At 36.3% G+C, this 144179-nt stretch overlaps 1 protein-coding gene across 7 annotated transcripts; it reads left to right on the forward strand.

Moving 5' to 3' along the window:
- The first annotated feature begins 7244 nt into the window (after positions 1-7244).
- C2CD5 (C2 calcium dependent domain containing 5) lies at positions 7245-106404 on the forward strand. Of its 7 annotated transcripts, XM_033222684.1 has the most exons (28): positions 7245-7713; positions 7854-7972; positions 17061-17147; positions 25249-25420; positions 27435-27530; positions 28515-28670; positions 29847-30045; positions 34185-34309; positions 40009-40094; positions 46246-46354; positions 50252-50317; positions 57315-57429; positions 66510-66605; positions 70563-70754; positions 72726-72912; positions 76907-77071; positions 80427-80567; positions 82499-82562; positions 82938-82999; positions 83223-83321; positions 83809-83898; positions 84384-84471; positions 85504-85590; positions 95856-95906; positions 96836-96907; positions 98259-98449; positions 101398-101544; positions 105089-106404. In XM_033222684.1, exons 2-28 carry the CDS (start codon positions 7883-7885, stop codon positions 105218-105220), a joined length of 3165 nt encoding a protein of 1054 aa, XP_033078575.1. In that variant the 5' UTR covers positions 7245-7713; positions 7854-7882; the 3' UTR covers positions 105221-106404. The 7 variants fall into 7 exon arrangements, with proteins under 7 accessions (XP_033078575.1, XP_033078569.1, XP_033078571.1 ...); XM_033222678.1 differs by lacking the exons at positions 34185-34309; positions 50252-50317 and adding an exon at positions 35282-35433 and having other exon boundaries at positions 96806-96907; XM_033222680.1 differs by lacking the exons at positions 34185-34309; positions 50252-50317 and adding an exon at positions 35282-35433.
- The last annotated feature ends 37775 nt before the right edge of the window (positions 106405-144179 follow it).

Consider the following 144179-nt stretch of genomic DNA (forward strand, 5'->3'; position numbering starts at 1 on the left):
AAACATGCTTGTTTTTTAATGTTTACCTAGTAAACCCTGGCGATTACACCACAGTCATATGTAGATATTTATTTTATGGCTGAATATTATTCAAATATGCAAAATCAGTTTATTCAACCAATCTTTTTATGGTAGGCATATGCATTGTTCCTAGTCTTTTTGCTATGTCAGAGAGTGCTGCCATTAATATCCCGGTGCACACAACTTTTTGTGTTTTTGCTGGTGTTTCTTTGGGATAGATTCCTGGAAGTAGAATTACTGGATCAGGCACAAATCCATACCTAATTGTGCTAGATATTGGCAAATTCTCCTCTATAGGGGTTGTATCATTTGTATGCTGAGCTGAAACATATGAGGGTGTGTATTTCTCCACAGCCTTTTCAACAGAGTATGCTGTCAAATGTTTGGATTTGTACCTAATATGCAAAAAATATACAACGTTATAAGATCAATTTGCATCTCTTTTATTATGGCATCTCTTTACATGGTAAAGGACCATTTGACTTTCTTTTTCTGTGACTCACCTGTTTATATTTCTTGTCTATTTTTCAAAAGGATTTTTAGCTCTTTTAGAAGCTCTTTATATATCAGCCCTTTATATATTAATTCTTTTTCTGTGATACAAGTTCCAAATATTATGAGTAACACATTCAATTTTTCATTTTTTCATCTAGCTATCCAGTTATCCCAACATCAATGATTAAGAAATGGAATATGGTGGTTTTTATGCAATTGAAATAAGACCAATATAGTTGGAATAGGGCAGTTGGAGAGTCATGTGAAATAAAGCTAATAAAGTAGATAGGGACAAGATCATAGAGTCTTATGGTCTACCCTGGAAATTTTGGTTTTTATCTTAATAGCAGTAGACAGCCACTGAAGAGTTTCAAGCTAGGCAGTATGTGTCAGGGAATGTTTGAGCAAATCTCCTTTAGCTGGGGATGGTAGGTTTATTTGCTCAAATATGAGGCAAGACACTGAGGGCCCGGTAACCAAGCCACAAGGGGCAGAAGTAATGACTAAAGTCCCAGGGTATGCATCTTTAGTATTAAAGATACTAAAGCCCCAATAGCTTTAGAATTAGAAGACCTGTATTGATTTTTCTCATTCTAATATGTTTCCCATAAGTATTGCTACTTAAGGCTAAAATTTCCACTTCACCTCATGTGAACTGCAGGAGCTGCCTGCATGATGGTACCTGTAATGTGTGAAGCTACTCCCTCTGTGGGAAGCAACACAACCTGTAGCAAGTTTAGAATTCTCTTCTGCAGCTGTCTGGAACAAACTGGATAGGTGCCATATTGCGTGGGCTGTATAGGGACACTAGCCATGGATTCAGCTCACTTGCTCTTCCCATCAATTGCAGTAATTTGTAACTGCCCACTTGTCAGCACTCCTTTAAATAACGCTAGTGCATAGCGAGTTCAGCTGAAGGGCCACGGTATCCTAGTCTTTACAGATTTAGCAAATATATCTAGCTTTTCTTTTCGAGATACATTGGGTATGTTATTAGATTGCTCCTCTAACAACAGGGAAAGACTGGAAGTTAATAAGTGGGTTGGGAAATTACACGTCAATTTAATTAATCTAATTAACGTTACAGTTAGTGCCTCTGAAGATAATGGCTTATAGGACTATAAAAACTCTAATTATTAGTGCCATCTAATTGGCAAAGGGAAAGGGGTGTGCATAAGAGAAAATATGTAGTGTTGGATTAAAATTTGGGGTTTAAAAATTTTAAGAGTCAGGAGTATAACCTGGATCCCATGAACTGAGGTGAACTGGGACCTCCTTAAGTTTGTAGATAATGCTAAATTAAAATGGAACAATCTAGCACTAGGTGACAAGCTAACACAAGGTGGAGAAGCCATAGAGTTTAATTTTAATTTTATTTTTAAGTTTTTTTGAGACAGAGTCTCACTCTGTTGTCCAGGCTGGAGTGCAGTGGCGCAGTCTCAGCTAACTGCAGCCTCCACCTCCTGAGCTCAAATGATTCTCGTGCCTCAACCTCCCAAGTAGCTGGGATTACAGGTGCCTACCACCATGTCTGGCTAATTTTTGTATTTTTAGTAGAGACGGGGTTTTGCCATGTTGGTCAACATGGTCTTGAACCCCTGATCTCAAGCGATCCACCCGCCATGGCCTCCCAAAGTGCTAGGAGTACAGGAGTAATTGGTCAGGGGTGAGGAAGAGTCAAAGATAAGTGTCAGTTCAGACTGGAGTTTCCACAAAGCCCTTATGTAGACATAAATGGAAAACCTGCAGGCTTTGCAGTACCAGCATGAATAAGGGGAACTTGTCTTGGTGCTAACACAATAAGGAAGTGTCTGCCTATTTATATCTCAGTACCATGACTCACTGAGTGCATTGATAGGCACTGATAAAAAGCAATGTGGGCCAGGTGTGGTGGCTCACGCCTGTAATCCCAGCACTTTGGGAAGCCCAGTAGGGTGGATCACCTGAGGTCAGGACTTTGAGATTAGCCTGACCAACATGGTGAAACCCCGTCTCTACTAAAAATACAAAAATTAGCTGGGTGTGGTGGCAGGTGCCTGTAATCCCAGCTACTTGGGAGGCTGAGGCAGGAGAATCACTTGAACCTGAGAGTCAGAGGTGGCAGTGAGCAGAGATCGCACCATTGCAGTCCAGCCTGGGCAACAAGAGCAAAACTCCCCAAAAAAGTAATGTCTTCCACTGTAATACTCTTCCAATTTAGAGAATATTTTACTTGATGTGGTCCTTATGCCCATGGTACATTAGGTGTGCCCTCATGAGATATAAGGGAACTAATAAGATGATGATTTTACCTAGATGCCTACTTATCTCATTTTTACTCCTTAATCAAAGCAAAAGTGGGTCACACGGTAGCTCACACATGCAATCCTAGCACTTTGGGAGGATGAGGCAGGCAGATCACTTGAGCCCAAGAGTTTGAGATCAGCCTGGGCAACATGGGGAGGCCTCATCTCTACCAAAATATAAAAATTAGCCAGATGTGGTGGTGTGTGCCTAGTCTCAGCTACTCAGGAGGCTAAGGCTGGAGGATCCTCCTGGGAGGATTGAGGCTGGGAGCCTGGGAGATTGAGGCTGCGGTGAACTGTGATCTTGCCACCGCACTCTAGCCTTGGTAACAGAGTGGGACCCTGTCCCAAAGGAAAAAAAAAAAAAAAAAAAAGCAAAAGTAACTGAACTGAGCCCAAGTTGTCAATTGTATAATTATACTTCTAATCCCAACCCACTTTCAAACTTAAATCAGTGAGTTTCTGGCTTGAGCAACTGACTATGTAGTTGGTGTTGCTGTTTAGTAGAAGACCACTAGGTCTTTTGTTGTTGTTGTTGTCATTGTGGTTGTTGTGGTTATGGGAAAGGCAAAGAAAATCAGGTCAGTTTTGGACATCTTGACATTTGAGGTCACTTTGATACTCCAAATGGAAATAGTAACTTGGCAGTTGCATATATGGGTCAAGATCCCAGAAGTGAGTTATAGACTAAAGATAACGATTTGAGAGTCCTTGGCTAAACAGATGGAAATTAAAATTATGAGCATGGATGAGATCACCTAGGGAGAGAGTACAGTTGGAAGAGAATAGAGACAAAAACTGAACCTGAGAAAAACACATATTTAATAGTTAAGGACAGTGAGTAGGCTGAGAAGACAGATGTATAAACCAGAATAGGTAAGAGAAGCTTGGTTTCTGCATACTAAAAGGAAGATTATTTTAAGGAGAGCGTGGTCAACAGCATCAAATGCTACTGAGAGTCATGTAAATAAAAAACTGAAGCCAGGCATGGTAGCACGTGCCTGTAGTCTCAGCAACCTGGGAGGCTGAGGCAGAAGGACTGCGTGAGCCCAAGGGTTTGAGACCAGTCTGGGCAACATAGCAAGACCCCATCTCAAAAATAAAAACTTAAAACTAAAAAGTGTCCAATGCATTTAGCAACCAGAAGTTATTGATGGCATTAGTGAAAGCTGCTTTTGTAGAATGGTGGTGGCTAAACCCAGATATTAATAGTTTTTGGAGTGCTTAGGAGGTGAGGAGAGGGCACCAAGTACTGACAACCCTTGAGAAATTTACCCTGGAAAGGATGGGAAAGATTAACAGGAACATTTTAGGAAGCCAGGAAAGAAGAGCGATCCAAGTAGTAACAGCATACGTATTAACTGTTAATTTAATTCCACAATAATTTGTTGATCACATGAAGGCCACAAGGCAAAGAACTGAGAATTGAGAGATGAGTAAGAAGCAATCCCTTCCCTCAGAGTGCTCATGGTTTAGTGGGGGGGGGGGGGGGGAGAGATGGATAAATAATTATTGCATGGAAAGTATAATAATAAATGTATTAGATTTAGTAGTAGCACAGGTGGGAGTGAAGAGCATATTTATTAGGAAGGAGATCAGAGAAGACGTAGAAGTGACTTCTGTAAAAGGCAAAAGATTTATATGCTCTAAAAAGAAACAGAGTATTGACTTTTGAACTGAGTTATGAATTCATACGTCTTTGGTAGGATGACTATGAGAGAGATACTCCAGGAAGAAGGAAAAGTATAGTTTATTGGAAAACTACATGTAATCTTTAAAGAGGTGGGTTCTTGGAATCACATTGTCTAGATTTAAAACCTGCCTCTATCATTAGCAGCTTTGTGACCTCGGGTAATCACCACAGCTTTGAAAACCCACAATTTTCTCATTTATAAAATGAAGGCTGATAATTTCTACCTCAGGATTTTAGGGAGCCTTAAAAGCTGTGAAACCAAATTCAGTAGCTAGCGTGCAGCAAATCAACAATACATGTTAACTCGTTATTGTTAATTTAAAATGCAAAAAGAGTGGCAGGGTATGAAGCTAAAGAAGGTAATCAGGAGTCACATTATGGTAGATTTGTCAGGAAAGTTAGCACTGTTCCCAGCATTAATTAAAACAAACGAGAACAATTATTAGGAAACAGTTCAACTGAAGTCAGGCTTAAGTCTACTAAAAATAGTTTTCAGGAAGCATCTTAATTATAATCTCTTGTTGATGAAGCCTAAGGCAACAAGTATGTACAAGTACCTTAAAGTCTACTAATTAGGAGGCTGAGATTGCTAACCTCTAACTGTGCAATTTGCAAATTTTTTTATATTACATTTTGTAACGCAATGCATTATTTTCCATTAATATTGGTGCTAAACTTCATTTTTCTAGTATTTTTTTCTTTATACATTTCATATTTTTAAAAGTGAGTTGGTAATATGGTAATACTTCGATTTCATCACAAAAACCATTTCAACCCTACCACCCAAAACAAAAAACACTGATCATGCCAGGCAAGATGGCTCATGCCTGTAATCCCAGCACTTTGTGAGGCCAAGGCAGGAGGATGGCTTAAGTCAAGACTGAGACCAGCCTGGGCAATACAGGGAGACTCAATCTCTACAAAAAATTTAAAAAACTAGCAGAGCATGGTACTGTGTGCATGTAGTCCCAGGAATTTGGGGGGCTGAGGGGAGGATCGCTTGGCCCAGAAGATCGAGGCTGTAGTGAGCTATGATCATGTCACTGCACTCCAGGCTGGGTGACAGAGACCTTGTCTCAAAATAAATAAATAAATAAATAAATAAATAAATAAATAACCTTGATCACACAGTGTAGCCAACCTTCAGAATTTTGGCAAGGGTATTTTAAGGGTAGAGTCAGACTCCAAAAAAAGCTGCAGGTGGACCTAAGGAAATTTGCATGGGACCTATGACCCCTATCCTTCGACATAGTTCGAATTGATAAAAGTTTCTCTAGTCCAAAAAGCAAGCGATTTTTTTAGATTTTTATTTTGAGGAAGTCGTTTTCTCTGTAGGAGTTCAACTTCTCACTTATGTGAACAATATTCCTGTCATAGAAGGAATTTTTGTCATGAAAAGATAATTCGGGATCACTACTGTTTGGAGTATTTAATCTACTCTATTCAGTATTTTTGAAGTTAAAAAGATCATACAGGTATCTTCACTTAGGAATGAAAGGTTATAATCTTTCAGCCGGCATGAGCTCTGATTTTGTTGATACTGGGTATACTGTTAATGCTGACTTTGATATTTGGTAAGTACTGGTTTATGTTATATCCTGTGTGTGCCTCAATTTCCCTAATGTAGTCTGAGTCTGTAGATAACACCGTACTTTATGTATAGTTGAGTCAATGCTTCAAGATGTTTAATGCTCTCTGAGTTCATTTCTTGTGGTTGACTATACTTTCCATGGTAGAAAGTCCTGAACTTCTGCTGCTACTGTAGGTCTTATCTTTAGGCTTGTGGATGCTTAAGAAGAACACTGAGACGATCTAAGAGTGCAGGGCAAACTTTAAAAAAAATTTTTTTAAGAGACAGGGTTTCACTCCGTTGCCCAGGTTGGGGTGCAGTGGTGAGATGACAGCTTACTGCAGCCTCAAACTCCTGGGCTCAAGCAATTCTCCCAGATTCTCCCACTTCGGCTTCCTAGGTAGCTAAGACCACAGACGAGCCACCGGCCCAGCTAATTTTTGCATTTCTTGTAGCGAAGAGGTCTTACTATGTTGCCCCTTCTCCATGAGGCTGGTCTCGAACTCCTGGCCTCAATCAATCCTCCTGCCTCAGCCTCCCACAGTGCTGGGATTACAAGTCTGAGCCACCGCACCCACCAGCAGAAACTTTTTTTCAAGAGGCGACTTTGGATTTCAAGGTGACCTCCCCCACCCCGCCCACAGTAATATCTGTGACCCAGTAAACAATACAAGTGCCTCTGACTGAATACAAAATTTCACCAAATAATATTTATTTCACTATTCGAGATATGCCTGGTATCTCTCTTTTCTTTCGGGAGACAGAGGAGTGATCTCGGTTCACTACAACCTCCGCCTCCCAGGTTCAAGCGATTTTCCTGCCTCAGCTTCCTGAGTAGCTGGAATTAGAGGCACTTGCCATGACCCCCAGATAATTTTTGCATTTTTAGTAGAGACGGGGTTTCGCCATGTTGTCCAGGCTGGTCTGGAACTCCTGACCTCAGGTGATCCGCCCGCCTCGCATCCCAAAGTGCTGGGATTACAGAGGTGAGCCACTGCGCCCGGCCATCTAACTCTATTTCATAGAAAACTGAAACCACCACACGCACCTGTACCCCTTCCAAGTAGAAACCAGCTCATTTGGTTTTACGAATCACCAAAGGGGTCACTAGAGGCCGACTGAAAACGCTCTTCTAGCAGTCTTCGCTGCTACTCCATCTGTCACAGCCCATCCGAAAAGCGGCGTTAGCAGCTGGGAAGGCCGCGGCCGGAAGCTAAGTCACAGAGCCGCACTCGCGCTTCAGCCAGCAAGATGGAGCGTTTCCCTTCAGGGAAGCAGCGCCGCACCTATGCACAGCCTCGACTCGGTGGATGATGCAGGACTCGGCCCATTTCCCTGCCCTCCAGCTTTCTCAAAGTCAGCCCCGCCCCCTTATCTTTCCTCAGCGAGTTTAGTTTCGCCCTGCCAAGTGGGCAGAGCGCCGAACGATCGATGCTTTCTTCAGTGCCCCGAGAGCCGCCATTTTTGAGGGCGGGGGAAGAGAAACAAGCAGCGGCGGCAGAGGCTCAATGGGATGCTGACTGGGTTTTGCTTCCCGTCCCAGCCCTGTGGGGCCGGGGCAGAAGAACCCGTCAAAGCCCTTCCTTCGGCCGCCTTTCCGGAATGAGGTCTCAGCACCCGCGTGGGACAGCACCCTTCCTCTTGCGAGAGTGAGTGGCGACCTGCGGCGCGACTACCGGGCGCCCGCGCGCGCCCCCGCGCGCCCCTTCGCTGTCAGTTACCCCGCGCGCCTCCGCCCGTCTCCCGCCGGCCTCGCGCTCGGCGCAGACTCGTTTGTTTGTTTCTGCAGGAGCCCAAGAAGAGGCCGAAACCGAGACCATGCCTGGGAAGCTGAAGGTGAAAATCGTGGCTGGGCGCCATTTGCCAGTGATGGACCGTGCTAGTGACCTGACTGATGCCTTCGTGGAGGTTGGTGCGGGGTCCTGCCCCTCAAAACACAGGGAGCGCCAAGCCCTGTGAAGGATCTACCCACCTCGCCCCCAGCCCCTCAGCCTATTGCCCCCTCGACTGCCCTCCGGTCGGCCGTGGTTGTCCAGCTGTCTCACGAGGGATGACCGCCGAGACTTCAGTGCGTGCGATGGGTGCACGGCTTGCAGGCGTCCGCGGCACAGTCCGCTGCGCGGGGAGGCTCGTACTATTCTGCATGCGGGGGTGACCCTGATGTCAGGACTCATTAACAGGCCACCTGCCACTCAGGAGATCCCAAGGCGTGGCCGCGCAGCCACGGACACACACACACACAGACACACACACACACACACACACACACGAATGCCGGGGTGACTCTGATGTCAGGACTGCCACTCAGGAGATCTCAAAGTGTGACCCCACAGCCACTCAAACACACACACACACACACACACCCCCTTGGAAGGGATGGCCAGAGTGGTGGACATCATGTTTAAGAAGGTGCATGAATCCCTTTATGGACACTTGGAGTCCCACAGTGCGTCCCACATGCCTAACGTTTTGTGAATTTGCCGTGCACGTTCTAAAACACAACTGCAACCCTTCCTGCTCTTGCATAGACTGGTAGGTCTGATGAGGTGTTTCAGAGTAATTTAGTGCCTTGAGGTAGGAAGTCAATTAATTGCCATGGACTTAAATTGCAAAATTGCTTTTTAAGTCTAATGATTAGTTTAAAAGTCATGCAAATTAGTAAAGGCCTAGGGCCCGGAAGGTAATAACCCAGAGTCTGAAAGAAGCCAAGTAAAGATTGTAATAAAAATTGGCGTGATGAGCCAGAGTGTTAGAGCAGTAATCATTTGGGCTATTAGTGCTTAGAGTTGATGGATAGATATATCATAATATGTAGCCAGATTTCATCTCAATATTCCTGATGTTTCCTAAATGTTCTCTAACCTAATAATTGCAGTTCACTGCCCCTCCCCATTGTCATGGTGATTCTTAATCACTTCATTGGAGAAAGTTTTTGAGTGCTGTTGTGCCAGATGTTAGGTAATAGGAATCCACAAATAACCAAAGCATAGTGTTTGCTTTCTGGTAGTTCAGACATCGACCCACACAGCCTATTTAATAATAGGTAACGTGTTGAATTTAATAATTGCCTGATCTGTGCTAAGTACTTGTAAATTCTTAGTTTTCACAGCAGTCCTGCTATAGGAGTATTGTTATTGTCCCATGTTATGGTTGAGGTAACTGAGGCCCAGGAAGGGTGAATAATTTGCTTAAGGTTACATAGCTTGCAAACTTCCATAGCCTGACAGTTTGTTCTCTTACCGCTCTGCTAATATAGCCTCACCAGACAAAGTGATGAATATTGTATTAGAATATGGAAACAATTGTCTCTGAAGGTTGAGAAAGGCTTGCTGTGAAAGTGACATTTGAAATGGGCCTTGAAGGACACCCAGGATTTTACCGGGCAAAGGGAACATCAAAGGCAAAGTCATAGGATGGGATATATAGTATGGAAAGGAAACTGCCTTAGTTTGGTATGTGTCTGGAGGAAAGGGTATGTGATATGTGGGTAGTGGAGCTTGTTAAGGATGAGGCTGGAAAGCCCTATTTTCTATAAAACCTCCTTTACTGTAATATTTATAAGGAGGGATAAGAAAGCTTTTTTTTTCCTTCCTTTCTTTTTTAAAGAGACAAGTTTTATTCTGTTGCCCAGGCTGGAATGCAGCTTACTACATCCTCCAACTCCTGGCCTCAAGCCATCCTCCTGCCTCTCCCGCTTCAGCCTCCCAAAGTCCTGGGATTATGGGCCTGAGCCACCACACCTGGCCAGGGGAGTTTTTAAAGCAGAAATAAAATAAGATCATGTTTGTATTAGTTTGTTTCTTTATAGGATGGCCTGAATGGGGATGCTATTGATGGAGTGGACAGATGGGAAGTGAGGCAGGGAGATCAGTTAAGAAGGTGGTAAAATTATCCAGGTAATATATGGGAATGTGCATAGGAATGGATTTGAACAGAAAGATTTGTGGGACATTTCTTAGGTTAAAATTGTCAGGGCTTGATAATTAGGTGGATTTTGCTGGTGATGAAGGGGCTGATTCACGGGTTACTTACTACTTCTTTGAACAAATTGAGTGTCGGCTGTTTGCCAGGATCTAGGCTAGTCACTGGTCTAGCCAATGGATAAACATGGTAAGACAGACTTGGTTCCTGCTCTTAATGCAGCTTATATTTTAGTGGGAGAGACAGATAAATTTAAAGGTAAATAAGGTAAATAAAATTTAAATTTATTTAAAATTATTTAAATAAAAAGGTAAATAAATTATTTAAAAGGTAAATAAATTATTAAATATATAGTTACAGATTGGGATGGGTGCCATGAAAGAGAACAATAGAAAGAGAACAACAGGGAACACCTACTTTAGGTTGAGTTATCAGGGGAGGCCCCTGAGAAAAGTGTTTGTCAAACCCAGAATCTGCTGGATGAGAAGGAGCCTGCTGCTGAGGGAGCATATTTGTGTGTGTAGGGGAGTGGGTGGACAGAAGGTAACCCGGATATCTCACGTAGAGATTTGGTGTGTTTTAGGAAGTGAAGGAAGATGCCTGTGGCTGGCACGTAGTCAGTGAAGGGAAGAGTAGTATAAGATAAAGTTGGAGAGTTAATCAAAGAGCCAGTTTTGCAAGGACTAAGGCCATGATTAACAGTTTGAATTTTACCCTAAATTCATTGAAAAGCCCTTGTTAAGATGAGCACTGTTGTTATATGGAGAATGGATTGAAGGGGAAAGAGTAGAAATCAGGCACTTAGGAGATTCTGTAATAGTTCAAATAACAGGTGATATGGGCCAAGGTGATGGATTTGGTAATGCAGACAAGTGGATGAATTCCAGGTGTATTTTGAAGATAGATTAAAAGATGACTCCTAGCTTTCTGAAGTATTGGGTTTTCTGAAACTCCATGGAGATGTTAAAGATTGAGGTGGATCATTTTCCATTTCAGCATGTTAGGTTTGTGATGTCTATAGGGCCTTTAATTGGAGATGTTAAGGAAGTGATTTATGACTGTGGCATTCAAAAAAAAAAGGTCTGAGTAAAAATGAGCACACAAGCCAGTGTTTCTCAACTGTGAGACCCAGGACTCCCTTTAGATAGCCAGTATTTTGAAATCTACCCTTTCTATCCTGGCATGATACTTTTTAGTTAATATATCCTGTGTATTCTTACAATTAAAAACAAATCAGTACCATGGTCTAACTATAACAGAGAAATAGAAGTTGTTGTTGTTATCATTATTATTTTTTTGAGACAGAGTCTCGCTCTGTCACCCAGGCTGGAGAGCAGTGGTGAGATCTTGGCTCAGTGCAACCTCCGTCTCCTGGGTTCAAGTGATTCTCCTGCCTCAGCCTCCAGAGTAGCTGGGATTACAGGTGCTCGGCACCACGCCCTGCTAAGTTTTGTATTTTTAGTGGAGACGGGGTTTTGCCATGTTGGCCAGGCTGGTCTCAAACTCCTGACCTCAGATGATCCACCTGCTTGGGTCTCCCAATGTGCCGAGATTACACGTGTGAGCCACCGTGCCCGGCCTGTTGTTATTATATTAATATGGAAGTACTTTTTCATGACCATAATAGAAAACATGAGGTAATCAGATGAATCAATGAATATTTATTCAGCTTTTGTATGTATTACACACTACTGGATGCTGGGGCTATAGCAGTAAATTTAAAAGAACTTCAGTCATAGAACTTACATTTTAGTGGGAGAAGAGAGTTCATAAATAAGGTAATTAAGTAAAAGATATAGTATACTGGATCAATGAATATTTATTTGACCTTTGTTATGTATTAGACACTGTACTGGATACTGGGGCTATAGCAATAAATTATAAAAACTTGAGTCATGGAACTTATATTTTAGTGGGAGGAGAGAGTTCATAAATAAGGTAAGTAAGTAAAAGATACAGTTTGCTGGATGTTGAGAAATGCCGCATATGGAGAAAATAAAGCTGGGACACGGAATAGGCAGTGCAGCGCCTATGTGAAAATCACGCGAATATGACTGCTTCTCAAACAGAGTCAGACAGTTGTGTAGTTTTGGCATCTCAGATCTTCATTGCCATTGGTTATCTGATTTTTCAAAATAGTCAACTCATGGGAAAAAAGCAGAGTTGCCTCTTGATTTACGTGATGGTTGTAGTTCTTGACAATTATGTACATTGAAACCCGATTGCAGTACTTTTATCTGTAAAACAAGTTCTAGGTAGGTTTCTTTTCTCTCTCTCTCTCTTTTTTTTTTTTGAGACAGAGCTTCGCTCTTGTTGCCCAGGTTGGAAGCAATGGCGCTGTCTCAGCTCACTGTAACCTCCGCCTCCCAGGTTCAAGTGATCTTCCTGCCTCAGCCTCCTGAGTAGCTAGGACTACCGGTACACTACCACGCCTGGCTAATTTTTTGTATTTTTGTAGAGACAGGGTTTCACCATGTTGGACAGACTGGTCTTGAACACCTGACCTCAGGTGATCCACGCGTCTTGGCCTCCCAAAGTGCAGGGATTACAGGCATGGGCCACCGCACCCAGCCTTCTAGGTAGGTTTCTTACCCATGTGACTGTCTAGTGGGACATTTGAAAGTCATGACATGGTAAAAGTCTTCATTGCTGGGAACTCACTTGCATTGAAGAATACCTAGCATTTCTGGCCCTTCCACTTAATGCAATTACTATTTTCCCCAAAAACACTGCTAGAAATTTCTAAAGCTTCTTTAGGATTTGGTTCTGTCTTTTTTGCAAACCTGTGACTAAGGGGAAGGGAGAGAAACAGGATGAATCCTTGAAAAAACTTGATATTAGGAGGTTTATTAGAGGAGGAGGACTAGGGGAAGGAAACTGAGATTGTGAGCCAGTGGGTAGGAGAAAAATGGGGAACATAATGTCTTAGAAGGCAAAAGAGGAAGTTTCTTTAAAGAGGAAGCTCAACTGTCAGATGTCACTGGGGTCAAGTAAGAAGACAGAAAAATTATTGGATTGGACAACATGGGGGTTGTGACAAGAGGCATGATAAGGATGGAATCCCATCCTGTAGTGATTTAAAGAGAATTAAAGTACATGGGAAGTGAGGAAGTAGAAAGAGCATGAATAGGCAACTGTTTCAAGATGTATGGCTATGAAGGGGGGAGGAAAAATAGTGTGGTATTTGAGAAGTAGTTTTAGTACTTAAAAAATAAATGAAAAGATACAGAACCTGTTTGTGTGCTAATAGGAATAATCCCGTAGAAAGGGGAAAAATTAATGCAGGAGAAGGGGGATAATGAAGGATTACAATATGATAAAGGGAAAAATGCTTGCTACAGACTAAGTTCATAGAAGAGGGAGATAATGAAGCATGGGCTAGTCATGAGAAACCTTTATCCTGAGTCTGGAGGATGGTAAAATTTCCAAAGGAAGAGAGAAAAAGGAAGAAAAAATTTTCAGGTGACTAGGACAAACTTGATAAAAGCAGGAGAAGAAATAGGGTATGTATCGATGTAATTGAATGTATTTCAATTGAATAAATTTCATTCATATGTAATTGGAAGGAGGATTCTTGTTGAATAGAAGTGGGAAATAAATCTGGCTAGGAAAGGGGGATACAGATTACTGAACAGTCCAAAAATTAGGAGGAGAAGCCTATATAGTTGAAGCTCTCTTAACAACTTACATTAACTGACTCATTGCAATCCTCAGTGCTCTGCATTCCTTCCATAAAGCGTATTCGTAAATACTCCTCTGGGTAAGACTACTCTAGTGTGCCTGGAGTCTCCCATCAGTTGGCTGATATACTTTACCAAGAGGCAGTTGTGTTTATTCCCAAATCTGCTTATGTCAACTGTATTTGTTACTATATTTTATTTAAAGCTTATATAAATCAGTGAATGTAAAGACATGGAAATGGTCACTAAAAATTGCTCTTGAATTAGGTGGAGAAAAGATTGTAAAAAATAGAGGATTAGTGAATGGAAAGACATGAAAATGGTCACTAAAAATTACTCTTGAATTAGGTGGAGAAAAGCTTGTAAAAAATAGAGTATTCTTTGTTCATGCTTTTTATAGCATCCCAAACTAGAAATCAGAGATGAATGTGGCTTATGCAAAAAAGATGACTAAACAGTTGACTTTTACACAAAGAAGAAGTCTTAGCCTTAAATTAAAAAACAGGAATGAATGTTTGTTTGTATGTTTTATCTTTTTTTTTTATTATTATACTTTAAGTTCTAGGGTACATGTGCATAACGTGCAGGTTTGTTACATATGTATACTTGTGCCATGTTGGTGTGCTGCACCCTTAAAATGTTTACAGTCTGTATAATTTTTAGTGATCCTCTAATTTAACCAAGTTATTTGATTAACTGATCAAGTATTGGTCCTGGTTGCATTTATTGAGAGAATTTCCACTATATATGATGTCAGGAGTGTAGGGACCCAGCAAAGACCAAGTAATACTTAAAGATGATTAGTCTTGCAGGAATCTCTAGAGTAAGATGGGGTTCTGTATAAGGGAAGTATTAATGGAAATATATCTCAATGTGTGTTACCAATTGTTTGGCTAAACTGCATTGTCATCTTGTGTTTTTCTAGGAACCTTTGAGGGAACAGGGAGAGGAAAATACATATTTAATGAATATTTCCTACGTACATACATTTTGCTAGGTCTCTACATGTGTTATATCATGTAATGCTCACTTAACAATCCCACTTTTCAGAAGAAGAAGCCAATTTAAATAACAGATTAATAACTTTCTCAAGGTAATTTAGCTAATGAGTAGGTAAAGAGAATGCTTTACTTTACTAGGGGGGATCTCCATTAAAATCCTTGATGTTCTTTAACAAAGTTATAAGGCATTCATTTAATTGCTGAGTAATAAAATGTCTTTTTAATTAAATAAGACTAAGTGAACCGAGATTCTCCTGTGCTGGAATGCAAATCATCCAATGTTGGCAAAATACACACTCCAGCCTTTTTCTTTTTGTTTCTTGTCCTTTATTTGTTTATTTGTTTGAGAGACTGGATCTTGCTCTGTCACTCAGGCCTGAATGCAGCAGCCTTGAACTCCTGACTTCAAGCAGTCCTCTTGCCTTAGCTTCCTGAGTAGCTGGGACTGCAGGCACGCGCCACCCTGCCTGGCTGATGCCTTTTCCTTTTTTCTAAAGTCTTTTTTGTTTGTTTAATGCGGTTTGTGGACTATCAGATCTTTATTTAAAATGAACAGTTGCACAACAACAAAAAGGCACGGTATAGCAAAACTGTTATAGTGGGACAAAACTGTAGAGTGCTTTAAATTTGTCACTTAAAAAATCATGTGCTACTTTTGGCAGTTGAGCCAAAACCCTTAAGTATATTTGGCTTTTGAATGATTTTGAATGTTTTTATAAATCCTAACAGTATTTTACTTCATATAAAGCAACTTTAGATAAACTAGACAATAAATATTTCCATCATGCCTTGAATATTGAAATGGAATGAAAATTAAATTAGTAATTAAGCAAGAACCTCTATTCTTCCTAAGTTTTTCCTTATTAAGTTTCATTTCTCTATTGTTGTGATTTAAAAAATTATGCAAGTAATACTTGAATGCTCCCCATTAAAAAAGATTCAAACACTCAAATATAACTTGAAAACCCCTTACTTTCTTCTTAGAGCACTGTACTCTATTCCCTACACCCTATCAGTCCCTTCTACAGAGATAATTGCTGTCAGTTCTTTGGTTTATGTTAATATATTCTTCATCCCCTTAAAAAAATACTTGTATATCTCTATTGCATTTTTAGAAACAAATATAATCCTACTTTATATATTCTGCTACTTGTTTTTTCAGTTATTATGTAATTAATATCTTCTCATGACAGTATGTATAATCGACTCCATTCTTTATAGGGACAAATGATTTATTCAGTCACTTTCCTGCTGAATGACTATATTTTTGGTGGGGAGGGCTTATGTGAAAGTACTTCTGTAGGTTAAAATTCCTGGAAGCAAATCTAGGATTGTGCAATTTGAATGAACATAAAGTTATTGCCATTTGAATTTTAATTTTTGATGCTTTTGAATTTTAAAATAATGCATTTAAAATAGGTAGTATCATGCATGGTTCAAAATTCAAAAGGTACAAAGTGAGTCAGCTTCTCTCTCCCAGCCTTTCCTCTGCTCTTTCTAGTGACCACTGTTACTATTTCTTGTATATACTTCTAGAAATAATGTGCACATATATAGACATATACCTATTATATAAATTCTGTCTTTTTTTTTTTTTTTTTTTGCTGAAGAATGCCATATATCTGCAGGAGAAAGATGTATCTTGGAAGTTGTTCCTTAACTGCGTGGAGAACTGCTTTATTCTATTTAGTGCTCCATTGTGTTGCTTTACCATAAATTTAATTAGTTCCATATTAATAGATATTTAGCTTGTTTCCAGGCTTTTGCTACAGTAATGCTGCTGATATATGCCATTGTGTACCTCTGTGGGATAAATTCTAAGAAATAGAATTGCTAGCTTAAAAGGGATTTAAGGCATTTAAAATTTTGATATATGTTGTCAAGTTGTTCTCTGTAGAGATTTTTCTACACTCCTACTAGCAAAGTATGACAGTACCTGACGAATTCTGTGTTCAAACCTTTTGATCTTTGCCAGCCTGATAAGTAAAAATATTTTAGTTTCTATTTCTCTTAGTGTGAATGAGGTTGATCATCTTTTGATGTGGTTAAAGACAGCTGTATTTCCATTTCTGTGACTTGTCTGATAATATCCTTTGCCTATTTTTTCTATTGGGTTGTTGATCTTTTATTGCTCTGTATGTGCTCTTTAGAAATGGGGGAAGTTAGTTCTTTGTGATGTGTGGAGCTGGTCAAGCAGAACATGGGTAATCCCTTGTTGTGGGTATAGTCTACAAGCTTACCTGGATCCATCTGTACTTTCTTCCCTTTGTCTCAGAGGGTAATAGTCTTTTGTCCCCTTTATGGCTAATCCTTCTATTGGTTGGCTGACATTAACATTTACTTGTATTCACATTTTTGATATTTATATGTGAATAATTTCTTATTCGTTTTTAGGTAAAATTTGGTAATACCACCTTTAAAACAGATGTGTACCTTAAGTCACTCAACCCTCAGTGGAACTCGGAGTGGTTTAAATTTGAGGTAAGTTTTTAAATGTCAGCATTTTTGAGTGTATTTTTTTGAGGTGACTCTTTTCCCTCAGGAATAATGAGAACCTTTATTTCAGGCACAGTAGTATTTCTACGTCATAAAAATATTTTCTTTTCTGCTTACCTAGGAATATTGAGTCTAAAAATGTTATATTACATTTAAGAAAATATAGTATATAATAACATATGAACAAAAGAAGTCCTCAAATGTATTATATTATTATTATTATTGTAGTTTTCTCTAAATTTTAGCATATACCAAAAATTACTTAAGAATAATATGTGGATTAAAATAAATTTTTTAAAATTGTAGTACTATATATTGTGAATATTGCCATTTAAATCATTTGTAAGTGTACAGCTTGGTAGCATTAATTACATTCACAATGTTTTGCTACCATCACTACTATTTCCAGAACTTTTTCTTTACCGTAAATGGAAATTGTGTACCCTCTAACCAATAACTTCCCATTCCCTCCTCTCCCTAGACTCTAGTAACCTCTAATCTACTTTCTGTTTCTTTGAATTTGCTTATGCTAGATATTTCATATAAATGGAATCATATAATACTTGTCCTATTGTATCTGCTTTCTTTTACTCAGCATAATGTTTTCAGGGTTCATCCACACTGTAACATGTATCAGAATTTTATTCCTTCTTATGGCTGAATAATATCCCATTGTATATGTATGCCACATTTTATTTTCTAATTGAGTTATTTTTGTTGTTGAGTTGTAAAAGTTCTTTGTATATTCTGAATATTAACTTATTATCAGATATATTATTTGCAAATATTTTCACTCATTCAGTAGGTTGTCTTTTTACTTTCTTGATAATTTTCTTTTATGCACAGAAGTTTTTAATTTTGATGAAGTCCAATATATTTATTTTTCTTTTGGTGTGAAATGAAAGAATCCATTGTCAACTCTAAGGTCATGAAGATTACCCCTATGGTTTTTGTAAGAGTTTTATGGTTTTAGTTTTTATATATAGGTCATGGATTCATTTGGAGTTACTTTTTATAATGGTGTGAGATAAGAGGCCAGCTTCATTCCTTTTATTTTAAAGGCAGAGTCTTGCTCTGTTGCCCAGGCTGGAGTGTAGTGGCATGATCTTGGCTCACTGCAACCTCCACCTGCTAGGTTTGGGTGATTCTCCTGCCTCAGCCTCCCTAGTAGCTGGAATTACAGGCATGTGCCATCATGCCTGGCTAATTTTTTTTGTATTTTTAGTAGAGACGGGGTTTCACCCTTTTGGCCCGGCTGGTCTTGAACTCCTGACCTCAAGTGATCTGCCTGCCTTGGCCTCCCAAAGTGCTAGGATTACAGGTGTTAGCCACTACGCCTGGCCCCAACTTCATTCGTGTATGTCGAAATTCATACATGTAGAAATTCAGTTGTTTGGGCACATTTGTTGAAGAGACTGTTCTTTTCCCATTGATTGGTAGTCCACACAGAGACAGGAGGTGGTTATGTTCAAATGGCTCATGGCCTGGTGATCTGAGGGGACTTCTCCAAAAGGGGAGCCTCCCATGTCCTCACCCAGGTCTCTTTTCATCCCTCCCATCTTCCCACCTGTGCTTCCTTCCTTGAGACACTTGAATGTAGAGGTCCCTATCACTCATGTTCTCCTCTTGTGCTCTTCTTAGGAAGTCCATTGTGTTACTGTTAGAATGTCTGTTTTATGTTGCACCCAGCCACCTCCCTGCAGTTTCTGCCCTCTTTCTCTCTATATCTGTTTATTTTTTCATGTATTGATTTGGTCTGTCGGCATGCCCCAATCCTCCAAGAGATTATAGGGACTTTGCTAGGCTTTGGGATCAACAAGGTGACATACAAAAGGAGATACAATTCTCACTTACAGACTGCTTATTATAGCCCAGGCACTGGTGAAGTGCTTTACATGTGTTAACCTCATTCAATTCTCACAGTGCCACGAAGGCACCTTTATTTATTTATTTATTTTTGAGATGGAGTCTCACCCTGTCACCCAGGCTGGAGCGCAGTGGCGTGATCTCGGCTCACTGCAACCTCTGCCTTCCAGATTCATGCCATTCTCCTGCCTCAGCCTCCCGAGTAGCTGGAACTACAGGCACCTGCCACCACGCCCGGCTAATTTTTTGTGTTTTTTAGTAGAGACAAGGTTTCACTGTGCTAGCCAGGATGGTCTTGATCTCCTGACCTCGTGATCCACCTGCCTCGGCCCCCCAAAGCACTGAGTTTACAGGTGTGAGCCACCACCCCCGGCCGGCACCTTTTATTTTAAGATGACTCAGAAGTCCAACCCAGAGCTAGCTAAGTGGTAGAGTAAGGATTCAAACCGAAGTCGGCCTGACTCCAAAGCTATTACCAGACCACCACACCTCCATCTTACATTCTCCCTTTCTATCCACTACCCTTCCCAAATTAAACATCCTTGTCAGTTATTGTTCCCTGTGCCAGCAGTGTTTTCCCTGCTTTTTTAATTCTTCTTCACTGCTATATCCTCAACCCCTAGAAGAGCATGTAATAGGCTTTCAGTGAATATTTACTACACACATTGCCCATTTCTCTGATAACCACTTCCTTCACCTCTCAGCTGCAAGAGAAATTTTCTTCTTTGGAATTTTCTTTGGACTACTTAAGAAACTTGTGAGGACCAATTTGGTTTTTCCTCCCCTGCTATTTCATGCCAGCCCTTATACTGGGCAGCACTGTGGCTGCTGTGCCTTTTCTGAGGCCTCTTTCATAACCATTATGGAGCCTGGGTAAAGTTTAGCTCTTGCAAAGTAAAGTGTCATTCTTCAGTGAAAGAGAACAAGGGAAGGAAAGTATTGGGTTGCTTGAAAGACGCTTTGATCATGCTGGGGAACCTGCCAAACTCATACCTGAAGATGGAAGAAATAACACTAGGATGTTTAGGCACTGCTTTGCTTATGGTTTATATTAGGACCGTGATCTTTCTTTTAGTGCTGGAAGGCACATTCTGTAGTGGTTGGGATACTGTGTAGCAGCCCTCTGTTGGAAAAGCTTAAAGGTCTGGATTAAGAGAAAACACATTCTATTTCTGGTGCTTGCTAATTTGCAGATGACCTCAGACAGCCTTACCATTTGGAGCCTCTGTTTTTTTCAAATGTGAATCCTTTCCAGAGTAGTATAGAGGTGGTTATGAAGCATGTTGTATGTTAATATGGGTTTCACTAGTCAAAAAAAAAGAGACTTACGTGTGTGTGTGTGTGTGTGTGTGTGTGTATATTTTTATTTTTTTATTTTTTTTTTGAGATGGAATTTCCCTCTTGTTGCCCAGGCTGGAGGGCAATGGTGCGATCTTGGCTCACTGCAACCTCTGCCTCCCGGGTTCAAGCGATTCTCCTTCCTCAGCGTCTCGAGTAGCTGGAATTAACACTCATGCACCACTACATCCTGCTAATTTTGTATTTTCAGTAGAGACGGGGTTTCTCCATGTTGGATAGGCTGTTCTCAAACTCACGACCTCAAGTGATCCACCCGCCTCAACCTCCCAAAGTGCTGGGATTACGGGCGTGAGCCACCGTGCGCGGCTCGGGAATAATATTTTTAAATCACTCAGCATTTTGGATAGGCATTCGGCGTTTGGCAGAAAGTGGGTTTGAATATTAGCATTTTGGGGTATATCATCTGTTCTTTCGTTAATGTATAGTTTAATTAGTCTGAGTGGCGTAGGTGTGCTAAAAAAATAGAACTGCAGTTTGAAAAGATTTTGTTACCAAACTTAATCTCAGTTTGTATAAGAAAGGTGTACCTCATTTGTAGACTCAGAGCATTTATGGGCAGTGACAGCTTTTATTTATTACTCTGTGAAATATAACTGTGTTTCTCAAAATTACTACCTCATCAGAGTAGCTTGGCTATGTCTCCGTCTTCTACCAAAAGGACTCAGTTATAGAAACTGTTATTCTTAACCTCCCAGTAGCTTTCACCGAAAGGTTTTCAAGCAGATGGATCTCTCTAAGGAAGATAATTCCTGGTTTCTGTAAACTCCTCCTCTTTTAAACTGTACTTCCATGTTATCTGCTAGAACATTGAACTGGAGGTCAGTAAATTTTTTAGGACTTTACCTTTGAGGCAAGTTAAAAAAAATCAGTTGGACATAGATGTGAGGATTTATTTCTGGACTCTCAATTCCATTCCATTGGTCTATATGTCTGTCTTTATACTGTTACCATATTGTTTTGATTACTATAGCTTTGTAATGAGTTTTGAAATCAGGAAGTGAGAGTCCTACAAGTTTATACTTTTAGTTGACATTTTCATCATGAAATATTTTGATTCTCTTCTCATTTTCTTTTATGTATATGTACAGATTTTTCTTTTAGCTGCTTCTAAAATGCCACTATGTATTTTGAAAGACCTGTTGCACATGTATTCAGTCTATTGTGACATTTTAAACTACATTTTTTTTTTGACATTTTAAACTACATTTTTTTTTTTTGAGATGGAGTCTTGCTCTGTCACCCAGGCTGGAGTGCAGTGGCCGGATCTCAGCTCACTTCAAGCTCCGCCTCCCGGGTTTACGCCATTCTCCTGCCTCAGCCTCCCGAGTAGCTGGGACTATAGGCGCCCGCCACCTCGCCCGGCTAGTTTTTTTTGTATTTTTTTAGTAGAGATGGGGTTTCACCGTGTTAGCCAGGATGGTCTCGATCTCCTGACCTCGTGATCAGCCCGTCTCGGCCTCCCAAAGTGCTGGGATTACAGGCTTGAGCCACCGCGCCCGGCCTAAACTACATTATTAAAGTAAAGGTGTGGAATATATGAGTCAAAAAATAATCAGAGTACCTTCCTTACATGATTTCAGATGGAATTAGAATTACAGAGTCTATCTTCATTACCCAAGCAAAACACTGGAATGTTTATATAGTTTATTTTGATTGCCTTTCCCCCAACTATAACCTAGAAATGGTTAAAAACAAATAGTTTTAATTACATTGTTATTGGAATGGTGGGAAAAGGCAAGCTTCATGTGTTGGAGTAATTTTCATGATACTAGGAAATATTAAAAAAGTGATATTTCATTTTAATGATGATGGTAATAAGTGATATTTTTTAAAGCTAATGAGTACTCAAGCAGCTTACTTAACAATATGAAAAATAATATATTTATTTTCTGAAATAAGGGATTTACCAGGCAGTTCCCTTAAAATTTATTAAGTTAGTGGCTGGGTGCAGTAGCTCACGCCTAATCTCGGCACTTTGGGAAGCCGAGGCAGGTGGATCACCTGAGATCCAGAGTTCAAGTCCAACCTAGGCAACATGGTGAAACCCCGTCTCTACTAAAATACAAAAATTAGCTGGGTGTGGTGGTGCGCATCTGTAATCCCAGCTATGTGGGAGGCCGAGGCCTGAGAATCGCTTGAACCTGGGAGGCAGAGGTTGCAGTGAGTCAAGATCACACCATTGCACTCCAGCCTGGGTGACAGAGTGAGACTCCATCTTAAAAAAAAAAAAAAAAGACATTTAGTAAGTTACTGTTTTGACTAGTCTTCCTGAATAATGTATATGCTGTGAAAAATGTATTTAAAACTTTGTGTTTACAGTTAACATTGATTATGTAGTACTTTTTAACCCTTTTTAAAACCCTGTTTATCAGTTATTAATTGCATTCAGTTTTTTATATATATATATATTCAGTTGTATATATATACACACAGTTGTGTATATATACAGTTTATATATATACACAGTTGTGTGTGTATATATATACAGTGTAGATATACAGTTGTGTATATACAGTTGTATATATACAGGTATATGTATATATACAGTTGTATATATACAGGTATATGTATATATACAGTTGTATATATACAGGTATATGTATATATACAGTTGTATATATACAGGTATATGTATATATACAGTTGTATATATACAGGTATATGTATATATACAGTTGTATATATACAGGTATATGTATATATACAGTTGTATATATATACAACTAAATATGTACAACTGTATATATATACGGTTATATATATACACAACTATATATACACAACTGTGTTTATATATAGTATATATATACAGTTGTGTATATATATGTATATACAGTTGTGTGGAGAGAGAGAGAGAGAGAGAGAGATGGCACTCAAATAAATGTCTTAAGCAAAATAGATGTTTTTATCTTACATGAAAGGAATGTTGTACCAGGCAGTGTAAGGGTAGTATGGTTGCTCCACACAGTCATTTCGGACTCCGTCATCTATACATAGCCTGTGGCTTCTCTTAAAATGATTCAAGGTCCTTTTGGCTCCAGTTTAGCACCTGGAGTTCCAGTGAGCACATGACTGTTCCAGGCTGGCAGAAGGAGCTAGAGTGAAGGGGAGTCCAGGAGGAGGAGCTGATGAGTTAACATAACACTTTCAGATGAGCAAGCCTTCTTTAACAAGTTTGCACCCTCCCTACCAAACTCTATGTAATGATTTATGCTTGTATCACATTTGGTTGCAAGGGAGGCTAAGAAATGCAGTATTTTAGCAGTGCATATTGCCAATTTAAACATTTAAAACATCTCTCAGAAAGTCCTAATTTATAATATTTTGGGATTCCAGATAGGCTCCATTTACTCTACTAAATATTCTTAATTACTTCATTATAATTAATTCTTGAATTTCCCTATTCATATTAGTCATATTATTAGCTATCCATGTATCACAAGCTATATTTAGTCACTTAGTTGTTAGTATAGCGCCCCCTAATGTCAGGGAAGGGATACCTTAGTTGTACCATGAGAAAAAATGATAATACTCAGGGGTGAATGTACAGGTGGTTAAATAAGTATATACAGAGAGTATTTTTAATTCTAACAGTATTTTCTTCTAACAGGAGTTAGAAATTGGGGGAAATGTCTTGGAGTATGGTTAATGGTTTGTTTTATGATTCTTTCTCTTTTATTAAATGTATACATAACAGAATAGTACTGGAGAGAATGCCTTTGGATGACAGATGATTCAGAATGGGTTGGGATTCAAAATGATTATTTTATTTTAACATTTCATTATGGAAAATTTCAAGCATGCATAAAGGTAGATTAGTATATTGAACCTCACCCACCTTTAACAGCTGTCTACATTTTACTGTTCTTGTTTCGTCTTTTTAACTCCCGCCCACCCCAGTTTTCCTTCTGCGGGGGATATTTTAAGGCAAATTTGAGATGTTATATGATTTCATCTATAAATTCCAAATTATATACCTCTTATAAAGAAGGACCCCTTATAAATAAACAAAACCTTATCACATTATCCCACTAATGATATCAGTAATTCCTTAATGTACTTTAATTCTTAATACTATAATATGTTCCCTTCTGGCCACTATATTTGATGAAGGGGGGCTGGCAAATTAGATAATGGCATGATATTCACACGGTGGCAGCCAAAATAGTGAACGTGTCTTCCATGAGGGAGAAATCATTTTGCACTGTTCTCCATTGTAAATCCCTCCGTTGGGCACAGTGTTTGGCATATGATAATAACTCGATAATGACTAAATAAAAGGGAAGAGGGTAAACGTTTATATCATGAACTTAATTTGTGAACTTACTTAATTTGTGAATTTGTTACACATAATGTTAGTTATGTGTAACTACACATAACTTACACATAATGTTAGTTTCTTACACATAATGTTTCTTACACATAATGTTAGTTTTCCTTATGGTTTTGTTCTCTGAAATCACCCTTAGAAATTGTGGTGTCATTGTACTCAATTAGCATTCTTCTCTCTATAGATACTACATGAACTCTAATATGACATTCCTTAGGCACTTTTGCTGTATATCATAGGCAAAGTTGTAAAACACAGAATGATATGTACAAAAATTAAGATATAACTTTTTTTGTTGTTAGTCATCCCACTCTTGTGCTGAGAGAGAAACTTTTTTTCTTTAGAAAGATGGGATATTGTGTAGGAAAAGGAGCTATAACTTTTTGTGTGTTAATTTTCTCTACTTTGGTGCTTAGAAATCTGCAAGATTTTATTTGCAGATGGTCATCCTTTTCATTTGATATAGGTGTACATTTGTGGTAATTAAGATTTTAAAACTATGTGAGATTTAATTTTAAGGTATACTTTTAGGTGGATGATGAAGACTTACAAGATGAACCTTTACAGATCACAGTTCTTGACCATGATACTTACAGTGCAAATGATGCCATTGGTAAAGTGTACATTGATATTGATCCTTTACTGTATAGTGAAGCTGCAACAGTCATCTCAGGATGGTTTCCAATTTATGACACCATACATGGTAAGGAATAATAAGAAAGTATTAAAAATAACAATCTTAATCCTTTTTATTTGTCTTTAAAAACATTTGTGCTATATTTGGTGGTTTAAAATAAGTATCTTTAGGATAGGTGCGGTGGCTCATGCCTGTAATCCCAGCACTTTGGGAGGCCGAGGTGGGTGGATCACCCGAGGTCAGGAGTTTGAGATCAGCCTGGCCAACATGGAGAAACCCCGTCTCTACTAAAAATACAAAATTAGCTGGGCGTGGTGGTGCATGCCTGTAATCCCAGCTACTTGGGAGGCTGAGGCAGGAGAATCACTTGAACCCGGGAGGCGGAGGTTGCAGTGAGCTGAGATTATGTTCTGTGCAACAAGAGTGAAACTGTTTCAAAAAAAAAAAACCATATATACGTATATATGTGTGTGTGTATATATATGTGTATATATATATATATAACGATGATGCCTTTTCAAAAATAAACAAATAATAGTAAATTATTGTTAGTAAAATTGTTGCTTCTCTGAACATAATTTGAGATAATGCTTGCAAATTTGTACAGTATAGTTAGTAAATGCATGATTTAAAACTGATCTAGTGTTGATACTGTGTTTCTAAAACACATTTTCAAACTGATTAATACTGATTTTTGTGCTTACAAATTATTTAAAAGTTTTTTGTTGCCTGAAGCAGGACCTTCTGGGCAGTTGGGATTACAGGCACATGCCATGACACTTGGCTGATTTTTAAATTTTTTGGTAGAGACATGGTTTTGCCGTATTGGCTAGGCTGACCTTAACTCCAGAGCTCAAGCCTGCCTCAGCTTCCCAGAGTGTTGGGATTTGCTTTCTTAATATTTTAGTAGGTAAATTATTGAGTCAGTTTTCTTAGGTCTTCCACCATAAGTATGAATTTGACATGAAGTCAGGACAGTCAAATGAAAATATTTAGTAAATGTTTAGAGATAAGAGCTGGGTCATTCTTATTTATCAGAGCATATTTTGAAAACCTGTATTCTTGGAATTTTTTATTTACTTAATTTTTTTCTCGCTGTGTTGTCCAGGCTGGTCTCAAACCCCTGAGCCCAGGCTGTCCTCCTGCCTTGCTTCCCATTACAGGCATGAGCCACTCGTCCTGGCTTGGAATTTTTTAGTAAGCTTACTTTAACTTACATTCATTGAAATGAATAAAACTTCTTTTGTTTTAAATCAGATTCTTGCATTACTTGTTAAGAACATATAATCTGGGATCATAAAGATCTGAATTTTAATTTTGGATCTGCCACTTAACAGCTGTTGACACTATGTTAATTCCTTCATTTTTATTAAATATTAATTTCTTCCTTTGTAAAATGGGGATGATGCTACCTTATTGGGTTGATGTGACCACTCTGAGATACTACCTGTAAAGCATTTAGTACATCCTTTTTCACTGCTCAGCAAATGTTGTCACCATAATCATTACATCATCATCAATTCAAATGGGACTCCTTTCTAATTCGTCTTGGGTCAAAGTGGAAACTTGTGGTGAAAATGAAAATTACTCATTTTCTAATGCATACATGTTGTGCTTCAGAAAATATACAGAAACTACTGAGAATGAAAATAATTAGAAAACAAAGCTGCCATTACTATTAGGATCAACACATATAGATGCACCTTGATTTGTGATGGGGTTATATCCAGATAAATTCATCCTAAGTTGAAAATGCATTTAATATATCTAATCAACCAAACATTGTAGTTTAGCCTAGCCTATCTCAAATGTGCACAGAACACTTATATTAGCCGACAGTTGGACAGAATCAACTAAAACAAAGACTACTTTTTAAATAAAGTATTGAACATCTCATGTAATTCATTGAATTCTGGACTGAAAGTGAAAAACAGAATGGTTTTGCACCGTGGTAAAGTTCAAAAAATTGTAAGTTAAATCATTGTATTTTAAAATCATTATTTAGCATTAATTTGCTTCATTATTTAATTGTACATTACTTTCTTAAGGTAGAAACTTGATTTTCTTTTTAAATTTATAGGTATCCGTGGGGAAATCAATGTAGTTGTCAAAGTAGACCTCTTCAATGATTTAAATCGATTTAGGCAGTCATCATGTGGAGTCAAATTCTTTTGCAGTAAGTAAACACATTCTATTACTCAATAGGAAATGTAATAATTGTTAAATATGAGAAATCAAGTTAACATTTCAGAAGGCAAGTAGAAGGGGTATATACTTGGTTTTAATGCCAAAGAGAAAATTGTTAATTTTCTAGAATAGTTACAGTAGTTCTGATTTGAGTATAAATGGTATCTAGTTTTTGAAAATTTATAGAAATTTTTAGTAGAAAAATCCAGTGACATTTTACTGTAGTATAGGACACTGAAAGAAAGGAGCAGAACACTACGGCTAAGCACTGTGGTGCTGTCCCAAAATACACAGGCTTCTATGGTTATTGGGTCTAGGGAACTCCATGAAATATATGGGTCTGAAATGGGCAGATCTTGGTGACTCACAGCCAGCCTGCAATAGTAGGATTGAAATCCCTAACTAGCTGACTTAGCTTCAGTGCACTAATGCTTATTTTAAGAGGCTAATTTGGTACACATGTATTCAGGTTCTCTCCTTTTTGAATCTGAACTTGACTCCTCAGGTTATGTCAGAAAGGTAGTGGTTTGATTTTTGCAACTGTGCTATGTGGTGTACAGAAGTGCTTTCACAAAGGGCTTTGAATAATTGAAGATTTTAAAAAATTCATTATCTGCTTTCTACCTATTTATGTAATAATTAGCTAGCTGACTTAAATTTTGATTTTTTAAACTTTGTATTGAATTCTGTTTAAGGTCGTCTATAGCTGTTTTCCAATTTATACAAATATAGTTTATATTTACTTTGCTTACATGAGAAAGGTGCGAGACTCCATGAAAGAAAATAATTATTTCTAAAAATGAAATAGATCTTAGAAGACTGATTGGAAGTATTATTATAATTACATTGAGAATATTACAGTAAAAGATGTTCTTGTATTATGTATCTAAAGGTCAGAAAACTGAGATGAACAGTTTTTAAAAATTGAGTTTTACCTTTTGATAAACAGAAGCACAATAATTTGTTTTAACAGCAACATCTATTCCAAAGTGCTATAGAGCTGTGATAATTCATGGATTTGTAGAAGAACTTGTGGTCAATGAAGACCCAGAATATCAGTGGATTGATCGAATTCGCACACCAAGGGCATCAAATGAGGCCAGACAGAGACTCATTTCATTAATGTCAGGTATTTAGAAAAAAATAACTTTATTACTGACTGATTTAATACTCTCTTAAATTTTTCACTTTCCTTTGACATGCTACCTCAACTTTTACAATGAAGGGTATGAATTATCAGTGACTGAATGCCTTCCCCGACCCAGCCTTCCTGAACACACTTGCATTGCCCTCTTTTAACAAGTGGAAATGCAAATCAGAAGATTGTAGTAAAAGGAAATTGTGTTGATGAGGTAGTGTAGTGGAAAGAGCGCTAAACAAGGGGGATTCAGGAAGGAACCCTGAATGGGAACCTGGATTCTAGTTTTCCTCCCTCTACCATTTATTTGTCAGAGCTTAAGCAAATCACCTTCTTCTGTCTCTTATACTTTCTGTTCAAATGTTGCCTTTTCACAGTTCTTCCCTGGGTACTGTAGTTCCCTCTACCCATTTGACCACTTTCCCTGCCACTCTGACCTCCTTCCCTTTTTAAATTTTTCTTTGAAAAACTTGTTTACTGTTTTATTTAAAGTTTATATTTATATTAAGAGTTATATATGTATATGCATGAATATATATGCATACATATGTTTCACACAAAGTATCAATGTTATATTTATATAGTAAATATGTATATTGTTTTTATTCTATATATTTGTGCTGTATAAGTATATATTGTATTTTATAATTATGCTGTCTTGTAATAGAATTATGTTCTGTATTCCATAGAAATTAAACCAGATTATCTTTTAAGTTTCCTTCAAGTTCTGAAAATCTGTGATTTTCTTTTTTTTTTTTCTTTTTTTTTTGAGACGGAGTCTGACTCTGTCCCCCAGGCTGGAGCGCGGTGGCCGGATCTTAGCTCACTGCAAGCTCCACCTCCTGGGTTCCCGCTATTCTCCTGCCTCAGCCTCCCGAGTAGCTGGGACTACAGGCGCCCGCCACCTCGCCCGGCTAGTTTTTTGTATTTTTTAGTAGAGACGGGGTTTCACCGGGTTAGCGGGGATGGTCTCGACCTCCTCACCTCATGATCCACCCGTCTCGGCCTCCCAAAGTGCTGGGATTACAGGTTGAGCCACCGCGCCCGGCCCTGAAAATCTGTGATTTTCTTGGACTTTGTTTTTTTATTTTTTTAACCACTACCATATCCAATCTTATAGTATGTAATGTAAAGAGAAGCAAGAATGAGATTTCCCATTTTTTGTAGGTGAACTGCAGAGGAAGATTGGCTTGAAAGTACTTGAAATGAGAGGAAATGCAGTTGTGGGGTACTTACAGTGTTTCGATCTGGAGGGCGAGTCTGGGTTAGTGGTGAGAGCCATAGGAACGGCGTGTACTCTGGATAAATTAAGTAGCCCAGCAGCATTCCTTCCTGCATGTAATTCCCCATCCAAAGAAATGAAGGAGTAAGTATGAATCAATGAAATTGTTCTTGCTAAGGTTTTTATCTTTTATCTATGCTTTTTCATTTGATTTGAAACATTTTAGTAGGGTGGTTCAACATTTTCTCTGTGGTAATTTTTATTGACAATGACTGTCAAAATTTAAAACTTAAAAATATTTAAATATTCCTAATATTTTATTTATACCATCTTATTTATTTGTATTTTTATTTTTTTAGACAGGGTCTTGCTCTGTTGCCCAGGCTGGAGTTCACTGGCTCGGTCTTGGCTCACTGCAGCCTTGACCTTCCAGGCTCAGGTGATCCTCCCACCTCAGCCTCCTGAGTAGCTGGGACTACAGGGGCACGCCCGCGTGCCCAGCTAATTTTTGTATTTTTAGTAGAGATGGGATTTTGCCATGTTGCCCAGGCTGGTCTCAAACTCGATCTACCTGCCTTGAACTCCCAAAATGCTGGGATTTACAAGTGTGAGCCACCGTGCCCAGCCTATGCCATCTTACTATGAAACAAATTAATATAAAATAAAACATTCCAGATATTTAGACACTGCATATATGAAGCATAAAATGAATATTCATGCATTCTGTGGCATTTTATTTTCTGAGGAATGCTTAAAACCCTCTACCAGATAATCTGATTATACTTATTAATGGCCACATTGTATATAAAGCAGGAAAAATTGATTTGTGTGGAAGTCTTAAACTCAAATGTCTAGAGGCCAGGGAGTTTATATGAATAAACTAACCGAGTGTAATTAAATAGAGTATACTACTGCCTGTAAAGCCAAGGTTGACAGACTTTTTTTGGAAAAGGCCAGTATTTTAGGGTCTGCCCATATGATCTCTTGTCTTTATTTACAAAAAAAGGAGTTTGCTGATCCCTAATCTAAAGAAATTTAGTGTCATACATTTTAGAAAATCTATGTGTGATCCTGCAAAACACTTCTGTTGACTTGATTTGGCCTGTGTGTGTCATCATTGTGTCAGAGGCAGAGATTTTCAGCATGATGATGGTGGTGACTGTCAATACCGAATGTTTGGAACACGATTTTTCTGTCATAATGATTAGGGGGCTAGGTCCTGTTGGGGACTAGAGAGGCTGACTATTCTGCAAAGCAAGGGACAACCCTATACAATGAAGATCTGTTCCATCCTAAATGCCTTTAGAACTTCGGTTGAAGACCACTCATCTAGAGATTCTTCTAAGTCAAGGGTTGGCAAACTTTGTCTGTGAATGACAAAATGTACAGGTAAATAATTCAGTTTTTGACAATGTTGCTTCATAACTGCCATTGTAGCACAAAAGCAAACATAAACAGTATGCAAATGAATACAGTGTGGCTGTGTTCAAATAAAACTTACTTACAAAACAGATGGCAGGACACATTCGGCCTGCAGTCTGTAGTTTGCGGACTCCTGTCCTAGATAATCAGGGAGTCAGAGTTGTATAGTCAGGAAACCTAAAACGTTCCGCAGTTCAACAGTAGTCAGGAGGGATTGAATAGAAAGGTATCATAGTATGAAAAAGCATGTTTTTTCACAACCTTTTTTAAAATGAAATTTTCATCTTAAGTGCATTCTTTTTGTTTAGCCATTTTGTTTTTGCTGGCTATTAGTCATTTGGGTTGAATTTTATTCATAAGAGGAAGCACAGTGTTACTGCTTAATTTTATTTGGAAACACATTGGCAAATGAAATAATTGTTTTAAATAAATTGAAGAATGAATTTGCTTTATATTCCATTTGAAATATCTCCTGGAAAGATAAGAATTGCCAGCTGCCAGCAGTAGAGTCAGATTGCAGGTTTAGCTTTTTGAGGGATTCAGATTGTTTTTCCCTATCTCTGTAGCAAATTTAAGTAAATATTTAGTAGCAAATTAAAGTGCAAGTTTAAGCCAATTTAAGTAAGTTACTTAGTTGAAAGAGAATGAGAAAGCTGTATTACCTGTTGCTTTCTTAGAAATAAGGATAGCAGGGGTATATGTTTTGCATACATTCAGGAAGAGTTCTATTAGCATAAATCTTCTGGGATTGTATGTGTCTTCTCCTTTTCTAATCTTGTTGTAGCCTCATGATGAACCTAAGTTCCTTCCTTAGGATTTTCTGAAAGGCATCTTACTAATAAAGTCAAGTTATTTTGAAAAAACCCTCAATACTGAGGCTGTTTTATTTCAACTAGCTTCATTGTATTTTTGATAATCAAGCAATTTGGGTTCTATTTCAAAGCCTATTTTATGATTCAGCTGATTATAACTATTCTGGTATTTAATTATCATGTAATAATGTTGATTCTAGACAGGAATTTGATAAAAGGTTGTCTAGATTATGTTATTGACTGACTGGAAAGGAATATTAATATTATAAATACCACAGGTTATTATTAAGAGGCATCCTTTCATGCAGAGAGACTGATCAAATCAGAAAACTCCAAGAATACATTATGGTGATGTTCCAGTGTATTTGAATTTTAATTTGATGCCGTAATTTGAACATTTTACACTGTTCATTTTAGTTTTTTTCATTATATTTTACCTATATTAATGGTGTGTTCTACTTCCTAAGTTTGTTTTTTTCTTTTAGATGTTTAGTGTCATGCACACTATAAATCCCTTTGGTGTTTTCCAACTTAACTCTCTTGACGATAGAAAGTGCTTTTAAGTATGAGTTATTGCTTCTTAAGTGCTAAGAGACAAATTATCCTGTGTATAGTACTGATTATAATAAATATAGCTTTGTTTATTTTTAAGTCTTGGATTTTTAAATTCTTTTTGAGAATTCTTACACTTTTTCTCACTTCAGCGGAGAAATAAAAACAAAAACAAAACCTTACTCATTTTTTTGTGTAAAAGTAGATCACCAATGAATTGTTTGATTTTTATCCATTGTAGTAAATATTTTTTAATTTCTATTAGCAACAAACGTGGAAACATTTCTGCTATTGTAAAATCAGTAATATTTTCCGAAAGTAGTCTGTAGACCTTAGGAAGGACTATTATGATCAATTAGTGATAGCTCATGTTTGAACCTTGACAAATTGTGAATTGGGGAATGTTCTTGGGCAGTCAGTAATATAGCAATGGAAAAGAAAAAAAAGGTCAGGTAAAGTTGGGCTCTTGGCCTGCCTTTAAAATGGGGATGATAGTTTTTCAGAGTGTACTCACATATGACTCATATGATTCTGTTTCCCTCATTGTGTGTAAGCAAAGGCATTGCACAATGAAATAATTGCTGATATTAAATTCAGGATTCTTATTTATGTATTATACCTTTTTACAACATTCAATGTAATCCTTTTAGCCAAATTTTTTCTTAAAAATTTCAAATGTTATATATCAATGTATTCTCGTATAACTGCTCTAAGTATATACACATATAGATATGGTTTATTATAGGATGTAAGTTGATATCTTAGAAAATTTTGATTTAGAATATAGTTCATATAATATATTCTGTATGAGAGCCAAAGTTATTGTTTTATGAAGATGTCTTTAAAAGCAAGGTCCCCTTGTTTTGCTTCCAGTGTAACCTGATTTTAAGCTATATATTTGGTGTATAGAAATACTGGAATATATTTATCTGCATATATCCGTTCAGTTCACTCATTTCTCTTTATGCCGTCATCTCTCATATTCTTAAGTACCCCATCTTAGTAACCTAGACAGTTATTTAACTTTCTTTATAGAAAATATGATTAATTATATCAGCAATTCATATCTCAGTTTCAAAAATAATATAAGAACTTCATATTTGATTTTTTACTTTTATGGGTGTCCCTCCCCATAAATAGTGCATAGTGAGTTCTGTTGTGATGAAAATAATAACAAATATGTTAAGGAAACTTAAAATACAGATCTTAGTCTTGTTCTCATTTAATATCATTGACTATTCTGCTTGCCATTTTCTTATTCACAATTAATAAATTAATCAATTAATTTATTAATCAGATACTTTAAAACTATGACTGTATCCTAACAAATTAATATTTAGCTATTTTTCAATTTCAACTTGTTTTTTGCATGCTAGGGATTAAAAAAATAAGTTCTCTTCCCTAACTAAAGCTCCTTTGAAATTATTTTAACATAACTCTGCAATCTGTTGTATGTATTGTTTTCTTTTCTTCCACTTTGACCGCAAATTCCCTCAGGTCTCCGCTGGTTCATCCTCCAAGCCATGGATGCCGCTCGACTCACAACAGCCCAATTCACACTGCTACTGGCTCACGACTTACTCAGAACTTCTCTGTGTCTGTTCCCACTCTCATCTATACTGGTACGAGACTGCTCAGACTCCAGAGCTGGGGAGATGCAGGCCACGGGCAGAGTGGCTGCAGAGGCAGGCAGGCAGGTAGTGTAGGCAGGTACCACAAGTCTTTGCTTCATCCTTTTCTTACTCGAAGTCCAGCTGCAGTGAGGAACTTCTGTATTTAGCTGCCACAGAGTCTCTAACTATATGGAAGTGAAGGTATTTTTCCAGCTTCCAAAGTCTCTTCCACAGATCCTCAAATAATGCTATTTTGTGTATGTGTACTGTGAGTTTTGAGGCGAATCCTCCCATACATATTTTTATAATTATTTCTTCATTTGCTTAAAAATATAATTGATGATTAGATTCTAAATGAAGTAGCTGCCAAAGCTTCCAATTTGCTTATTTTCTTTATATACAAAACCTATTACAGTAGGTTCTATTTCATTCTGTGGAAGAGAGCTATTGGAGAACAGGTAAGCAACTATTCTGCATTAAAGGCAATGTTTCTGTGTAGCTGTGTTCATTTTTCTCTCTGCTGTGTTTTTAGCTGTGGCACTCTTGCTGCTATAGGATAAGGAAACATTTTTGATTTTGAGGATATCTGTGTGTGTGCAAATATAAAAACAATTATGAATATTTACACACACCGCTTGTAGTTACCATTTTTCTTTCGTAACTTACAGCATTATTTGAAAATATTTTGTCATATATTCTTTTTATTTCTCCTTTTGATATTTTTTATCCCCTTAGTCTGTCATTTCATGCTTTTTTGCTTTTTCACTTGGCTTATTAACTGTTTCAATGCAGATAATATTTATCTGGAGAGTGATGAATGGTTAAACAGCAATTGGTTGTCTTTGGCCTCATTCCCAGCTCCACACGTAAGAAATGACTGCTGGCCCTGCCCCAATTCTTTCCTGGTGTTTGGATCATGCTGCCACCCGTCAAGCCCTTTGGCACATGATTACTTAATATTTCTCCACCTTCTTCTGGCAGGATTCCCTTCAATGAAGATCCCAATCCCAATACTCACTCATCAGGACCCTCAACCCCTCTGAAAAACCAAACCTATTCCTTTTCACCTTCCAAGTCCTACAGTCGACAGTCCTCTTCTTCTGACACAGATTTGAGTTTGACACCCAAAACTGGTAAGGCGCTTCCACCCACCTTTTGTTTTTTCTTTTTTAAAAAATTTGTTTCTATTTCTTATTAGCTTTCCATCCAAATCTTTCCTCTTGTTTTTGGCACTTAAGTTAAAAAGAAAATGTGAATACTGACCATTTACAGTTACTGCAATTAAAATATGAAAATTTTGTGTAATTCAGAAATTATCTTGTCTACATTTCATTGATTTAATCATAGTGTAGATATCACAGTCCACGATTTATTTTGGCATATAGACATTTTTCATTTTATGCTCAAATTAAGAGGAAAACATCTTAAAACATTTGACTAAAAAGTAACACTAGTAGCTTGTAATCAGTTGCATACAAGCATTTTTGAATTTATTATTTCTGCCTATTAATGAATATAATTCTAAGATTTTATTATGAAAAAACTTGTAACCACTGAAATGGTTGTATTAGAGTACATATATCTATTAACTGGATATTTAAAATGTTTGGTTTTGCTAGTCTTTCTAGGTTAGAAAATAGCATTTTTACTTATTCTTAAATTTTTCTGTTTATTAAATTTATATCTTTTTCTTTTCTATTGTATTTTGATGAATGATTTCTGGGTTTTTATGAAAATGTTTTATGATAAAAAGTTGATGAAAATCAGATTATTTCCTTATACCTTAGAATAGAATTAACTTATTTAAATCATTAAAGTGTTATTGTTTAGAAAAATTTAAAATAAATTAAACTTAAAAGTTAATGGTGTGAAATTTTTATAAACAGTATTTTTGTCTGACAGTTTTCCCATCAGATGATTAAAACAGTTATTTGTTATTTTTAATTAATATTTTTTAATAGCCCTATTTGTATGTTAGAAATTTATAAAACAATCCTAGATTTTGTGAAAACAAGGAAAAGAAGTCTAAATCCAAAGCAGTGCTACTTCTAAGGAAACATCATTTTTTAAAAAGGCTGTAGATTTAATTTCTGTTTTTATAAATGAAGTCATAAAATATAAACACCTGTTTTCTTGAGGATAACAGCTTCATCTTCCTAGATAATTATAAATAATGTCTACGCATAATGTAGTTACTTGATAGTAATATATGCTTTGAAATTTGGCACCTTACCAGGTTTATGCCATAAAAACTGAACCATCCAGACTGTAGTGAAAAAAGATTTTTTTTTTTTCAGATAAAGCGTGAAAGACTCTGGCCTTAAAATTCGTGATAATCAAGACAAAGACTTACATTACTATTTGAGTAATAAGTTTAAAAAATATTTTTGAGACTGTGGTCCACTGACTACATATTCCAAGCCTTTATTTATTTATTATTATTTTTTATTTTTTTGCCATACCATAGATAAAATTTGGAAAGCATTTCCTTGGTCTTTCTGTTTCTTTTTTCTTTTCTTTTTTTTTAAATTCACCAAAAAGGCCAAGCCTAAAGAAGATTGTCAAGTAATAATCATTAATGAACTTTTCATATTTTATCTTCTGGTTCCAAATTTTTAGTTTAAAAATTTTTATTTACAAATGGGGTGTTATTCCCATGTATTCCTATATTTATAAGCTGCCTCTAAATAATACTGTTTTTCCTAAAATTATTTATTACTTCAATAGCTTATTTATATAACATTAGCAATTTTCAGCCCCTTGGCCTTATATTGTGAGTCCCTGAATCTCTCTAAATTGTCCTGAGGAGCACTTCTATCTCATGGAGACTTCAAATGGAACAATTGTGATTGTTATAAAAGTTCTAAAACTAAAATTTCAGCCTGTATTTCATGATTTTCTGCCTTCTAATTTACCTATATCAGAATCAGTGTCTTGAGAAATAATGGACAGACAGAAGCTGATTATAATTTATTTGGGAATCCAAAAGTAGAATAAATGACATTTAGACGGAAATTTTTTTTTTTTTTTTCTGTTTGTAGTTCAAGCTACATTATCTGTTTTTCTGGTAGGTCTCTTTTAAAAACTTTTATATTTATTTCTCTAGATACTAATTTTGACATTTACAAGGTTTTATTTTTATATTTTTTCCCAAGTATTTAATAGTGGAATTTTAGATTTACTAGTGTTAGAATATTGATTTGATACCTGATTTTAGCTAATATTTTTAGCCAGTCTTTTAACTATGTATAATTTTTACAGAGGGTATTTGACCCTTAGGGTACTCAAATCTCGGTAAATGCAAATAATACTATGATCAGAGTAAAGTATTAAACATTTTAGAGGAAAAAGAAAAGCATTAATATGTATCTCAAAACTGGACAGAAAGAAGTTAATATTAAAATTAATGCTGACAACTGTTTACCTAATCCAGTACTGAGTATTTTTTATGGGTATTCAATTAAAGTGCCCATAAATGCTATCTAAAGTTAGTAACATTTGAAGTACTGCACCTTTATAACTTTAAATAAGTGTTTATATTTTAGGCAGCAAGTCTGGCTCTTAACATTTGAAAGTGTGGTACATTTTAATCTTACAAATTCTTAAGCCAAAAAGGGCAGGCAAGTTAAGTATTTTGAAGATGTCAATTAAAAGTTATTAGAATCACATAAAATCCTAAGTTAGTGATTTAAAAAATTTTAGTGAATGTGAAGTCAGTAAAGGTTTTGTTAAGTTTTAGACTATGCCTTTTATTTACATTATGTGGGTTAGATGGTCTTGCTAGTGACTTTTCATTTGCTTAGTGTAATTTGTCTGTACATTTTAAAGTTCATTTTTATTGTTATATTTTGCCTCATCATTGCTTTCCTTAGCCTGCATTTTTTGATCATCTTCTGAATCTGCATCTTTTCTCTGCTACTTTCCTCCACAGCACCTTACCCACAGGGACCTAGGATTTACCTGTGTCCCAGCTCCCCCTCTCTCTCTTGTGGTTCCCTTCATCCTAAAAAGTCCTGTCTCCTCCTCTCGGAATCTAGCCTTACCCCTCATCATTCTAGCCTTGTCAGCCCAGTTCTGAGGAAAAGTGTTTCTTTCAGTGAAGAGCTGTTCCTGGCTGCTTCTGGTAGGATCACATTATGTCAGCTTTTTAATCCCTTTATTTTTCATGCTGTAAAGAATTATTGGATATTTTATACAAGATGCCTTTCTATTATTTTTCTTACTGGTAGACAGTTAAATAATTGGAGTTACAAGGATATAATTGAGGATTACTTGATGGCTAATCGTGAATATTCTGCCAAATTATTTTATATATTAAAAAATTATATGTCTAAGGACATAGATCTGGGTATTTCTAATATTATTAGATTCTTATTACTACAGTTTCTGTTTTAGATGCTTTACTTTCTTTCTCTTCATACCAACTCCATTCACATTGGACCTGTATCATCATGTTGCTAAACCATATGGTTACATTAGTAAATTATTCTGTTTGAATCAGTTTAAGTCTCATTTTGGTGATATTCTTTCATTATCTTTTTTTTTTTCTGTCTGTTGCATTAATTATTAAATTTTTCTGATATATTTTCTGATATTTCACTTATCACTACAAATTTACATTTTATTTTCTGGCTTTTAATATGCTTCATATAAAGATCTTAGTTTCATTTCTATGTTTAGTATTGTATAGTCTCTAAAAATAATGTTCAGATTACTATAAGAAAAATCTTTTTTTTTTTTTTTAAGAACAGAATGGGACTATACATATGCTAACCTTTGTTTCCTTATCCAAGAACAGCTAAAAATGTAAAAGTTAATTAGTTTCTTTTTAAGTCATTGTAGTAAATTTGGCTGTATGCATCTTCAGTTTTGAAAGGGATGGGATGAACTCTAGTCTGTAGAGCACTGGCTTCTTACCTGTCCCCTGCTTTCTGTGATTCTTTGACCATAGTTGATCTATTGGCATGGTCAGAACAATAAAATAAGGTAGGGAAAGAAATTTAAAATGAAGCCATAAAAAATATATCTAAGAGCTTGGGAAAGGTACTTCTTTCATTCATAACTATGTACATTTGTGATGTGTCTATTACATGTCCGTGGTTTTTTGTTTATTTAAAAAAAGTTTGTGTTGATTTTTGTGAATGAGCGTTGACAAGTATGAAATTAATACTGTTTTGTCATGATATGTTTAGAAATGGGAAGTTATAAGAAAATAGATTTGACTATATTTCAAAATCACCTAAATTTTATGTTTTTTAGAGAATTTTGGAATATTTTAAGTGAGCACAAGTAGTGCTTTTGTCTCTATTTACATTTAATCAGACATATTTCTCATTTTTTAGTATTCCTAAATTGTTAGCATAGTAATTGTTATTATCTTGATTATTTTAATTAATTAAAAGACAGCTTTTAAAATGGAATATTATGGAAAGTTTCATCACCTTAACATAATTTTTCTTATAATTTTCAGAAAAAATTAAGTCCAAAACTAGCTGGGGTCTGTAGGGCTCTGACATCTTGCATCTAAAGAAAACTTTGTGAATAAAAGTAGAGTAAAATATGTGCTTTAGTTGTCATCCCCAGTGCTTTAAATGTTTCGATCATTTTATCACATTTCAACTCATGATGTTTATGAAGATGAATGCAATTAAACTTTGTTTCTATAGTTGTTTTTTTTTGGTTATTATTTATGTACTGATGTTCTGTAGGAATGGGAAGTGGTAGTGCTGGAAAAGAAGGGGGGCCCTTTAAAGCTCTCTTAAGACAACAGACTCAATCAGCGTTGGAACAGAGGGTAAGATTCACTTGATATTCTTTATTCTTACACTGTTAATATGACTTTGTTATCTTATGCTTCCGTGTACTTACATGTTTTCATGAACCGTTTTGGTTACACATCTATAATATTGCAGTTTTGAAGTCCAAAATGGATTTAAGATGTCAAAGTAATTTGTTTATGGATAATTACCTTTGATTTGGAATAATTACATAATAATAATAATTTTTGTTTTGTCATTTAATCTTTTATCAGAAATACTATTTTCGAGAATACCTATTGAATGCTGAAGTAATTTTCCATTACATTTATTATTGGAAAGGAGATGGTAAACATTTTTGCAGAAAAAAGTATTCAAGTAGCATTTCATTATATTAAAAATAATTCCTTAGTATATAAATATATTTGTTTGCTGAGATTACTTTTATCATTGGCCAATCTCTTAGGAATAAGAAATGTACAGATTCTATATTTCTAAAGATTAATATAATGTGGTTATTCATTGTAATGCATCTATTTTAGTTATTGTAAGTTTGATATTTAGCTGTATTTGTTGATTGGGAAAATAAGCAGTTACAGTTTTTGGATGATTTCTCTCTCTCTTTTTTTTTAATAAACTTCATTGCTAAGGGAGGATCGCCTCATAGGTTCTGTAGAAGGCGGGTATGTTTCCGAAAAATGTGTGAGAGCCTATTTCTTGTATTGATAGCTTTTCTAGTTTTAGTCTTGGTCATTTAAGTTTTATTTAAGCTTTTAGCAAATGTTGACAGCATTTGTCTTTTCATAATGCAAAGTTTTTTTTCTTTTTAAATTTAATAGCACTGTGAGGCTCATGTTCTTTTTTCTACTAACTAATATGGTGCATGTTATATATGTCATGTCAATAATTTTAAGACATAGTTCTATAGCTTTCATTATGTCTGATTTGGAAGCTATAAGCATTCACAGAATTTTCTTTTACATGTTCTATATTACACTAGCATTTGGGAGAAAAAAGGTGAAAGAGTAAATACCTGTAAAAGGATACATTTCATAAAATAAAGTATTTCTCCTCTAGAAGTTGGTACAATTTGTTTTCTAGACTTTTCCCTCCTTATGCTGACAGTATCTGTGTATGCACTGTTTACTTAGACCAGGCTGGAGAGAGCAGAGCTGAACTAAGCAATGATGAGGCTTTAGCTCATTTTTTGCTTCATGCTCTATCAAGCAGCAGTTACCTTCCAGCTACTCTTGCACCTTGCAGGCAAACCTACAACTGCCACCAAAAGGCCCACCTAAACATTCAGATCAACTATTAAAATCAAATGTAACAAAAGACTGAAAACATTGAAGAGGGTCAGAGTGAAGGTGTGTGTGTGCATTCACTTACCATTTTTTTTGGCCAGAATGCTCTTATCTTTTTCCCTGTTCCATTATTATGTTCTCTACAGAGTTTTTCACAATAGGAATATGCTTGCTTATAATCAAATTACCATTCTGGAATTCACAGTAACAGAAAAATGTGGGTTCCCTTGAAATTCTATATAATAAGATTTTACTTGTATGTTGTGCCTATGACTTTACTGTCTGTACCAAGAATCTTTAAAAACCATCTCACTTTAAGGGAAAACAATATTAAGCAATGAAAACCATTTTGAATTTAGTTTGGATAAAATTTGTGTTTTCAAATATGCATTTAAACATTCTTAAAATTTTGGACACATTTACTCATTGGACATAGATTACTAAATAATCTTCATGGAATTAACAGCAAAGGTGTAGAGAACTATAGTTTCATGTACAACTTTGTCAGTCCTGAGTTGGCAGTACATCTACATCGTCTAACCTTGAAGTAGCAGTTACTTAGGTTTATGAAACTACTTCTCTACCTTGTGTACAAAGTAAGCAGCAAAAGCATTATCATCTTTGGCTTTCCTATTCACTTGTGACTGCCATTAGTATGGCTTTTGCTTTGGGAAAAACAAGAAGTATGAAGAATTTTCCCCATGTATGTTCAGATATGAGTTAATTCTGCTAACCTGAACACTAGATTATGTCACTGACATGCTCTACTTATATGATGTTTCATATTCATTTCTATCTCTTGGTAAACAACCCTTAATAAATTATATGACTTTTTTTTTTTTTTCTTGAGGAAAGAGAAACTTTATTTGCCCAATCTCTTCTACAGATTATTCAAGTAGTAGTTATCAAAATTAAAAGTGTTATTCTTTACTCTCACAGAAGCATTGCCGGGTTTTTGGTAGATGAGAAATAGAGATAAAAGTTTTATTTAGATTTAAATTCCACCTATGAATTTTTTGATGTAAAGTAAATAGATATTTAATTAATTAATTAGGAGAGAGGCTCGCTCTATGATGCCCAGGCTGGTTTCGAACTTCTGGGCTCAAGTGATCCTCCCATCTCAGCCTCTTAGAGTGCTGGGATTAGAGGCATGAGCCACTGTGCTCAGCCAGATTTGTTTTTCAATAAGACTTTTATTTTACCTGTGAGAAAATATGGAAGTACTTTTTTAGTTCCTTCAGTCAAGAAACCTAGTAACTTAGTTTAACCTAGGATTTCCCAAGTACATTTTATTAGAACTTTCCTTTTAAAATACCTGTTAGTGAGGAACACATTTTGGGAAACATTGATATAAGGTAAACTCTTGAAGAATTTTGATCTTTTTAGAAGTGAGAGTAAAATTGTACAGTAAATCATGGTAGAAATCTGTTATTGATTTTATATCTAGAAAGTTTAGTCTTTTGCAATAATAAAAAGAGTATTTGATTTAAAGACTAAACTAAATATCTCCTAAGAAAAATCCTATTTAAATCTCTTTTTAAAAGAATACTCCCATTGTGCTCTCATGATTTTTCAACTAACCTGTCTTTGAGCACACACTATTAAATATGTTTATGCTGCCTGCCCTTGGCTTATGTCAGATCATCAACATGTAACTTTATCTAGGTACCCCAGGGAAAGCTACTTTAAATATGAGGACTTTCTGGAGAAAATTTCTTCTGCAGTTCCTGAAATTCACATCGAGGCGTTGAAAGCAGGATGTGCTTGGGCTGATCTTAAGGAAGCTATTCTTTTTTTTTTTTTTTTTTTATTTTTTTAATTGAGATGAAGTTTTGCTCTTCTTGCCCAGGCTGGAGGGCAATGGCGTGATCTTGGCCCACTGCAACCTCTGCCTCCAGGATTCAAGCAATTCTCCTGCTTCAGCCTCTCGAGTAACTGGGATTACAGGCATCTGCCACCATGCCTGGCTAATTTTTATATTTTTAGTAGAGACAGGGTTTCACTATGTTGACCAGGCTGTTCTTGAACTCCTCACCTCAGGTGATCCACCCACCTCAGCCTCCCAAAGTGCTGGGATTACAGGCATGAGCCACTGTTCCCAGCGAAAACTATTCTTTTAAACAGAAGAAAAATCTATAAATTCATCAGGTGTAACTCTAAATGACAGTGAAACCAGATGATAAAGTTTGTTGCTCACAAAGAATCTAGGAATACAAGGCCCTCTTGAGTTCAGTTTTTCATATAAAAAATGGAGATAATAGTACTTCTCTCATTTGGGAAAGGTTATAAAGCACAGACTACAGGGTCTGGCACATAGAAGTACTTGACAGTAGTTGCTAGTTATGGTGGTGATGATAGGTACTTAACAATCTGCTATAGATTTCAGCAGTAGCTCTTCTAATAAGAGAATTGTATGAAGACAGAGTTTTGGTTAAATAACAATGAGATTTTTTATTTATTATAGGTTAAATTTTGTGTTTGAGAATGAATTGGTGTGCCGAGTAAGTGGATTGGGGACATGTAAGGTGGAGAGTGAGTCGTGGCCTGTTTGGGCAGCCATCGCCCTGTGTGTTTCTTTCTGACCAGCTCCAGTACGATGCTTCCCCTCATTTCTTTACCCCAAACAAAGAACTTTGGGGAGAAGGGTAAAGAACCCTGAATTGAAAAGTCATTTAGGTTCATTTATTCATATTTATGTAAAATCTTATATGAAAATATTTTCTAATACATAATGTACCTATTTAATTTCTTTAGAAGGGAAAAGGAAGTACTGTCTTCCATTTAGCTTACAAAAATGTTACTTTCAGTGTCTCTTGTCTAGATATTTGAAAGATTTAAGTAGGAAGATTACATATAAAGTGATTTTTTATTCTATGAGACCACCACATGCCTCAGATATTTTGAGGAAGTATTAAAATTTAAGTGATCCTAACACTGAACCTAACTACATTATTAATAATATAAGCTTACCTATACATTTCTCATTTAAAACTCACATGTATAAAGTTCAAATGGACTTGCTCAGTGACTATCAAACTGTTTTCCCAACTTCTTTCTTAACACTTATATTATTGTGTAATTACCCCTGTGTGTGCTGTGCCTAACAATAAATCCATTCAGATATTTTTATGACTCAAAACTTCATTTACATTCAGATTTCTTAACAATAAATATGAATTCATTATGAGGTAATCTTCTAGTTTGCACAGTTTTTATTAGATTTCCAGGAATAAAACTTAGAGCTCTGACAGAAAAAGAAGTTTAAATGGAAATAAGGATGCATTTTGACTAAACGTATTATAATACATTTATTATAAGTGACGTACTCTCCTTCCATCCTCTTCCTTATCTTCCTCTACCTGTCTGCTGGGCCAAACCTAACCACTTCCATAGAGTAGTTTTTTTACTCTTTTCTTACGTAGCCTAGATTTTTCTTTCTCTTGTTTAAAGATTACTTCTAAATTTGAACTGAATTTATTTCCAAATTGTGTGTGTGTACACATGTTTTTTTATACTCAACCTTCATGGGTTACTGAGTTGCACAGGACTGATTGCTTTTGTGCTAAATGATTCCAAGTTGCTGTGCTTTGTGATCATGCTTTTGTGAGCTTGTATTTTCCATGCTTGAAGCAGCCAGTGAATAATTCTTGCTGCTTTTAATGTGCCTGCTTCTGGTGGTATTCTGTATCTCTTTACCAACTTTTATTTGTTGCGTTTAATCTGCGGTGGTCTTGAAAATAAGATCATGATAAATTTTAGAATTGTTTGTTCTTAAGATAAAAATTTATAACTACTGTAATATAGTACGAATATGATCTGTGGGAATCTCTTATGAATAAAGTATATGAGCTTTAGTGCTTGAGACCGTAACAGTTCTTTTGACTGTTGAGAGCCCTGTTTTGCTTATTTTTCTCAATTATGCTCAATTATGTTCTAAATAGCTGAGGCTACTGGTAAGTGATTCCAGTTAAGTGAGCTACATTAATCTTGCAACCAGACAGGTCAAACATCAAGTTATCCTTACTTGCATCCAATTTGTATAATGTGAGGGTCCTCCATGTTTCCACAGGAGCTCTGTTTTCTTATTGGGTGCTATTTCAATGAATTTCCATTCTCGGCTTTTTCATTTCTCTTTCTTGTGTTTCTCTTTGTCTCTAAGTTGATGAATTTTATGTCTTTAAGAGAGAAGGAGAGAATAAAGCGTGCAAGAACTTGTGGAGTTTTATTGCCTTCCTAGCTATTATCTATGTACCTGTCACCTTTCCTTAATGTACCTTTATGCACTTGTATTTGTTCATGCCACATTGGTGTTGACAGAGTAACCTCAGGCAATGATTCTCTACCCACCTCAACTTGATATTGGCCCCTATTCTCTTTCTCTTAACCCACACTGCTTAGCCTCTCACTTACCCTCCCTTGGTCCCACTTTCATTTAGATCTCTTGGCCTCAGGTTTTTAGAGTCTTTACCAGTGTCTTATACTGGGTGTTCATGTGAAGGGGGTGTCTATACCACTGAGAAATAGATAGTGGGGTAGAGTGATAGGGCAGTTCCCTCATCTTATTGAGAAGTTCCATCAGAGTTGGAGATTCAGAGGAAGGAAGAGTATCTTTTAAATATCTTAAATTGAAAGAACACTTTTTTTTTCCTCATTGAGAACTGACAAAATGGGTCTTTGGATTCTGTATAACATTGTATATATGGGGAAATGGATTTGAAACTCTAAACATTTAATAAAACTTAATTACAAAGCATGTGTAATGTAGAATGGGTGGCCTTTTATTTCGAGGGATGTAATACATTTGCTTACGACAAGCTTTTTAATCAGCAAATTTTTTACACTTTACACACGGTAAGTTTTATTTTTCCCCTATTCTTTCCACTAGGAATTTCCATTTTTTACCTTGACGGCATTTCCTCCTGGATTCCTTGTACACGTTGGGGGTGTAGTTAGTGCACGTTCTGTGAAGCTTTTGGATCGTATCCACAATCCTGGTATGTTCTTAAAAAGTTTCAGTGTTTCCTTTATTTAAATTGTGGTTATTAAAATTGATTTTCATGATTTTTTAAAGCCAAATCTATCTGAAAAGAGAAATGAAAAGAAAGTATAAACTAGCATGTTACTTTAATATATTTGTAGTAATCTTAATTATAAATAAACTAAGTATATTTTAGTTACTTTTCTGTAAAAAACAAATCTTAATTTATTTTTGGTCACAATATCACTTTAAGGAAATCCTTAAATAACTTTTCTTTGACCAAGGGGAGATAAACATTTTTATAAATTGACCATTATGGCCATTAGTTTAAGATGTTAGTTCTTTTCATTAGCAGTAGCTCTTTATAGATTGCTTATTTTCGTTTTTCTTAAAACAGGTATTTTTAAAAATGTAATTGTAAAGCTGGGCACGGTAACATGTGGCTGTAGTCCCAGCTACTCAGGAGGCCGAGGCAAGGAGGATCGCTTGAGCCCAGGACAACATAGCCAGACTTGAGCAACAGTCTGGGCAGCACAACAAGACCTGTGTAAACACTGTGGGTGTCATAGGAACAGATAGGTAGCAGAGGGAACCAGATGAGTCCATGGGTCAAAGACCCTCTTCCTGAGCAGGCAACTGGAGCTGTCATTTCTTAGAGCTCATTGTGTAACTTGAACACACCGGGACTGTCTTTGACCATGGCCACCTGTCCCCTCCAGCCTGCCCAGGCAGCACTTAGGAGACACAGAACCGAGATCCCAGCACTGTACTGGGATTCCACTCTCATCGGTGGTGGAATCCAGCATGGGCAACAAAGTAATTGTAGACTTTGTCTAGAGTAGCTAAGAATTGAAAAGCAGACAAACAAACTAATATCTGGTCCCTCAGTTTCTTTTATGTAGCTATTTGTTCTGTTTAAGCAAACGAGTAAGAATAGTAGCTTGCTTCTTTAAAACATAGGAACATAATTATAAAAGCAAGTAGGCATCAAAGTCCTACTGGATTCAGGCCCTTGGATCAGAAATACTCTGGTGATTTTTCTGTGTCTAAAATAAGCATGATAAATAGTGGGAACTTTCCATATGGAATGTGTTCTTATATCTCTCATTGACTAGATGCTCAGTCAACATACTTTAAACCTGAAGTTATATTAGTATTCTTATTTGGCATATAGACGTATATATTTTTGAAAATTTTAAATTGTCACATCCAGTGACCTCTTTGTGAGGCTTGTATTGACAGCTGTAAAAAGAAGGGTGGCCGGGCACGGTGGCTCACGCCTGTAAAATACTAAAAATACAAAAAGTAGCTGAGCGTGGTGGCAGGCGCCTGTAATCCCAGCTACTCAGGAAGCTGAGGCAGAGAATTACTTGAACCTGGGAGGTGGAGGTTGCAGTGAGCCGAGATCGTGCCATTGCACTCCAGCCTGGGCGACAAGAGCGAAACTCTGTCGCAAAAAAAAAAAAAAGAAAAAAAGAAGGGTAAAATGCTTTGAAGTTATTGGACCAAAGCATTGTAAATAATGACTATTTTTGAGGATACAGAGCATTACTATTTTTAAAATTTTTAAAAGTGTTTATGCCCTGTAGTTTGATGTCATTTGAGTTTATTTCAGAGAAGACTAGAATTCTCTGGACCCTGAATGAGATTTCAGAAAAACAGTGCAAGTCAGGATTATTTAACTCTATAACTGGGCAAATACATCTTTTAAGCACTGGTTTTCTCTTTTTTTTCCCTTCTTTAGTTTTTTTTTCCCCGTTTCTTATTTTTGTGGTCAATATAAGATGTTTTCTCCATTGTGGTATTTGTGTACAGTACTTAAAGAAAAATTCAGACTGATGCCAGTTTAATGTATTGGGATCCTGAAGACTATGCCAAATTCTACGTCTTTGTTTTAAGGAACTTGAATTATTTGAAAAATGCAAGGAAGTACCGAGTTAACATACCTGACATCAGCCTTACGACCCAAGGCCAGTTACCTGTGTTTCTATGGACCATTGACTCAAATATTTTAATAGATGGCACCCACTGATCTAATAGTTCGAAACATGGTTTCAGGAATATATTTAATTACTGAATATCTTCTGCTTACTGAAAAACATTTTGGGCTGGACGCAGTGGCTCACGCCTGTAATCCCAACACTTTGGGAAGCCACTTTGAGGCGGGTGGATCACCTGAGGTCAGGAGTTTTGAGACCAGCCTGACCAACAAGGTGAAATCCTGTGTCTACTAAAAATACAAAAATTAGCTGAGCCTGGTGGCAGACGCCTGTAGTCCCAGCTACTCGGGAGGGTGAGACAGGAGAATTGCTTGAAACCGGTAGGCGGAGGTTGCAGTGAGCTGAGATCGCGCCACTGCACTCCAGCCTGGGCGACAGAATGAGACTCTGTCTCAAAAAAAAAAAAAAGAAAGAAAGAAAAAGAAAAACATTTTGATTTTGTTTTGTTGCTTCCATGTACTCTGAGTAAGCTATAGAGTCTGGGAGAACAAGTGAAGTTTACTTAAATAAGTTTAAGTAGAGAGCTGTATTTAAAGCGTCACTACTTAAAAAAAAAAACTAACTGCATTTTGGGGTTTATTTTACCTGCCAGTTCATGCTACCTGTGCAAGAAATGTAAGAATCCAGGCCCAGGGAAGAAAAGAGTAATTCTTATTACAGAATGTCTTTTGGGTATTGTAACTACCAGCTCACCCATTCTCTGCCTTTCCTCCCAGTTTAGAGTATTTTTTCAGCTCACACGTAGAAATTCTCAGTTATTAATGGATTATTTCCCGAAAGGTCATAGACATATACATATAAGTGCTTTCAAATGGTATATGAGTTACATTTTCATTTTGTTTTATTTTTAGTTAAATACATGTAATTATTCTAATGGTTCCAATATTATATTATTTTGATTTAAAGTATCACATTCTGACTGGGCACGGTCACTTACACCTGTAATCCCAGCATTTTGGGAGGCCAAGGCGGGCAGATCGCTTGAGCTCAGGAATTTGAGACCGGCCTGGGTAGCATGGTGAAACCCTCTACCAAAAATACAAAAATTATCTGGGCGTGTTAGCACATGTCTGTGGTCCTAAATACTTGGGAGGCTGAGGCAGCAGGATCACTTGAACCCTAGAGATGGAGGTTGCAGTAAGCTGAGATCATGCCACTGCACTCCAGCCTAGGTGACAGAGGGAGACTCTATCTCAAAAAATAAAATAAAATGTCACATTCTTTGGATTGTTTTATGTATTATTATGCACTAAAAAGGAACATTTCTTAAGAACATTTACTAATCTCCAGGCCTCTTAAGTAATTATTTATGAAGAAATTTTAATATATTTAAGAAAAGCTGAATGTTGAAACAAAACAAAACTCTAGATTAACATATACCATAATGATGATGTTTTAATTTTGTGACAGTTACTCAGCTGAGAGAAACTTATGATGGATTGAGATGCATGTGCTAATGTTAAAAATGCTGTGTTTGCATTCTCAAATGAATTTTGCAGCTATTTTTTGACTAGTGAATATGGGAAATTTTTGTTTCATTCTCCCTATAGAAGGGAAAAAATCTTATTTTAAAACCACTACCACCTGCTAACTATGGATTCTTATTTTGGAGGCTTTTTTAAAGAACATCCTCCTTTGGTAAATTTTGAGCAAACAGGTGACTGCAACAAGGGAAAGAATGGGGTGGTTTTAAAAATCAAGGTAATTCAATAATTAGATTAGTTAATGTTAGATTACTATAGCATGCTCCTTTCCCCTTTTCTATTTCTAGTTCTTATTAACTCTGCTGTCTGTGTCTTTCCAGTTCCTGTCGAGTGGTGTTGTCAATTGTGTTCTTGTTTGTAGTGTTTTTTGTTTTATTCCTACTATTCTGCACCTAAAACTGATCTACTAATTTGCTGTTTTGAACTCAGCCTTTGTCGGAATTATGGGTAACACAAGATCTTACAAACTGCTAGACTGGAATAGTTTCAATTCAGGTATTTTAATGGTCATTCAGTACTACATATGCTGACAAAAATTATGGCAGCTCAGTGAAGTTTTTAGAAATGTTCTAGATGAAGTAAGTTTAAGGTCAATTCAGTTATACAGATATATTCTGTGCTACGTATGTAATAACTCTTGTAATTTCAGTGGAAATGCAAATATAAAACTGTGTTAATTAAAATGAATTAATGAAAGCCATAGAAATACTATAAATTATCAATGACTTTTCTTAGGTCATTAACTTCAGAATGATCATTTAAAATTTTATTTATTATGTTTTGGATGGTTTTCTATATCAGGTAAATGATGTAGGCATTAGCTTTAAGATTAAGCAAGTATTTGTTAAACATAAGTATTTAATGTTTCATAAATTAAAAATAAAGTATATTTAAATGCACATTTAGATTTGAATAGAATAGATTTAGTGTTCTGTAGGATACTGTAAAAGTGTAACTGTTAGCATTTTTATTTATAATTCTAGAAGTGTTCCAAAATAGATAACTAAGAACAGACTTGGGGATTAACAGCTTTCTTAAACTTTCCTCCTTCCCTTTCCACATGTGAATATAATTTTTAAAAGTAATTTTACATATGAATGTAGTTTGTAGCTTTTAAATAAACCAGACTAAGATAGCAAGTTTTACAGCTGATGATGTGTTTTAGAGTCAAAAGCAATTTTTCTTTTTGATAAAAACATAATAATGTACATTTCTAATTGTTTATATTATATTTTTTAGAATGAAATAATACAACCATTTTGATTCAGTCAGAAGCTGGTATGTTGCCTAAAGAAACTTTTCAGTTATTTGTCTCAGAAAGTATATCTTACAGAAAAGCAAAGGCACCAAGAGGCTCAGAATTTTAGATAATATCTCATAATCTTTTCAATATTGTAAACTTTTTTTGTTCTTAGGAGTTCAAAATATAAGTTTTGATGTAAGTAATGCATGTTTGACTATGAAGTAAATCATATTCATCATGTAGATTTACCTAAATTCAGTCTGGTAAACCATATGATAAGTCCAACATTTACAGGTGCAGATTGATGTCAATCGATAAATCCATAGGGAAATTTCCTATCCAAGTTTTTACCAGCATGCTGTCACTGATTAGAATTAAAACGATCATTTGTTAGTGTAATATTTTATAATTGGTTTTTAGTGAGAAATTGAAAAATACCTTGCTAGGTTAATTTCTTAAAAGTTCAGATGTAGACAAAATTTGTGAGTTGATATTTTAAGTCCTGAGTTAGTAAAACAAGTTGTTTAACACTAGATAGCTTTTTGTTTGTTTTTGAGAATATTTTTCTTTTTTTTTTTTTTTTTTTTTTTTGAGACGGAGTCTCGCTCTGTCGCCCAGGCTGGAGTGCAGTGGCGCGATCTCGGCTCACTGCAAGCTCGGCCTCCCGGGTTTACGCCATTCTCCTGCCTCAGCCTCCCGAGTAGCTGGGACTACAGGCGCCCGCCATCTCGCCCGGCTAGTTTTTTGTATTTTTTAGTAGAGACGGGGTTTCACCGTGTTAGCCAGGATGGTCTCGATCTCCTGACCTCGTGATCCACCCGTCTCGGCCTCCCAAAGTGCTGGGATTACAGGCTTGAGCCACCGCGCCCGGCCGAGAATATTTTTAAAAGGGTTTTAAACAGATTTTATTTTAGACAGATTATAGATCTTAGGACATACTATACTTAAGTTTTTCTCATTCATAAACTTTTACTAATGATAAGGCAAGCTTTGGATTAATGGTTCAAAATTAGAACATATTAGTCTTTTTTGTTAGCCGTCAGAATTATAGTTGTTTAGAAAATTTATTTTAGGAGCAAAAGTGAGTAGTTATGTCCTATAAAAATAAGTATGATAATTACTTTACAAAATATTTAATGGTAACAAAGTGTGAGTCAGATGATTATATAAGGATATATTTATAGAATGTAGATGTCAGTCTGCTCATCTGAATGAATTTCTTTTTTTAAGTTTCAATTCAGTTAAGTTTTTCTTCAGTGGATGTTTGTGGAGTGCCTACCATGTGTTGAATACTGTGTTGGGTACTGGGAACAAAATTGTTAAGCGAGGCAGGCAGCCTGTCCACACCCAGTCTAGGGTAATTCTTACACTATTTGGTGTGTGCATATGTGTGTATTGGTTAAATGGAGATAGGTGGTAGGCTGTCTTGGAACTTTAATTCTACTGATAATCTCAGCAATTATCATTTTCTCTGAGAGATACTTATAAACAGATGTACAAACTATACCTAAAGTAGTTATACAGCTTTTGGTTTTCAGTATTTTAATAAGGTTTTCAGGAAGTAGATAAATAAGTTCAAGATGCAAGATGGCATAAATACAGTATGTGTGACATGTGAGCTTTTCTATATTACCAGTAACTTGAGAATAATGAAACTCCAGTTACATTGTGTGTGTGTGTGTGTGTGTGTGCATGCGTGTGTGTAGTGAAATTTCACAATTATGGAGTAGATTACACATTTGACTTTCTAAATTTACAGATAGTAAAGACTCCAGTTTGGTCCAACATGGATTATATCTTAGTTTCCTCCTAACATCCCAAATGACTACGTCTTGATGTTTGCTCCGTATTTGCACATGACTTCCTCTATAATGAGAATCTTCTTCCTAGTCTACTGATCCCCACCCAGTTTGAGGTTATATACTCCTTTGAACCTGAACTCTCTAATTTCTTTTTCATTAGGGGAAATTTATCTTCTTCAAGAGGTTAGCAGTTGGAATGTTACTTTCAGGTATTTGGGAATATAGCTTTTTATACTGTCCGTTAACATGATAGATTATCATTGTCTTAACCTTTATTTGATCCAACCTAACATGTTATCTCCTTTTGTTGATTTATAAATTAGATTGAATAACTGTCCATTTTTAAAGTAATTTTTATTGATACATAATATTTGTTTATGGGGTACATGTTTTATTTTGTTACATGCATAGAATAAGTAATGATCAAATCAGGGTATTTGGAGTATCCATCACCTTGAGTATTTATCATTTCTAAGTGTTGGGAACATTTCAAGTTCTCTCTTATAGCTGTTTTGAAATATACAGTACAGTGTTGTTAACTATAGTGAATCTGCTTTAAAACATTAGAATAATTTCTTTTTTCTTTTAACCATGTTAAAAGAATCTGCAAGGCAGAGTTATTCTCTTCCAGGGCTATATAAAAATGGACTGAACTTAACATTTCAGGTAGTTGGTGTTTCTTAGTTGCCAGTTGTGTGATTGCCTAAAATCTCAAAGAGGTTGAGTTTAATAAGGGCATATCATGTTGAGTTGTTCACATTGTTATTTTCTGAGATATAAACTGCCGTTTTAGAATTTTACCAGTTTCACCTGCACTTCAGAAACAGTGTTAAAAAGATGGCAAGATACTGAGCTGTGGCCATGCTCTAGGAATGTAACATAGTAAAAATGAATGAATTCTGATGTCAACCTAAGTGTACTGACATTACCCCTAAAAGAGACATCAGTGAGGATTGATTTAGAGCTCAGTTCATGCCTGCAATTAAAAGGATATATTAAAAGATTTGTGATATTATCTACAAAGAGTTTTGACCCATAGAAGAAAAACATAAAATAGTATAAAATATAATTTGTGTATTAAACTTATATGTATAAAATATATAATTTGAGTATAAAAATGTTAAAAATATATTAATTTGTATATAATTAAATTTTAAATTCTCCTAAAATAACTTTTATAATTATAAATAATTCTGTAGATTAGCAGAAGAAACATGGTGTTTAAGGTGAAGAGGTTTGTTTCTTAACTTCTTTGAAATGTTTATTAAATGTGACCTCACATCTCAGCTGTATATCCTTCAAATAACTAAATAGTATCATTTCATATGTGGCATATATAGTTACCACAAAATTTTAAGCCAGACTCTGTTTGCTTTTATGTTAGTATAGTATCCTCAATTTTGTACTTTTGTAGGGTGAATAAAATAATTCAAATTCATTTCTTATAGGAAAACACAATACATTCCTGTAAGACTGTAGCTATCAGTTTTTAAACCTTAAACATTCTATTATAGGGATTAAATGCTGTGATATCTCTGAATTTTTATTGGTAATAGAATAGGCTGAATCATAATTACTGCTTGAAGATCCTCTAGCTCATGTCTGGCATGAGTATAAAATAAGCTTTGAAGATAAATATAACTTTTCTTTACTGTTAAACAAATTAATCTTAATTTTATTTTAATTAAACGCCCCCTAAATTTAGTAGCCAAAAATTTTTCCTTTAGTCTCTTGCTTACAGTTGTAGATAATTGTTAGTATAATTACCAGTTTGTGATTAAGTGCTCCCTACTGTATGCTTGCCTTGCTTTCACCTAGAATTTAGGGCCATTACTTTCTGTAACCATTTCAGTGAGCTGCCATAGTTTTCAGTCTGTACTGTCACCTGATCCAAGCATGCGCCAAAATATCCACTGTTTCTGGCTCCTGTATGCTGAATCTGCTTTGCAAACCCTTCGTTCTTTAAGCTTTTGCTTTAGCCAAAAACCAAATTTAACAAGTTTTCTGGAGTGTGGACATATGCCATTTGCTTCCTTAGCTCCCATGTTATGTAACTTTTTAGCTTTGTATTAAACTTGTAAATACTTTATTAAATACAATAATGGCATCCCCATGTGCAATTGTGTGGCTCATGTGTTAAAATAAAGGCTGCTTGTGAATTTGTCAGAAGAATATGAATGCTCCACTTGTGCTGCATTCAGCTTTTTTTTTGTTTGTTTGTTTTTTGAATCAGCCATTTATTCTTTCATAGTGTTTGGTTTAATTATTTGATTATTTTATGTGTTATACTAAGGTAAGTTTAATGTAAATGAACTTTGTATTCTATGTGATATCTCATAGGAATTGTTATAATATACTTTCCCACTTAGATATGCTGGCCTTTTAAAAATAAATATATGTAGAACTTAAGTAGCTTCCTCCATTTTTTATTAATTTTTAAAACACTGTTTATGGATTACTTTCTGTAAAGTTCATTTTTAAAACAGTAAAGCTACCATGTATTACTTGTGGTACAGATGTAGGCAAACCTAATGTGAGAAAAATCTATTCTTATAAAAACATAGTACATAATTATTTGCTTTAGAAAATAATATTGTAAACTTCTAGAATGATTTAAAAAGTAAGTAGGTTTTATTAGTGAGCTTATGAAAAGTTAAAGACTTTTTATTTCATGCAATTTTTTTGGAAAATAGGTATTTTCTAAACTGGGATACTTTTCTATAGTTATTTGTGATTAGTATTTTCTCAGAATCATAGGTAATTTAATAGATTAGAGCAACCACCTGAATAATAGTTCATCTTATGATACAAAAATTCTCTTTTAGGAAAGGATGATGTTAAATGGATGTTCAGATTGGTCCGTAAGTGTGTATGTCTTAGAAGAAAAAGAGAGTATGGATTTGGAAGTGTATTTTTGCTGTTAATATATATATTTCATTTGGGAATATGAAGAAATTCTTTAACACAAGTAGTATTTGTGTAAAATAGGTTCACTTAATTGTTCACACATTTCTTAATTTATAACATTGATTGCTAATACCATATTGTAGTCTTTTCTATTTCTCATCCTTATTTGATCTTGTACTTTGATGTTTTTCTCAGTTTCCTGAATTCTGCATTTCTTTCTTCTGAAAGAAAGTTTTAAGGTAGCTTTGTCTTGGAACCAAAACTTTAATTCAAGAACTGGCTGGCATCATTTGTAGTTCTGGCTTTTATCTCCTTAATTCTCCCCTTTGCTGATCCTCCTCCCTGTGGAGGAAACAAAAATTTCATCATAGGAATGTGAGCTATAACACGCCTCTTAACCTTTCTTTACTTTGCTGTCTTCACTATTTTACTAGTGAGTATAATTCTACTTATTCTACTAATTTTGAAAAACATATTTTGAAAATCAGATATATACTGCAATTCAAAAATAGAAACTTTGGATTTTTTGGTTTTTAGATTTATTAGTGTCTTTTATATGGAAAATTTACGATGAGAGCTTAGCATTCTATTTAGAGTTGATTTTTTTTTTCTATATCAAGTTGTTCCCAAATGAGAATTGGCCACAAAAAGAAATAAATTATGATATGCTAATTATAGACTTTCTGTTTTTAACACGTTGTACATGAAAAGCTACTATAATTTGCAGCTGCTGTCACCAGTAGTTTGCAGCTAAATGCAAGTGATTAGGAAATATGTATGACAGATGCTCCACTTACAGCGCTCCATTACAAGCAATATTGGACTTCTCTTTGGTAATAAAATACAATTCTGTGATTCCAAATCATTTTTAAAAATTACAGACCAATACATGGAGTGTTATATCTGAAATTTTTCCTTATATACATTACCAAAGTATTGGAGTTAATTTTTTAAGTGTGTTTGCTTTCTTTTTTTTTTTTAATTAGTCTCTAATTTCTTGTATTTTGCCTGAAGACCCACATCTCTGTAGAAGGATGGCTTACAGATGGCTTTCTCTCTTTTAACATTGACAAATCTTTGCCTTGGAAAGAATCCACAATATAGTGAGTTATAAAAAAATAGGTACCAAGAAATGAAATCCAAATTTAAGTTAAATTTATGGATATAACACATAAGGTGTTCACTCAGTGAGGTGAGATGTAGAATATCCTCTTAGTCTAATTCTAAAATTCTAATCGTAGCTAAGATAAGAATTTGGAAAGTCTGGGTCTACATTTAAAATTATATCTAATCATATATTCCTTTAGTTATCTCTTAAAGTAATAAAGCAAATGCAGATAGGTGGTTTGTTTTCCAGCAATCAAGTTTAAAATGTTAAATCTTATGCCTTTTGAGAAGTAACATTTTAAAGATGGGAAGTTTAAAAATCCATTATAGAATAATACTTCTTTACTTCCCATAGTATGTTTATTTTAAACATTTCATGTTCATATAGATAATGTGCTGTTGAGTAATAAACTGATTTAAATTTATTTTTCAGATGAACCAGAAACTCGAGATGCATGGTGGGCAGAAATCAGACAAGAAATAAAATCACATGCTAAAGCATTAGGCTGTCATGCTGTAGTGGGCTACAGTGAATCAACTAGCATCTGGTAAATGATAATAACAACTTGATTTTCTAGACACTAATTTAGACTGCCATCTGAAAGGGGAAAAGCTTTATGCAAATAAAAGAAAAGAGAATAGCGAAGTGGTCAGGAGCATGGGCCTTGGAGTACATTAGATTAAGGTTCGTATGCCGTCTTTGCCAGTTAATGACTGTGTAATTTTGAGAAAGTTATTTAACTCTTCTGAGCCTCAGTTTGTACATTAAAATGGAGATAATACCACAGATCAATTAATTGTTTAAATCAATATTAAATGAGAATATAATACTGGCACATAGCAAATATTAACTCTAGGCTTCCTTTATTCTACTGTGTAACTGTATTAACTTCTTTCACTGGAACCTTTGGAACCCTTAATCTACTGTAAATGAATTGCCATGTGCCTTTAAAGTTTGTCCACAAACTCATTCTGCCTTCTTTTACCTACTGTAATGTAACTTTCTCCTGCTAACAAATCATTCTTCCTAATACTGACAAATTAGGGAGGGGCTTTCATACTCTTGGTTCTCAATTCCTTTTTCTCCTTCCCTTCATTTGAACAATCTCCTCCTTTAAAGTACATGCCACTCTACTGTTCCATTATCTACTTCCAAAGCATTCTTTTGCCTTTCTTAGTTACTTCTCTGTTCTCTCCTCCAGTTACACGTGATTATGTTCATTCTAGCAGCTGGCATTATAGTTTCTTATTTTCAAGTCCTCTGACCCCACGTTCAACCATATTTTGGACCCCAGTATCACTTGATACTGTTCCTCCTTAAAAATTTGAAACTATAAAATTTTACTCTCAGATCACAACTTAACATTTTTCTACCAATATCATTTGCTCTTTTATATCTAGTTTGTTTTGAACCTTACCTTAACCAATTGTTTTCTCAGCCCCTTACTTAGGTTCTGGCTTTTCTTTTTCTTTTGCCATCCTTGAACCCTACTTTCAGCCCCCTCGGAAGTTTACAATTGATATCATCTAGAAACTGTTTAACCTTCTGCTATCTTATTTTTCTACCATCTATTCTTAGATAATTCTTACCGTCAGATCCTCTGCTCTTGTGGTGATCCTTGTTGTTAGGGAAAAATGATTAAACTGTAGTAAATGTGGGCATTACAGAGCCATATTATTTAATCTTCTGTGGGCTTTTCTTTTCCTTTGCAGATCATGTGTTATACTCCTGAACTGTTTATTCCCATAGTAGCTGTTCTACTCTTGTTAACTACTAACTTTGTCATGCTTATCTTGCCTTACTCCCTGGTTGTCTTGCCGCACTGATGGATTTAATGTCATGAACTTTCAAGCCTCAGATAAATGGTTTTTTTGTTTGTTTGTTTTTGAGACAGAGTTTCACTCTTTCACTCAGGCTGGAGTGCAATGGTGTGATTTCGGCTCACTGCAACCTCCGCCTCCCGGGCTTAAGTGATTCTCCCACCTCAGCCTCCTTAGTAGCTGGGATTACAGCTGCCTGCCACCATGTCTGGCTAATTTTTGTATTTTTTATACAGATGGGGTTTTGCCGTGTTGGCCAGGCTGGTCTCAAACTCCTGACCTCATGATCTGCCCGCTGCGGCCTCCCACAGTGCTGGGAATACAGGCGTAAGCCACCATACCCAACCAGAGATATGGTTTTATAAAGAAGACATAGTTCTTGGTATCAGATTTACATTCTACTGGATAATTATGATGTAAAATACATTTTAAAATTGAGATATAGATGCTTTGGGATCCTAGAGGGCTGAAAGCTCGAAGTAGAATTGGAAGAAAGTGTCAATGAAGTAACTGATGCTTGAGTTGGATTTTGGGGGATGAATATGAATTATATAAATAAAAAGAAAAGGCATAGGGAGAGGTTTCAAAGCTTACAAGATGCATTCGACACTTAAAAGAGTAGCAAAAAAAGAAGGCCACAGAATGTAGACTCAGGGTGGCTGAAGATAGGTCACAGTTGGAGGAGTCTGCAAATGAGTTCAGTTAATTTACTTAGACGTTTGAGTACATTTGACAGAAGCTTTTTTTCCTTTCTAGACCTCAAAAACATCTATGTATTTAAAATTTTACTAATCTTTTCTGTTCCAGCCCATGCTACTGTTACTGGATTAAACTCTCTGAAATGCACTTCTGCTCTTATAACTTCTTGATTCGAAGGCATCAGTGGTTTCATGTTATTCCTTCTGACATCCTTAATTCCTGCCTACACTTTAAGCCTGGTCTCCCTTTGTTTATTTACAGTTCAAGTGACTGTTCCTTCCCTGTTCTCTTAGGCTTCTGTTTTACTTATACCTGGTTTTCAGCAGTTCATCCCTAGGTTGCTACTTTTCTCATTTGTTTAGGTTATCTCATTCAATAATTATGTTGATTGTTTAATTTTTTAGGTTTCAAATTGGGTGACATATAAAGAATTTAAAAATTATTTGAATATCAGTTTTCTGTTATATGATGATATAGTTTAAGCTTCATTTAGTATATTTTATGTATTGTTTCAGAAACCTTTATAATGATTTAAATTTAGATTAAGCTATATAAATCACCTAGAGATATTTAAATAGTTGTGCTTTTAGAATAATTTTAATAAAACTTCATATACATTAAAGAATATTTTAATATAATTTGATTCATGCTAGATTCAGCAATTAATTTATTACTGCTTATATATTTTGAAACATTTCATTCTTTCAGCTTTGTCATATTTTATTTTATTTATTTTATTTTATTTATTATTTTTTTTATTTTTTTATTTTTTTATTTTTTTATTATACTTAAGTTCTAGGGTACATGTGCATGACGTTTATATCATGTATAACTCCCCAATGCAATCCCTCCCTCCTCCCCCCTCCCCATGATAGGCCCCAGTGTGTGATGTTCCCCTTCCCGAGTCCAAGTGATCTCATTGTTCAGTTCCCACCTATGAGTGAGAACATGCGGTGTTTGGTTTTCTCTTCTTGTGATAGTTTGCTAAGAATGATGGTTTCCAGCTGCATCCATGTCCCTACAAAGGACGCAAACTCATCCTTTTTGATGGCTGCATAGTATTCCATGGTGTATATGTGCCACATTTTCTTAATCCAGTCTGTCACAGATGGACATTTGGGTTGATTCCAAGTCTTTGCTATTGTGAATAGTGCCACAATAAACATACGTGTGCATGTGTCTTGTAGTAGAGTAATTTATAATCCTTTGGGTATATACCCAGTAGTGGGATGGCTGGGTCATATGGTACATCTAGTTCTAGATCCTTGAGGAATCGCCATACTGTTTGCCATAATGGTTGAACTAGTTTACAATCCCACCAACAGTGTAAAAGTGTTCCTATTTCTCCACATCCTCTCCAACACCTGTTGTTTCCTGACTTCTTAATGATTGCCATTCTAACTGGTGTGAGATGGTATCTCATTGTGGTTTTGATTTGCATTTCTCTGATGGCGAGTGATGCTGAGCATTTTTTCATGTGTCTGTTGGCTGTATGGATGTCTTCTTTTGAGAAATGTCTGTTCATATCCTTTCCCCACTTTTTGATGGGGTTGTTTGTTTTTTTCTTGTATATTTGTTTGAGTTCTTTGTAGATTCTGGATATTAGCCCTTTGTCAGATGAGTAGGTTGCAAAAATTTTTTCCCATTCTGTAGGTTGCCTGTTCACTCTGATGGTAGTTTCTTTAGCTGTGCAAAAGCTCTTTAGTTTAATTAGATCCCATGTGTCAATTTTTGCTTTTGCTGCCGTTGCTTTTGGTGTTTTAGACATGAAGTCCTTGCCCATGCCTATGTCCTGAATGGTACTACCTAGATTTTCTTCTAGGGTTTTTATGGTATTAGGTCTAACATTTAAGTCTCTAATCCATCTTGAATTAATTTTCGTATAAGGGGTAAGGAAAGGATCCAGTTTCAGCTTTCTACTTATGGCTAGCCAATTTTCCCAGCACCATTTATTAAATAGGGAATCCTTTCCCCATTTCTTGTTTCTCTCAGGTTTGTCAAAGATCAGATGGCTGTAGATGTGTGGTATTATTTCTGAGGACTCTGTTCTGTTCCATTGGTCTATATCTCTGTTGTGGTACCAGTACCATGCTGTTTTGGTTACTGTAGCCTTGTAGTATAGTTTGAAGTCAGGTAGCGTGACGCCTCCAGCTTTGTCCTTTTGACTTAGGATTGTCTTGGCAATGCGGGCTCTTTTTTGGTTCCATATGAACTTTAAAGCCGTTTTTTCCAATTCTGTGAAGAAAGTCATTGGTAGCTTGATGGGGATGGCATTGAATCTATAAATCACCTTGGGCAGTATGGCCATTTTCACGATATTGATTCTTCCTATCCATGAGCATGGTATGTTCTTCCATTTGTTTGTGTCCTCTTTGATTTCACTGAGCAGTGGTTTGTAGTTCTCCTTGAAGAGGTCCTTTACATCCCTTGTAAGCTGGATTCCTAGGTATTTTATTCTCTTTGAAGCAATTGTGAATGGAAGTTGATTCCTGATTTGGCTCTCTGCTTGTCTGTTACTGGTGTATAAGAATGCTTGTGATTTTTGCACATTAATTTTGTATCCTGAGACTTTGCTGAAGTTGCTTATCAGCTTAAGGAGATTGTGGGCTGAGACCATGGGGTTTTCTAAATATACAATCATGTCATCTGCAAACAGGGACAATTTGACTTCTTCTTTTCCTAACTGGATACCCTTGATTTCTTTCTCTTGCCTGATTGCCCTAGCCAGAACTTCCAACACTATGTTGAATAGGAGTGGTGAGAGAGGGCATCCCTGTCTTGTGCCAGTTTTCAAAGGGAATTTTTCCAGTTTTTGCCCATTCAGTATGATATTAGCTGTGGGTTTGTCATAAATAGCTCTTATTATTTTGAGGTACGTTCCATCAATACCGAATTTATTGAGCGTTTTTAGCATAAAGGGCTGTTGAATTTTGTCAAAAGCCTTTTCTGCATCTATTGAGATAATCATGTGGTTCTTGTCTTTGGTTCTGTTATATGCTGGATTACGTTTATTGATTTGCGAATGTTGAACCAGCCTTGCATCCCAGGGATGAAGCCCACTTGATCATGGTGGATAAGCTTTTTGATGTGCTGCTGAATCCGGTTTGCCAGTATTTTATTGAGGATTTTTGCATCGATGTTCATCAGGGATATTGGTCTAAAATTCTCTTTTTTTGTTGTGTCTCTGCCAGGCTTTGGTATCAGGATGATGTTGGCCTCATAAAAAGAGTTAGGGAGGATTCCCTCTTTTTCTATTGATTGAAATAGTTTCAGAAGGAATGGTACCAGCTCCTCTTGTACCTCTGGTAGAATTCAGCTGTGAATCCATCTGGTCCTGGACTTTTTTTGGTGGGTAGGCTATTAATTGTTGCCTCAATTTCAGAGCCTGCTATTGGTCTATTCAGGGATTCAACTTCTTCCTGGTTTAGTCTTGGGAGAGTGTAAGTGTCCAGGAAATTATCCATTTCTTCTAGATTTTCTAGTTGATTTGCGTAGAGGCATTATAGTATTCTCTGATGGTTGTTTGTATTTCTGTGGGGTCGGTGGTGATATCCCCTTTATCATTTTTTATTGCGTCTATTTGATTCCTCTCTCTTTTCTTCTTTATTAGTCTAGCTAGCGGTCTGTCAATTTTGTTTATCTTTTCAAAAAACCAACTCCTGGATTCATTGATTTTTTGGAGGGTTTTTTGTGTCTCTATCTCCTTCAGTTCTGCTCTGATCTTAGTTATTTCTTGCCTTCTGCTAGCTTTTGAATGTGTTTGCTCTTGCCTCTCTAGTTCTTTTAATTGTGATGTTAGAGTGTCAATTTTAGATCTCTCCTGCTTTCTCTTGTGGGCATTTAGTGCTATAAATTTCCCTCTACACACTGCTTTAAATGTGTCCCAGAGATTCTGGTATGTTGTATCTTTGTTCTCATTGGTTTCGAAGAACATCTTTATTTCTGCTTTCATTTCGTTATGTACCCAGTAGTCATTCAGGAGCAGGTTGTTCAGTTTCCATGTAGTTGAGCGGTTTTGATTGAGTTTCTTAGTCCTGAGTTCTAGTTTGATTGCACTGTGGTCTGAGAGACAGTTTGTTATAATTTCTGTTCTTGTACATTTGCTGAGGAGTGCTTTACTTCCAATGATGTGGTCAATTTTGGAATAAGTGCGATGTGGTGCTGAGAAGAATGTATATTCTGTTGATTTGGGGTGGAGAGTTCTATAGATGTCTATTAGGTCCGCTTGGTGCAGAGATGAGTTCAATTCCTGGATATCCTTGTTAACTTTCTGTCTCGTTGATCTGTCTAATGTTGACAGTGGAGTGTTGAAGTCTCCCATTATTATTGTATGGGAGTCTAAGTCTCTTTGTAGGTCTCTAAGGACTTGCTTTATGAATCTGGGTGCTCCTGTATTGGGTGCATATATATTTAGGAGAGTTAGCTCTTCCTGTTGAATTGATCCCTTTACCATTATGTAATGGCCTTCTTTGTCTCTTTTGATCTTTGATGGTTTAAAGTCTGTTTTATCAGAGACTAGGATTGCAACCCCTGCTTTTTTTGTTCTCCATTTGCTTGGTAGATCTTCCTCCATCCCTTTATTTTGAGCCTATGTATGTCTCTGCATGTGAGATGGGTCTCCTGAATACAGCAGACTGATGGGTCTTGACTCTTTATCCAGTTTGCCAGTCTGTGTCTTTTAATTGGAGCATTTAGTCCATTGACATTTAAGGTTAATATTGTTATGTGTGAACTTGATCCTGTCATTATGATATTAACTGGTTATTTTGCTCGTTAGTTGATGCAGTTTCTTCCTAGCCTCAATGGTCTTTACATTTTGGCATGTTTTTGCAATGGCTGGTACCGGTTGTTCCTTTCCATGTTTAGGGCTTCCTTCAGGGTCTCTTGTAAGGCAGGCCTGGTGGTGACAAAATCTCTAAGCATTTGCTTATCTGTAAAGGATTTTATTTCTCCTTCACTGATGAAGCTTAGTTTGGCTGGATATGAAATTCTGGGTTGAAAATTCTTTTCTTTAAGAACATTGAATATTGGCCCCCACTCTTCTGGCTTGTAGAGTTTCTGCCGAGAGGTCTGCTGTTATTCTGATGGGCTTCCCTTTGTGGGTAACCCGACCTTTCTCTCTGGCTGCCCTTAAGATTTTTTCCTTCATTTCAACTTTGGTGAATCTGGCAATTATGTGTCTTGGAGTTGCTCTTCTGGAGGAGTATCTTTGTGGCGTTCTCTGTATTTCCTGAATTTGAATGTTGGCCTGCCCTACTAGGTGGGGAAGTTCTCCTGGATGATATCCTGAAGAGTGTTTTCCAACTTGGTTCCATTTTCCCCCTCACTTTCAGGCACCCCAATCAGACGTAGATTTGGTCTTTTTACATAATCCCATACTTCTTGCAGGCTTTGTTCATTTCTTTTTCTTCTTTTTTCTTTTGGTTTCTCTTCTCGCTTCATTTCATTCATTTGATCCTCAATCGCTGATACTCTTTCTTCCAGTTGATCGAGTCGGTTACCGAAGCTTGTGCATTTGTCACGTATTTCTCGTGTCATGGTTTTCATCTCTGTCATTTCGTTTATGATCTTCTCTGCATTAATTAGTCTAGCCGTCAATTCTTCCACTTTTTTTTCAAGATTTTTAGTTTCTTTGCGCTGGGTACGTAATTCCTCCTTTAGCTCTGAGAGGTTTGATGGACTGAAGCCTTCTTCTCTCATCTCGTCAAAGTCATTCTCTGACCAGCTTTGATCCGTTGCTGGCGATGGGCTGCGCTCCTTTGCAGGGGGAGATGCGCTCTTATTTTTTGAATTTCCAGCTTTTCTGCCCTGCTTCTTCCCCATCTTTGTGGTTTTGTCTGTCTCTGGACTTTGATGATGGTGACGTACTGATGGGGTTTTGGTATAGGTGTCCTTCCTGTTTGATAGTTTTCCGTCTGACAGTCAGAAGGACTGTCTGTTGGTCTGTTGGAGATTGCTTGAGGTCCACTCCAGACCCTGTTTGCCTGGGTATCAGCAGCAGAGGTTGCCGAAGAGAGAATATCGCTGAACAGCGAGTGTACCTGTCTGATTCTTTCTTTGGAAGTTTCCTCTCAGGGGTGACGCCACCCTGTGAGGTGTGGGGTGTCAGACTGCCCCTAGTGGGGGATGTCTCCCAGCTAGGCTACTCAGGGGTCAGGGACCCACCTGACCAGGCAGTCTGTCCGTTCTCAGATCTCAACCTCCGCGTTAGGAGATCCTCGGCTCTCCCCAAAGCTGTCAGACAGAGTCGTTCGCGTCTGCACCGCCCTGCTCTTTCCCCTAATGGACTGCAGCTGTGCGCTGTCCGCAGAGGTAGAGTCTACAGAGACAGGCAGGCTTCCTTGAGCTGCTGTGAACTCTACCCAGTTCGAGCTTCCCAGCGGCTTTGTTTACCTACTTAAGCCTCAGCAATGGCGGGCGCCCCTCCCCCAGCCTCGCTGCTACCTTGCGGATAGATCGCCGCAGACGGCTGTGTTAGCAGTGAGGGAGGCTCCGTGGGCGTGCGACCCTCCCGGCCAGGTGTGGGATATATTCTCCTGGTGTGCCTGTTTCCTTAAAGCGCAGTATTGGGGTGGGAGTTACCCGATTTTCCAGGTGTTGTGTGTCTCAGTTCCTCTGGCTAGGAAAAGGGATTCCCTTCCCCCTTGCGCTTCCAGGTGAGGCGATGCCTCGCCCTGCTTCAGCTCACGCTGGTCAGGCTGCAGCAGCTGACCAGCACCGATTGTCCGGCACTCCCTAGAGAGATGACCCCAGTACCTCAGTTGAAAATGCAGAAATCACCGGTCTTCTGTGTCGCTCGCGCTGGGAGTTGGAGACTGGAGCTGTTCCTATTCCCAGCTTTGTCATATTTTAAATGAAGTTATTGTCTTTAATATTAATACTTTATTTCAATTTTTAATTTATGAAGAATTCTTGTCCTCCATTCAAATAAAGTTACCTCTGTTTTCTAGGCTAGGTTTATGAGTTAAACCTCATAGATATTAATTAATATTTAGTAGAGTCTAACTTGAACTTAAATTGTCACTGTTATAATTATTTTGATATTTAGCATTTTCCAAAGTTATACTGTCTGAAAAATGTTAACTTATTTGTGTTTTTTCCTTTATAGTGAAGAGGTCTGCATTTTATCTGCATCTGGTACAGCGGCTGTACTGAATCCTAGATTTCTGCAGGATGGCACCGTGGAAGGCTGTTTGGAACAGAGGTTGTCATGGCAGCCTGGCTTATTTTCCATAAGGGCAGAGAAGGGAGAGGTTGACTTTTTTTCTCAGAGTTGGGATAATTCTTCTCCATAGGGTGGCTTACAGTGATACAGTGTAGAAATCAGGATGAAGCACTTCATTAATTTTTAACTAACCCATAGTAACAGAGGAGTATTGGATTCTGTACTATATGGCAAACATTATTGTTTCTAGTATCTTGATAAGTGACATATATGATTGCCAGTTGAAGAATTTCAAGTGTACATTTTTTTTTTGCTTCGTCATGGTATAGAACTAATCTTTTGATTTTTGTCTTCCTTTCATTTCCCTGTGTCTCACCTCCAAAAACAGAGGTTATGAAACAATTTTTTATAAAAACAATTCTTAATTTACAAAATAATAAAAGTACTGTATTTTATCAAGATTATCTATAGATACAATATATGTGGTCCTTCCCTGTCCATAGGGAATTGGTTCCAGGACCCCTTGCAGATATCAAAACCTGCAGATGCTCAAATCCCTTATATAAAATGGTATAGTACTTGCATGTAACCTATGCATATTCTCCCCTATACTTTAAATAATCTCTAGATTATTTGTAATACCTGATACAATACCTGTTCATCATTTCATTTTCATGGATTCAGTGTAATGCTCAGCACGTGGTAAATTCATTTTTTGCTTTTTGGAATTTTGTGGGATTTTTTATTTTTTTCCTGAATATTTCAACCTGTGGTTGGTTGAATCCATACATGCCAAACCCATGGATACGGAAGGGTGACTGTATATTTAAATATATATACATACACACACACACACACACACACACACACATAAACTATTAGTTTGTTACCAGAGTCTACCAGGATAATACAGATTTTAATTACCCCTTATGCAACAGTGTGCCTATTTACTTTCCCCCTTGCCCAGTATTAATATATTAAGCATATATTAAGAAAGGAAGCAAAGGTCAAGTGTGTGGTGGCTGACGCTTGTAATCCCAGCACTTTGGGAGGCTGAGGCGGGTGGATCACTTGAGGTCAGGAGTTCAAGACCAGCCTGGCCAACATGGTGAAACCCCATCTTCACTAAAAATACAAAAATTAGCCTGGCATGATGGTGGGCCCCTGTAATCCCAGATACTCTGGAGGCTGAGGCAGGAGAATTGATTGCTTGAGTCTGGGAGGTGGAGGTTGCAGTGAGCCAAGATGGCACCACTGTTCTCTAACCTGGGCAACAGAACGAGACCCCATCTTAAAAAGAAAAAAAAAAAAAAAAGGCAAAAAAATTCTGTACCTTGTCAAATTTAGTGTAAACTTGCAAGCATTTAAGATATTCTAGTTCTGGTATTCACTAGAGGAACTTGGTCAGTTTCTTTGGTCAGTATTAAAATGGATATTGACTATTATAAATTCCAGAGCCTTAAAGGTCATTGTAAATAGGAAAGTGAAGGTGGGGCATTTTGAAGCACACTAAATAATTAGAATGTTGTGTTGAGAAAACTCTTTGTCAGTGAGTTGTACCGGTGGTACGATATAGTTCTTATACATCTGTAGATTTCATTCTTAAGTTGATAGGAAGCCTAATTTAACAAATAACCTTTTTCATGTAGCTTGGTTTTTTTCTGTATTGTGGCTTGGATGGATACAGTACATTCTCTTATATGGTAGTTTAGTACAATAGGTGCCACCCCTAGTTGTAAAAAAAAAAAAATAAAGAAAAAACAAGGAAAATGTCTTTTCTTTCTGCTATGAAATTATTGTTGCTTATTAGAAAAAATTTGGAGAATGTAGGAGAGTAGAAGGAAAAAAAGATCCCTTATGGTCTCACTATTCAGGGACAATCCCTGTGTACATTTCGTATTTCGAATGCTTTCATAAATTTTAATACTTTTATTTTTATGCCTTATATATACCACTAATGTTGAAATTTGTGTGAGCCGTTTAGTTAAAAATTGCTTCAGTTTTCATCTTTTATACCCCCTTATAACACATTGACTTTGGATTCAAACAAACTGAAATTCAAACATGAGGCCTGCTACTTAGTGCTTAGTGTGACTTAGCAAGTTATCTCAGGTTGGTTTCAGGCTAAGTGGAACTACTATTTGCTGCTATATGGTGAACATTATACTGGGGAGGTGGGTGTGTTTAGCTATAGTTTTCTTATTTAATCTCCAAAGAAACCCACAAACTTCTCTAGGTACATATTCTAGTTTTATAAAGGAGTTTCTGAGAGGTTAAATAATTTTCTTGTTCAGGATCACACAGTTCGGTTCAGATGTCTGACTTCTCTGTTAGTTGTAATATACCAGAATGGCATCTTCACAGTAAAAAAATAATATCTGGGAGTAATTTAATGTGAGTTAGAGAGTTATGAAGATTCAGTTAAAAATTCTGTAGTCCCAGCTCCTTGGGAGGCCAAAGTAGGAGGATCACTTGAGCCCAGGAGTTGAAGGCTACAGTGAACTATGATTGTACCACCACCACACTGCAGCCTGGGTGACAGCAACACCCTGTATCCAAAAAATAATATATATATATATAAAAAATCTGCAAAAGTCGGCTGGGCGCAGTGGCTCAAGCCTGTAATCCCAGCACTTTGGGAGGCCGAGACGGGCGGATCATGAGGTCAGGAGATCGAGACCATCCTGGCTAACACGGTGAAACCCCGTCTCTACTAAAAATACAAAAACAAAAACTAGCCGGGCGAGGTGGTGGGCGCCTGTAGTCCCAGCTACTCGGGAGGCTGAGGCAGGAGAATGGCGTAAACTCGGGAGGCGGAGCTTGCGGTGAGCTGAGATCAAGCCACTGCACTCCAGACTCCGTCTCAAAAAAAAAAAAAAAAAAAAAAAAACAAGATCTGCAAAAGTCTTGTTTCCTGGTATATATAATATGAATTTTCCTTTACTTTTTAAATCTGTCTGGTTGCCAAGTTTCAGCTTCTAATGGGTTACTTTAAGTTAGGGAGCATTGAGATCCACATCTTTCCAGAGCTCTGGAGGATCTGCTTGTGTGAAAGCGTGGAATTTTTTTGTGGAGCTTCTCTCTGTTTCCATCCTTATTGTGCCGACATGCTCAAATTTAATGAACAAAAAAAATGCATAATCATTTTAGAATGAACTCACAAACAGCATAATACAACAAGCATTTTATAATAAGTGGGGAGGTTGTGGATGGTTAATTTGTGGTTTATGTATGATATATCATTTATGAAATAGATGTTTTGGTTTTTCAAAAAAGTTAAAACTATCACAGGAAATTAGAAATCTTAGAGTATGCCTGTTTTTGACTTACTATTTTTCTTTTTTAATACTTTTTACATTAAATTAAAAACTATTATGCTTGGATTTTGTTTTTCAATTTTTGGGGGTACCTAGTAGCTGTATATATTTATAGGGTACATGAAAATATACAATTAAATTATTGATTATAGTCACCCTGTTGTGCTATCAAACGCTAGGTCTTATTCATTCTTTCTATTTTTTTTGTACCCGTTAGCCATCCCCACCTTCCCTCCAGCCTGCCACTACCCTTCCCAGCCTCTGGTAACCAAAATATTTTTTTGTTTGGGAATTTTTTTTGTGGTTATATTTGTCAACCAGTGGGAAAATGTCATCATCATCATCTAACCTTTTTTTTTTTTTAATGTTGTATCCCAGAGAAAAAACTTTGAGGTGATAGTGGTGTTTGTCAGGTGATAAGTCATCACACAAATAAATTGGTGCAAAATGACTTTGCAGTTGGTAAGTCTTTTCTCTCATAGGAAAAATGCATGGTTCTGATTTCATGGTCGTTTTTAATTCTTATCAGTCATAGTGGTACTCTTGTAGCCTACAGTGGTAGAAGTTGGATAGTTTGTATACAAGTACTGTGTATGTAATATCACTTACATAATTATTTTTGAAAAAATTTGTATGTTTTTAAAGAATGTCTTTTTTTTTTCTTAATCTATTTATATAGGCTTGAAGAAAATTTGTCTACACGTTGTGGGTTTTGCCATATACCATATGATGAACTGAATATGCCATTTCCAGCTCATCTCACATATTGCTATAACTGCAGGAAACAAAAAGTTCCTGATGTTCTGTTTACAACTATAGACCTCCCAACAGATGCAACAGTTATTGGAAAAGGTTGTCTTATTCAAGCAAGGTATGTTTGTGAAAACATCATTTGGTGTCCCTGAAAAAGTATGATATATGGAGCCATAAACCTATTTTCAAGTGTCAGCTCTACTGTTTCCAACCTGTTTGATCCTGCACAAACTGGGCAATTCTATTGGAACTTTGTATTTTATTGCATGTAAAAAAAAAAAAAAAAAAAAAAAACAACCCAAATAAGTTTTTATACAAAAGCAGTTTTTAACTTTTAAATTCTATACAAATATTTATCATTCTGGGAATTATTAACCTGCCAAAGGCTAGGGATGTGACTAAGTATAGACTGCTTCAATGACGTTCAATGTGTAACACATTTTAGAAATTGACTCTCTTTTTTTCTTTTAAAGAATAGTGCCATGAAGTGTTTCTTTTACTGCTTTAATTAGCTGGTAAGAGTTCCTTTTAAAATGCACTGGAGTAGAAAATCCTAATTGGGACACTCATGACAACAGCTGCCAGGTTACCAAATTCATCAGGTACTTCTGTCCTCATCTTAGTTCTGACATCTCAGCAATAGTGACACCATTATTTTCGCCTTGAAATTCCTTTGATTTCATGATGCCACACCTTCTATGTTTTCCTACCTTTATGTGTAATCTTCAGCCTCCTTGTTGACTTCTCATTTCTTGATCTTTGAGAGCCATGGGTTTGGACCTTTTGCTCAAAGCTCTTTCCCTAGTTGAACTCATCAACTTATATAGATCTATATGCTGTCTATGTATCTGTGACTGCCAAATTTATAACTCTAGTCCAGAACTTTCTTTTGAGCTTTAGACTTTTATACCTGTCTACTTCTATCCCATTTTGATAAGCCATAGGCATCTCATACTTGTTCCACGTTGAACTGCTGACTTTCTCCACTTTTCTTATTAGCCTTTTTTGTTTTAATAAATGGTACCTTTATCCAGTTCTTCATGCCAAATTTGGTATTCTTTGTACAGTATCCTCTTTTTCAACCTCCCCACATCAAATTTATTACAAAGCCCATTGATATTTATTCTAAAATGTATTTCTAATCCATTTATTTTTTTCCATCTTGCATCTTAGACCTTCCATTTGGGATTGTTTTCCTTTTGCCTTAAGTGTACACTTTAGTATTTCTTTTGATGGATCTGCTGGTAGTGAACTATTTTTTTTTTGGTCTGTCTGAAAAATGTGATTATTTTACTTTTATCTTTAAAAAATATTTTGGGCTGGCAGTTGTTTCTTTACAGCACATTGAAGATACTCTTTCACCACTGTCTTCTGGCTTTCATTGCTACTGTTGAGAAATAATCTATTAGTCTAATTACTGTCCCTTTGAATGTAGCCTATGTGGCACAAAGTAGATGCTCAAGTGACTGTTGTGTTTTTTTAATGAGTAACATTTTCTTCTGCTTTCCATTTATATTGAACACATGCAGTTATAAAACCTAAGATTGTAAATGATATTCTCTACTGATTTTGGTCATTATTTCATTTTTAGAGATTTTGAGATTTTTTTTATTTTTGTTTACTGAAATGTGGTTCTTTAAAATATTTGATTTTTGTGGGTAAACGGGTGTATGTATTTATGGGATACATGAGATACTTTGATACAGGCATGCAATGCATAATAATCGCATCGTGTAAAATGGGGTATCCATCCCCTCAAGCATTTATCCTTTGTGTTAGAAACAATCCTGTTATACTCTTAGTTATTTTAACTTGTACAATTAAATTATTATTGACTGTAGACACCCTGTTGTGCTATCAAATACTAGGTCTTATTCATTCTTTCTATTTTTTTGTACCCGTTATGAAATAGGATTTTTAGTGCAAATTTATACAATGACAAAAAAAAGAAAAGTTTATTGATATAACTCAGTAAGTCCATTAAAAACAAGTAAATGTTTTATTCAGCACACTTTTAGAAAGTTTTAAAAATTGACATTTTTAAAGATGGTACCAAGAATACTGTTCACTGACTTATTTTCATTTACAGGTTATGTCGCTTAAAAAAGAAAGCACAGGCAGAAGCAAATGCTACAGCTATCAGTAATCTGTTGCCATTTATGGAATATGAAGTGCATACTCAGCTAATGAATAAACTAAAACTCAAAGGAATGAATGCTTTGTTTGGACTAAGAATTCAGATCACAGTGGGTGAAAATATGTTGATGGGCTTAGCGGTAAGTTTAGATGTTTTTGGTTTTGTTTTATGATTTTCTTAATTATAGTAGATTCTATTTTATGTGATTCAAAGAGTCTTTTCAAAGACTTATCTAAAGACTTTGACATTAAGACCTTTATGGGATGAGGACATTTTAAGAAGTGAAAAATCTGGTGATAGGTTTTCACATATTTTAAAGGGACTGTGATCATAACTTTAACAATTCTATTTCTAAAAGTTAATGTTTGTCACTTGCTTAATAAGTTGTCCACAGTTTTTCTGGACTTTATTATTGTTTACATATTGCTAAAACAGGGTTCCCCCATCTCGGTACCAGGGCAGGATACCTCTTTGTTGCCGGGAACTGAGTTGTGCTTTGTAGGATGCTTAGCAGCATCCATGGCAACTCCCCACTATAAGATAGTAGCATCTCCCTAGTTGTGACAATCAAGAATGTCTTCAGAAATTGCCAAATGTCCCTTGGTGGGCAGAGCAAAATTACCCCAGGATGTGAATTAATCTTTAGTTTTGATGGAGAAGATAAAGCAAAACATGTGAGACACTATTAGACAGACAATTAAGCTTTATCATAAATGTGTACCTGTGGCCAGTGGTAGACTGTGTAATAAAATACAGGTGTTTCTGGCCAGGTGTGTTGGCTCACACTCATAATTCCAACACTTTGGGCGGCTGTGGTGGGAGGATCACTTGAGCCCAGAAGTTAGACCAGCCTGGGTGAGACTACTCTCTCTATAAAAAAATACTAAAAATTAACCAGGTGTGCTGGCAGGAAGCTCAGGTGGGAGGATCACTTGAGTCCTGGGAGGTTGAGGCTGTAGTGAGCCCTGATCATTTCACTGCGCTCCAACCGAGGCAATAGAGTGAGACTCTGTCTAAAACAAAACAAAACAAAAAAAAAGGTGTGTTTCTTAAGTGCTGATGAAATACAAGAGAAGAAAAAGCTATGTCTTAGCTTAAGGTTCATTTTGGCTTGTTAGCAAATAAATTCAGACTGGAAAGATGATAATGAGGAAAGCCAGTGCTGCTTCTATAAGTAGTGTAGGACTCAGAGAACCAGGTACCTGCAAAATGTGTATTGATCATATGGAATCTGATGAACCACGTTTATGGAAATTCTCTCATTTTCTAGGTACTTTGCTAACCAGCATTTTGTCTGTGTTACTGGCAGTTTTCAAATTTAAATTCTCTTGCCATCTTTTTGAGAATACATAGACATTGAATTTTAAGAAATTTATGGAATTTGACTTGTCTCTATACATTTGCAGGTCGAATGCACATTTGTTCCGTGTTTCATCTTTCTCTAAGAGCAAATATGTAAATTTTTGTATGTAGAGGATAATTGTATGATGATGATAAACTAATTAGGTATTAACAGTTTTCTAACAACAGAAATTTGTAATAAGTAACTTGGTTCATATTAAAATATTTGATATTTAGGCTGGGTATGGTGACTCATGTCTGTAATCCCAGCACTTTGAGAGGCTGAGGTGAGTAGATCGCTCAAGCCCAGGAGTCTGAGACCAGCCTGGGTAACATGGCAAAACCCCATCTCTACTAAAAATACAAAAATTACCCAGGCGTGGCAGCTTGGGCCTATAGTTCCAGCAACTTGGGAGGCTGAGGTGGGAGAATCAGCTGAGCCTGGGAGCTTGAGGCTGCAGTGAGCTGTGATTGTGCCACTGCCCTCCAGTCTGGGGACAGAGCGAGACCCTGTCTAAAAAAAAATTTCTCTTTTATACTTAGAGTAACTTGGGGAAAAGTGGTTATTTTAATTCAGTGGTCTAAAAATTTGTATGCTTAGTGAGGACATTACATAAATATATAATTTGTGCTTGATGCAAGACTGTAATGATTGATGGGTGCCTATGCATGTCAGTTAAGAGCTGGATTCAAATTGAGGAGTTTAAAAAACATTTTGCTACCTATAGCAAACATTTTTGATGATTGAGCCTCAGGAAACTAGTTTATGACACTGATGTAATTCAAGACTTGCCTCCAGTATTGCTTTTCTGATTCATACTAATCTTTTCCTTCTTGATCACTAGTGCTATTGACTACCACGGTTTGACATTTCATCTTTGTGCTTTGTTATAGTTTGTGCACTTAAATCGTAAGGTCTCAAGAGTAGCTTCTTTATTGGGTGATCTCTGATGAGTGCCGACTAGATGTTTGGCACTGTGCTATTCCAGAAGGAATGTGATATTATCTTCACTTTACAGGAGGAGAAAATGTGTGCTATAATAGGTTGAGACTATAAAGTGATGTGGTTACATGTGTTAGAACTGGATTTCAAATCCAGGCCTATCTGATGCCAGAGTCTGTGTTCTCAGCTGTTCAGGGCTGTTGCTTCATTAATGAGGAGCTAAAATGCATTAGAAGTGGTGGACTAAGGCTTCATATGGCATGGTGAAGGGGCGTTCCCTGGTTGAGTATTAGAGACTTGGTCATGTATACAGTGATGGACACTAATGAACAAACCAGGAGTAAGCACTCTTAAGGAACAATTTCATCTACTATGCAGACTTCTTCATCAATCCCTTTTTAGAATTGGTGTTGAGTTAGAAGAGTTGTCTTTTCTCTTTACCATTCCACCCTGTTGACGTTAACAATTTGATGTTTATACTTCTATTTTTTTGCTTTGCTTGTATTGGCATATTTACACATAAGTGCACATAAGGATATATATAAATGTTACCTTGTTTTGTATTTCTCGTAATAGTTTTCCAGTACTAATGATACGTAGTACTGTTTCAGAGTCAGATATTAAATAGTAATTTAATTAGGTGATATTTAAAATAAATCTGTATCAAGTAAAAAATTTTCTCTGCTAATTAGGAAGGTAGGGCAATATAGTGAAATAAGTTTGGGTTTTGAAGTGAGAAACACTCAATTTAAATTGTTTGTCCACATTTACTGACTTGGCTTGAGTAAGTTCCCTGTCCTTTCTGAATTTCAGTCTCTTGCCTTGCAAAAGTTTCCTCTTTACTTTTGCCACCTTTAAAGATAGAGCATCTGCTCATTCATGAAAAATTTGTTTTTTAGCAACCTTTAATATTTTTTTGCTATTTTTAATTCTAATTGTATTTTTAAAAATGATGAGGTAGGTCAGGGCACAGTGGCTCACACCTGTAATCCCAGCATTTTAGGAGGCTGAGGCAGGTGGATCAGTTGAGGTCAGGAGTTGGAGACCAGCCTGGCCAACATGGTGAAAACCCATCTCTACTAAAAATACAAAAATTAGCTGAGTGTGATGGTGGGCGCCTGTAATCCTAGCTACTCAGGAGGCTGAGGCAGAAGAATCACTTGAACCTGGGAGGTGGAGGTTGCAGTGAGCCAGGATCGTGCCACTACACTCCAACCTGGGCATAAGAGTGGGACTTGGTCTCAAAAAAAAAAAAGATTGTGAGGTAGAAACATAAAAAATATAATTGGGTATGTAGTGAAAAGTAAATCCCCATTTCATAACTGTCTCTCACCTACCCAGGGGCCTCCCCAAAAGAAACCAACCCTTGTTACCAGTTGTTTTTGTGTGCCTTTCCAGAGATGTCCTATATCTACCCTGATGCTGATTATATTCTTCCTTATACCACATTCTTGGTTTTTGTTTGTTTGTTTTTTCTTGTTTTGAGACAGTCTTGCTCTGTTGCCCAGGCTGGAGTGCAGAGGCATGATCTTGATTCACTGCAACCTCTGCCTCCTGGGTTCAAGTGATTCTCCTGCCTCAGCCTCCTGAGTAGCAGGGATTATGGGTGCACACCACTACACCCAGCTAATTTTTGTATTTTCAGTAGAGACGGAATTTCACCATGTTGGCCAGGCTGGTCTCGAACTCCTGACCTCAAGTGATCTGCCCGCCTCGGCCTCCCAAAGTACTGGGATTACAGGTGTGAGCCACTGCACCCAGCTGTTGACCACATTCTTAAATATGAAAACTTAAGGACTGTTATTCTGTAGATATTTTTTCTGATTATTTCCCCATTATTTTTTACAAGTCTGCCACAGGTGTATATTTAGCAGCTTTACCAACTCCTGGTGGTATTCAGATTGCTGGGAAGACTCCTAATGATGGCTCATATGAACAACACATCTCTCATATGCAGAAGAAGATAAATGACACAATTGCTAAAAACAAAGAGTTATATGAAATCAATCCTCCAGTAAGTAAAACAAACCTACATTGTGAATATATCAGTTATTATTTATTAGTATATTTTTAGGTTATCTTATTGAGGACATTAAGATTTTTTTTTCACTGTTTAGATTAGCTCTCCTTATTACTCATTCCTTCACCTCCCTTTATGTCTTTGCTCAACTGTCCCCTTTTTGGGTAAGCCTACTCTAACCATTCTGTTTAAAAATTATGACTTCATTTTTGGCACTTCCTATCACCTTTCCCTCTTTTATTGTTTTCTGTAGCTCTTGTCTTCGTGAGTGTGTGTGTGTGTGTGTGTGTGTGTGTGTGTGTGTGTGTTTATGTTTTGTTGGTCTATTTCCTGTTAGTACCAGTAGAATGAAGCTCCATGAGGGCTTTATTTCTGTTGCCTAGAAAGTTTCTCTTGGTGTTAGTCTCTTAGTATTTGTTTAGTGATGAAATAAATGGTTTAAAATGTTCTTTGTTCGTAAAAAGAGATTCTTATCGGTGGTAAAAATGTGAAAGAATACAGTTTTTCAGTTACAGTTTCTTTTTTTACAATTTTGCTCCCAGTCATTTCCTTTAATCAGTCTTTTTACCAACTTTGCAATAAATATCACAATGCTTACTCCTCTGTGGATGCCTAATGGCGGTAGTCTGAATTGAAAGAAAAATGTGTTGGACTTAGAATGACATTTTTTGTTTTTATGAGTCTCTGATAATGAAATACTTTCACAAGAGGAAATTATAACATCATTGTTGTTTTTATTGTTTTAAATGTCTTACCTAACTGGCTTATCTTCTGGAACAGTGTGTCTGGATTGTTGTGTCACAAGTATAGCTTTCATCATATTATTCTAGTATAGTTGTTAATTTGGGAGGAATTTTAAGGATATGACCTAGAGCTGCACTGTTCATTATTCACTGTGGGAGCCACTGGCCACATATGACTTTTGAGCGCTTGTGACTAGTCTGAATTGAAATGTGTAGTAAGTATAAAATATACACTGGATTTTAAAGATTTAGTGTGAAAAAACCATGTAAAATATGAATATTTTTGTATTGATTATGTGTCAAAAATTTAATATTTTAGATATACTGAATGAAATAAAATGTTTTATTAAAATTGATTTTATCTATTTCTTTTTACTTTATTATGTATGTGGCTTGCTTTATATTTGTATTGAACAGTACTGACTTAGGGCTTCTTTAAAATGAATACAAATGTTGATGTGTTAACATATTTATATTTGAAAAATAGACTGTAAAAGTTCTTTGTGCACTACTTTACTGACTGCTTACTTTTATAGTACATTATTTTTATTTGATAGTTATATTTTGATATTTGAACATCTGTTTATAGTCTGCCACTTGGGAAAAATGATTTGTAAAACTTTGTGTTAGGGTTTCATATATTCTTCATTTATTATTTCTAATGATATGAGCTGAACTCTTTTACTTAATAGTGTTTCTCACCTCTGTAAATCCATCCTGACCTCCCACAGGAAGAGTGGACTCTTCCTCCGTTGTGTAGTTGTTGTACCTGTATGTACCTGTATAGAAACTGTTACATATTATTATACTTAGTTTTTATATATCTGTCTTCCTTTACTATAATGTAAGGTCTTTGGAGACAGGGATGTATTTAAATAAGAATATGAATTAAGTTACTTCATCCATTCAGTACTTATTGAGCTGCTACTGTGTGTCACATAGTTTACATTTGGAAGGAGGGAGTAAATCTATTATGATTTTAAAAATTTTAGTATATATGAATTTCATGTGTTGAGGATGACTGTATTTTCACAACAGTACTCATCAGTTTATGAATCTTCTAATATGTCTTTCCTTATTGTAGATACTGACTACATTATAGTCTTTTAGCATAATCTCTCAGCATTTGTTTGACAGAGTCAGTATACAGGGTTGATTACCAGGCCACTATATACATTACAGTGTTGTGTTATGTCCACCCTGAATATGTGGATCAGGGTGTTCCTTCTCTTGGGATGATAGCCCTCAATGAAATAAATGCTGCTGTTTGAATTTTTTCTCAATACATTAAAAAATGTTTCTAATACAGAGGTGTAGTACCACCTAAGCTTTCTGTAGATAATCAAAGGTGTCAAAATAAGATGCATATCTCTTGGAATAACAGTACTAGTGATGAAATTTCAGTATGAGTGTAGAACGTATTAAATACCAGACAGTTATATTTATTAAGTCTGTGGCATTGTGAACAAAGGCATAACAGAATTTAAAACTACTGTAAAATTATAAAAAGTTGTGTGGTATCTAATGGGAATAACGTTGCACTGTGTATCAAAAGACTGACCTAGACTGGCTCTACACTTTCTAGTTTTCAAATCTAGGCAGACTACTAATTTACTTCTGAATTACAGCTCTTTTCCATTTTGTAGTCATTATAATGTTAACTTTATAGAGAGCAGATTAATTTGGAGTACAAATAAGATAAATGGATGTGAAAGTGCTCCATAGATCATTACATTGTGAAATTGTGCAGTGGTAGCCTTTTATCTAAGGTATGTACTAGCAATGAACATTTAAAACTATGTATTTTTGAAGAACTTTATGTACAATTTCCTTATTAAAAAGACAACTCTGTTGCATCAGCAATAGGCTATGCCTTTTGCTTTTGTCTTCACATATTCACATTCTTCCAGCATTCCTTGTGGCCAACAGATGCTTAGAACCTCTAGTGATCTTTGGCTGTGTAACAGCAAAAAGCTCACTAAGCCATACAGTATTGCACCATACATTGACCTTAAAAAGGTCATTATTGTAACTACCAAAGTTTATTTAGCTTAATAAATTAAATAGCAAATATGTGCATAGTATATGTATATATATATTCATACTCGTACATTGATCATATTCCACGTTTTGCTATGTGGAGCTTTGAAAAATTACCAGTGGATAAGAAAAGATATAAAAGATTAGAAATCTTTCTAGGAACATAAGTCTTTAAATTTTTATGGCCTATTAGGACTTTCATAATGCTGAATAGAAAGTATGCACACCCAGGAGTACTGGATTTCTGAGCTGTAAGGACTGCCAGTTCCATACACATTGTAGTGTCCTGTGTGTACACTGGATGTCAGTTTTGTCTTGTTATGTCTGTGACAGTTATATATGTTTTTCTGATTCATGTATCATTAAGGCTGCCATATCCTCATATCATTAAGGCTGCCATATCCTCTATAAAAGTTTAGTTATAAAGGTTATACTTAAGTACAGACTTCACTGAGTATATTTTACAGGCTTTTTCTCCACAGCTAGGTGTCTACTAATACAAAGATATAAAATTTAAACTGGAAAAGACAATCTCATTTAATATGAAACAATTATATTTCTTTTAGGAGATGTCTGAAGAGATTATAGGATCACCTATCCCAGAACCTAGGCAACGCTCAAGACTTCTAAGATCTCAATCAGAAAGCTCGGATGAAGTTACAGAATTAGACCTTTCACATGGGAAAAAAGATGCTTTTGTTTTGGAGGTAATGTCACATTGGACTAATTTCTTAAAGGTTTTGGAAGCTAAGATACACATTTTTTCAGATGCTAAATTAATATACTTTTATATCATTGCAACTGTTATAAATATTTAAAAACTTAGTATGTAAATTACAACAAACTTGAAAATAACAGAACTTGGTAACATATGTTTGTTCAATACCAGGTGACTGATATAATAATGAAGATGGTTCTGCAAAAGTTAATGTATGGGTTGAAATAATGATGCAATAGTATTAAACCTTTAAAGTTATTTTCATAAACTTGAATGAATTTAAATAAGAAATTAAAGTGTCATTCTTTAACTTACTATAATTATTGCTTTTTTTATGTTACTGTAGTTATAACATTTTTTAATATAAACACTGTGAATTCTGAGTGTAGTATTTTCTTACCGAATTCAAAAGGTATAATTGATCCATCTTTATGAAAAGATACTCAGAACACTTTAGGAACTTTCCCAGAGAGTAAATATCACATGAAAAGTTGATGGAGATTCCTTCCTCCCAGATCTGCTTCCTCTGCACTCCCCTGTAGAATGGTTGGCTCCCAAAGAGAGAGATTTTTCTTTTTCATGTCAAAGGACAGGAAAAATAAATGAGTAAGATGTAAGTTGAGAGAGAAAAAAATCAGATACTTTGATCTCGGTGTAGCAGGAAGCTGGTGGTAGAATAGTGTTGGGATGGGATTGGAGGTTTAAAGAGTCAGGAACAGTGCCAGTGGCTGTAACGAGGACCTATGAGAGACGCACAGGCCTAACCAAGGTGAGAGTGTCAATTTGTAGAAAACCCAACATATATGGTTATTTGCCCCCAGTTTTTCCCCACATTTCTCTACAGTCTGAGAATGGAAAATATGCCAGGTCAAGGAGGCTAAAAGTTTCAGGGTACTATTTAGAGCAATGCTGCTCAAAGTGTGATGTAACTACTTGTGGTGTCAGCTCTACCTGGGAGCTTGTAAGAAATGCAAATTCTTGGGCCCCTACCTCAGACCTAGTAGATGAGAATTTAAACCTGGAGCCCAGGAATCTGTTTAACAAACTTTCCAGGTGATGTCAAACATTACCTGAAGTTTGATCTAGGGCATTATTGATATGTCTGATCTTGGGATCCTGGCTAAGTAGAGAGCACATGAGAACAAAGTGCTTCAAACATGGGCAGAGGACAGAGGGCAAGCAGAAGATCCAGTAAGAGGACAAAGAGACAGGACTGTAGTTGGAGAATGCTCGAGATCCTGGGTGTGGAGCATTTTGGGGAATAGTGGGTTGAGGTATGACTGTGACTGTGGGTAGCCACGTGAAGTGGAAGTGAAAGTGGTTCTTGAAGTCTTGAGGGTGATGTGGGAAGAAGCAGCTTAGCAAGTCTGCAGATTAGGACTTAGAAACTGAGATGCAGATGAATGTCAGCACCTGTCCAGCTGGGTAGTTTCCCTGTTTATTATTCACAGTGGAATATGGTGATATAAGAAAAATAGAATTTAGACCTATTTATTTTATTAGAAAAATAGAATTTAGACCTATTATTAAATGTCTTTAAATTTATCTCTGCCTAATTCCATTGTAAAGCAGTTCTGCATTTAGTCAAAGGATTTGATTACACTTTATTAATTTAAACAAATTGGAATAATTATTGCTCATGACATCTTTGTAAGTCTTTAGAAACATATTCTCATAAAGGTTTGAGAAAGAGCTAGTTTTCTTTTTTAACTTAGTGTACTTTGTATGTAAAATATTTCACTTAGAAGTATTTGTGGTTGTTACTGTGGAGGAATTTACTGATATTAGAATTTTCTTGTTACATATTTTTCCTCAGGGAAAAATGACTCTGCTTTTTCTTGACTCTATTAATAAAGTTTTTTTAATGTGAAATAATTATGCATTTACTACATATATAATAGTTTTATTCTCTATTTTAAGATTGATGACACAGATGCCATGGAAGATGTCCATTCTCTACTTACTGATGTTCCTCCTCCGTCAGGTGAACAAAAAAATTACCTTTGAGATGAAACTAGTTTTATATATAAATGTTTTAGCTCATAACTGTTACAGTACTAATTTTACTTTAAAGGAAGGACTTACCACAGTGTCACAGCTTGTCATGTACTTTGCTACTCCAAGGTAGAGAACATAACTTAGGTGGAAGTGATTTTTAGTCCTTTTATATTTATACATGGAGAAAAAAACCTATGATAATTTATTAGGATGGTTTAAAGTCTCCTGCAGGTATAATTTTAGAAGAAAAAAAAATGAAGGGTTTTATAGGTAGAACTTCATGTAATAATGGAAAAATGTAATTTAACACAAAAATCAATGAAATATTATCATATATTTTTATTATAATTTATTTTGACAGGCTTTTATAGTTGTAATACAGAAATTATGCCCGGTATAAATAATTGGACATCTGAAATACAGGTAAACCTTTTTTTCTTAATTTTAAGGAAATAACACATAAGTTATCTTAGTAAGTTCCATCTAAATATTTGTTTTGTTTTTTTTTTAACCTCCTTATTGCAATTAAAATACTATCCTTATTCTACTACGTTAGTTAATATTCTTCATTATTTGGCAATTTATCAACTGTTAAAATATTTAGTTAAAAATAATAAAATGACATGTTCTGTCACCCCACATTTAGATGTTCACTTCAGTAAGAGTAATCAGATTAAGCAGCCTCAACCTGACTAATCAAGCTCTCAATAAGAACTTTAATGATCTCTGTGAAAATTTGCTCAAGGTAGGAACCTTCTGACTAAATTTTATTTCATGCGTCTAAGATAATGAAACTTTAAAAGTGTCTATGTTGCTGTATTATCTGTAATACTTGACACAGTTGTGGGCTGAATCACTCCTACCTACTTATCTTACCTCTGTCAGCAGGTGAGATACTAAAGTTGTCCTCTCCCCCTTACTATATCATACTATAAAAGAAATAGTTTGTTAGTTAATAGCTTTAACTTCCATAAAAATCTAGTGTATATGTGTACATTAAAAAAAACTTACTATATTGCTTTTTGTGACTTACAAATGATTAAATCTTATTGTCTACTTAAATGTTAAAAAGTATATCCTTAGTGTAAAAATACACAAAACAAAAGTGGACCGGTTTTGTTTTAATTTTTTTTAACTCTCCATTTACTATAATATAATGTACATTAAGAAAATCAGCTTTTATAAATTTTTAAATAAAAAAGGTAACATTACTAATATTTTCTATTGTGTAGAGCCTGTACTTTAAACTACGATCTATGATCCCCTGCTGCCTTTGCCATGTAAATTTTACAGTATCTCTGCCTGAAGATGAATTAATTCAGGTAATTAAGATTTAGTCCATTATTAAAGAATAATTTTTATCTGATCTATTATTTTTATTATCTATTTCATTATAATTTTGCCATAATTAAATAACTTATACTAGTTTACCTCACAGTATTACAAAATATATGTTAGTATGCATTAGGCCATGTGTGTTTCTTTTTCTGAACTTTAGTTATCTGAGGGAGTAAGCGCATGTATGCTCCAGCATGTGTACAGTAGGATCTCTACCCATCATGTGGGATTTTACCAGTTCCCATTTTTTAGAGAAGGTTCTTGAGCTCTTTCTGGAATATCGAGATTTAGGTATAACTGTTTGGCATAGTTGTAGTTTGTGTATCTGAATTTATATATAATTCTGGTTGAGGATTTTAACCAGGAAAGGTATTTGGTATAGGTTGTATCATGGTACTGAAAAAAATATGTAAGAAACTTAGTTTTGGCAGTGATTATTTTACTAACCATATTGTTTCTATAATTCTAGGTTACAGTCACGGCAGTTGCAATAACTTTTGACAAAAATCAGGCTTTACAAACCACAAAAACCCCTGTTGAAAAGTCCTTGCAAAGAGGTAAATCATTACTGGATAGGAAGTTCAGTTTGTGTTTGTCTGTGTTATGGTTCGGTGATAAAATATACAGGGCAGGTGGATTCAGTAAATTACTTGTTTCTTGAAGAATATTTGCTGCTTTTTCTGTTCATCTTTGTGAAGATAACTGTGTGGATAAGCATATGACTGACTTGATATTTTTCATACATGACTAGGTGGTATTTGACTGGTATTTACATAGGGAATGCTGCTGGGTTTTTTAGACTTAAATTATAGCATATTAATTCTGCAGTAATATAAGGGTTTCTGTACTAAGATCTCTGGCAAGATGTTCAAGGCATCTGAGGACCTACTGATGTAGTAAGCACAATTGTGTGCCTGTGTATTATTTTCAGGACAAGTTCCATAGTGTTCAACAGATTCACAAAGGTGGCCTTAATCCAGTAAAATTTAGAAAGTAGTATTCATAATATATTCTGAAGAAATCCAAATTACTGGAAACTGTGTTCTGAAAAACACATAATGAGGGATACTATACTTTCTTGTATAGTTCGAATGACTTACTGGCTAAATGAAATATTCATGATTAGTCCTAAACTTTTAAAAGTTGATTACATTCTACATGTATAGCATTGATAAGATTTGAGCAGTGAGTTAATGTCAGGTAGAAGTATTAAATGATTATGTGTTCTGATATTTGTCAAAGAAGACATGTAACCGGTTTAAGTGGCATAAAAACTAGTAATGGACAAAGTGTAGGATATTAATTATTATTATTTAGCATTTATTATTTGCAAAGCATTGTGCTAAATTACTTACAGATATTAATCTCTTAAAGCCTCACAATAGTCATACCAGGGAAGATAGCACCAGTCTCAGCATCATGCAGATGAAGGGTTTCCATGGGAGAAATCAGGGAGAAAATGACCAGAATAAATTGGGGCAGGAAGGTGGAGCTGAGAATATGTATATATATGTTGTCACAGATTCTTAATTTAAAAAAATTAATAATAGATCATTACTAAATAACTGGTATTTTTCTTGCCTTTCTAGCCTCTACAGATAATGAAGAACTTTTACAGTTTCCACTGGAACTGTGTTCAGATTCACTTCCTTCTCATCCTTTTCCACCAGTTAAAGGTTGGTTAAGTAAGGGAAAAAGCAAACACAAATCCTAGTTTCTAGTTCCTTTCACTGCTTCTTCATTATAGGCAATCTTACTAACCTTGAGGTGAAAATGTATCCTTCATTCCCTCATTATGTGTTTCTTCATATTCATAAAGGGGATAAATTAATGTTCCTCTTATTTTAATTTCTCAAGTAATTTCATTATAAGGTATTAAGGTAATTTTTCCTGTGATATTCCATTCTCATACCTTAATGTGTTAAAGCTTTATTTTCAAAGGTTTGGATTTTCCACTGTAACTATTCACACATAGAACACTTGATATTTATATTATATTTGGTAAGTTTTTTCCAGCAACACTTAAACCTTCACAAAAAGTTTTGGATTTTCCTGGACAACAGAATGCTTTTTTTTTCAGAGGATATATGAAGAGGTTTTGAGTGGGAGTAGTACAAGTGAGAAAGGGATGAGCTTCTGGTCTTTGCTGTGGCGATAATTGAAGAACATTGTTATGTACTTATATAAGACACTGCAATTTTTTTTTCCGGTGCAAATTGGTAGCTCCTTACTTTAATAGCAATAAATCTATTTTGATCTGCATAATCTTTGGAGAAAAGTGGGAGGTATTGTTTTCCTTTCTCATCTGATTTTAGTATAATTTTTATTACAAAAAAATTAAAATTACTATACCTTATTTTGTAACATTATGTATTAGATAAATGTAGTATGTGTTTTTCACTAAGTTTGTTTTGAGAAATGATACAGTTATTTGAAATCAGCTATTCAACTTTTATGTCTTATAATACAATGGATATTATTTTATGATTCCTACTCGTTATTTGATACCAAATTATGTATAATACAGAATAGTTTTATATTCACTTTACGTATATGTCAACAGAATCTTTGTTAAATCAGTACAAAGTCTGTTTAGTAGATAAATAGATCTTGTCTCATATTTCAAAGATGAAAAATAAGCTGCTTCCATATTCTGAACTTTGTAACGTGGTAACTGTGATCCTTTTTCCTTTCTGTCATCACCTAAAATTCTGATTTAGAAATCCATAGAGAATTGTAACATATCTCAATATCCTTGAAAGAATAGAGAGGAAAAATCAAATTCAAAGGTAATGTGAGTTCAGATTTATGAATTAAATACAGCTTCCAGGCAGAAAGCAGAACTGTCAAGAGTCTTCCATGGGCCGGGCCTATTGGCTCATACCTGTAATCCCAGCACTTTGAGAGGCTGAGGCGAGAAGATCACTTGAATCCAGGAGTTTAAGACCAGCCTGGGCAACATAGTGAGACCCCAACTCTACAAAAAATAAATAATTAGCTGCATTTGGTGGTGTACACCTGTGATCCTAATTACGAGGGAGGCTGAGGTGGGAGGATTGCTTGATCCCAGGAGGTTAAGGCTACAGTGAGCTGTGATTGTGCCACAGTACTCCAGCCTGGGAGATAGGGGGAGACCCTCTCTCAAAAAGAAGAAAAGTCTTTCTTGAACTCACTATACAGCAAGTTTTTTTTTTTTCTTTAACATCTACTTTATACAGAAATTTGTTTTTATTCATGGTTAGTTCCATATCACTTCTAGGTATAATTTCATTTATCCTTACATCCTTACCCTGCAATAGGGGCCAAAAAAAAAAAAAACCAAAAAAACCTAAAACCTAATCAACAAAGGTTTGATTGATTGTTATTCTGTAGGAAAAGGTATTTGTGGACTTGGGGTCCCTGTTAACTCTGTTTTACTATATTGTTAATACCTACTGAATTTTGCAGAAGATTAGATTTAAGCTGTCTAAGTTTGACTTGTCTATAAGGACATCTTTCCACTTCTGCAGTAGCTTTCAAAATGTTTTCAAAGGAATTATAACTGGTGCTTATGTGATCGTTAGTATGTCGTATGCAAAATGATACTTTGTGAACTAAAAAACAAGAAAATAAGAATTTGAGTAGAGTAAGCCCTATTTGAACAGTACCTAAAATATTTGCAACTCATTTTAGGGAGAATGGAGAGGGACCATGAAGTAGGTTGGAAAAGCAACTGACCTGTGTTTTTCTCTCAGTTCTGCTATGGATTAGGTGTGAGAACTTGGACCAATTGCTTAACCTCTTTGAGCCTCAGCTCCTCATGTGTAAAATGTGAAAAGATTAAGATTCTCTCTAATCTTTAAAATTCCTTGGGTTTCTGTAGTTTATGGTTCTTCAATTATTAACATATTCCCATTTTTGAAAAGTAAATCAAAAGCTAAATTAGTCCCCAAGGTCACACTGAGCTTCTGTAATTTACATGTGTTCAGCTGGGCGCAGTGACTCATACTTGTAATCCCAGCACTTTGGGAGGCCGAAGCAGGCGGATTGCTTGAGCCTAGGAGTCTCTTCTCTACAAAAAATACAAAAATTAGTCATGCATGGTGGTGTGCCTGTGGTCCTACTACCGAGGAAGCTGGGCGGTAGAATCACCCGAACCCGGGGAGGTTGAGGCTGCAGTAAGGTGTGATTATGCCACTGCACTCCAGCCTGGGCGACAGAGTGACCCTGTCTCAAGAAAAAAAATAAATAAATAAATAAATAATGATTTCAAATAACTTTTAATCAATTAAACCAATAATTTTAATTTTAAATTCTGCTCCTCTGAACCATAGAGATTTGTCAGAGGTACCTCATGGCCTTCCAGGAGGCAGGGTGAAAGGGAGCAGAGAAGGATGGGATTGAGGGTAGATATCTGGATCCCCTACTTTTCTGAAACAGCAGCTATGATTCCATGTGTTTTTATATCCATCTTCTGTATGTGATTTCACTTGAAGAAAGGGTCTCAAAATTTGAAAACCATTGATTGATCATGCCACCCTTTATTGTCATCATCATCATCATCAGACCATCCAATACTAATATATGTAAAACTTTTTATACTAAGTGCTTAACTGTAAAACCTATGTGCTTTTCCTTGAATACTGCATTGTAAAATTATCAGTAAACAGTTAAAAGTATATCTGTACCTTTCTGTCAATATTTCTGTAGTTTTGTAAATTGTGGTTTATGTTCCATGCTTATGTATTGTCTTGTGCTTCCTCAAGTCTTTTCAGGAGGACATGGGCTAAATATAGTTTTTAGAGTCATCTCAAAATGTTTTGGAAAATTTGAGGGTAAGATAGGTTTTGAAAAGGCCTGAAAAATATAATAGAGTCTTAAAAATGGAGTAATCGAGTGTTGTAACATGACAGAAGGCAATGTCTGGAAGAATTTAAGCATTGCCATTTAGTGGAAATAGGCAGGAAGAGAGGAAGGTAAGAGTGTTAAGGATAAATGCTCAGAAGATTTGTCTGCTTTATAAAATATGCATCCATAAGAGGCTTAAAAGTCAATTACTAATGCTGATAAATAAAAGTATAGTTTTTAAATCGTTTTAAGTTGAATAAGCTGATAGCTTTTTTTTTTTTACTTTCAGTAACTTTGAATTCCAGTTTATATTTCATGTTTTTAATCACAAATTGGATGATTGTTAAAATTTTTTATTTCCTTTTATATTGACTAGGGGATTAGTTTCAAGAACTAAGCATAGTGTGTTTATTAATACTTCCATCTTTTTACTTGTAGATAAACCTTTCATTGTCTTTTTGTGTTATTGAAAATGGGTGAATGTCATGTAAAGAAATGTTGCTTCAATAACGTATATCTTATTTCACTGTGTAGAGTAAGCCTCGGCCTGAATTGTCCATCCATGTTCAATTTTTTCTTTCCATCGTTTATTATATTTGGTTTTGTTTTTAAAGGTAACAAATTAGTTTGATGTATGTCTCAAATTTGTGGTTGATTTGGTGTTACCTTGCTGGTTATCTTGATTTTTCTGATTTGATATATTAACTGGTGCTGAGCTTAAATAATTTAGTAAAGGATAGATGATACGATATCAACATAAATTATTTATGTTTATACAAGAGTGTGATATGAGAAAAATGATAGCTATAGCAAACTTTTAATACAATTTTCATGTTTTTTTCTCATCATTGATATCCAAACCTGAGTTTTTCTCTGAAATGATTTTCAAGAGACTTTAAAAATAATGGATGGATAGATAGATAGATAGACAGAAAAAAAGAATGAGCAAATTGGGAGGAGTCTGGGTTGAGGTAATCTGGGAGAAAGAAGAGTAAAAAAAATCGGCAAGATTTTTCTCATAGATTTCAGTTTATCTCAAGAATTCAGTTTATCTCAAGAATTTTATACATGTAAGTTTTATAAAAGGTTAGCATATTACTTCAGAGAAATATCTCAAGGCTTACATCTTGAGCTATTAGTTGCTGTATTGTAAGGCTTAAGAACTTAGATTAGACAAGTGTGTATAAATCATATACCACTTTAAATATATTTCAAGTTCTTAAAAAATAAGGTAAGATAATAGTTTTCATTAAAACACTGATCGTTAAAAATTAAAAAGATTTAATTAAGTCAATTTTAGTTTTAAATACCGTTGAGTGAAACTGTATAGAAGATATGTATATATTTTTAAATACCCATCTTGTTTTCTGCTTTTCTTTTGCTTTTACTAGAGTATTTTCCTCATGTTCAGTGGCATAAGCTATAGGCTAGCAGGAATACTCTATTCATTACATTAGCTGCTGACTGCTGTGGCAAACATAGGTTAAAATCTGGATTTCAATGTAAAAGAAAACAAGTTGGCTTATACCCACAATACATTGTACTTCAGAATTAGGTGTCTACATCGGAAGTTTTTTATTGTAGGCTAGAAGAGTTACTTTTTCTTTGTTAAACCAAATTAGATTTTTTTCTTTTTAGAGACAGTCTCTCTCACAGATTTGATTTTAAAATAGTTTAACTGTTTGAATTTAATGTCTTGCTAACATTATTTTAAACTAGCAATTAGAAGTATACATTTGTAAAAATTACAGAAGTTATCTTTTACTTTTCCTACCAACAGTTTGAATTCTTAATGACTATATATAATTCCTTATACTAATTAAAAGCATTTTTATATATTAATAGTCCATTGCATGTCTGTTGTTACTATTAAAAAAAAAATACATTTTATCACTATGACCAAGTGGCAGCAACAATAAAAAGCTGCTAAAATTCTTGATGTTATTGGATGGCCAAATAATCAATGGCAAGTTTTAAAAGGAAAGAGATACTCGGGGGAAGAAAATGCAAAAACCAGAAACTAACTAGAGGAAAATGTGTGAAAAACTCATCCAAGAAATGGGAAGGAAGGAAGGAAGGAAAGGAAAGATGGAAAGGAAGGGAAGGGAAGGGAGGGGAGGGGAGGGGAGGGAGGGGAGAAAGGAAAGGAAGGAAGGAAGGAAAAAAATTGATGGAGAAGTAGGAATAAAGAATCTTTATCTCAGTAGCTTCTTCAAGGCAGCTTGAGGACACTGAAATCCACAGTTAGAGGAAGAGGGAGTAAAAAGCAAAGAAAAATTGCATTGAGTTACTGACAGAAAACGGATTATATGGAAGAGAAGCTATAAAAGATAGGAGTGAGAGGGGGATTGCATGCTTGGAAATAGAAGCAGGAAAATGTAAGAAGCGGATTGAAGAAGAAAGACAAGTGGTTTAGGATGTTGTACACCTTTAATTAGAAACTTAAATGACCGAAATAGGGAAGTTAATTGTCTTTGTTATCTAATATATATACTACCGAGGTATCACAGTTGAATTTTTCCCTTGTAAACTGTCCAAATTGAAGCTAGTTTTATCTTTAGGTGTGCCTTAGTAATTTGTAACTGTAATATGGCAGTTTTGAGTATTGTTATAGATCAGGTTTATACTGAATGTTTAAGTATATCATTTGTCTACCCCAGTCATGAAATTAGATTTTATACTTATAAAGCATAACTAATCAATGCAGTATCGATTGATGGAAATTCCTAAAGAAACATAAAGCCCAGGTTTGATCATAATAAAACTGAGAATGTTTAAATAGGAAAATAAAACATAAATTATAATGACTCCCAATTGCATATATTTTAATCTGCCAGAGAATCATTTGTAGTAACTGTAGTTAACTTTTGTAGTAACTAGTTGATCATTTGTAGTAACTTTTTTAGTTTTAGTAATTTTTAAAAGACATTCAGATAAGATTTTCTCAAATATTTTTTAATTATTTAGAGCAAAGATGATCTGTAAATTCTAATGATATAAAGGGGGTAGTCAAAAAAGGTACTGATCAGTGTAGAAGTTTATTACTGTATTTATCTTTGTTTGTTACTACTGTGACAAAACACTTGAGACAGTGTAATTTATAAAGAACAGGCATTTATTGGCTCTCAGTTCTGGAGGTTGGAAGTCCAATATCAAGGTACCAGCATCTGGCTGGGGCCTTCTTGCTGCGTTATCACAGGGCAGAAGGGCAAAAAGAGAGCAAGAGGAGGTGAAACCTCCCTTTTTATAATGGCACTAATCCCATCCATGAGGGTGGAGATCTGGCCTAATCAGGCCTTAAATGTCCTACTTTTTTTTTCTTTTTTTTTTTTTTTTGAGATGGAGTCTCCCTCTGTCGCCAAGGCTGGAGTGCAGAGGCACAATCTCGGTTCACTGCAACCTTTGCCTCCCGGGTTCAATTGATTCTCCTGCCTCAGCCTCCCAAGTAGCTGGGATTATAGGTGCCTGCCACCATGCCTGGCTAATTTTTTTTTTGTATTTTTAGTAGAGACAGGGTTTCACCATATTGACCAGGCTGGTCTCGAACTCCTGACCTCAAGTGATCCGCCTGCCTTGGCCTCCCAAAGTGCTGGGATTACAGGCATGAGCCACCGCCCCGGCCTTTTTTTTTTTTTTTTTTTTTTTTTGAGACAAGGTGTTACTCTGTCCCCCACGCTGGAGTGCAGTGCTGCGATCTTGGCTCACTGCAGCCTTTACCTCCTGGGCTCAAGCGATCCTCCCACCTCAGCCTCCTGAGTAGCTGGGACCACTAGCACCCCCTTGCCTGGCTAATGTTTATATTTTATCGTAGTGATGGGGTTTCAACATGTTGCCCAGGCTGGTCTTGAGCTCCTGAGCTCAACCTACCTGCCCACTTCAGTTTCCCAAAGTGCTGGGATTACAGGCATGAACCACTGCCCCTGGCCAGAATGTTCTGCTTCTTAGTACTGTTACAATGACAGTTAAATTTCAACGAGTTTTGGAGGGCACATACATTCAGATAATCACTGCAGCTAACAAATACCTTTGCCATTGGTTACGACAAGTTATTTAGAAGAATGGAAAAGTCTCAGACTTTAGATGCACTGGAGATTGTCTGTTTGAGGGAGGAAGAATCATTTTTGTCAATAATATGCTCATTTCCACTAAATTGCTTTTAACCTGGGTTAGTTTCCCTCTCACACCACTAGACACAGGGCTTGTTAAATACTGCTAGAGTGCACTAGGGGAATAATAAAACCATAGCCCTGTTTTGCTTTGCTAAGTTTCTAGGGTCATTTATTTGGGGCTTGCAGGGTTATCCCTTAATGGTGACTTTAAAAAAAAAAGCAAAATAATCTTCTTCTTGTGTTAGATGGGAAACCAAATTATAAGAGCAGTGGACTGTTGTGTGGCTTGAGACTCTGCAGCTAGAAGGGAGATCTGACATAAAAAGCATTTGTTTCAGACTCTTCCATATAGATCTACAAATGGCACACAACTGAGCACAACTCAACAAAGTCTGAAAGAGTTGAGGAGATTTCTACCCTTGAATAATGAAATACGTTGTTTTTAAATTAGTATTAGCCTAGAGATTGCATGTTGTTTTATTTCTTTTAAATCAGAACTCCCAGTTTGTCAGTGAGCCAGACTGCATGTATCTGCAGTACCTTCTCTTTTGAAAAGCCTATCACCTGAGAAGCCAAACTCTGATCAGGAGGAGCAGAGGGCCTGGGAGTTTGAGATCATCAGACATTTGAGGTATTCAAACCAGTCCAAGGTGCTGATGTCTATCTGCTGCTGGGACCAGCTGGCCTTGGGCCTCTTGGGCCTTTTTTTTCTGGGAGAAAAATTAAGATAGCAAGCATGTTAAAAGATGAACCTGCTCTCCCTAAGTGAAATCAAAATCTTCTCCCTTAAAAACTTTGGTTTTCAGATTTTTATTCAGATGCATTCATATTTGAGGGCAGGGAATAAACATTTTCCCTCCCTTTTTTCCCTCTTCACCCTTTATAAATTTTATGGGGTAAAAGTAATACATGTATATCGCAAAAAATTAAAATACTACAAAAATCATATAGTCCAGAATAAAGCTCCCTTCTCCATTTTCTTCCCCAAGAGGCAACTACTTTTAACAGTTTACTGTCTGTCTTTCAAAGATACTCTATTCATCCTTTTTAAAAAAACTCAAGTATTTTACATATCATTGTGTACCTTGTTTTTTCCACTTGATATTAGAGATGGGAACAGATACTTAATACATACTCAGGTAAGCTCTTTCTTTGTACATTTGCCATTAAAATATATGCAATTCCTACTAGGGAATTCGATATTACTCAGATAATATCAAGGTATACAAAAGATTTTAGTTTTAGTGATTTTTCAGAAATTTTTAAGCCATTCCTCTTTCCCCTGCAGTTTAAAAAAATGTACGGAATTCCTAATACCAGCTATATGTTCTGTAATTCTACACCAACCAAATCTATACTGCACAAGACATATGACAGCCTCAGGACCCTCTCGGGATATGTAAGTTAGGGGTAGGACAGTTGGTGTCCCAGTCTCTCCATTGAGTCTGTTTCTGTGCTGAGTGTCCCTGCAGATCTGGTAAGCCTCTGAATGTCAGCTCTGTGCTGGTCTTTCTGTAGGTCTCATGTTCTAAACTTCCAAAGTCCCTCAAGATCCTGAATCAGGAGGACTTTTCCTATCTAGATCTCCAGTCAGCGAGCATGATGGTTAGGGCATGTCCACAGCGTGGTATCCTCACAGGCCTTTCGTGAACCCCACCTGGTGATCCTTTTTATTTATCAGCTCTGTATCACACCTATAATCCCACCACTTTGGGAGGCCGAGGCACGTGGATTACCTGAGGTCAGGAGTTCGAGACCAGCCTGGCCAACATAGTGAAACCCATCTCTACTAAAAATATAAAAAAATTAGCCAGGCATGGTGGTGGGCGCCTGTAATCCCAGCTACTTGGGAGGCTGAGGCTGGAGAATCACTTGAATCTGGGAGGTGGAGGTTGCAGTGAGCTGAGACCGTGCCACTACCCTCCCACCTGGGCAACAAGACTAAAACTCCGTCTCAAAAAAAAAAAAAAATTGTATTGGTGGGTCGTGGTGAGATACTTGCATTGTATTTTCAATTAGCAGCAACATTCTATGGTAGAAATATTCTGTACAAATAATGTTTTGAAAAGTTTTTAAATTAATTCAGAATGTTATCAAAAAAATCAACACATAAAGTAGAAATGAAAAAATGTATCTATCTATTTATCTATACTTAAACTGGCCAACCGAAATTATTCTCAGTGCTTTTCATGAGTTATTTCTAAATTGGCAACACTATTATTTTAGTTGTAAAATTCTTTCAAACAGAACTTTAAATGTTCTAATGTGGGTAGAACATGAGCATGAAAAATAGATTATGAAGTTTTTTTATAGTGCTATTTAAATTCGTACAATACCTTAAATACCTGTAATAAAAAATATCATGGAAACTTCTGGGTGCTACTGTTATGAGGTTACTGGAAAGGGAGTGATACTGGCTTGAGATTCCTAGTTATCTGTGATAACTCATTTTTTAGTTTTGCAAAGTCTTGATACCACCAGAGGGAGCTGTTGATATCGAAGTCCTCGAATGAAGAAGTTGGTGGTGAGGAGAGTTAAGACTAGGGAGCAGCTCTTGCTGATCTATGAAGCATAATCATTATCTTGTCTGTAATTTTTAATCTTATAGGCTCTTCCCCACAGCAAACATTTCCCTTCTATGTTTCATTTCAGCTATTCTTCCCAACACATTGGCCCTTTTCCTGGTCTCACATCCTGCTTTCATCATACTCACATTTGTTACTATGTTTATATTTTCTTGTGACTATAAAGTTTCTGAAACGTTTTTTGTGTTATAGTAAGCAAGTAGTCTCCTTTGGCATGATATTTATGAACTGAGCTAGTTTTCATGTATCAATAGAAACTGCATTTTAAACCTAAATGCTTTTATTTGGTTTGCTTTTGCAATGAAGCCATAAAGATTTCCTCCTATTCTTCTGGCTTATAGAGGTATTAACAAATAACAAAGAAGAGGTACTGGCTTGTACTTAGCATCCGAGCTAATGTTGTTCATATTGTCTTATTAGAACACCTGGAGAGTGCAAGTTCTAACTCAGGTATACCAGCTGCACAGAGAGGTGAGTTTGTCTAATTAAGCAAATAGTCACCAAAGGTGTAAAATTCTAGTTTGGTGGTGCATAAAATTATAGACATCAAAGAAATGCACTGGACAATATGGCATAGACACCAAAATCTGGCTTTTTTTTTTTTTTTGTAGATAGAATATGTTCTTTTAAAAAACATCAATTAAACTAATATTTAAATTTTTTAGTATGTTAATGGTTTCCCAGTTTCTAAGCATAAAATTTTAGCTCCTTAAAATTTCTTCCCAGCTTAGCAGTAGTAAAAGTTATTCTTTTAAAAAGGGGGAACTTATGAGGCTCACACCTGCCCCAACCCCATATTATCAGAGGCTTCATTGCCCAAAATCAGACATGGAAACAAAACATTAACAAAAGTGGCCCTTTTGGTTTTCCTCTTACTGACTGTAGAAAGAAGATATTTTAATAACAGATAAGTCAACTAGTAACTTTTTAAAATGTATTCTTCATTTGATTCTCTCTTTTTAAATTTTAGGGTAAAACTAGGGAAATGAATTATTCACAAAGTTTTGATTATAAAATAGAAACAACTGGAATATTATAATTTAAGAAGAGTAGGAAATAAAGTTAGTTAAAACACAGTATGTGGTCCTTTCACTGATATTTATGCTAGACCCCAATCAGGCTCTCCCTAAGAGACCACACAACTATGACATCACCAAAAATGCTCAGCCTGCTAACTGAGAACTTGGTTTTGGACAAATCAGTGTCTAAAGCTTGACTCTTTACTATCTCTCTTATCTGACTTGAAAAGGACCATTCTTTTTCTGAGTTACAGTTAAGTTACATCATCGAAAGGAGTGTTAAGACGAGTAAGAGACATCATCCATATTTTTTTCTTTGTTTTTTCTTTTGTTTTCTATCTGTGTTTTCAGCAACGTCAGTTGATTACAGTTCCTTTGCAGACAGATGCAGCAGCTGGATAGAGCTCATTAAACTGAAAGCTCAGACCATAAGGCGTGGATCAATTAAGACAAGTAGGCGGATGTTTCTACCACATTATGATAATCTGAGAAACATATCCCTGATTTCCCAGTGGTGAAAGCTAGACCTTACTACCCAGTAACAACATTGCCAATCCATCGTGTATTAGAGTGTGAAAGCTGCAGACTCTAATGGTCATTTAGGAAAAACTTTTGAAAGGCCTTTAGATTTATTAGTTTTACCTATAGAATTGTGTTTTTAAAATTTTCCTTTTTGTGCAGGCATTTTAAAAAGTATATAAATAGATATTATATTGTTCTAGTTGAAAATAAATTACCAGCTCTCTTATTGAAGAGACGTTCTTCCAGGACCCAAGGTGCTATTTAGTATGTGGCATCTGTTGGTTTATTAAGTGTGATATGCAGAGGGCTAAACGAATAAAGAATTTCTGGAGGGAAAGTAGTTATTACCTTACTGCTAGAATCAGAATCATTACTTATATGTTATCTTTACCCATGTGTTTTGGTAAATTTTGAGGTAAATGTATTTGAGTGAAAGAGCTTACCGTATATTAGAAGGGGAAAAAAACTACATTTCACAGGAAATAACATAGGATGTGAAACCAGCCAGATCTGGTTCTGAACCCTAGAAGTGCCATTTTAATAGCTATCAGACCTTGGGCAAGTTACTTAACTTCTCTAAGCTTCCATTTCCTCATGCATGAAATGGGGATGATGATGATAGCCTATGTTTCTGGGTTGTTGTAAGGATTAGATATATATATGTCTGTCTTATGGCAGTTATTTAATAAGTGGTAGCTATTGGGTTTTTTTTTCTTTGTTTGTTTTGTTTTGTTTTTTTACTTTATAAACAACCAGCTTTTAGCTAGCAGAGGTCATTGTGTTAAGCTTTTAAAACTATGAGTTGGTTTTCAAAAAGGTTTGGAAAAAGCAAATATCTTACAATTAGATAACATAAGGTTTATCTACAAGTTGACAATGATGAAGTCGTCTGAAAAAGATGGAAAAATTGCACTGGGAAATATAACAACTTTCACACTCTCCTTGTAATAATTTGTTCCTACAGCAGATAATTTTAATGCTCTGCCGCTTTTTCTTTTTCTTCACTTTATAACCAATCATTGTGTGTGTAGCTATACTGCATCAACATTTTCTTTTGCAGGAATGCCATTTTTCTTCCAAAAGAATTCCATTCCAGCATTTCCTCTCATGTTTTTCTGTCTCTTTTTTAATTGCATGCAGTGCATGATAATTTCTTTTCTTTCATGACATGGCTTAGCCTCACAGACAGCTGAATGTTGTCACCACTTATTTGGAAACCTCAGGGAATAATTGTGTCACCAGCGTCTGTTCTGAATGTTTTCTCCTCTTTCTCCAATTTTAGCCGTGACAGTTGAAAAAGCAAGTCCAGTGGGTGATGGAAATTTCCGGAATCGTTCTGCTCCACCTTGTGCAAATTCCACAGTTGGGGTTGTTAAGATGACACCTCTTTCTTTTATTCCTGGAGCAAAAATAACTAAGTATCTTGGGATAATTAACATGTTTTTTATTCGAGAGACTACTTCTCTTCGGGAGGTAATTTTATAGAAGTTATTTCATTGTTTTTTTGAGTTTTCTCTGATTGAAGATTTAGCAACAAAACCAAACAAGTTTCAAATTGTTATTTTTTGCCAAAAATAACTTACAAATATTTATTTATATTTTAATAATCTATCTGGATTGAGTCTAGAGTTTATTTCATTTAGCAGCTAGGATTATCACAAGAATTGTGTTAGTTTTAAACCTATTTATTGTTAAAAATCTTAGAACCTTATCATATAGTAAATAAAACAAATATCTGTGTTCAAATAGAGGTTTAAAATAGCCCTGAAAGAACAGCTTCGTTTTCTCAGTAATTTAGCAACTTTTGACAGATCACATTTAGAAATAATAGAGGACTGTATTATAGATATATGTCTAAGGAGATACTTTATGTAGTTTAGCTCTGCTGTTTCTTCCTACTGAGAAAGGAATGAAGCTGCTCATCTTTTACTCTGTCCATTAGTGTATGAGGATGACATTTCTTCAGTCTTATCTCACACTGAGTATCATTAAACTTTAATTTGGTTTTTAAATAACAAGTTGTAATATTTTACTTGATGTGGAAAAAGTTCAGAATCAGAGTCAGCCTGTTATATCTTTTGTGACACAGGAATTTAAACTTAAAAGAATTATATAATGTCATATGTTAAGGAACAGGGGCTACCAAGCAAATTAATATTAATAGGGAAATTTTTTAATTACTGAGGTGTGACATCCAATAATCTTTTCAAATTTTACTTTAGCTGCAGTTTGTATTTTTAAAAAGTATATTCATTATAAAGATGACTTAGCTGTGCCCTTTTTCATCAGCAGTGTTTCTATACTTTCTTAGGAATAACAGCCTGCACACTATCTTTAACAACATACTCACCATCCTGCGCCTAGCACAGTAGCTGGCCCAGAGTAAACACAATATGTTTTTGTGTAAATGAATGAATAGCTTCTGACAGATTATTTAATTACTTAGATGGATGTTTTCTTCGAGGTAAATTAGGCCAGGCATGGTGGCTCACGCCTGTAATCTCACCACTTTGGGAGGCCGAGGCGGGCAGATTGCTTGAGGCCAGCAATTCGAGACCAGCCTGGCCAACATGACAAAACCCCTTCTCTACTAAAAATAGAAAAATTAGCCAGATGTGGTGTCACACGCCTGTAATCCCAGCTACTCGGGAGGCTGAGGTACAAGAATTGCTTGAACATGAGAGGTGGAGGTTGCAGTGAGCTGAGATTGCACCATTGCACTCCAGCCTAGGTGACAGAGTGAGACTCTGTCCTCCCCCCAAAAAAAGATAAATTAGTTTTTATATCACTCTTCATTATGTTAAGATGAAAAATAAACTATCAAGATATTCTCAAAAACCTTTTGATAGAGAATTAAAATAGATGATACTTCTCTACATCCATTTAAATTTGACAAAGATTTGGTGTGAAAAGCTGGCATGTATTATGAATTAACCTTTCTACTTGCTCTTGATAGCACATGGATATTACACTATTTTGAATCCATAAAATTTTATTTCCTAAGCCTTCTTGACTACTTAATCTCCCATACCTCAAAATGTTGCTTCTTGATAAATTTTCCTTCAACAGAAACTTATAATATTAACTGTGTAGCACAATATTCCAAATGTGTTAATTGCTTGAGTTGTTTCTTTACAGTTAATTAATATTTTTAAAATTAATCCTCTACAGAGCTACTGTGTCATCAGAATTTTTTGATTTAATAAACAGGAGGAAATTGATAAAAGTCAAAGAAAAAATATACTGAACTATGATTGAGTTGGAGGCAGGCTGAAGCAACTCCCTTAATTCCTTAACTACAAAAAGAGATATCTTTACAAAACTATATGTAGTATCCTCAGGCTTTTCAGAAAGATGTGATCTAATAAAATGGTTTTCTAATACTGCAGTCATTTTTCCCCTTCCAGTTTAAAGTTGGAAATTTCCTCCTCGACTGTAAATAAGTCCAATAGAATTTGTAGAAACCTAGGTTGAAAAGCATTTTAAGCTATTGACTAGCCTTTGATTTCTGTTTTCCTTGTTTTTGAATATGGAAAAGGTACCCTGAACTACTGGATTTTATTTCCTAACAGTTACGTATGGAATTCTTATTATATGTACCTGCTGAACTAGATGTTAGCATATAGTTGTATGCAAAACAGATACAGTCCCTGACCTAATGGAACTTACAGTCTAGTAGAACTGGAGCATGATAAACATTAACAAATAATTATATAATTAGTATCTAATTACTAGGGAGAGTAAGTAATATAAAGAAATTGAACAGAGGTGATCAGAGAATATAATAGAGGAATTCAACTTATAGTTCACAGTCAGAGAAGGTATCTCTGAAGACATTATAGGTAAATTGGGACCAAGGAGTGAAAGAGTTGTTCTGTGGAAAAAAAAAAAAAAAATGAGTGAAAAGTCTTCAGGAGCAACATGTGCCAGTGAGCATGAGGTAGGAAAAGTGCTTGTGCATTTGAGAAACTGAAAAAAAGGCAAGTTTGACTGAACATGGTTCAGGTTCAGAATGAGAGATATGGATAGCAGGTAAGTTTTATTGTTTAGGCTTATCATCAATTTATTTTAATGATGATGAGCATGATTTAATGGAGATGTTGAAGGTGGAGGCACAATTTGAATTCTTGCCCTGCCATTTACTTACTAGCTGTTTGATCATAGCTAGTCATGGGCAAGTTACAAATTCTCCGGGCTTCAGTTTTATCATCTATAAAGTAAATGTAGTAAATCCTTGCCTGGACATGTGTTCAGTCAATGTTTGTTCATTCAATAAATCCCCATTGTGAGGGAAGTTTAAGTTATTTGGTATATTAAGCTAATTTAGGATGTTTTAATATATATTCTTTGACATTTTGTATGTATTCCTATATCCATACACATGTATATATGGTATGATTTTCCTGTGCGTTATTATTTAGGAAGGAGGAGTCAGTGGTTTTCTCCATGCTTTTATTGCTGAAGTGTTTGCAATGGTGAGAGCTCATGTTGCTGCGTTAGGAGGGAATGCTGTTGTCTCCTACATAATGAAGCAGTGTGTCTTCATGGAGAATCCAAATAAAAACCAGGTAAGATGCAGTTAAAAATTCCTGATTGGTGGGAACCTGAGAATTTCTTCCATGGCTTCCTACCCCTAACCCCCTCCAAAAGAGAATTGCTCTTTAGAACCCTTTGAATCTAGATGCATAAGACATTTTAATGAATTTCTTAATAACCATGGTCATACATAGTCACAAGTCAATACATGCTATTTCAGCATCTCAGGTAACTAGGTATTATTCTTAATCATGTCTAGAATTTGTGCTTCTGAATTACTGTCTCCACCCTCTTTTTGGTAGGTGTTTGGAATACAGTGATATTGCTAACTGAGGAGAGCTAAAGATATCCTTTAGTTTGGACTATGATGCTGTCCAGTTTTAGCTGCCTTACTAATGAAGAGTATATCATAGTGAGGCCAAACTGCTTGCTTATTTCTAATAAGTAGTTTATTCTGTTAATGGGGATGAAAGCAGTTAGTTTAAATCTTAAAATAAATTTCTAAATTTTGTGTTAAGATAATAACTCACTTAAAATGGTTAAAATTTTTAAAAAATTAATTAACTATACTAAATAGTATGAAATACCTTAAACACAGTTCTTCCCAACCTGCTCCTCTTGGCACACATCAAAAATCCCATTTCTATGGTCCACTGGTATACTATGGTAAATGCATGAAGCTGTATGTGGCTGCTGGTAATTGGCCCTGGGTTTCTGACCCAGGTGACTCCCCTGAGAGCAGAGGGGATCAATATCTTGGCAGACACAGAGCTTAAGAAGCTCTAATGTAGACTAATTACTTATCATCTAAGCAGGAGTAAAAATGAATAGATGTGTGTATATATATAAATTTTTTGCCCCTACCTGTACATCTGGATAATTGTAACCAAAGACAAATCATTTAAATTCTTAGTATCATTGTTTTTTTCATTAATAAAATTATCTTACAGTGAAAGTGAGTTGCTGTCATAAATATAAAAGCAGTTTGATAAGACATTATGGAAATGCAAAATTGTTTTAGCTTTATTTAAGAGATAAGGTTTTGCTATGTTACCCAGGCTAAACTCGAACTCCTGAGCTCAAGTGATCTTCCCACCTCAGCTTCCCTAGTGGCTGGGACTACTGGCACATGGCACCACACCTGAGTGGTTTTAGTTTTATTTTGAAGTCATGAAGTTTAATCAATTTCTTCAGAAGGTTACTTCATTTACTAAGTTCTTTTCAGGTTTTCTTAATAGTTTATACATTTTCATAACTCATGGTATGTTAAACTTCATTAACAGATGTTGAAGAAAAATAGTGATAAACAAAACTATGAGACAACCTTCTGATAAATTTTGGCAATGGCTAAGGCTATGAAACATCCTAGGAGGATTTTTGGTAGATAATTGGGGCGTATCTAAAGCTCAGTGAGGCTACTGCAGTTCTGGATTTGCAGCCAGCTTATGGATAAGATCTGGAGTGAAGGAGATTGTGTGGAGTGGTCAAAAGGGGTACATGAGGAGAAGAAAGATTGAGAAAGGAACAGTGAGAAAGGCAGAAGGAAAACCAGGAGCGCTGAGAACTACCTATACACAGATCATTTGAAAGTGGAAGTAGAATGGAAACCAGGCACATCGTGAGCAGGAGTGTTTGATACAATTTGGTATTACCTGGTCATAAAGAAAGCATCTATTAGATCTTGAAATTATATTCAACTGGGTACTTCTTTGTAATAATTTATTTGCTATAAGAGGATTTTCCCTAGTTTAAGAATCCTTTTTTGCTTAATTACTTTGTATTTGAGAACGAGATTTGTAGTTTTGGGTTTTTCCCAGTGTTAAATTTATACAACTTGTTCACTGACTTAATTAGCACCTTAACAAATGCCTCAAAATCAGCTTATCCAAAACAGAACTTATATCTGTGCCTCAGTTTTCTCGTCTATGACATTGGGATAAAAATTGGGGTAATCATGAGTTAATATATGTAATGTGCTTTGTGCCTGGTGGATAGTAAGCACTGTAAAAGTTGTTACTATTATCTTTTAAATGTTTGTCTTCAATGATTTCTCACAAGACAAAGTCATGCTTCTTAATATGTCCTACAAGGTCTTCCACGTTCTCAGGTCTTCTACCTTTTCAAACTCATCTGTTGCCCCCCTCACCTCTCCTAACATACCCAAGACGTAGATTGAATTGTTTGGTTTCCAAATGAACTGTGCTTTTTTTTTTTTTTTTTTTTTCCATTTCTGGTACTTTGTAGTGTTGATATTAACTCCAGTTTGTAGGTGAAAAAACTGAGGGTTAAAAAACTTAAGTTTGGTATGAGGCTATAAATAGAAAAGCTAGAATATACCCAGATTTTCCACCACCAACTCTCTTCCTCTGTACCTAAATGATAACTGTCAACAGCTGATTACCACTGAGGTGCACACATCATATCAGGTGCCATGATTTATGTCATTAGCTTCCCCCCACTTTTATGTGAGATCTTGCATGTACACAAAAAAAGTAGAGAACTGCACACAGACATTCTTACAACCCTCAGCTTAAGAAATAAAGTATTAAAAATATGGTTGAAGCCTCAGTGGGCCTGTTTCCTCTTTATACTGAATGAACCATCTTAATTTTGTCATTCCTATGCATGCTTTTATATCTTAAAAAAATTAATTGTAGTCTTATTTTGTATCTAAAATGTTTTAATATATTTTTGAATAGGTAGTACATGATTCAAAATTCAAAAAGGTATGAATGGAAAAGTCTGTCCTTGTCTGCTATTCCAGCCAGTTAGTTTTCCTCCCCACATGCAACCAAATTTTTCATTTTTTTTTTTTTTTTTTTGGTAACTTCTAGAGATGTAACACTCCAGAGTATGTAACCAGAGAGATTTTATACATACAAGCAAATATATATAAATAGATATTCTTTTATTTTCCGGTTTAATGTAAGTGGTAGCTCTACAGTACATACTGCTTTTCAGCTTGCTCTTTCACCTGATTTTTCTTGGCAAGGTTTTCATTTCAGGACATAAAGATTACCTTTATGTTTGTTACAACCACATAACACTCCATGGTATACGTCGATCGGAATTTCTTTAATTAGTCCCCTACTGATAAACCTTTAGGTTGTTTTCAGTAAATGTGCTAATACATACAGTGCTACAAAAACAATGTGATACATAATTGATTAGCACAAGTGTGACCATCTCTGTAGGGAAAATTTCTTAAAACAGAATTGCTAGGTCAAAAGTAGTACCTTTGTAATTTTCGTAGAGATTTCCAAAGTTCCCCTTCATTGAGATATTTTGCACTTTATATAAATATATAAGGATATATATAGTTATGTAAATGATTTTATATTATATATGTCATTTTGCAAATTGTTTTTGTTTTCATATGTTCACAGGAGCTCCTTGAGGTTTCTTTCCTGTGAATTGCTCTCTTGCCCTTTTCTCATTTTTCTGTTGGATTGTCTATCTTTATCCTAAAATGTAGAAGCCTGTGCTTTTTTGGCTGTACAGCACTGCCCCTTGTGTAACAGAAGAGTATGAATGTGTTGAGTATAACTGAACCTGTCCTGTTTGTTGTTCTTATAGGCACAGTGTCTTATAAATGTAAGTGGTGATGCAGTGGTTTTTGTTCGTGAATCTGACTTAGAAGTGGTGTCATCTCAGCAACCTACTACCAACTGCCAGTCATCATGTACTGAAGGCGAAGTTACAACCTGAAGAAAATTAGGAAAAAAGAGTTCAACTATATGAAATTCATCAATCACCGTTATTTTGTCATTAATTATCTTCTTAGACTTAAAACTGAGCTTGAGATAAATAAGGAAGAATTGAGTAGATTTGATTTGCCTGGAGTCTTTTGGAGGCATGAGAATTTTCTAATCTTGACATTTTGTTTGCCTGTTCTAGACAGGCCCTGTGGGATCTTGACCCTTCAATAAGTTAGGATAAATTTTTAAAAGAACTGTAGCAAAGATGGAACCTTTGTAATTTATGTTGATTTTAATAAAATCATAATTTAAAAAGTGAAATGGGAAGATTGTCAGGAAATTAGGATAGCTACTGTAGTGTAATTTAGAAAAACTAAGCAAGAGATTCTCCAATTGTTAGTGAGTAAGCAGTCTGATTTGAGAAATGCGTGGGGACAACGGAGAAAAGTTTTCAGAAAACTACCATGTAGATTTCTGAATGTGTTTTATTTTGATGAGGAATTTGGTAACAACTGAAAGGGAAAAGTACTTCAGCCATCTTTTGAAAACAAGTTAAAATTCTGGAACTTGTGTCTGTAATACATCCTAACTCCTATAAAAGAAAATAATCTGTCATAGCTGGTGTCCTTTCACTGAAAGTTTTAATACTGTCTCTAAGGAGGGAGGAAAAGATTATTATATAATTTTATAACTGACAATATTTGAGTTAGTATTGAATTTGTCTAAAAGTGGCTTGACTTCAACTAGGATGAAAATGTCAGTGAATTTTGTTGAAGTAGTAAAAATACAGGTGACTTAGTAGGAACATAAAATTATTTTCTAATCAGATAATATTGTACTCCTACCAAATAAACAGGATTTTAGTAATATCTGAGGGATTTTTGATGGTGAGTTAGACTGTATTTGGCATAGAATTTGGAAATGTAACTTGAATGTAAATATGCTGCAAATTGTTGAATGTATACGTAGAAAGACTTCTTCTGTCGATGCCAAATACCTGTTGTAAATGAACCTTAAATATTACATTCCTCCTTTGCACAATAATATTTCTTTATAACACTTAACAATTTTTCCTCCCAGAACAACAAACTGCCCTTAAGAGTCATTTCCTTGTTATCACAGGTGTCAATATTTTTCTGTATTTTGTTTATAATTTTATTTTTTAAATAAAAAGTTTATAAAAATAAACTGGAATATTCCTAAATCTCTTTTTTACCTCCATCATATACTACTGTCAGTTTTCTGAATCACTTTCTATCTGATCATCTCCATTCATTTCTTCAGTCAACAAACATCTGTTGAGCACCTATTAAATGCAAGGCCCTGGCCTTAATTTTGGAAGGGGTGTGTGTTTGCAATTTTGGCTCTTTAATTATTGTTTCAGGTTAGGTAGGTATTCATTCAACAACTGTTTTATTAAATGCCTGCTAGATGGTAGGGCACAGTTTTAGGCAGTGAATGAAACACAAAAGTTCTTCCTCTCATAGAGCTTAAAGTCAGTGTTTACACAGGTAAGCAATTTGTAAGATGTGGTAGTGCAGTATTTTAATAATTGCTAATATTTATTGAATGCTTACTATGGGCAGCCAGTCTAATAAAGATGTTTTCGTATTAACTCTTTTAATCCTTATGGAAACCTTATTATTAAGCACCAGTTTATAGTTGGGGAAGCAGAATTGAGAGTTTATGTGAGTTGCCCCAAAGACACAGTAAATAGTGGAGCCAAGATTCAAGCACAGGCAACTTGGCTCTAAAACCTACACTAGTAAGTGAGAAAATGTGAGTGTAGCTTGGAATAGAAGTACTTCCCAAAGGAGACAGTATTTTAGCTCCAGTCAGGAAAAGTAGCTCACTGGAATTCGGTATTCCCAGTTTATTCATCCATCCATCCATTCATCCAACCATTTGTCCGTCAAACAGCTGTTAAGTGATTGCATAGTGTGCTCCAGAGTCTTTTCTAGGCAAAGGAATAATAACACAGCCATTGCTAATTGGCTGTTTTGTGCCATGTCCTGGGTACGATAATTCATAAAACAAGCCAGGTGGGATTATCTCTTAGTATGAACGATTGTATACTCACGGTGAGACCCAGACTGATTTCTGTCAAAGCTAGAGTTTCCTTAACCACCCAGACTTGCTGCACATTTGCTCACATGGGCCTGTTTGCTCCTGTGGGCCACCTTTGAAGCACAATCATCTGGACCAAGATTGGTTCCTTCCAGGAAGGCTAATGTTACCCAACACCCCAAGAGCTGCTGCTCTTTCACTATGTGTAGATTATCCCTGAAGCATGAGCATCTGTAATGGACATGCTAGGACTTACTCTTTTGGAAATAGGCCAGTTTACAGCATTTACAGCAGGTCTAACATGCCCTTCATCTTTCATCGCTGCTCCAAAGGGAAATGACTCAATTTAAAGGAACTCATTGTCCCACTTCCTCCACCTCCTTCTCTCCCATGATCCATTATCATCTGGCTTTTATCACTGCCCCTGAATTTGAACATGCCAAAGATAGAAGTATTGGATTGCGGTATTAAGTATTTGGCAAAATTTTTTTTTTTATGCATACAGCTTTTTCATAAGTGCATAAATGGGATTCTATAAACAATGTTTAGAGTAGTTTTATTTTTTACCTTTTTGCCTGGTTTTCTCTTCTTCCCTATCACATCCCTTCCAATCCATGTTAATAACCTAGTGTGCATCCTTACATATTTTGAAAAATCTGTTAGATATAATTTAAATTCAACAAAATTCATCTATTTTAAGTGTGTAGTTTGAGCTTGGCAAATATATTTCATCATGTAACCAAGTATGGAACGTTTCCATCACCAATAAAGTTCCCTGGTGTCCCTCCACAGTCAGTCTACTCCCTCTTCCATGTCAATGGGATCTTGTGCTCAGCAGCTTTCATTTGGCATAATGCTTTTGAGATGCATCTATGCATGGACAACGTTTTTGGCCAGTAGGAATAATAGAGCTGTTTTGTATTTGAGTTTGCACTTTTTTTGTGAAAATCAAAATTTCTGTCATATGGAGTTGACTTTTTCTTGTTAATCTGCTGTGTGCGACAGTTTACCCCCATTTTGTTGTCTATCTTTACAGTAACTTTTTACAATATCTATACTTTTTATTATGGACAGTGTGACCATCTCCTTCTTTCAGCTTCTTAGTTAAATTGACCTCTGTGGGGGCTGTCCTTAAGCTTCATCAATTTTCATACATCTTGAATTGCTCCTATGTCAGTATGTCTCCATCAGTAAAAATTTACTATTTCTTATTTCCATAAATGTCATTACTACTTAGCCGGTTTAGCTTGAGTAAGAAGTCTGGAAGATCAAAACCTATCCTCTTTCCAATACGCCACCAGGTGCATAAAGACGTGGAAGCATAAAAATGTGTGTTGTGTGGAAGCAACACATCTATTTACAAACTGTCGTTTTTTCCTTTTTCCTTCAGAGGAGGGTCTTTTTCAGAGTACTTTTGATAATCTGATCTAAGCTCTGGATCTTTTTTGTCCCCCAAAATAAGCATACACATGAACTTTTGCATACTACTTCAGGAGGTTTATTGAAACCACTTCTTTGATCCCAGGCTGAATAAGGAACCATGCTGAAGAAAATGTTAGGAATGGTTGGATAAATACTATCCTAAAAAGCTTGGTTTCTTTCTAATAGAAAAGTCAAGGCGCTATAAAGACTCAATCGCTCTCTGTCTCTCTCTGTGTATATATATAATTAAATATAAATATATTTATATAATTAATACAAATCAACATATATTTATATATAAATATATTTAGTTAACAGATTGTTAATTATTAATATATAACTAATATAATACATATTTAATATTTATATAACATATAATTATATATATAAATTATATAGTAACATACCTATATTGATATCTAAATTTATATAAATTGGATATATAATTATATAATTTTTTGAAGTTTTTTAATAGCAAAAGATTGCAGATATTAATCTACAACAGTTGTTTTAAATTATATATTGCATTGTGGAATGATTGAGTTAACTAGCATTTTTTTTTATTAAATTGAGCTAATTCACACTTTTTTCTTTTGTGGTGGGACCACTGAGAATCTACTTCTCTTAGCAATTTTCAAGAACGCAATACATTATTAACTGTAGTCACCATGTATACAATAGATCCCTTGAACTTATTCCTCCTATTTAATTGGAATTTTGTATCCTTTGACCAACATCTCCTAATACCCCACCTCTGGCAACCACCATTCTACTATCTACTTCTATGAGTTCAACTTTTTAAAATTTCACATATACTATAAGATCATGTGGTATTTGTCATTCTTTCCTGGCTTATTTTACTTAACATGTGTTTTCCAGGTTCATTCGTGTTGTTGAAAATGGCTGAATTTCCTTATTTTTAAAGACTGAATAGTGTCCCATCGTGTATAGATACTGTATTTTCTCTATCCACTTATCTGTTTATGGACACTTAGGTTGATTTCATAACTTGGCTATTGTGAAAAACGCTGTTAATGAACATTGGAGTGCAGATACCTCTTTGACATACTGGTTTCATATCCCTTGGAACCATGCAGAGTAGTGGGATTGCTGGATCATATGGTAGTTCTATTTTCAATTTTTTGGGAAGCCTCCAGACTCTTTTCCATAATGGCTGTACTAATTTATATTCTTATCAACAGCGTGCAAGTTTCCCTTTTCTCTATGTACTCTCCAACAAAGACTATATTTTTACATATAAAAAATAAAAATATAAAAATGGTTCCTCTGCTTTTTGAAAGACTCTTGTCTGTAAAAATCCTTTTAAATAAACATTTATTCATTGGAGTATTTTTTTTAAAGACTGTATTTTTAAATATTAAAAAAAACCTCAAAATAAGCAGAATAATGGACTCCCAAAGATGTCCCCAACTTAATCCCCTGTGAATATATTACCTAACATGTCAAAAACTTTGCAAATATGATCAAGGTTAAGGACCTTGAGATGGAGACATTATCCTGGTTTATCTGGGAGGGTCCTAGAATCTAATCACATGAATTCTTAAAAGTGGAAACAGGGTATAAGAGGTAAGAGAGATTCTATGTGAGTAGGACTTGACTCAACACTGCGACTTTGAGGCAGTGGAAGAAATGTGGGCTGGGTGCCGTGGCTAACGCCTGTAATCCCAGAATTTTGGGAGGCCGAGGCGGGCGGATCACTTGAGGTCAGGAGTTCTACACCAGCCTGGCCAACATGATGAAACCCCGTCTCCACTAAAAATACAAAAATTAGCCGGGCATGGTGGTAGGCACCTGTAATCCCAGCTATTTGGGAGGCTGAGGCACGAGAATCGCTGAGGCAGAGGTTGCAGTGAACCGAGATTGTGCCACTGCACTCTAGCCTGGGCCATAGAGGGACACTCAGTCTCAAAAATAAAATAAAATAAAAAATATAAAAATGTGTGTGACCTCTAGACTCTGGGAATAACTCTCAGCCGACGGCCAGAAACCATCTCAGTTCCACAATACAAGAAACTGAATTATGCCAGAAATTCAAATGAACAAGGAAGTGTGTTCTCCGCTAGGGCTTCCGGAAAGGAACAGTCCCGCCAATGACTTGACTTCAGCCTGGTGAGACCCATGTCAGTTCTGACCTACCGAACTGTAAGGTAGTAAGTTTGTGTTGTTGAAACCACTAAGGTTGCGGTAACAACAGAAAACGAATACAAATTCCTATACAAGTTCTACTATAGAGATACATAAAGTGTAAAATTACCGTACAGCTGTGCTATTTGTGATAATGACATCTAATAGAAAATGCTTCACGAATTCAAGGTACAGGCACTGTTCTCTCTCTTATTTTTCCTAATAATTTTGTGTATACCCATATGAATAATTAGCAGAAGTCCAGAGCCTGTAAGCTCTTCCCTAGTTCTGGAATTGTCCAACAACTCTAGGGCTCAATGCAGTTCCCAAAGGGTTAACGGCTTCCACACCCAAGCGGCCATAGCCAGGAACCTTCTCGGTTCACTCTTGCGTCTGCTTCTTGCAATCACACGGTGGCGCTGTTGGAATGAGTTCCACATAGAACAGGGAAGTAGTTCTTCAGGTGATGATGCAGTACTAACCAAGACTACCGCACGGCACGGGCTTCCCAGGGGTCTTTAGGCCATGCCTAATCTAACCAAGAAAGTCCGCCCAGGTTCAGTTCCCAGTGCTCACCCTCTAGTTCTCATTCACAGCTGCCTCTCAATGGACCAGGAAGCCCCAGGGGCTCCTTATCATAACTGGTTCTGGGGTTTGTCACTTCATAGCGATATCCTCAAGTGCTTCCAGGGACCTTTCCCTTATTCCCCAAAGGGAATCATATCAGGAAATTCCAAAGTATTCGTACACATCCTTCTAAAGGGAGTTTAGCAATGTCAGGATGATTTTCTGGTAATAGAGGACTTGCTGATACCTCTCATTACAGTTAATCTTTTAGAGCATAATTCAACTTTTAAAATGATCTTTATATGGTAAAATTGATAATGTTTTCATGTTTATTTATTTTTATTAGTTTATTTTATTTTTCCATAAGTTATTGGGGTACAGGTGCTATTTGCTTACATGAGTAAGTTCTTTAGTGGTGATTTGTGAGATTTTGTTGCACCTGAGCAATATACACTGCACCATATTTGTTGTCTTTTATCCCTTGTCCTCCTCCCACTCTTCCCCCTGAGTCTCCAAAGTCCATTGTATCATTTTTATGCCTTTGTGTTCTCATAGCTTAGCTCCCACATGTCAGTGAGAATATACGATGTTTGGGTTTCCAATCCTCAGTTACTTCACTTAGAATAATAGTCTCCAATCTCATCCAGGTCACTGCAAGTGCTGTTAATTCATTCCTTTTTATGGCTGAGTAGTATTCCATCATATATATATATATATGTTATATATATATATATATATATATATATATATATATAACAGTTTCTTTATCCACTCAATTGATGGACATTTGGATTGGTTCCACGATTTTGCAGTTGTGAATTGTGCTGCTATAAGCATGCGTGTGCAAGTATATTTTTCAAATAATGACCTCTTGTCCTCTGGGTAGATACCCAGTAGTGGGATTGCTGGATCAAATGGTAGTTCTACTTTTAGTTCATTAAGGAATCTCCACACTGTTTTCCATAGTGGCTGTACTAGTTTACATTCCCACCAGCAGTGTAGAAGTGTTCCCTGATAACCACATCCATGCCAACATCTACTGTTTTTTGATTTTTTGATTATGGCCATTTCCCTGGGAGTAAGGTGATATCACATTGTGATTTTGATTTGCAATTCCCTGATCATGAGTGATGTTGAGCATTTTTTCATATATTTGTTGGCCATTTGTATATCTTCTTTTGAGAATTGTCTATTCATGTCCTTAGCCCACTTTTTGATGGGACTGTTTGTTTTTTTCTTACTGATTTGTTTGAGTTTGTTGTAGATTCTGGATATTAGTCCTTTGTCAGATGTATGGATTGTGAAGATTTTCTCCCACTCTGTGGATTGTCTGTTTACTCTGCTGACTATTCCTTTTGCCATGTAAAAGCTCTTTAATTAGGTCCCAGCTATTTATCTTTGTTTTTATTGCATTTGCTTTTGGGTTTTTGGTCATGAAATCCTTGCCTAAGCCAATGTCTAGAAGGGGTTTTCCAATGTTATCTTCTAGAATGTTTACAGTTTCAGGTCTTAGGTTTAAGTCCTTAACCCATCTGAAGTTGATTTTTGTATGAGGTGAGAGATGAGGATCCAGTTTCATTCTCCTACATGTGGCTAGCCAATTATCCCAGCACCATTTGTTGAAAAGGGTGTCCTGTTCTCACTTTGTGGTTTTGTTTGATTTGTCGAAGATCAGTTGGGTGTAAGTATTTGGGTTTATTTCTGGGTTCTCTATTCAGTTCCATTGGTCTATGTGCCTATTTTTATACCAGCACCACACTCTTTTAGTGACTGTGGTCTTATAGTATAGTTTGAAATCACGTAGTGTGATGCCTCCAGACTTGTTCTTTTTGCTTAGTCTTGCTTTGGCTATGCAGGCTCTTTTTTGGTTCCATATGAATTTTAGAATTATTTTTTCTAACTCTGTGAAGAATGATGGTGGTATTTCGATGGGGATTGCATTTAATTTGTGGATTGCTTTGGCAGAATGGTCATTTTTACAATATTGATTCTACCCATCCATGAGCATGGGATGCATTTCCATTTGTTTATGTCGGCTGTGATTTCTTTCAGCGATATTTTGTAGTTTTTCTTGTAGAGATCTTTTGACTCCTTTGTCAAGTATATTCCTAAGTATTTTACTTGTGGCTACTGTAAAAGGGGTTGAGTTCTTGATTTGATTCTCTGCTTGGTTGCTGTTGTTGTGTAGAAGAGTTATTGATTTGCATACATTAATCTTGTATCTGGGAACTTTGCTGAATGCCTTTATCAGTTCTAGGAGCTTTCTGGAAGAGTCCTTGGAGTTTTCAAGGTAAACGATCATATCATCAGTTGACTTTCCTCTTTACTGATTTGGATGCCCTTTATTTATTTGTCTGATTTCTCTGGCTAGGACTTTCAATAATGTTGAAGAGGAGTGGTGACAGTGGGCCTCCTTGTCTCATTCCTGTTCTCAGAGGGAATGCTTTCAATTTTTCCCCATTCAGTATTATGTTGGTTGTGGGTTAGTCATAGATGGATTTTATTACATTAAGGCATGTCCCTTGTATGTTGATTTTGCTGAGAGTTTTAATCATAAAGGGATGCTGAATTTTGTCTAATGCTTTTTCTGCATCTATTGAGATGATCATGTGTTTTTTGTTTTTACTTCTGTTTAGGTGGTGTATCATATTTATTGACTTGTGTATGTTAAACCATCCCTGCGTCCCTGGTATGAAACCCAGTTGATCATGGTGGACTATCTTTTTGATATGTTGTTGGATTTTGTTAGGTAGTATTTTATTAAGGATTTTAGCATCTAACTTCATCAAGGATATCGGTCTGTAGTTTTATTTTGTGGTTGTGTCCTTTCCTGGTTTTGGTATTAGGGTGGTGCTGGCTTCATAGAATGAATTAGGGAGGGTTCCTTCTTCATCTTGTGGAATAGTGTCAAAAGGATTGGTACAAATTCTTCTTTGAATGTCTGGTAGGATTCTACTGTGAATCCATCTGGTCCTGGATTTTTTTGTTGGTAATTTTTAAATTACCGTTTCAATCTCACTGCTTGTTATTGGTCTGCTCAGGGTATCTAATTCTTCCTGCTTTAAGCTAGGAGAGTTGTATTTTTTCAGGAATTTATCCATCTCTTCTAGGTTTTCTAGTTTATGTGCGTAAAGTTATTCATAGTAGCCTTGAATGATCTTTTGTATTTCAGTGGCATCAGTGGTATCAGTTGTAATATCTCCTGTTTCGTTTCTTAGTGAGGTTATTTGAATTTTCTCTCTTCTTTTTTTGGTTAATCTTGCTAATGGTCTATCAATTTTATTTATCTTTTCAAAGAACCAGCTTTTTGTTTCATTTATTGTTTGTATTTTTTGTTTGTTTCAGTTTCACTTGGTTCTGCTCTGATCTTGGTTATTTCCTTTATTCTGCTGGGTTTGGGTTTGGTTTGTTCTTGTTTCTCTAGTTCCTTGAGATGTGACCTTAGATTGTCTGTTTGTGCTCTTTCAGACATTTTGATGTAGGTATTTAGGGCTAGGAACCTCTTATCACTGCCTTAACTGTATCCCAGAGGTTTAGATGGGTTGTGTCATTTTTGTCATTCAGTTTGAATAATTTTTTAATTTCCATCTTGATTTCGTTTTTGACCCAATGCTCATTCAGGAGCAGGTTATTTAATTTCCATGTATTTGTGTGGTTTTGAAGGTTCCTTTTAGACTTGATTTCCAGTTTTATTCCACTGTGATCTAAGAGAGTGCTTGATATAATTCAATTTTCTGAAATTTATTGAGGCTCATTTTATGGCCTATGATATGGTCTATCTTGGAGAAAGTTCCATGTGCTGTTGAATAAAATGTGTGTTCTGATGTTGTTGGATGAAATGTTCTGTACATATCTGTTAAGTCCATTTGTTCCGTGGTATAGTTTAAATCCTTCATTTCTTCGTGGACTGTCTGTCTTGATGACCTGTCTAGTGCTGTCAGTGAAGTATTGAAGTCCCCCACTATTATTTTATTGCTATTTATCTCATTTCTTAGGTCTATTAGTAATTGTTTCATAAATTTGGGATCTCAGGTGTTCGATGCATATATGTTTAGTATTGTGATGTTTTCCTGTTGGACAAGGCCTTTTATCGATATATAATGTTCCTCTTTGTCTCCTTTAACCACTGTTGCTTTAAAGTTTGTTTTATCTGATATAAGAATAGCTAACCCTGCTCACTTTTGGTGTCTATTTGCATGAAATGCCTTTCCCCACCCCTTTACTTTAAGTTTATGTGAGTCCTTATCTGCTAGGTGAGTTTTTTGAAGGCAGCACATGGTTGGTGAGTTCTTATCCATTCTGCCGTTCTGTATCTTTTAAGTGGAGCACTTAGGCATTTACATTCAATGTAAATATTGAAATGTTAGTTACCATTGCATTGATCGTGCTCTTTGTTGCCTATGTACTTTGTTTTGTTTTCTGCTTTTGCTTTTTTAACTTATACTTTTGTTTTATAGGTCCTGTGTGATTTATGCTTTAAAGAGGTTCTGTTTTGATGTTTTTCTAGGATTTGTTTCAGGATTTAGAGCTCCTTTTAGCAGTTCTTACAGTGTTTGCTTGGTAATGGCAAATTCTCTCAGCATTTGTTTATCTGAAAATGACTGTATCTTTCCTTCATATCATGCTTAGTTTCACTGGAGTCAAAGTTTTTGGCTGATAATTGTTTCTTTTGAATAGGCTGAAGATAGGGCCTCAATCCCTTCTAGCTTGTAGGGTTTCTGCTGAGAAATCTGCTGTTAATCTGATAAGTTTTCCTCCATAGATTACCTACTGCTTCTGTCTCACAACTCTTAAGATTCTTTCCTTCATCTTAACTTTGTATAACCTGATGACAATGTGCCTAGGTGAAGATCTTTTTGCGGTGAATTTCCCAGGTGTTCTTTGTCCTTCTTGTATTTGCATGTCTAGGTCTCTAGCAAGGCTGGGGAAGTTTTCCTTAATTATTCCCCCAAATATTGTTTTCCAAGCTTTTAGAATTGTCTTCTTCCTGAGGAACACTGATTATTCTTAGGTTTTGTCATTTAACACAATCCCAGATTTCTTGGAGGCTTTGTTTGTATTTTCTAATTCCTTTTTTTTTTGTCTTTGTTGAAGTGGGTTAATTTGAAGACCTTGTCTTCGAGCTCTGAATTTTCTTCCCACGTGTTCAATTCTATTGCCAAGTCTTTCCAGAGCATTTTGCATTCCTAAAGTGTGTCCAAAGTTTCCTGAATTTTTGATTTTTTCTTTAAGTTACCTATTTCCTTGAATATTTCTCCCTCCACTTCTTGTGTCTTTTTTGGATTTCATTGCATTGGCCTTCACCTTTCTCTGGCCCCTCCCTGATTACCTCAATAAGTAACCTCCTGAATTGTTTTTCAGATAAATAAGTGATTTCTTCTTGGTTTGGATCTATTGCTGGTGAACTAGTGTGATTTTGGGGGGGCATTGGTGAACCTTGTTTTGTTATATTACCAGGATTGGTTTTCTGGCTCCTTCTCATTTGGGTAGGTTCTGTCAAAGTCTAGGGCTGAAAGATGTTGTTTGGATTTTTTGTCCCATGGAGTGTTCCGTTGATGTAGTACTCTCCCGCTTTTCCTGTGGTTGTGGCTCCCTGTGAGGTGAACTGCAGCGATTGTTGTCTCTCTTCTGGGTCTAGGCACCCAGAGAGTCTACTCAGCTCTAGGCTGGTACTAGGGGTTGTCTGCACAGAGTCCTGTGATGTGAACTATCTATGGGTCTCTCAGCCATGGATACCAGTGCCTGTTCCAGTGAAGGTGGCAGAGGGTGCAATGTACTCTGTAAGTGTCCTTAGCTTTGGTGGTTTAATGCTCTATTTCTGTGCTGGTTAGCCTCCTGCCAGGAAGTGGCACTTTCCAGAGAGCATCAACTGTAGTAGTGTGGAGAGGTACTGGTGATGGGCGGGGCCCTAGAATTCCCAAGATTATATACCCTTTGTCTTCCACTACCAGGGTGGGTAGGGAAGGACCATCAGGTGGGGGCGGGGCTAGGTGTGTCTGAGCTGAGACTCTCCTTGGACGGGTCTTGCTGTGGCTGCTGTGGGGCATGGGGGTGAGATTCCCAGATCACTGGAGTTGTGTACGTAGGATGATTATGGCTGCCTCTGTTGAGTTATGCAGCTTGTCAGGGAAGTGGGGGAAAGCCAGCAGTCACAGACCTCACCCAGCGCTCACAGAAACCAAAGGGCCAGTCTCACTCCCACTGTGCCTACCGCAACAGTCCTGAGTCTGTTTCCAGGCGGAGGGTGAGATGGGCTTGAAAACTTGCCCAAGGCTTTCTGTCTCTTAGCTGTGAAAGAAAAGGGCTTTAGTTCTTCCCCTGCCTGTGAAGTCTACAAGCCAAATTTGCACCCTCCCCCAAGTTCTGGCCAGGAGGTTTCTCACCCCATTCAAATTGTTACAAAGTTCAGCCAGAGAATTCCTTCTCCCTGTGGAGTTTTACCCTCTGCTCTTCTGGCCACCCTCCTGATGGATCCCTGTGGTGCCAGGCAGGAATGGGCTGCTTGGGGACCCAGTGAGCTCCCAGGGCCTTTCTGCTGCTTTCTCTACCCCTGTATTTTGCTTGGCTCCGCTCTCTAACTTGACTCAGCTCCAGGTAAAGTTGGAAACTTCTCCCACAAACAGACCTTCAGCTTCTTCAGTGGGAGTGTGTGTTCAGGAGAGGAGGGTCTCCCTTTCCAACTTCCACAGTTGGGGCACTCACAGTATTTAGGGTGTCTCCCGGGTCCTGCAGGAGCAATCTGCTTCCTTCAGAGGGTCTGTGGGTCCTCTCAGGATTGCTGGTTTGTTCTTGCAGCCGATCTGGAGCTAAAATTTACAATGCAAGCCTCTGTATGCTGCTCTCTCCAGAGCTGCAGTCCAGTCCATCCTCCCATCTGCCATGATCCCTACCTGCTAAAATTTATTAATCTTTTAAGTATTTAATTTTGTATATCTGTTGGCTTCTGTTTTAACAAATTCTTCCTTACTACAAAGTCAAAATTTATTGGAGTATATTGAGGTCTAGTTATATGAGAAAAATTTTACCTGTTTTGTATGTGGAATTCCATAAATTTTGAAAAGTACTTGTAGTTGTGTAACCATCATTGTAATCAAGATCTAGAACATTTCCATTACCCAAAAAAGTTTCTTCCTGCCCCTAAGTAATGAATCCCCTCTACCAGCACCCAGCCCCTGAAACTGGTGATCTGTTTTTTGTTCCCAAGTTTACCTTTTCAAGAATGTTATATAAATGGAAAAATACAGAATGTTTCCTTTTGAGTCCAGCTTCTCTCACTTAGCACGATATATTTGAGATTCGTCTGTATTGTTGCATGTATTAGCACTTCATTCCTCCCTTTATTTCTGAGTAGTGTTCTATCATACGGATGCAGCACAATATGTTTATTCACTCACCAACTGTTGTATGCTGGGTTGTTTCTAGTATTTGGAGATTATTGATAAAACCCTACGAACTTTCATGTACAGGTCTTTTTGTGAGCATAAGTTTCCATTTCTTTTGGATCAATACCTCAGGGAAGTATTGCTTATCGTATGTGTCATATGATAAGTATATGTTTAATGATATGAAATTGCCAAACTGCTTTCCAAAGTAGCTGTACCATTTTACATTCCCACTCACAATGTATGAGGGTTCTTTTTGCTTTGCACCCTCACCAGTGCTTGATATTCTCAGTTTGGTTTTAGCTATTCTAGTAGGTGTATCTCACTGTGGTTTAAATTTGCATTTTCCTAATGACTAATAATATTATGAGTAATTTTTCACATGCTCATTTGCTATCCACATTTCTTCCTTGGTGATATGTCTGTTCAAGTCTTTTGATCATTTTTGTATTTTAAATTGGTTTGAGTTTTGATTGAGTTCCTTGTATATTCTGTATATCAGTGGTTCCTTTTTTAAATAAGATATGTGTTTTGTGGACATTTTCTTTCAATCTGTGACTTGTCTTTGCATTCTTTTAACATTATCTTTTAAGGAACAGAAGTTTTTAATTTTGATGAAGTGATGAAGTCCAGTTTATCATTTTTTAATTTTGTGGTTCATGCTTTTTGTGTTCCACCTAAGAAATGTTTGCCTAATGCAGATCACAAAGATTATCTGGAAGTTTCAGAGTTTTTAGCTCTACATTTAGATGTGTGATCATTTCAAATTATATTTGTATATGGTGTCAGGTTTGGTCAAGGTTGATTTGTTTGTTTCTGCATATAATGTTCAGTTGCTCCAGCACTATTTGTTGAAATGACCAGCTTTTCTTCGTTGAACTGATTTGACATCTTTGTTGAAAATTGTTTGGTCACATAGATATGAATTTATTTCTGGAGTCTGTCATGTGTTCTGCTGATCTACATGTCTACCTCTTTTCCAATACTGCACTGTCTTGATTCCTGAAACTTAGAGTTACTCCGCAAATAAAGGAATGTAAATCCTCTGACATTGTTCACATTTTTCAAATAAATTTTTTGGCTATTCTAACTTTTTTTTTGTTTTTTTTTTTCTCAATAAAATTAGAAGAGGCCTTACAATTTTTATTTTAAAAAAGCCCCAAGCTGATATTTTTGATTGAAATTGTGTCGAATCTATGGACCAATAGAGAGAGCATTGACAACTTAACAATATTGAGTCTTCCAATTCATAATCATTGTGTTACCCTCTGTTTATTTGATTCTGTCATCAATGTTTTAGAGTTTTTAGCATGCAAATCTTGTTCATCTTTGGGGGCATTATACCTATTTCAAATTTATTTTGGTCTTCTTGTAAAAAGTACTGTTTTAGTTTTAATTTTAATTTCCAGAAATTATTTATTTTTAGTATATACTAATATAATTGATTTTTACATCCATCTTATATCCTGTAGCCATTTATTAATTTTAGTATCTTTTTGTAGAATCATTTCTGAGTTTCTATCAGTGGAATTACCCATTGTCGTGATTACAAATAGTAACAGTTTTATTTCTTTCTTTTCAATCTGGATGATTTTTGCTCCCTTTTCTTGTTTCTTATTAAATTGGCCATATTAATAATTATTTTAGTAAATTATTAAGTACAATGTATAGTGGTAAGAGTGGACATCCTAGCCTTGTTCCAGCTCTTAGGGGAAAGGCATTTAGAATTTCACCATGAACTGTGATGTTATCTGCAGGGTTTCCAAGAATAAACATTTTGTGAAATGTTTATTCTGCATCTATCAATGTGATTACATGGATTTTCTTCTTTAGTTTTCTTCTTTAGTTTGTTGATATCATGAATTACACTTATTGATTTTTAAAAACTAAACAAAATGTTCCCTCTTCTTCTACTTTACAGAGGAGTTTATCTACAATTGATGCTGTTCGATCCATAAATGTGTGATAGAATTTGCCGGTAAAGGCATCCAACGCTTGAGTTATCTTTGTTGGCAGGTCTTTACGAATTAAATCTATTGATACATATAGGGCTATTTAGGTTTTCCTTTTGTTTTTGTACAGGCTTTGGCAGTTTGTGTCTTCCAAGAAATTTGTCCCTTTTTTCCTAAATTGTTGAATTTATTGGCATTGAATTATTCATAATATTATCTTCTTATTTTTTAAAATATCTGTAGAATCTGTAGTGATATGTCTGCTATTATTCCAGATATTGGTAATTTGTGTCTTCCTTTGTTTTTTTCCTCAATCAGGTCAGTTTGGATAGAAGTTCTTTTCATCTATTGATCTTTTCAAAGTACTGACTTTTGATGTCACTGATTTTTTCTCTATTTTTCTCTATTTTTGTTTTGTTTCTTTTTTTAAAATTAAAAATATATTTAGGAGGTACAAGTGCAGACTTCTTACATGTGTCTATTGCATAGTAGTGAAGTCTGGGCTTTTAGTGTACCAATTACCGAAACAGTGAACTTTGTATCCAATGTCTATTATTCCACTTTCTATGTCCATGTATACCCATTGTCTAGCTCCTATTTGTAAGTGAGAGCATTCAGTATTTGACTTTCTGTTTCCGAATTATTTCACTTAGGACAATGGCCTCCAGTTCCATCCATGTTGCTGCAAAAGACATGATTTCATTCTTTTTTATTGCTGAGTAGTATTCCATGGTGTGTGTGTATATATATGTGTGTGTGCATATATACACACACACACACACACCCTGGATATATATATATACACACACAGGCACACACACACACACACACACACACACACCATGGAATACTACTCAGCAATAAAAAAGATGTATATATATCATATATTTCTATATATATCACATTTACTTTATCCATTCCTCCACTGATAGACACTAAGGTTGATTCCATATCTTTGCTATTGTGAATAACTGCTGTGATAAACATGAGTGAGGTGTCTTTTTGAATAATGATTTGTTTCCCTTGGGGTATATACCCAGTAGTGGGATTGCTGGATTGAATGGTAGTTCTATTTTAAGTTATTTGAGAAATCTCCATACTACTTTCCATAAAGGTTGTACTAAAATTTACATTACCACCAACAGTGTACAAGCATTGTTTTTTTCTCCACATCCTCACCAACATCTGTTGTTTTTAGACTTTTTATAGTAGCCATTTTGTGTGGTGTAAGATGATATCTCATTGCGCTTTTAATTTGTATTTCTCTGATGATTAGTGAGGTTGAGCAGTTTCATATGTTTGTTGGCTGAGTAATATCGGCCTTATAGCATGAATTAAGGAGAATTCCCTTCTCAATTTTTTGGAATAGTTTCAGGAATGTTGGTATTAGTTCTTCTTTGTATGTTTTGTGGAATTTAGCTGTGAATCCCTCTGGTCCTGGGATTTGTTTGGTTGGGAGTTTTTTTTTTTCTTTTTTTTTTTTTTTTTTTACTGATTCAATTTTGCTACTCATTATTGGTCTGTTTAGGAGTTTCATTTCTTCATGGTAAAATCTCAGGAGGTTGTGTGTTTTCAGGGATTTACCCATTTCCATTAAGTTTTCTAGAGTATGCCTACTCTTATCTTTATTATTTCCATTTTCTAAATGCCTTTAGTTTAATTTGCTCTTTTTAAAAGTTTCTTAAAGTGGAAGCTTAGAACATTTATTTAAGGCTTTTCTTCTTCTCTAATGTAAGCATTTAATGTAATACATTCCCCTTTATATACTACCTTAACTAGAGCCACACATTTTGATACTGTGTTTTCTTTTATAATTAATTCAAATATTTTATATTTTCCCTTTTAACTTTTGCTTTGACACATGGGTATTTAAAAGGGTGACGTTTAATTTCCAAATATTTAGGTACTTTACAGATACATTTCTGTTGTTGAGTTTTAGTTTCATTTTTGTTCAAAGGACATACTTTTTATGACTTCAACTCTTTTAAATTTATTAAGACTTACTTTATGGCCTGGAATATAACCTATCTTACTGTATTTTCCATGTGCATTTAGAAAAATGTTTATACTCCTTTTGTTGGATGGTGTTTTCTATAAGTGGCAATTAGGTTAAGTTAGTTGATAGTGTTGTTTAAGTCTTCCATAGTCTTACTAATTTTTTTTTTTTTTTGAGATGGAGTCTTGCTCTGTCACCCAGGCTGGAGTGCAGTGGTATGATCTTGGCTCACTGCAAACTCTGCCTCCTGGGTTCAAGTGATTCTCATGCCGCAGCTTCCCAAGTAGCTGAGACTGCAGGTACGGGCAATCACATTTGGCTAATTTTTGTATTTTTAGTAGAGCAGGGTTTCGCCACATTGCCCAGGTTGGTCTCAAACTCCTGGGCTCAAGCCATCTGCCCGCATCGGCCTCCCAAAGTGCTGAGATTACAGGAGTGAGCCACTGCGACTGCCCAGTCTTACTAGTTTTGTTTCTACTTGTTCTCTTGACACTGAGAGAGGAGTATAGAAGTCTGGAGAATAGTAGTAGTTTAGCCTATTTCACTTTTCCGTTCTATTAATTTTTTGCTTCATTTATTTAGAAGCTCTGCTGTTAGATGCATATACATTTAGAATTATGATATCTTCTTGGGGAATTGAACCTTCTATTATTATGCTGTGTCCCTCTTTGTCCCTGTTAATGTTCCTTTTATAGAAGTCTACTTTTTGTGAAATTAGAATAGCCACTTTAGCTTTTTTTTTTAAAAAAATTTATCTTTTTTTAATCTTTCTTTTTTTTAGCCAATCTGTATTTTTATATTTAAACTTGGATTTCTTATAGACTGTGTAGGGTTGGTTTCTTTTGTTTTTTCTAATCTGACAATCTTTGTTTTATAAATAACCTAAAACAAAGATTTTAAGTAACCTAAAACAATTATTTTAGTGTAATTATTGATAGAATTATATTAAACCTATATTTTAATGTAATTTAAACCATTTATTTTAATGTAGTTATTAATAGGATTATTTTAAAACCTACCATCTTGCTAGTTATTTGCTATTTGTTCCATATGTTGTTAGTTTCTGTTTATCCTTTCTTTCTGTCTGCTTTCAAATCAATTGCATATTTTTTTTCTCATTTTATTTTATCTCCACTATTGGCTTATAAGTTATGTCTCTTCTTAAGCAAGTTTTAACGGTTGTTCTAAGCTTTTCAACATATGCTTTTAATTTATCACAGTCTACCTTAAAACAATATTACAGTACTTTGTACTTAAGCTAGGAGAATTAGTTTGTTTTTTTAGAATATTCTCTGAACGATTTCAAACAACTTTATTATTTACTTTTTATATTCTTCTTCCTTTAGATTTTATCAGTGTTTTTGATTCTAGCTTCATGGGATGAATGCTTAGTGTATTTATTGTCAGTCTTAGTTTCTAATAAGTGTATTTGAAGTTATAAATTCACCTACAATTTCCCTACTAGCATTCTAAAAGTTTTTTTTTTTTTAACTTTTATTTTAAGTTCAGGGGTACAAGTGAAGGTTTGTTACACAGGTAAACTTGTGTCATGGATGTTGTTGTACAGATTATTTCATCACCCAGGTATTAAGCCAAGTACCCATTCATTGTTTTTCCTGATCCTCTCCCTCCTCCCCTTCTCCATCCTCTGTAAGGCCCCAGTGTGTGTTGTTTCCCTCTATGTGTCCATGCTGTTCTCATTGTTTAGGTTCCACTTGCAAGTGAGAACAGGCAGTATTTGATTTTCTGTTCCTGTGTTAGTTTGCTAAGGATAATGACCTACAGTTTCATCCATGTCCCTGCAAAGGACATAATCTTGTTCTTTTTTGTGGCTGCATTGTATTCCATGGTGTATATGTACCATATTTTCTTTATTCAGTCTATTATTGATGGGCATTTAGATTTATTTCATGTCTTTCCTATTGTGAATAGTGCTGAAATAAACATATGTGTGCATGTGTCTTTATAACGGAATAATTTATATTCCTTTGGGTATATACCAAGTAATGGGATTGCTGGGTCAAATGATATTTCTGTCTTTAGGTGACTGGGGAATCACCACACTGTCTTCCACAATGACTGAGCTAATTTACACTCCCACCAACAGTGTATAATTGTTCCTTTTTATCCACAACCTAGTCAGCATCTGTTATTTTTTGACTTTTTAATAGTAGCCATTCTGACTGGTATGAGATGGTATTTCATTGTGGTTTTAATTTCCATTTCTCTAATGATCAGTGATGTTGAGCTTTTTTTCATGCTTTTTTTCATGATTGTTGGCCACATGTATAACTTCTTTTGAAAAGCATCTGTTCATGTCCTTTGCTGACTTTTTAAAATGGGGTTATTTTTTTCTTGTAAATTTGTTGAAGTTTCTTATAGATGCTGGATATTAGACCTTTGTTGGATGCATAGTTTGCAAAATTTTCTCCCATTCTGTAGGTTGTCTTTTGGCTCTGTTGATAATTTCTTTTGCTGTGCAGAAGCTCTTTAGTTTAATTAGATCCCATTTGTCAGTTTTTGCTTTTGCTGAAATTGCTTTTGGCATCTTTGTCATGATATCTTTGCCCATGCCTATGTCCTGAGTGATATTGTCTATGTTGTTTTTCAGGGTTTTTGTAGTTTTGGGTTTTACATTTAAGTCTTTAATCCATCTTGGATTAATTTTTGTATATGGTGTGAAAGGGGTCCAGTTTCAGTCTCCTGCATATGGCTAGCCAGCTATCCCAGCACCACTTATTGAATAGCAAGTCTTTTCCTCATTGCTTGTTTTTGTCAGGCTTGCCAAAGATCGGATAGCTGTAGTGTGCAGTTTTATTTCTGGGTTCTCCATTCTGTTCCATTGGTCTATGTGTCTGTTCTTGTACCAGTACTATGCTGTTTTGGTTACTGTAGCCCTGTAACGTAGTTTGAAGTCATGTGGCATACTTCCAGCTTTATTCTTTTTGCTTAGGATTGACTTGGCTATTCGGGCTCTTTTTTGGTTCCATATGAATTTTAAAATAGTTTTTTCTATTTCTGTGAAGAATGTCAATGTCAATGGTAGTTTAATGGAAATAGCATTGAATCTATAAATTTCTTTGGGGAGTATGGCCATTTTAATGATATTGATTCTTCCTATCCATGAGCATGGAGTGTTTTTCCATTTGTTTGTGTCCTCTCTGATTTATTTGAGCAGTGTTTTGTAGTTCTACTTGTAGAGATCTTTCACCTCTCTAGTTAGCGTATTCTTAGGTATTTCATTTTTTTGTGTGTGACAATTGTTTATGAGAGTTCATTGTGATTTTGTTCTCCGCTTGACTTGTTGGTGTAGAGGAATAGCATTCCAAAAGTTTTATGCAGTGCTTTTATTTTTTCAACTCTGAATACTTATAATTACCACTGTGATTTCTCGATTAACCTATGAATTGTTTAGAAGTGTATTTTCAGTCTCCAAATGTATAGTTTATTTTTTCCACTTAGTTGTTTTTCTAATTAATTTGCATAATGATAGATATTGTTATCTAAATAACATTTTTTTTTGAAAATTGTTGAAAATTTCCTGGTTGTTTGCCTTTTTACTTTGTAATTTCATGTATGCTTGAAAAGCAAATGCATTGTTTATTTGTTGCATGCAAAGTTATATATCTTTATCATCTATCGTCTATCATCATGTATCTATATAATCAAGCTTGTTGACTATAATTAAATCTTCTATATTTTTATCAATATTTTTGTCAACATGCTCTATCGATTTCTGAGAAATGTGAATGTAGTATATTAATTACACTGATGGTGTGGGGAAGGGGAAAAAACTTTTTTCTTTGGGTTCAGTGGCTGGGGCCCTCCAAATTAAACTGGCAAACCAGTATAATTTTCTGTTGTTAAATGCATTAAAAGCAGAAAAAATTTGTTATTGCATATGCCTATAGAGGCCATTATAGAAAATTAAAGACACCAAAGAAGTGATAGGACTGAGGGCTTATATACTTTTTTTAACAAAGAATGATAAATTGTGGAAATATGACAAGAGAAAGGAAAAGGAAGTTTGTGCTAGGAGAGGTAAACTGTGGGAAAGTGATTTGGAAATACATGGGGAAAGTAGTGGAAGACAAAGGTTATTTTAGTGAGATTTGTTTCAACCTGATCTTGGTGTTGACTTTCTACCTTCTTCATGACTGTAAAACTCCCTCAAGAGAGGAAATATATGGTAGTCCTGGTTTCTCAAAGTTGCGACTTTAGTCGGATAAGAAAAGCCTTGAAAAGGTTTCTATCTGTATCTGTTGATTCTCATTTGCCTCCAACCCAAAATATTCCTTATACCGAAGAGGCATATTTTGGGGTGGCATATTCTAATTCTCTTCAGTGGCCCCTTAATTAAATACCTCTATAAAACCACATGTTTAGCAATGTTACATTGCAGCTCCTGCTATCAAGATGTGACATCAGTTTCGCCGCGTATTGAGTTTGGGCTGGCCTTCTATCTTGCATTAAACAATAGAATACATAGAAGTGATGATGTGCCCACTCTGAGCCTGGATCACAGAGGTATTGTGGGTGCTTTTGCTTTCTCTCTGGAACATCTATTATCTCATGCCAGTCAGCCTTATCTAGTCTGCTCAAAGGTAAGAAACTTTGTGGAGCAGAGATAAGACATCTCAGTTGTGCCTATCTTACATTTGAATTAGCTAACTGATGAATAGGTGCTATGAACAAGAATAAATGATAATTATCTTCAGACAGTGAGTTTGGGGGTGATTTTTTTTCAATGAAGCAATAACTAACTGATATATTGCATAAAGATTTTCCACTCTAGTTATGCAGTTGTCAATTTGTCTTTATAATTCTGGCATGTTTACTTTTTATATTTTGAGACCATGACTTTAGATGCATGTAACTTTATAATTTTGATGTCATCTTTGTTGTTTATATCCTTTAGCAATGTAAATGTGTATTTCACTAATGTTAAATGTGTTCCCATTAATGCATTTAAAAGATCACCTTTTTTTCTTTCTTTTTTTTTTTTTTTTTTGAGATGGAGTCTCACTCTGTCTCTCAGGTTGGAGTGCAGTGGTGCAATCTCGGCTCACAGCAAGCTCCGCCTCCCGGGTTCACGCCATTCTTCTGCCTCAGCCTCCCCAGTAGCTGGAACTACAGGCGCCCGCCACCACACCCAGCTAATTTTTTTTTGTATTTTTAGTAGAGATGGGGTTTCACCATGTTCGCCAGGATGGTCTCGATCTCCTGACCTCATGATCTGCCTGCCTCGGCCTCCCAAAGTGCTGGGATTACAGGTGTGAGCCACCATGCCTGGCCAAAAAATCACATTTTTATTTTGAGCAGTTCTATTATAAGCATTAGCATACCAGTTTCCTCTGGAATAATTTTTTTGCCTAGTACACTTTTTCTCCAACCAATTATATTTAAATTCTCTGTGGTTTTTTGTTCCGATTGTGCCTCTTATATTTTGTCCACCATTTCTTCTTGTCTTTTTTTTCTTTCTCTGTTTTCTGTTGAACTGATCAAGTTCTACCTTTGTTTTTCTCTTTTATCATTTGAAAATTTAGGTTTCAAGAAACAAATATGTAATATCATGCTTTTCCACCTACATGTTCTGAAGCAACTGAGAGATAAATAAGAGGGTAAGGCAGATAAAAATATCAAATGCCACCTTTATTATTAACAAAGACTTGGAGAATTTGACTTTAAGTCTATTATCCCTGAGTTTGGCAAACTTACCTAGTCACTAGCAGTAGTGAGAAATTGCAGGACTCCTTAGGGAGGAGCAGAGCAGAGCAGAATCTACATTCTCTGTTGGCAAGCAGATGCCAAGAAGAGAAAGGAGATCAGAAGAGTCTGGGCTAAGTGTTCAGCTGCTTCTCCCAAACCACCATGTAGAGAAGCCATTTTGTCTCCCTCAGGGAAGAGTGAGAAGGGGTGGCCTGAGAGCCCAGAAGTACTACTTTAAAAAACAATCCCACCTAGCGGGGGCATAAGTGTTCCATGAGAATATGTCATGTATTCTATTCTTTCAGTGATTACTCCACATTTTAAATATATTGTATTAGGTTCCTGTGGTTGCTGTAACAAATGACTACAAATTTGGTCCTTTTAATCAAAGCACATTTATGCTTTTATCTTCTGGATGCCAGAAATCTGAAAGCAATTTCGCTGGACCAAGATTGGATGTCAGCAGATTTGTGGTCTTTCCAGATGCTCTAGAGGGTATAAATCTATTTCCTTTCCAGTCTCTAGAGCATCATTCCTTGCATGCCTTGGCTCGCTGTCCTTCCCTCCATCTTCAAAACCAGAAGCTTAGCATCTTGCCTCAGATGCATAATCACATCGCCTGTCTTTACTGTAATCAAATCTCCTTCTTCTTCCCTCTCATATGGATACTTGTTATTACATTTAGGGTCCACCTAGATAATCTAGGGTAATCCCTCCATCTCAAGATCCTTAATTTAATCACAGCTGCAAAATCCTTTGCCATATAAATGTAAAATTCACAGTTTCTGGAGATTAGAACATAGATATCTCCGGGGGGTCATTATTCAGTTTATCTGGCATATAAAATTGTACATTTTTAAGGTGTACAGCATGATACTTCTATATACATATCTTGATATATACATACATGGTGAAATGATAACTACAGTCAAGCCGACTAACATACCCATCATCTCATATAATTATCTTTTTTCCTTCTGTGGTAAACGTATCTAAACTCCACTCTTTTGGCAAATTACTGGTATACAATACATTATTACTAGCTATAGTTCTCATGTTGTGTATTAGATCTCTAGCCTTATTCATCCTACATAACTACAATTTTGTTCCTTTTGACCCACAAGTATTTTGTCTAACAAGTTTTGTCTAACAACTTAGACTGTCTCTGTCTTCCCAATAGACAAACCCTTAATATTAAGTAAATACAAAATAACTACTATCAATTAAGAAACATTTCCACAATCCTAATTTAAATCTATATCCACTTCTTGAATTTGATAATGTGTTTGTCAAATGATTCAGAATGTTTGATAAGGTTGGCTATGTATTTCTCCTTGCTAAACACTGGAATCATTTTGTTATGTTTCATCAACTCTTATCTGGGGAATTTAATTAGAGAAATTCAAAAAAAGTGTACTGTCACAGTAAAAATAGATATTGTATATTTGAAGACTTGCCTGCAGTACCAATACAGTGCTTTTATTGTGATGGCTTTTGAAGTAGATTCAAGTATAAATGGTTAACTGGAAAACTTGATATTTCCAGTAGTGACATTTTCTTGACAGGAAATTATTTATTTGAGATTGTTCAAGGGAATTGATGAAATCCCTAGAGAAGATGACATGTGAAGTTCAGAATGAATAATGTCCCAGCATCTATAATGATTAGAAAAGTTTTTCTCTTCCTTTTGTATTGCAGTCAGTCACAAGCAATATTTTATTCTCATGGATAAGATTTTCAAAGAAACTGCTAGAAATCAGGTTGAGGGAACAGGATAAATTCTTTTTGGCATAAGGCTACAGGTAACTACTCCATATTCTATGAGAAATAAGCACACACACATATGTTTTGACAGCAGAGTCGCCTCATTTAGTTATTCTTGTCTGCCTTAGGTGATCATTTTCAAGGCTTATTTAGAGAAACTGGCCTATTTACAGATGTCATTCCTATCTCCTTATCACTGCCTGAAATTGAGGAAAAAAATATTTCTATTTTTACCTTTTCACACTCAGTTATGTTGGATGGACCTCCTCAGAATTTAAATAGGTCAGTGTCTTAATTCTCCACTTTGAAATAAAGTACTCAGTCATTATTGACTCCCAACATAGATATTAGAAATACTTAGTGGTCTATGAGATTTTACTCCACACATGGGCACATATACCTCATTTACTGAAGTGGTTAGAATGAGGGAAATAACAGCTGAAGCTTCAATTTGTAATGGGTGGAAAAAGATGAGGAGGGACTGGGCTCAGTAGATTGATTGCTATTTGTCCCCTTGGGCATTTTTCAGAAAAACATTTCATATTTATCCTTACCATGTTCCAGAGGCACAAATAAAGGATCTCCGCTTAATGGGTTCCAAGTACAGACCAAGTTTCCTTGACTAGAGACTCACTGGAGTGGACACAAGCACCACTTTACTCTCAGATTTGAGTCAGTCAACAATTCATAACCTGTTCACAGTTGGTTTTATATGTTGTCTCAGTTGACCTTGGTGTATTAAGAAGAATTCGACCACTACCAGCACAGAGATTGGTATGTAATAAGGGTGCTGTAAATATTTATAACATGGTATAAATAAAAGTTTTTCTTTTCTAAAAAAAGTTAAAATTCTATTATTTAGGGTTCAAGATAGACTTTTAAGCATAAAGCCTTTTAAGCTAAAAATCAGTTAATTCTCTTAATGTTTGTTTGTCTCTAATGGACTGTTACCATTTTAAGATCATCCTATTTGAGTTTGCTTTACATTGTTTGTGTGTATGTGTTGGGGAGGGTGTTTTGACATTTTATTATTCTTTGCTCCCAATGTTTTAGAATCTTTTAAAATTATATCATTTCTTTTTTAAATATTATTTCTTCTGGAATCTTGTTTTTTAGAATTACCACCTGATATTTTGAAACTAAGGTCACTGGCCAAGAATCTTTTAACTAATCCCTTCACAAACTTTCTAGTTTTAAATACCTGCTATTTAAACAGCAATCAACCAGAAAAAAAATTCCAATGAGGTCAATTATCCCTTGGCCCAAATCCCGAATTGATACATTCTTCAATTCTAATGCAGGCTTTGTCTAATCATTTAATACTTTGGCAAAAGTTTTGAAGAGTAAGAAAGTTGACATTAAGCATTTATGGGTTTTTCTGTTTGCATTTCACAAGAATTTTTGATTCGTTCTCCCTGTCATTTATCAGATCAGAAGTTGGATGTGTTTTGTTGCATAAAATACTACCCACGTACGACAGTTACATTTCCATTTCAGATGACCAGATGAAAGAGTAGTTTCCTTCAAAGCCCACAGTCATTTTGAAATGGGAATTATACCACGAGTGAAATAAGAAACTGTAAATAGGCTTTGGCACAATGATTGTACTCTCAGGCGCCAAGTTTTGTTGGCAAGAATTCTGGTATTCAGGAGACTCTTGTAGTTCTGGCTCTTCCACTTATCTGGTATTATGACTTCTTCAGTTTAAAGTCACCTTTTCCAGAAAATGAGAACCTTGACAATGCAAGTAGCCACCCAGTCACTCTTTTTCACATCTCCTAATTTTAATTCTCTACATAGCCCTTATTGCTCATTACTGGGTATTTTTCTTGTTTGTTTCTTTTGATTATCTTTGTAGAATCTAAACTTCAGGGACTTTACAAAGGAATATACCATGTCTCATTGAATCTAAGGTGACATCAATGGTGAGATGCATCATTATGTTGGGGATATAAGATTGCAATCACAGCTCATTGCAGACTTGTTATCCCGAACTCAAGCAATCCTTCCTCCTTAGCCTCCTGAGTAGCTGGGACTACAGGTGCACACTACAACACCTGCACCCAGCTAAATTTTGTATTTTTGTAGAGATGAGGTTTGGCCATGTAGCCCAGGCTGGTCTTGAACTCTTATGCTCAAGCGATCTGCTCACCTTGGTTTACCAAAGTGCCGGGATTATAGGCATGAGACACTATGCCCAGCTTCTTCAGCATTTTCAATGAAAAGTTGCCAATATATGGTATTTTCGACATGATATCATTGTTTGTGGCATCAAGAGTATTGGTGAAGCTGAATTTCTGAAAATATTACTCCATTATTGTCTTTGACATTTTCTTCCCAGATGGTGACATTCATTCTTTTAAGTTTTGATGCTTATAGGCCATCAATGTCTGGCAGACAGCAACTGTAAGACTCACCCTAATTTGAGATGTGGACATGTGAAAAATTGAACATCTCAAAACTGAAAAAATAAGGGTTGTAGGTACTGATATGGTTTGGCTCCATGTCCCCACTTAAACCTCATGTCCAATTGTAATCCCCACGTATTGAACGAGGGGCCTAGTGGGAGGTGATTGAATCATGGAGGCAGACTTTCCCCTTGCTATTCTCGTGATAGTAAGTTCTCAGGAGACCTGGTTGTTTGAAAGTGGGTAGCACCTCCCCCTTCCCTCTCTTGCTCCTGCTCCACCCATATAGGATGTGCCAGCTTCCCCTTTGCCTTCTGTCATGATTGTAAGTTTCCTGAGGCCTCCCCCAGCCATGCTTCCTGTACAACCTGTGGAACCCTGAGCCAATTAAACCTCTTTTCTTTATAAATTACCCAGTCTCAGGTAGTTCTTTTTTTTTGAGACGGAGTTTCACCCTGTCGACCAGGCTGGAGTACAGTGGCGCGATCTTGGCTCACTGCAACCTCCGCCTGGCAGATTCAAGCTATTCTCCTGCCTCAGCCTCCTGAGTAGCTGGGATTACAGGCACCTGCCACCATGCCTGGCTAATTTTGTATTTTTAGTAGATATGGGATTTCACTATATTGGCCAGGCTGGTCTCGAACTCCTGACCTCAGGTAATCCACCCTCCTCAGCCTCCCAAAGTGCTGGGATTACTGGTGTGAGCCACTGCACCTGGCCTCAGGTAGTTCTTTACAGCAATGTGAGAATGGACTAATACAAGTACTCAATAAATAAGTAGTTTTCAAATACTTGAATATATGACTTTTGTCAAATCTATGTGTCCTTGGGCAAGCCAGTTTATTCCTTAAGCTATATTTTTCCCATTCAGAAAAGTAAGATGTTGGCCTAGAAGTCCTCTAAGAGCCCTTTTGGCTAAAAAAAGAAAAAAAAGTACATGCTTTGTAAATGGCTGGAGTTCATAAATGTGAGGGTGTTTAATTTTAGTGAACTATTAAAAATATTCTGTCCAGTCTGATCTTCAAGGATTTAAATTTCCAGATCAAACAAATAAGAATACCACCCAGCTGTTCTATTAGACAATTGATGAGGTGACAATTGAAGGGTGAGGATTCTTGCCACATTTAGCTGACCCCTTTCTCTTTCCCTGGCTGCAGCTGGTTAGTATACAGTGCACAGAGCACTGCCATTAGAGAGAGATAAAAACAATGAGAGGCTTTATACATGGGAAGAAAGGTATTCTTAGCCTCAATATGGCCCAGTTCCCAGGATGTGGGGAAAAGATAACCTCTGGACTCTTTGCCATGGTGAGGCTCCAATTAGAGAGCAGGCCTCTGGTTGCAGCCATGGTGGACTCTCAGGCCAACCGGGGAAGAGCTGGCCTAGCAGCAGGTGACCCAATGGGCGGATGCTGAAAAACCTTGTTTGCCAACTACCATGTATTGGTGCTCAGCCACAGGGTCCTATATCTCCAAATGTGACTGAATGGTCACTTTCTAAGTGACTATTCATAGAATTGTTCCTTTATTTTTATTTATTTATTTTTTGAGATGGACTCTCGCCCTGTAGCCCAGGCTGGAATGCAGTGGCATGATCTCAGCTCACTGCAACCTCCACCTACCAGGCTCAAACAAGCCTCCCACCTCTGCCTCCAGAGTAGCTGGGACTACAGACGCCTGTCATCATGCTTGGCTAATTTTTGCATTTTTAGTAGAGATGGGGTTTCACCATGTTGGCCAGGTTAGTCTCAAACTGCTGACCTCAAGTGATCTGCCTGCCTTGGCCTCCCAGAGAGCTAGGATTACAGGCATAAGCAACCACCTCTGGCCAGAATTGCTCCTTTATAAAGCCTTGAGTAAATGTCAAAAAACTAGGGAGGCGATTCCATGATTCACCAGATAACCCATATAGATGCATACCATCTAACTAAAAATACGCATTTTTACGCCAGTTAATCTTCATGGCCTTCAAGTTACTATCCATGGACCTGTACTGTGTTTCAGGAGGCTCTGTCTTGGATACAGTGACCTTATGCACATCAGTGAAAGGACTGAAACTTGAAGAAGGAAAATTGGGATCCATGTCTACTTTGTTTCCCACATGTTATTCTGTTACCTCAGGTATCTGACTCCATTGTAGTTCATTGCTTCCTGTCTGTTTCTTTCCCTAGGTTATGAGATGGTCCACAGATAACTGAGTAAGAACAATGGTGTACCTTATTAACTAAAATGATCACACCTTGCTTTATTATTTATTTGTTTTTTTTTTAAACTATCCTAGAACAGATAATGTATTATAGTTTGTTGCCTTGGGAAAGATTCCATTCTGCTTACGTGACACAGAGAGAAGCTGGCTTAAACTTCCCTTGGATCCTTCCTACACTTGGCTTTGTGCTAAAGAGTCACACAGTTGTGGGAATCTTGCAAGTATAATTTCAATTTCTACTTTCAGATCAGAATCAAGGAAGGATTAGAAAGGAGTCCATTTCAAAATTTATAGACCACTTCAGAAATACTTATTTTATCCTACCTGTTCTGAATATATTAAATTTATTAAAAACTGCTAAGTACCCTGCCAAATTTTTTGTTAATATTATAATCAAATGTACTTAGTTATCGGTGTCTCTGCAAGCACTGAAAATGCCATGCAATTATAAACAGAATATGTTTTCTCATTTGAAATGGCAAAGCCCCAGAGTTTCTAATAGCCACCCTCTTACAGATACATTATTCATTGTAAACTAGCTTTCTAGAATCCTAGATTATGGAGAACTAAGTATCTCTATATTTTAAACCACATGTTTGCTAATGTATATAGTGAGCGTTTCAAACAATCTTTTTGCTCCTGGTCAACTTTTTATTTTTATTTTTATAATAATAAAGGCGGCCGGACGTGGAGGTGCACGCCTGTAATCCCAGCACTTTGGGAGGCCAAGGAGGGTGGATCAACTAAGGTCAGTAGCTCGAGACCAGCCTGGCCAATATGGCGAAACCCCATCTCTACCAAAAATACAAAAATTAGCTGGGTGTGGTGGCACACGCCTGTAACCCCAGCTACTCGGGAGGCAGAGGCATGAGAATTGCTTGAACCCAGGAGGTGGAGGCTGCAACGAGCCAAGATTGCCCCACTGCACTCCAGCCAGGGTGACAGAGCGAGACTCCATCTCAAAATAATAATAATAATAATAATAATAATAATATAGGCACTGAACATTTTGGAAAAAGCTTAAGAAATAAGAAAAACAGCAAGTTAGGGAAGTTTAACTGACAAAGCATTTAACACAATTCATTATAAGATGAATGACAAACAAGTAAAATGGGAGATAAATAAGAGATTTATTTAGTGCATCAACTGTTAAAGTGCGGTCTTTATGGCTTATACTTCTGTATAGATGCTAGGCCCAAAATGGAGGTCTATTTCCCAATTAAAAACATGAAAAACACCACTTATCAACTGCAGGGAATACTTTTGAGATTAGATGCTAGGCATTGCACAAATGGAAGGTTTCCAAAAGACAACATACAGAATTACATGTTAGGAGGGGATTCAGGAGGTCACCCAGATCAGTCGTCCTTTGTTACAATTTTTAGGGAAGGATATTCCAAAACCAGTCTGAGGTTTAAGTGCCCAAAGACCATGAGAAATCTTAAAATTTTGTCACACAATGAGTATAGAGAAAAGTTTTTAAAAAGTCCACAACAAAGTAGATACAATTGTATAGAAACATCTAGATCATAGAGCTCCCCAGATCAAGCCCCCTCTGTTAACCCCACCACCCCGTGTTTTCTCATTACGTTTAGACTGAAATTAAAATCCTGCAAGATCCTGTATGAATTAGCCCCTGACTCCTCTGACATCAGCGTCTTCCACTTTCTCCCAGTGTCCCAGTTTCCTCTGTTTCAGACACTGTGCAGTAGCAATAATGTGTCTCTTGTTCATCACTGCACATCTACAAAATATCTTCACAGCAACACCTACATTGGTATTTGATTGGATATACCTCATGTTTTAACTGTTTGATAACTATGTCTACAAATTTACAAAAGATTAAAAAGTTATATATATATTTGAATGGCTATATACGTATATAATTATTGTAATAGTGATGTTTTATGTGCTTCAAAGTTCCTTTATATGTTTTTTTCCCCTTTCAGTTCTATCTTGTTTCCTAGTTTCTTGAAACTCCCACATTCTTGATATTAGATTACTAGAACACTAGCAGCAGATAGAAGTCATTGACAAAATAGATGAATCACTCAATGTGGCTTGGTACTGGCATTGAAAAAATAGATTGACAGAGCAATAGAAGGGAAGAATGTGTTTATTGCTGTCAGAAAATACCTGGAAATATCAGTTTCTCCAGTCAGAGAAGTCAGACTCCAAGTGAGTATTTCAGCACAGTCTTTCTGAGCAAGGTAATACAAGCATACAGATGCAAAATGGAATGACTCAGCTAGCCAAGATTCAATCAGCCTAAGGCATAGAAGCAGCATTTAGGGGAAACTGTGAATGACAGACACCAGCTCCAAATCAGAGCAAAATGATATGTCCTTAGACTGAAAAGTTTCTTGTCTTTTTTTTTTTTTTTTTTGAGAAGGAGTCTTGCTCTGTCTCTCAGGCTGGAGCGCAGTGGCGCAATCTCTGCTCACTGCAAGCTCCGTCGCCTCCCGGGTTCATGCCATTCTCCTGCCTCAGCCTCCCGAGAAGCTGGGACTACAGGCGCCCGCCACCACACCCAGCTAATTTTTTTTTGTATTTTTAGTAGAGACGGGGTTTCACCATGTTCGCCAGGATGCTCTGGATCTCCTGACCTCATGATCTGCCCGCCTCGGCCTCCCAAAGTGCTGGGATTACAGGCGTGAGTCACGGCGCCCGGCCAGTTTCTTGTCTTTTTAAGCCTCATTTGAGCCAAGATAGTGATAGCACTTTCCATCATGGCACCACTTAAGGAGAGCAGAAACTCCGGGCTACTGTGCCATGGACAGGAAGGATAGCCAACATGTGCATTCAAATTCTGTTCACGCTTGTGCTTTGAACCAAAGTCATTTTCTAGGTTGAGTGAAAACGACCTTACCTGACTCGTCCTAGCTCTGATTCCAGCAAATGCCACAAGCCAAGTATTCTCTACCCAGGCTGAGCTCACTCAGTCAGCTCTGAGCATTCTCTCCCCAACTTGCGATATAACAAAACACAGAGAGTGTCTATACGTATTTTACATATCTCTGAGGTTTAGGTGTGAAATGCAACGGTTTGGTTTCAAAGCCCAGATGACTGTTTGCAGAGTGTGACGGAACTGTGAGCAGCTGGAGGGTGATACATCCTTCTCCCCACCAAATTTCTATCAACAAGCGTTTAAAGGAGATATTGGCCTAGCTCACAACGGACTAACCTCCCATGATTTATTGTGCAGCAGACTGTTTTCTCCAAAATTGACAACACGATATTTTCAGCCCCAGATAGTTTTCAAAAACCTCACCTTCGCCTACCAAGAAATGGAATAGGGCTCTTCCACTTGAAACTAAAAATAGAACGGAAAATAAAGGAAAGAAATGTTGCACAACTTCTGAGGCTAGGTCCTAGTAGATGATAGAGTCAGTTTCTCTCTCTCTCTCTCTCTCTCTCTCTCTCTCTCTCTCTCTCTCTCTCTCCACACTCACCTTGGAAAGCTATCCATCATGTTTTCAAGAAGCTCAAGCTGGCTTATGTGAAAAGAAGCCATAAAGCAGCCGTCAGCCCCAGCTACAGTCTCAGCACACAGCAGCCTTGCCGCCAGACATGAGAGAGTGAATTCAGCTGAATCCAGCCCTCAGTCGGCTATGCAGCTATTGAGAACTAATGCAGATTTCATGCTTTTTGCTCATTAACTTTCATTCTGGCAGGTTGCCATAGCCAAATTCTACAGAATTTGCTTTGGGCTTTTGCCTGTGTCATGTACTCCGCTGGAGATGCTCTTTTCCTTTTCTTCTAAGCAAATACAAATCCTTCATTTTTACTTCTTAACAGAACTCACAAATCTCTTCTGTAAGGACTGGTGCTGTTCTCCATATTCTGCATATCCCTACATACAGTGAACTCTTTTATGCTGGACTTACTTGCATTCATGTGTGTTTTGTTTTTCTCTCTCTTTGCTTTTTCCCACAGGGAAATGTCTTCAAGACATCCCAGGGCCATGTCTTACATTTTTAATTAGACTGCTAATGACTGGAATTTATAGGAGGGGTAGTGTGGAGGTTGTGGGGTAAGTCTTTGGTTCAAGGCCCAGCCTGCTCAGGTCCTTCTACTGGTTCTACCACTTTACTGGCAGCGTGCCTGGAAACAAGCTACTTTGAAGATACTTGGGGTCACGGTTCTATCAGAGAAACAGACAGGATATGTGTATGTAGTCAAAATCTGCAGGACAGCCTGACAGGTCTGTAATGCAACCCACAGGCGGAATGTCTTCTTCCTCAGGAAATTCTCAATGGATTGGATAAGGCCCACTCACACTATGGAGAATAATTTTATTATTATTTTTATTATTATTATACTTTAAGTTCTAGGGTACATGTGCATAACGTGCAGGTTTGTTACATATGTATACTTGTGCCGTGTTGGTGTGCTGCACCCATCAACTCGTCAGCACCCATCAACTCATCATTTACATCAGGTATAACTCCCAATGCAATCCCTCCCTACTCCCCCCTCCCCGTGATAGGCCCCCGGTGTGTGATGTTCCCCTTCCCGAGTCCAAGTGATCTCATTGTTCAGTTCCCACCTATGAGTGAGAACATGTGGTGTTTGGTTCTCTGTTCTTGATAGTTTGCTGAGAATGATGGTTTCCAGCTGCATCCATGTCCCTACAAAGGACACAAACTCATCCTTTTTTATGGCTGCATAGTATTCCACGGTGTATATGTGCCACATTTTCTTATTCCAGTCTGTCACAGATGGACATTTGGGTTGATTCCAAGTCTTTGCTATTGTGAATGGTGCCACAATAAACATACGTGTGCATGCGTCTTTATAGCAGCATAATCCTTTGGGTATATACCCAGTATTGGGATGGCTGGGTCATATGGTACTTCTAGTTCTAGATCCTTGAGAAATCGCCATACTGTTTGCCATAATGGTTGAACTAGTTTACAATCCCACCAACAGTGTAAAAGTGTCCCTATTTCTCCACATCCTCTCCAGCACCTGTTGTTTCCTGACTTTTTAATGATTGCCATTCTAACTGGTGTGAGATGGTATCTCATTGTGGTTTTGATTTGCATTTCTCTGATGGCCAGTGATGATGAGCATTTTTTCATGTGTCTGTTGGCTGTATGAATGTCTTCTTTTGAGAAATGTCTGTTCATATCCTTTGCCCCTTTTTGATGGGGTTGTTTGTTTTTTTCTTGTAATTTGTTTGAGTTCTTTGTAGGTTCTTGATATTAACCCTTTGTCAGATGAGTAGATTGCAAAAATTTTCTCCCATTCTGTAGGTTGCCTGTTCACTCTGATGGTAGTTTCTTTTGCTGTGCAGAAGCTCTTTAGTTTAATTAGATCCCATTTGTCAATTTTGGCTTTTGCTGCCGTTGCTTTTGGTGTTTTAGACATGAAGTCCTTGCCCATGCCTATGTCCTGAATGATATTACCTAGGTTTTCCTCTAGGGTTTTTATGGTATTAGGTCTAACATTTAAGTCTCTAATCCATCTTGAATTAATTTTCGTATAAGAAGTAAGGAAAGGATCCAGTTTCAGCTTTCTACTTATGGCTAGCCAATTTTCCCAGCACCATTTATTAAATAGGGAATCCTTTCCACATTTCTTGTTTGTCTCAGGTTTGTCAAAGATCAGATGGCTGTAGATGTGTGGTATTATTTCTGAAGGCTCTGTTCTGTTCCATTGGTCTATATCTCTGTTTTGGTACCAGTACCATGCTATTTTGGTTACTGTAGCCTTGTAGTCTAGTTTGAAGTCAGGTAGCGTGATGCCTCCAGCTTTGTTCTTTTGACTTAGGATTGTCTTGGCAATGCAGGCTCTTTTTTGGTTCCATATGAACTTTAAAGCAGTTTTTTCCAATTCTGTGAAGAAACTCATTGGTAGCTTGATGGGGATGGCATTGAATCTATAAATTACCTTGGGCAGTATGGCCATTTTCACAATATTGATTCTTCCTATCCATAAGCATGGTATGTTCTTCCATTTGTTTGTGTCCTCTTTGATTTCACTGAGCAGTGGTTTGTAGTTCTCCTTGAAGAGGTCCTTTACATCCCTTGTAAGTTGGATTCCTAGGTATTTTATTCTCTTTGAAGCAATTGTGAATGGAAGTCCATTCATGATTTGGCTTTCTGTTTGTCTGTTACTGGTGTATAAGAATGCTTGTGATTTTTGCACATTAATTTTGTATTCTGAGACTTTGCTGAAGTTTCTTATCAGCTTAAGGAGATTTTGGGCTGAGACAATGGAGTTTTCTAAATATACAATCATGTCATCTGCAAACAGGGACAATTTGACTTCTTCTTTTCCTAACTGAATACCCTTTATTTCTTTCTCTTGCCTGATTGCCCTAGCCAGAACTTCCAACACTATGTTGAATAGGAGTGGTGAGAGAGGGCATCCCTGTCTTGTGACAGTTTTCAAAGGGAATTTTTCCAGTTTGTGCCCATTCAGTATGATATTGGCTGTGGGTTTGTCATAAATAGCTCTTATTATTTTGAGATATGTTCCGTCAATACCGAATTTATTGAGCGTTTTTAGCATGAAGTGCTGTTGAATTTTGTCAAAGGCCTTTTCTGCATCTATTGAGATAATCATGTGGTTTTTGCCTTTGGTTCTGTTTATATGCTGGATTACGTTTATTGATTTGTGTATGTTGAACCAGCCTTGCATCCCAGGGATGAAGCCCACTTGATCATGATGGATAAGCTTTTTGATGTGCTGCTGGATCCGGTTTGCCAGTATTTTAATGAGAATTTTTGCATCGATGTTCATCAGGGATATTGGTCTAAAATTCTCTTTTTTTGTTGTTTCTGCCAGGCTTTGGTATCAGGATGATGTTGGCCTCATAAAATGAGTTAGGGAGGATTCTCTCTTTTTCTATTGATTGGAATAGTTTCAGAAAGAATGGTACCAGCTCCTCCTTGTACCTCTGGTAGAATTCAGCTGTGACTCCATCTGGTCCTGGACTTTGTTTGGTTGGTAGGCTATTAATTATTGCCTCAATTTCAGAGTCTGCTATTGGTCTATTTAGGGATTCAGCTTCTTCCTGGTTTAGTCTTGGGAGAGTGTAAGTGTCCAGGAAATTATCTATTTCTTCTAGATTTTCTGGTTTATTTGCATAGAGGTGTTTATAGTATTCTCTCATGGTAGTTTGTATTTCTGTGGGGTCGGTGGTGATATTTCCTTTATCATTTTTTATTGCATCTATTTGATTCTTCTCTCTTCTTTATTAGTCTTGCTAGTGGTCTATCAATTTTGTTGATCTTTTCAAAAAACCAACTCCTGGATTCATTGATTTTTGGAGGGTTTTTTTTTTTTTTCTCTCTATCTCCTTCAGTTCTGCTCTGATCTTAGTTATTTCTTGCCTTCTGCTAGCTTTTGAATGTGTTTGCTCTTGCTTCTCTAGTTCTTTTAATTGTGATGTTAGAGTGTCAATTTTAGATCTTTCCTGCTTTCTCTTGTGGGCATTTAGTGCTATAAATTTCCCTCTACACACTGCTTTATGTGTCCCAGAGATTCTGGTATGTTGTATCTTTGTTCTCATTGGTTTCAAAGAACATCTTTATTTCTGCCTTCATTTTTTTATGTACCCAGTAGTCATTCAAGAGCAGGTTATTCAGTTTCCATGTAGTTGAGCGGTTTTGATTGAGTTTCTTAGTCCTGAGTTCTAGTTTGATTGCACTGAGGTCTGAGAGACAGTTTGTTATAATTTCTGTTTTTGTACATTTGCTGAGGAGTGCTTTACTTCCAATTATGTGGTCAATTTTGGAATAAGTGTGATGTGTTGCTGAGAAGAATGTATATTCTGTTGATTTGGGGTGGAGAGTTCTGTAGATGTCTATTAGGTCTGCTTGGTGCAGAGATGAGTTCAATTCCTGGATATCCTTGTTAACTTTCTGTCTCGTTGATCTGTCTAATGTTGACAGTGGGGTGTTGAAGTCTCCCATTTATTGTATGGGAGTCTAAGTCTCTTTGTAAGTCTCTAAGGATTGCTTTATGAATCTGGGTGCTCCTGTATTGGGTGCATATATATAGTTAGGATAGTTAGCTCTTCCTGTTGAATTGATCCCTTTATCATTATGTAATGTCCTTCTTTGTCTCTTTTGATCTTTGATGGTTTAAAGTCTATTTTATCAGAGACTAGGATTGCAACCCCTGCTTTTTTTTTGTTCTCCATTTGCTTGGTAGATTTTCCTCCATCCCTTTATTTTGAGCCTATGTATGTCTCTGCATGTGTGATGGGTCTCCTGAATACAGCAAACTGATGGGTCCTGACTTTTTATCCAGTTTGCCAGTCTGTATCTTTTAATTGGACCATTTAGTCCATTTACATTTAAGGTTAATATTGTTATGTGTGAACTTGATCCTGCCATTATGATATTAACTGGTTATTTTGCTCGTTAGTTGATGCAGTTTCTTCCTAGCCTCAATGGTCTTTACATTTTGGCATGTTTTTGCAATGGCTGGTACCAGTTGTTCCTTTCCATGTTTAGTTCTTCCTTCAGGGTCTCTTGTAAGGCAGGCTTGGTGGTGACAAAATCTCTAAGCATTTGCTTATCTGTAAAGGATTTTATTTCTCCTTTACTTATGAAACTTAGTTTGGCTGGATATGAAATTCTGGGTTGAAAATTCTTTTCTTTAAGAATGTTGAATATTGGCCCCCACTCTCTTCTGGCTTGTAGAGTTTCCGCCGAGAGATCTGCTGTTAGTCTGATGGGCTTCCCTTTGTGGGTAACCTGGCCTTTCTCTCTGGCTGCCCTTAAGATTTTTTCCTTCATTTCAACTTTGGTGAATCTGGCAATTACGTGTCTTGGAGTTGCTCTTCTGGAGGAGTATCTTTGTGGCGTTCTCTGTATTTCCTGAATTTGAATGTTGGCCTGCCCTACTAGGTTGGGGAAGTTCTCCTGGAGATATCCTGAAAGTGTTTTCCAAGAGTGTTTTCCAACTTGGTTCCATTTTCACTCTCACTTTCAGGCACCACAATCAGATGTAGATTTGGTCTTTTTATAATCCCGTACTTCTTGCAGGCTTTGTTCTTTTCTTTTTCTTCTTCTTTTTTCTTTAGATTTCTCTTCTCACTTCATTTCATTCATTTGATCTTCATCACTGATACTCTTTCTTCCAGTTGATCAAGTCGGTTACTGAAGCTTGTGCATTTGTCATGTATTTCTCGTGTCATGGTTTCATCTCTGTCAGTTCGTTTATGCCTTCTCTGCCTTAATTATTCTAGTTATCAATTCTTCCACTCTTTTTTCAAGATTTTTAGTTTCTTTGCGCTGGGTACGTAATTCCTCCTTTAGCTCTGAGAAGTTTGATGGACTAAAGCCTTCTTCTCTCATCTCGTCAAAGTCATTCTCCGTCCAGCTTTGATCCA

This window comes from Trachypithecus francoisi, unplaced genomic scaffold (genome assembly GCF_009764315.1).
Source record: "Trachypithecus francoisi isolate TF-2019V2 unplaced genomic scaffold, Tfra_2.0 Lachesis_group11, whole genome shotgun sequence".
Taxonomy (NCBI): Eukaryota; Metazoa; Chordata; class Mammalia; order Primates; family Cercopithecidae; genus Trachypithecus; species Trachypithecus francoisi.

Bases quoted from the DNA above. Each gene is read 5' to 3' on its own strand.
- C2CD5 (XM_033222684.1), top strand. From the start codon at position 7,883: ATGCCTGGGAAGCTGAAGGTGAAAATCGTGGCTGGGCGCCATTTGCCA. The intron at 80,568-82,498 runs GTAATGTCACAT...CTCTATTTTAAG, and splicing joins AAGATGCTTTTGTTTTGGAG to ATTGATGACACAGATGCCAT. The intron at 84,472-85,503 runs GTAAATCATTAC...TTGCCTTTCTAG, and splicing joins TGAAAAGTCCTTGCAAAGAG to CCTCTACAGATAATGAAGAA.